Source organism: Chrysemys picta, chromosome 1 (genome assembly GCF_011386835.1).
Source record: "Chrysemys picta bellii isolate R12L10 chromosome 1, ASM1138683v2, whole genome shotgun sequence".
Taxonomy (NCBI): Eukaryota; Metazoa; Chordata; order Testudines; family Emydidae; genus Chrysemys; species Chrysemys picta.
In genome coordinates this window covers 150,667,626-150,811,804 of record NC_088791.1, presented here as the reverse complement: position 1 = coordinate 150,811,804, position 144,179 = coordinate 150,667,626, and the positions used below count along the sequence as shown (strand labels likewise).

General features: G+C 46.3%; 2 protein-coding genes across 6 annotated transcripts; one reads left to right on the top strand and one right to left on the bottom strand.

Moving 5' to 3' along the window:
* The first annotated feature begins 3,636 nt into the window (after positions 1–3,636).
* Positions 3,637–20,639, top strand: UPK1B (uroplakin 1B). Of its 4 annotated transcripts, none has more exons than XM_024112581.3 (8): positions 3,637–3,764; positions 10,833–10,920; positions 11,588–11,788; positions 13,369–13,443; positions 14,859–14,981; positions 15,378–15,557; positions 17,493–17,576; positions 19,282–20,639. In XM_024112581.3, exons 2-8 carry the CDS (start codon positions 10,852–10,854, stop codon positions 19,330–19,332), a joined length of 783 nt encoding a protein of 260 aa, XP_023968349.1. In that variant the 5' UTR covers positions 3,637–3,764; positions 10,833–10,851; the 3' UTR covers positions 19,333–20,639. The 4 variants fall into 4 exon arrangements, with proteins under 4 accessions (XP_023968349.1, XP_065429157.1, XP_023968375.1 ...); XM_065573085.1 differs by lacking the exon at positions 3,637–3,764 and adding an exon at positions 8,145–8,303; XM_024112607.3 differs by lacking the exon at positions 3,637–3,764 and adding an exon at positions 9,795–10,153.
* A 10,282-nt stretch (positions 20,640–30,921) lies between these two features.
* ARHGAP31 (Rho GTPase activating protein 31) lies at positions 30,922–127,052 on the bottom strand. Of its 2 annotated transcripts, XR_010593821.1 has the most exons (13): positions 126,426–127,052; positions 61,389–61,491; positions 60,695–60,839; positions 54,099–54,181; positions 53,285–53,392; positions 51,600–51,745; positions 49,267–49,465; positions 42,663–42,787; positions 39,930–39,989; positions 38,583–39,212; positions 37,851–38,149; positions 36,909–37,130; positions 35,938–36,717 (listed from the first exon to the last, which is right to left on the bottom strand). XR_010593821.1 is itself a non-coding variant. In XM_005304774.5 (12 exons), the coding sequence occupies exons 1-12, from the start codon at positions 126,523–126,525 to the stop codon at positions 34,201–34,203; spliced, it is 4,515 nt and encodes a 1,504-aa protein (XP_005304831.2). In that variant the 5' UTR covers positions 126,526–127,051; the 3' UTR covers positions 30,922–34,200. The 2 variants fall into 2 exon arrangements, 1 of the variants encoding a protein (XP_005304831.2); XM_005304774.5 differs by lacking the exon at positions 36,909–37,130 and having other exon boundaries at positions 30,922–36,717; positions 126,426–127,051.
* Positions 127,053–144,179: the final 17,127 nt, after the last annotated feature.

The window sequence follows — 144,179 nt, the reverse complement described above, 5'->3', positions numbered from 1 at the left end:
CGCAAGTCCCGCGACAGCTGCCCTTTTGCCCCGTCCTGTCAATGGCCCGGGAGAGGCAAAAGGGGCAATGACATTAAAGTGCTGCGGCAGCACTTTAACGTTGTTGCCCCTTTTGCCTCCCCCATTGGCGGCCCTGCCAGTAGGGTCCCTTCTGGCAGGGCCGCCGACGGGGGGGCGGAGGGGGAAGGGGCAGCACACTTTAAGCAGGGACCTTTGCTGTAGCAGCGCTTTAACGTGGGCTGCGTACGGGCCAGTACTGGCTTCTTACTGGTACGCCGTACCGGCCCACTTTCACCCCTGCGCTAAGCTAAAATCTTAGAGGCCTCAGCCTGTAGGCCTTGCATTTCAGCCCAGCTTATCGACATACCTAATACAACTTAGAGAATTTTTCACTTGACCACAGCTCCCTTCTAATTACTCATCAATCTTATACTTCTATAATCCTATAATTTAAATCTAGTTCGCATACAATGATTATATATGACATAACACATTAGTTAACCATCACATCACACAATAAATGAACAATAAACTAAAATCATTGGCTACGAGATGGTTAAAGTGGCCCCAAGGGACTGAGCTGGGACATTGAGCAATCTTGGGCTCAGTCAATTGCAGATTTCCCAGTTTGAAGGTCAATATGTTACGTGCCTATGAATACAGCAGTGTGTGCGTCGCACGTGTGAGGGCTGTCTTTTTGGCCAGCACACCAGGGATTGAATTAGGGACCTCCCACGCGAAAGAACACAAGCAGCTGCAGCTTGAGCTAAAGAGCCATCGCTACCCAGCTGGCACTGTAACAGACTCATATCCTCTGTGCACCAGGCACTGCAGGGAACCTACAACCCACTTTCACCCCGTGGGTTGCACATGTATTAGTCCATGCAGAGGTGCATGCCTGTGTGTGCACCTACCTATGTGTGTGTACATATGGTATGGATCTGTGTGTGTGTGCATATGCATGTGTGTGGATCGCTGGATCTGAGCAAGTATGTGCATGTGGGGGGCTGCGTGTGTGCATGCACACGCATGTATTTCTATGTGCACTCACCTGTGTATATGTGTTTGTATGCACTGTGTCTGTGCATGCTCAAACTGAGCTTCGCTTTTAAAAAAAGGATTCTGCTGCTCCTCCTTCGGACACCAAAATTCTTTCCTGATCTGCCCCAACCATCTCCCTATCAGCCTGCTAAGCCAGTTTGACAGAAAGCTGTCACTAGACAAACAACAGTGACAGCAAAGGACTGAATTCCATCTCTCCCCTCATTTCCAACTCAAGATAGGATTAAGATTACAACCAGTCTGCAAACCCTTGACTGGGGATTATGTCAAGCAACAAACACTCACCAGCACTTTCTTGAAAGCTTCTCTTCATGCTGGTGGCTGGCTGGCCCCAGCTCTCCACAATGCTGACCTCTCCTCCTTTTTTCCTAGGCGAGCGCTTTCCTCACCTGCTCTCCCAGCCAGACTTTCTGCCTCATTCTGGCAAGAGATGGGGCTTCCATTTCCCTTCTATCCTCACTATTGTCCCTCCTGTATTCCCCCCGTTATATCCTTGGGGGCAACAGTTTTAGGAAGAAATCACTGGAGACACAGAGAGCTGTAACCTTGTAGCAGCCATTTATTTCCACACTCAGGACTAACCAACAGCCAGCCAAAGCTGCTGGGGTATCTATTACCACGACAACCAAATACACAACACACACACACACACACACTCACGGTCTGTAGCAAACTATCACCACTGCAGCCAAAAGATGGACCCCTGCATTTAGCTGCTGCTGTGGCACATATAGCCTGGCAGGTCTGTGAAGCCAAGACGCATGCCTGTAACCCAGGGATCTTTCATGTCCAGTAGAGTAGAGCAGAGCAGACCAATAAACTGCATGCCACTCATTTTCTCTCCAGTACTACAAAAGAACCAGGGGGATGAATCAACTCAGCTGGGCTTAGAATCTGTGCTTCTAGGGAGCGTAAATATTTTAAATCTTGCCATGAATTCTTTAGTAACAGCATAAACCCCAATGCCACTTAAAGTGTCCTCTAACCAGGGAAACTTTCTCTGATGAAGTGCAGACTTTGCCTCATACCTCTAGGGGACTGTTATCTCAACCAAACACTCCCATGTCCTCACACATTCATCACCCCAACAAGACAAGTGACAGACACTTCTCCTTAATGCTTTCTTTTCCCCAGTTCCCCCTTGTCCAATCTACCCCAGGTGTCACAAGAACAGTGGTTGTATGGAACAGCTGGTTACTTCTTCACTTGGCCTTGCGACAATCTAATGTGGTTCTCCTGACAGCAATAGGTGGGTATCCACAGAGCCCAGGTTAAACTACCAAAGTCCTGTCCAGCAGGCGCAGGACTCTGTGAAAAACCTGGCCTACATTCTCTAGGAGCTGGGCTTTTCTTTGGTTGTTTAGAGACCCTGGTTAGATATCTGGAGGGGAGGCCCCCAGAATGTTAAGACCTTTCACAATTCTCATTCCTTAAGGCACTTTAAAAGTTACTTACTGAGGATTTATTCAAAAATTTAGTTTGTGCCCATTTATGCACTTTTTGATGCATAAAGAGGTCCTGAAAGATTAGGACCCCATGCACCCCCATCCTTAAGGTCTCCCGCCCCCCCGTTTGTTTTTTAACATAAAAATATGAAGAAGGTCAAGTATAGTCATCCCAGTAGCTGGCGATCTCAGAAATGTAGACTGTGAGTTTTCACAGACCCTAACTGAGTGGAATGGAAGGGGCTTTTGAATCTTAAACAAAGACATCCTTTGTCTCAAATGCTCCTCAGCCCTCTCCCCTCCCAGTGAACCAGCTTTCGCCCCCTCAGTGATCCTACAAAGACTTCCACACATATTTAACTTTATGCACTTTACGTACTACTCATAGTGTGCAATGTTAAGCATGTGCAGGATCAATGCCCAAGTGTGATATCATAATCCTACTAGTTCTCTAGTCATCCATAGAGTCATAAGAACGTCCATTACTGGGTCAGACCAAAGGTCCATCTAGCCCAGTATCCTGTCTTCCGACAGTGGCCAACGCCAGGTGCCCCAGAGGGAATGAACAGAACAGGTAATCATCCAGTGATCCATCCCCTATTGCCCATTCCCAGCTTCTGGCATCTAGAGTCTTCTAGGGTAGGTAAAACCTGAATTTCTAATGTAAAAAAAAGATCAAACCAACACACCTATCTTTCATGCCTTCTTTATGGACCATAAAGAAACAGAGCCAGGTGCAAGCCCAATTTGGTGGGGTTTTTCTTTCTTCCCCCACCCCTCTTTTTTCAGGACAGGATTACGTGAAGACATTTGTTAAAAAACCCTTCTGTCCTTTTTAGTCAGAGCATTTACTTTGGAGACACCGAATAGTCATTAAAACAACAGTTCATCAGTCAGTAATATTCACATTTATGTACTTATTCACCCATCCTTTCTAAAGTTCAGAGATCTCATAGGAGTGAGTCACCTGTCCACCCCAATAGACAATAATAATGGAAACACTTTAGTGTGTGTATTTTCAGTACAACTACATTCCAGTACAATCACAGAATCAAAGAGACACCTTCTGCTTCCATCCAAACCCAGGAACAGGTTTGGCTAGAAACAGGTTCCTCTCATGTGTTGCACACCCCACCAATCAAAACCACTTTCCCCAAGCACTCAGGGCTCTTTAAAGACAGGCTGGGCTACAGGGGGGGCTTGCTTAGCTTTACAGGTGTGGTTGAGTTTCTGTGGGATAGCAGCACAGTAAAGAAGGTGAGTAAATTGCTGTATTCCTTTTAATGAGATATTCAAGCTACTGCTGTGTGACACAATAAATAAGGAGGCTTTCATAGTTAATGGTTTATTTTAGTTCTCTAGCACTAGAAGTGAGTGGGTGTTTAGTAATTGGGTAGAATTAACTGCAAGAGCTTATTAAGTATCTTTTCTTTTCTACCTGCAGGCTGCCTACTCTGTATTATCCCTTTAATTTGCTTCTTGAAGGGATATTAAAAAAGGAGCATTATGTGTTGCCAACATATCTGGGGGGCAGGAAGTAAGGGTCACAGCTAAAGTGTGAGCACTACACTTACTCCTCTTTCTTCTGAAAGAAGAGAAAGGGGGGAAAAACCTCTTCTGGTTTGGCTCCATAAAGCTAATGAGGGAGGGAAGAAAACAATTGTTCATCCCAACTTTATTTCCTAGGTGATTACTCTGGATAATTGAACAGGCACTCCAGTGTTCTGACAAGCATGCTTTCATAGCAAACAATTTCTCTCTAAAGGAGACTTAAGCCTCAACCAAACTTACTAATTGTTTGGTGAGGCTGTTTCATTATTGTGGTCTGAATTAACTGGCTGGCTACTCTTCCTTTTCTAAACCTCTAATGTTTGAGTGCTGTTAAACAAGCTGCTGTTTCATTTCAGTGGTGGGTGAAATTATTAGAGGAGCTTGTTGTATGTACAGTCGTTCAAAGACAACAAAGTTACTAAGGGCAAACCAACACTTGTAAAATGCTCAGCTCCTATAGAGTTGTTTTTAATCAGGGGTAGCTGTGTTAGTCTGTATCCACAAAAACAACAAGGAGTCCGTCCGGTGGCACCTTAAAAACTAACAGATTTATTTGGGCATAAGCCTTTGTGAGTAAAAATCCCACTTCATCCACAATGTTTAAAGTATTCTATATGGTGGCTAAATTTATCCATAAGATTATATCTCTCTCCCCTCATCTTTAGTTAGTATCTTAAATTTTGGAGACTAACTGTCAAAGTCCTTGAGGCTTTTTCCACTAAATGTCATTTTGTCTAATGAAAACCTGTCTCCCCTACTGTCAGCCTTTAGCAGCTGTTCAGAATGGGACTTTAGAGAGATTGGGGGGTGAGGGTCTAATAAAAATATTACAGCTTCTGTTGGTGACAAGGACAAGCTTTGAGCTTACACAGAGTTCTTCTTGACCTGAAGAAGAGCTCTGTGTAAACTCATCTCTCACCAACAAAAGTTGGTCCAATGAAAGATATTATCTCACCTACCTTGTCTCTCTAATATCCTGGGACCCACACAGCTATACCCCCGCATACAAGAGTGGAACTCTTATTTTGAATGCATGAAGAAGGCAGAATGCAGTAATCCTCCATGGTTAGGCTGAGAAATGGCTTTAAGAGACACACCTTGGTATTTGGCTGAAGTCTCTCATTCTCCTCACATGAGTGAAAACATTTTTCTAAAGCTGGAAGGGAAATGTTCTGTAATCTGGGCTTTGTTAATTAGAGAAATGGAAGGTGTGGTCCTTGCACCTCTCAGATGAATCAGGTTAAAGGCAGGTTAGTGCTGGGTGGGTGAACCAAATCTTTCTGCCGCTGTAAGGCTTGGTTGGTTTGTTGTGCATGAATGACTCTGAATGTCATTCAAATGAATGTCACTGCTGACGCATTTGGAATGGGCACCTTGGATTGAATGATGGGTAAATCCTACATGAGATTGCTCAGTAAAACGACTGGGTCCCTTGTCTCTAGCCTCTTACCGCACTCATTAAGAATGTGATGCAGAAACAGCTCCATGAAAGTGAGAGGGAGGGGGTGTGAGGAGAGAACTGGTAGTGCATTAGCGTAGTTGCTATTCTGAGGGGAACACTAATGTGATGGGCAAGTTGGAGATGTTGCATCTTTTCTTTTTGCCCCCGCCGCCCCCCCCTCACACACACACACACACACACACACACACACATGCTTAAGTGGCGGTGCCTGCAGAATGCAAGGCTATATGCCCAGTTTCTTCTGTAGTAGTCAGTATTGGTGTTCAGCTAGAGTTACCTGGAGTGCTGAGTGCACATGCCCTTATCCATTTCACTGTCAAGTTTATGGGGAATAGATCAGGTTGTCAACTCCTGTGTTGGAAGTGAAGTATAATGAAGGCCTAAAAACTGTCTCGAGCTGGACTTGCTGGAGCCGCTGCTGGATGAGAGATGTGGCTGCTTGGTTCCTCTGAAAATCTGGCTTGGTTTGGGCACCCAAAACACTAATGGATTTAGTTCTCAGTGCATCCTTTCCACTTCCCCCACTGGCCTTATGGGTCTATCACAGCCTGTTGTTGTGTGTAGGGGGAGGGAGTATAGGCCAAGCCCATTCCTAGTGCAGCTTATGGGGCACAGAAAGCACAGACGTGCCCATAGTTTGCTGAAGATCAGTGATGCTGCAACTCTTGAAGTCTGACTAACTTACCAAGTCCCACATGCTCTAGGGAGAGAGGAACTGGGTCATGGCCAGATTTTGGGAGTGGCTGGTGGGACAGCTGAGGGAAAACATAGGGTGCAATGGGTGGGTGGGGGTGGAACAGCAAAGGGGTTTCAAGTGATATCTACTGAACAGTTATACCTAGAACTGCAATACCCTCGATGTGGTTACTCTGAAATCTAGCAAGAGTTTATCATTTGACTTAACTGACAACAATGATTCCATTCAAGCTGGGGGTCTAGATTTCCCCTGAGAGGGAGGAAACCCAACCCCTGGCTTTCCTTCTGTTTCATATAGATCTAATATATGAAGCACTTGGGGTCCTATGTGAAGCCCCATCTTTCCCCTGCCTTCAATTGGACTGGAGGCAACTTGCGTTGGGTTGGAAACCAATACAAAAACTAGCTTTATATGAAAGACTTAATCCCTCCTCTGGACACCCTCGACTAAAGACAACACAGGAGTTGCTGGCCTCCATCTCTTTGTCAGGTATGGGAGGAGAAGGCCCTCCTACTATTCCAGATCAATGTAGATTTGAGGTCTTCCCTACACTTACACGTGTGCAATTCAACCAAGGCTAACGTGCAGAGTTTCTTCTCTTGCCTCTGCAGGTGCATTAACGTAGCAAGTGCTGTGCTAGTTGCTCTTACTTGTAATTTATCCCGGCTCTGAGGTGTTTAGAATGGGCTGATTTGGGATGTGTGAAGTCCCAGGGCATTCATAGCTCATCTGTTTCGGAGGAGAGTTTCTCTGGTTGCCCAGTAGGTCCAGACATTGTCATGACACCTGGCATGGTTTTCAGTCTCAACTAAGCATTCTTCAAAGGTAGGGAAGTACTATTTCCCATCTGTAACATGGAGAATCTGAGGAAGTAAGTTTCTTGGTGTCACACCAGGAGATGGTGGTAGAGTTGGGCATAGAACTCAGGGCTTTCTGACTCCTACTGGTGCGCTATGCTCTGCATAATGCTGCCCCATGTTACTGTTCTCATAAGGCCTTCTAGTAAAGGTTCTCTCCCTTCTTTGTCTCTGCATTTATTTCATTCTATTCAGCCTTTACTCTCCTTGTAATTTCATGTTCCCTAGTAAAGGGCTGGTGCCTCCACCATGTTACTAGGAATCTGTAACTAGGCAACTGGCACACAGATGGTGAGGACTATATACCTGCCCCATTCCTCCTCCCAAAAGCAGGTATTTTTGAAAGCTGACCCTTCCTTTCTGTGGAAGTCCTGGAGCTTCTCTCTTGGGCATGGGTGCACACAGTAGTAGCAGGCTTGGGGCAGGCAGGATCTGGCCAATAGAGGAGGCTCTGAGAACATGCAGCATATCCAAAGTTTGCAGAAGGCATTTAGCTCATAGGGGGTGAGGGTGTGGCTGGGAGGACACATCCTAAGCAAGATTCCTCAAATAACTGGCTGGTCTGCAATAACCTGGGGCTAGTTCCACATGAGGACTTAAGCACTTTACACCCACATTTAGACACCACTGAAATCTTCAACCCCCTTGCTCAGCTGCTGCCTAATTCTATTGGGCCTTTAGGACCCCAAGAGCCTGAATTTTCACCATTAAAGTCTCCAAGTTGCCTATGTTTCTGCTAGAGGGTGCATCCAGCCACCTCAGTCTAGGTGCCAATCTCCGACCTTGGACACAGCAGGATCCTCAAACTAGGCATTCCCCTGCAGACCTGACCCAGTGGCTGTGCTCAAAGCACCCTAAAACTCACCATGGCTGGTGGAAAGGAGGTGGTTTCTCTTATAACCATTAGCCCAGTGGTTAGAGCACTCACCGGCAATATGGGAGACCCATGTTTAATTCCCTCCTCTGCCTAATGTAGAGCAGGGAATTGGACAAGCATTTCAAGTGGTTAGGGCACTCCCTATAGAGTTATTCGCACTCCCACTCCGGTCCAATATTTATTTCACACCCAGTGAAACCGCTTCAACAGGAGACACTGAGGGAGCCCAGACATCAGAATATCCCAGAGCTTAGTGGTTAGAGCACTGACCTGAGACGTGGGAGACTCCAATTTGAACATCTTCTCTTCAGGCAGAGAGGGGACTTGAACCTGTGTCTCCCCCACATCCTAGGTGAGTGCTCTAACCATTGAGCTAAAGCTTATAAGGGGGAGCTGCCACAAACTTCCCCTCTTCCCCTGCCCTGTTTATTCCAAAAAGCAGCTTTGGCACCTGACTCCACACCTGAGAATCCCTAGCGGAGAGAGGTGCTTCCTCCCAGCCCTAGCTCCTCGGCATGTTCCCATTGGCTAGCTTTGGTGGTTCCCTGCTGCTTTTGTGGATCCTTTCCTTAGGAGCCTCTCTCCATGGTATCCCTATTCATTGTACAGGGAGCCTGGGTACCTGCTCCAGGGCTTGTGGATTCCACTTGGTGGCAGGAGACCTAAATTTTGAGTGCTGCGACACTGAGAATTGCAACACTTAAACCCCTATCTGGATCTAGCTCCTAGTTTCCAACCTGTGCCCCAGAGCAGCCTTGACCCACAACAATCTGGTCCAGAAAAAGCCTCCTTTTGAGCTTAGAACCATCTCTTTCCCATGAAGTGTGCAGAGCACTGTTCAGGTTCTAGTAGGGATGATTTCCTTCCCTTCCACGCCGTCTCCTGTGTGAGGCTCTTCTAAAACTACACTGTCCTCAGAGCTTGAGGCTCCCTAAAGAACTCCTCTTCTTTCTTATGTACAAGTGCATACACCAGACAGTGGCTAAACCAAACTGTAGGAACGGTGTCCAATTTGAGGTTGGCAGGTCTGCAGCACTGTGCTTGGGTGTCTACATGAACCAACTACATTATGGTAGGACTACAAGTGGCGCATCCCCAGAGAAGTGGTAAAAATGCCTGAGGTCTCTCTCTGTTAGCAACTCCACCACTGCTGCAGTTGCATGGAATTCTGGTTGTCTTTTGCCATTCGTGTAAGAATAGCCTTAGAAAAGCTGTTGTAGAGGGAGGTCATGGAAGCTTAGGTAACTCTTCTTTCTATTGGTGTCTACATGCTTGGTGGTCCACCAGAGAACTTCCTGTGGCTTGTTGGTTGCCCCACTGCAGTTCAGAGGACCTAAGGAAGTCTGTGGGAAGGGAGACCAGGGCTTAGTAAAGAGGAAGAGGTCATCAGGTGTGCATTTCTTCTCAGCCCACCTTTTCCTATGCAGGGTAACGTTGCATCCCTCTAATATTTGACTGTATGGCTTTATCTATACTAACATTACTAAGATTTCTCTCTGGGGTTAGCAACAGTATGGAAATTCGAATAAGAAATTGCTAGTGTAGACATTCCAGGAGTGGACTTGTTACCTTATCTGCTCGTAAACTTTACCTGTCCCATTGGTATAGAAGCTGGTATGGATGAGGCCTAATTTAAGCTTCTGTTGACAGCTCGGGTTTTGTGCAGCTCCCCACAATCACAGTTGTTGTGGGGGTTTTTGTTTCTTTTGTTTGTTTTCCCCACCACACACACACACACACACACACACACACACACACACACACACACACTCTCAGTCCCCCTTGGAGGAGGGCTTTTATCACCTTCCCATCAGATACAGAATCTGAACTTGTCTTTTTCCAGGGTTCTTGACCCTGTGGAGGATGCCGTGCAGCTCACTGGAGAAGAGTGAATTCCATGTGGAGTGCTTGGGACTAGAATGCAGGGTAGAGAGTTTGAGAATGTAGCTGGAATGCTACTAAGCTAGTATTCCATGTTCCCGCTGCTAGTGGTTCAACTTCCTCCCTCACGCCCTCTCTGTAAGGAATGCTTTAGGGTAGCTTCAGTTCCCAACCTGGGAGTGTCTCTCACTAGAAAGACACTGGGTCAGATTTGCTGCAGGTTATCTGCTGTGGAAACCAAAGGAAGTAGCACTGCTTCAGAGACAGAAGCCATAGCCTGAAGTACGCAGTTGGAGAAGGAGCCGATGATCTCGCCAGTAGGTATGAGTCGGGAAGAAAGAAGTCACCGGAAAGTGTATATACTAGCTATAAACCAAAGCCCTAGACTAGACTGCTGTGATTTGCTGGCATGCAAATAGACCAGATATCTCTGACCTGGACCCGAAGCTCTATAGGAAAATGAGCATGTTTGGTGTTTATGACAAAGCAGAAGTGGCCATCACAAAACTGGCTCATAGTTCAATTGTGGTGGAGTTGGGGGAGAGGTTACAGGGTGAATAGCTGTCTGGGATGGAGCAGATGTCTTCAGTGAAGACATGTGTAGGGTCCATCCAACTCTTTAACTCCTATGCCTTGTCTTTATGGTATACACAGGGACTGTAGCTGTGATGTAGCTGCATTAGTGCTTATGCTACAGGTTTGCACTATGATGCTGCCAGCTGGTGGGTAAAAATCCTAGTGTAGGCAAGGCCCAAACCATCTCCAGCAGCCCACACAAATATTGCTGATCTCCCTGCCACTTGGATTACTGCGGGAGCTCAGACTACTAACAGGATAACTTTCCCCAGCACTGACACTTCCCTTCTGAAACTGGAAGCTGAGGAGAAGAGTGTATGTGGGGGCTTGTGGGGTTCTGTTTGGACATTATCCCTGAGAAAAGCCATTTCTAGAATAAACCTGTGAGACTTGTGTGTCCTGAACACTTTTCTCCCCCCTCTAGGTTGCATGAGGAGCTGAAGATGGCGAAAGGCGATAATGGAGTGCGCTTTTTCCAAGCCCTACTAATTCTTGGCAATGTGATTATTGGGGTAAGTGATCTGAGGCTGTGAGGGGTGGGGGTGGAGAGATGGTTTCTTTAGGGGCTCTTCACTCCTCATCAGATGCACTGTAATAAAAGGCACAGTCCAGCAATGGGGTCATTCTTCATGTTACCACTTCAGTCTAAATAAAATAAGTGCAAGGCTAGGTGAGAGGTCAAGGTCCAGGCTGAGTCGTGCAAGCAAACGAATTCTGTAAGGGATGGATGGGTGAGGGTACCTGGCCTGGTAGGAAGTAGGGGCAGCAACAGCACATCTAGAAGAACAAGTTTTTGTGCCATGGGTTCTGGAGGGAAGAGCCCTGGTTCCTGAACTCCTCTTTCCAGCCCAGCTCCTTCCCACAGTGACAGGAAGGGTTATGTTCATGCCGTTCTTAAAGGAATGCTCCAAATCTAGTTTTAAGACAAGCCCAGCAGGTATGATCTGTGCTGGCCTGGGGAAGAGAGGGCCCATGCTCAGTGGGTTTTATGTTTCCAATACCCATGGGAGGACAGAACACAATGGATTGTGGGCCTGTGGGGAGGGAGTGGTCTCGCTGGGAAGTTTGTGCCTTGTGTGTGGGGCAGGAGGAGGAATGTGATTAATAGAAGCTCTCCTTGGACATAGCTGTGGTACTGCTTTGGGCTGACCTGATGGGAGTCTGACTTCTGGTTCTCAGATGTGCGGCATTGCGCTGACGGCAGAGTGCATCTTCTTCGTGTCGGATCAGCAGACTCTGTACCCTCTGCTTGAAGCCACTAATAACGATGACATCTACGGTGCGGCCTGGATTGGCATCTTTGTTGGCTTTGCTCTCTTTAATCTGTCTGTCCTGGGCATCATTGGAGTCATTAAGTCAAACCGGACGATGCTGCTGGTGGTAAGTGGAGTGATATTAGTCCACAGGTCGTTAACAGACTGAGATCATGTTATTCCAGTCTTCTGCCCCCTGTGCTCACAAGCTGTTGAACACAGTTAACTTCAAGATTTGGGTTGTAACTGTCCAGGCCTTAAATGGCATTAGGGCCCAATGTGCCTAAAGGGCCACCCCCTTCCTCTTTGACACCTAGGACAGCCACATTGTCCACAAACAAAAGGAATCTGTACCAGGAAGAGGGACATGAGTGTGGGAGACTATTTCCATGGTAATTAAGCCACAACTCAAACCCGTGACCAGGAGGACTGAACCTTGTTCCCTTCAAAATAAGTTTGCCCTTGCTACCTCAGTTTTGTTCTATCGTGGGGAAAAGTTAACTTGGAAAACCAATAGGGAAAAGGAGGGAAATGGTTTCTTATTAACTGAACTGAGTCCAGTAGGGGGTTCATATCATAACAGGCTTCCCTTCCGCCATTATCTGGGTTGGTTTGAGAGAGATTCTGAGGGAATAGGAATCAAAATGGTGGTCTTGTGGTGGGTTCTGATGCCTGTCACCAGGTCTAGAGGAGGCAAACACTGCAATGGAAGGACTGTAGCTGTATTAAAGTTGTCTGGGTTTTTAGAAAATATAGTCACACCATTCCTTGGGATACCTTAATATGACAGCATGTGGCTACAGGTGTGGTACAAATGCCTTGATTGGTCTTTGAGTCTCCAGCAGAATCCTGAACAACATAATTGACATGGTCATACAGTGTAAATCCCTATTGACCACTCAAACTTGTGTCCTCATTATTTGCTGCTGGGTGGCATCAAATACTGATACCTCTACCTAAACTTCTGAACATCAAAGTAAGATTAAATCACTGCTGTGAGGAAACTTTGCCTTCCATAACATCTATATGGTTGGGACGTGTTTTGGAGTTGCTGGACAAGTCGTGGACAATGCTAAAATGGTGTTTGGATGCTTAGTCAACCGATCATTATGCAGCTTCTTATCTACTTCTTCAGAAGCTCTATTAAAGAGGCAGAGTGGAGAAGTCTGATCTGTGCCTACAGCATAAAGAGCAGTCTAGAAATTCTGTGAAACAAATTTTAAGACTAACTAATTTTCTACACCCTGTAATAAACCTCAAACTTGCACCCTCAAGATATCAGTGGGGCAAAGAATGTAGCTGCTTCCTAAGAAGGATAAGACATCACTATTGATAATCAGAGCAGTCGGAGTGCCATTAGGCAGAATACAAATAAAATGAGCATATGAACCCTTATGCTCCAGGGAATAAGACAATCACTAATGACAGGGCTTCCCTTAAATCCAGATTATCTGGAATGTATCTGTTAACAGGGTAGAACTTGGATGAATGGGACTCTCATGGTGGTGGAACTTAATTCTGAGTCTCAGGGTTGTTCAGGTATGGTACGGGTGGAGGTTAGTGCTCATAGGATGGAATGGGGAAGGAACCCTGCTCCAAAATACCTTGACTCTGATGTTGTAACACCACACTTTGAAATGCATTGTGTTGTGAGAATAGACCCAGGTTGGAGAGCTAACTGTACTTTCTGCTTTGCTTCTTTCCCAGTATATCATTCTGATGTTGGTCACCTATGGATTTGAAGTGGCTTCTTGCATCACAGCAGCAACTCATCGAGATTTTGTGAGTGGTGGTTTTCCATGCATATTCTCTCAAGAGTAGGATGGAGGTGGGGTGTTGGAACATGTCCACAAAATGCTAAAGCACTAAGCATACAATGCAGCTATGGCAGAGTGGAAATCTGGAGAGGGCTGGCTAGAGACTGGACAGTAATGGATACTGCTGAACCATTGAAGAGACGGCCTAGTCTCCTAGGGGCATGTGTAATTCCATAACTTGGGGTCAAGGAAAGAAGACTTTCTTTATGCAAGCTAAGTCTGTCTATTAACTGAGGTTACTGGACCATGACCTGTTTTTCAGATGCAGATTGACAATGCTATTGTAAGTGTTAATGATGGAAGACCTCTGGTCCTACCATTTGAGCATTACTAGTGTAGGGGAGAGACCCATGTAGGTTCTTCCAGCTGTTGGAAAAAGTTGTAAGTGTAGTACTTGGGTCCAAACAAACCTCCAGACACTAACAAACAGCTTCTTCCCTTGCCACATCCCCGGCAAACCCTTCTGAGGACATGTTCAGCTGTCTGACTCTGGAAGCATCAGAAAACCCATAGATACCAGAGTCCTTCGTCTCGAACTCCTAGCATCTCCGGTTGGAGGAGGACTTCCAAACGAACCTAGTTGTCCAAAACTGTTTGCTGGTTCTCTACTCCTAATGAAGCAGAAAACCTACTCAATTCAAAAAGGCATCTAATAACCTGGGCACAAGCAAACAATATGTGTTTTTAATATGGCTAAATGTATCTATCTAGGAACAAAGAATATAGGCCGGCCATACATACAGGATGGAGGACTCTAATCTGGGAAGCAGGGGCTCTGAGAAAGATTTGTCAGTAATGGTGGATAATCAGCTGGACATGAACGCCAAGTGTGACTCTCTGGCTAAAAGAGCTAATGTGATCCTGGGGTGCATAAACAGGGGAATGGCAAGTAGGGGAGAGAGGTTATTTTACCTCTGTGTTTGGCATAAGTGTGACCACTGGAACTGTGCACAGTTCTGGTGCTCACAATTCAGGAAGGATGTTGATAAATTGGAGAGGACTCTGAGAAGAACCAAGAGAATGATTTAAGGATTAGAAAACATGCTTTATAGTGATAGTTTCCAGGAGCTCAGTCTATTTAGCTTAACAAAGAAAAGGTTAAAGGATGACTTGATTACATTCTATAAGTATCTATATGGAGAACAAATATTTAATGGGCTCTTCAGTCTAGCAGAGAAAGGTATAACACGATCCAATGGTGGGAAGTTTGAAGCTAGACAATGTTTTTCTAAAAGATCAGCTCTGGGAATAATGTTTTGGAAGTTCTCTGGACTGTGTTATACAGGAGGTCAGACTAGATGATGACAGTGGTCCCTTCTGGCCTTGGACTCTATGAATCTAATAACACCGTGTGTGCTCTCTATCTCATTTGCCCTGTAGTTCACACCCAATCTCTTCCTGAAGCAAATGTTGGAAAAGTATCAGAACCCAGAGCCAGCCAGCAATGATGATAAGTGGATGAGTGAAGGTGTCACCAGGACGTGGGACCGCCTCATGCTACAGGTGACCATGCTCCTATAACTGAAGATGGCCTCTAAACATTACACAGCTCTGGAATTTCTCATTCTCGCCCTAGAATCTGTCACTAATAAAAAAGGCTAGAATCTGGCTTGGAATCTTCAGATGTGGCCCTGCCTAACCTCCAGCATCCCAGTGGTGCTGGTGCATCAAACGATACTTCAGGCCCCTGAAATATCTGTCCACATGTTACTTTTCCTATAAATCTGTTTATGCCTGGTGTGATGAAAGCTAGTCACTGTTCTGGGAGTGGGGGTGTGGGGGAAGGAGAGAGAAAGGGGGGGAACCACTGAGGACTGGATAATGCTTGTAGCCCTGTGTTGCAGGGGGAATATAAATTTTCTGTCTTTTTTTTTTTTTTTTAACTTCTCCCAAATCCAGAATCAGTGCTGTGGGGTGAATGGCCCCTCTGACTGGCAGAACTACATGTCTGTGTTCAGAAGCAAGAACAGTGACTCCGAGTTCCCTTGGCCACGCCAGTGCTGTGTCATGGATGTCCAAGGAATTCCAATCAACTTGGATGGCTGCAAACTGGGAGTCTCCGGCTACTATAATAATAAGGCAAGAATCTCTCTCCACTTTTACTGTAATTCTCATTGATTAGTGGGATTATCTCCGTGCTTCATTTGTAATGAAAAGAGGTGCCAGGGCTAAAGCAATTATTTTACATTTATGACTGATGCAGCAAGCCCAGAGGTGCTGGGGCTATGAACTACCAAGCCTAGAGGTACCAGGGCTCAGCTCTAGCACAAATTAAGCACTGGATTACCCCATGGGGATGGGGGCAGCATGCCACTTGAAGAACAATGGGGATTGGAAGCCTATGACCTACTAGGGGGACAGGACAGGATAGATCTGCTAGTTTCCAAAGCCTTTCTGAGGAGGAGACGCTTCTGTAGTTTCCTGTCCATATCACTGGCCCAGGACAGAGTAGTACAGGAGCATTTCTGATATTTAGGACATAGGTAGGGCCTTACCAAATTCACACCCATGAAAGATGTGTCACGGACCATGAAATCTGGTCTCCCCACATGAAATCTGGTCTTTTGTGTGCTTTTACCCTATACTATACAGATTTCATGGGGGAGACCAGAGTATCTCAAATTGCAGGTCCTGACCCAAAAGACGTGCAGGGAGGTCACAAGGTTATTTTAGGGGGTCATGGTATTGCCAACCTTACTTCTGCACTAACTTCAGAGCTGGGTAGCTGGAGAGTGGCAGTGCAGAAGTAAGGGTGACAATACCATACCATGCTTTCTTCTATGCTGCTGCTGGTGGTGGCGCCACCTTCAGAGCTGGGATCACAGCCAGCAGCTGCCACTCTCCAGCTTCCCAGCTCTGAAGGTAGCACTGCCACCAGTAGCAGTGCAGAAGTAAGGATAGCAGTACCGCAACCCCCCCTACAACTTTTTGGGTCAGGACCCCTACAATTACAACACTGTGAAATTTCAGATTTAAATGGCTGAAATCATGTAATTTGCAATTTTTAAGATATTTGACCGTGAAATTGACCAAAATGGATCATGAATTTGGTAGGGCCCTAAATGCAGGAGACAATAGAGGGGTGCTGTCCCAGTGGAACTGGTACAAGATGCCAGCCAAGGACAATAGTACCCAAAGGAATTGCATTCTGAGGGTGTCTGGCTTCATGACCAAGAGGGTTGGTATAGTAGCCAGTGTTGAATGGTGACTGATATCCCATACATAGTGACTAAATTCTTTTAACCTACCCAAAGACCCCCATTCTAGAGGCGGGAAGGGACAAAGCCATGTTGATAGGGCACTATGTGAGAAGCTTTTGCCAACATCTATGGCTTAAAAGGAACTGTTGGTTCTTTGATGCCTTTCCCAAATGCTAGCAACCTGCCGTGGGGCAGTGCATGGTAAACTGTACCGTGCTCAGTTTTTTGGGAGCATGGTGGGCAGCTGGAATGGCAGTATCCAGTCAGTGGAGCAGCCTGTTCCCAGGGAGACACTGCTGACTGCATGTAAGATGCATGTTTGGAGGTGGGGGTTATGGGGAAATTCAGGTGACCTTAGCTTCTAGCAGCTTAGCAGAGGGCTGTCATCCCCAGCTATATTCCCTCTGGCAAAACAGAAATCTCATGTTCTCCTGGTGATTTGGAGTGAAAGGCATAGTTAATACAGTAAGTTGGCCTGAAGTAATTGAGAGTGATCTGTTTCTAGAGGGAATATAAAGCCATAATCTGGATCCATTTCTTCCTCTTGTATCAGGGAGTTGGCAGAGCCCTAGGGTGGGATGCCAACTGTGAACTATCTCCTAAGACCAAGTAGACCATTCTGACCATGGTGGTTGCTTTGCAATCAAAGCATGTTCTAGCTTACTTGTTAATGTCGTGCAAACCAGCTAGTTCAGTGTTCTTCTATTCCTAGAGAATGAGAACCCCACCTCTCTCCAAGAGAGATCTGAGCTTGCAACATAGTTTGTAAAAGCAAACTCTGGTCATGACTTGCTTATTGGCTCTGTTCCCACAGGGTTGCTATGACATTATCTCTGGTCCAATGGACAGACATGCTTGGGGTGTTGCCTGGTTTGGCTTCGCCATTCTCTGCTGGACTGTGAGTACCTAATATCTGCTCTCTTTTCCCCTCTTTCCCTCCCCCCGCCCCCCAACAACATGAGGGGAAATGGGGATTGGCACTGGTGAAAGGACTAATCCCTGGAGAACAAGTAGCTCCACATCCAACCGTAGGGCCGTTCTGAATTGGGAACACGCTTGGGGGGAGGGTAAGGGATGTGGGCTGCCTTGAAGGACAGTCTGCAGATTAAGCTGCTTTAGCTCCGTTCCATTAAGTAAGGCTGTGTTCTGAAGATCACCAGTTCTGATCTGACCTCCACATGCTGAGAAATTAATGGCAACTGTGCCTAATCCCCATAAGTGCACCCTGCTGATGTTCAGAATAAAATCTCTGTACTGTATAGCTAACTCACTTTCTTTTAACTCTACAAATCAAAAGCCTCTGGCAGTGGACTGATCCCATGGCCCACAAAGTGAAAGCACTTAAGTGTGCTAATAAGTATGAACTCCCCCACCTTAGCCTAGGGATAGGTGATGAATGTTGCCAAAAAAGTTTGCTGCTGTTAATGCAAACAGATGTTCAGTTGGGTATTCACCACTCCTCTTATTTGCTCTTTGCCAACATTTGTGCAGCTCTCCAGTCTTGCTCACAGAAAAGTGTCAATTACTCCTGCTGGAAGTGTTCATTTGGCCAAGCTCTTTGGGCTTGTCATGAGAGCAGAAAAATACACAACTTGGAGTATTTGCTATTCATGATGAGAAATAATCACCTAAGAACAGGGCCGGTGCAAGGAAGTTTCATGCCCTAGGCAAAACTTCCACCTTGCATCCCCCCCAAGCCCTGTGGCAGCTCCGCGAACCCCCCCCCCCCCACGGCAGTTCCCTCCCCCTCCCCCTCCGGGGAGTCCCCCCACTCCAGCTCACCTCTGCTCCGCCTCCTCCCCGAGCACGCTGCCCTCGCTCTAATTCTTCTCCCTTCCCAGGCTTGCGGCGCTAAACAGCTGACTGGTGCCGCAAGCCTGGGAGGCAGGAGAAGTGGAGCAGCGATGGCGTGTTCAGGGACGGGGTGTAGCAGAGGTGAGCTGGGGTGGGGAGCCCTGTGGCAGCTCACCCCCCCAGCCCGGGGAGCCATGCAGCAGCTCCCCACCCCAGCTCACCTTTGCTCCGCCTCCTCCCCGAGCATGCCGCCCCCCGCTCTAATTCTCCTCCCCTCCCAGGCTTGTGGCGCCAAACAGCTGATTGGGAGGCGGGAGAAGTGGAGCGGCAACCGTGCGCTCAGGGAGGGGGCATAGGAACGCTGTTTTTAAAAAAAAAAAAAAAATGGGGGCACCACTTTTTGGTGCCCCCAAATCTTGGCACCCTAGGCAGCCACCTAGTTTGCCTTAATGGTAGCACCGGCCCTGCCTAAGAAATAGTCATGGCAAAAAGTTCAAGAGCAACCTCTAGACTGAAATCAATAATACATAAGCTGTGGAACAAAATGCATTAAGTGCTTAACTGCAGAGTTGTGGGCTGCAGATAGCTTGCCCTGCTCCAGCTCAACTGTTGTATTGAAGAGTTGGCTCCTGTGTGAAGACTGCAACCTTCTGTGGCTACCGGGGGTGGATTTGGTGATGGAAATCCCTGACCTGATCCACTGAAAGGCTGAAATGTCATCTGACAATGGGATTGTTGGGGGGGGGGGGGTGTTTGTTTTGTTTTAAATCTGCTTTCTTCATTATCTAACGGCCGTTTTTTCTTTATAGTTCTGGGTTCTTATCTGCACCATGTTCTATTGGAGCAGAATTGAATACTGAGGATCCAGTGGCCTCCCAACAACCCCTCTGAAGTCTTGGTGCATGAAACTGCATTCGTTCATCTGTACTATTCCTCTTGTACTAATGGAGGATTTGAGGCTCTCCCAGTCCCCCCCCCCATTACCATCCCTTCCCCATCTCCCTGAAAACAAGACAGACTGGTACACTGAGCTGATCCTTCCAAGAAAGAACATGCCTTCTCTTTGCCTCGCTGGAGTTCTGTAGCTTTTACGCCTATTCACTGACTTGGGTCACTGTTCTGAAGACTTCTTGAGTCTGAGAGATGCTCTGATCATTCCAGAGATGGCCTTGAAAAGGGAAATGGCCCATAAATGTACTTGCTCCAGAAAACAATTTCTTTAAACTAGGGCTAATGTAAATGATATCAGAACAAATTTGATGCACAAGGCTGTTGGTATACAGTACAAGTGAGAGATGCTGTCACAACACCAGAGAGCCTTCCTCCCTGCAAGGAAGAGGAAACTTAGACCTGTAACTGCAAGAATCGCCAAGTTTATTTAACATTCATATTTAGTTCGGGCCTCTGTTAAAGATCTCCATCTTCTAAGAAGGAGGCAGACTGTTTCTGTTTTCTACCCTCTGCCATACTGAACTTCTCAGTCTTAAAGGATAAAAGCAGGTTACTAGTCAACCCAAATCAAAGGCTAGCTCACTACATCATAATATGCTTCCCATGTTCAAGCCTACCTCTGGTTTTTTATCACTGATAAGCTATAGGACACCCATCTCTCTGAAATGGTGCCAATGCATGCAATGTTTTGCCTCCTTAATATGACTCAACAGTTTTCACAGCTCCTTGGAGATCTTGAAAAAATGCAGTTTTGTACTCAAATGTGTTAACAGGACAAAATATTCCTCCTTTCCCAACTCCACCAGGCTACTCTACTTTCCATCTCCGGCTAACTCAATGCATATAACTGAGCCCCCTTGATCAAGTAGAGTAACTTGCTTTCAAGGACAACCATTAATTCTTACTCATGTTCTTCTACAACCTCACTGAACCCCAGTTCTGTCCTAGCATAAACAGTTAAAACTCCCAGTTAAGCAGACAATTACTATTGACCTAAGTCAGGCTTAAATGGGTCCATTCTGGTCTGGTGTAATTCCTAATGAATGTTTTGTAAGTTACATGCATTGTGTGACACGTGCTCCTTGTACAGAATGTTTTATCTGAAATCTGTTTAAGTGTAGGGGGTCAGCTCCTAAGAACCTACCAGCTGCCCTGATTGTTCCAGTGTTTCTGTATATTCTCCAAATCTTTAATAAAAAAGCTGAGTTTCAAATTCTCACAGTCCAGGATCTTGAGTAAATGGAGGCTACACCAGCTGCCTCCAGTCACCTAAATGTTGGGCAATGCAGATGTAGGTTCAAAAAGTTGGTGGCTCCAAACTTCTCACAGGTATTGAGTTGCCACTGTCTGTGCATCTAGAATGTTGTGCTGTGGGGAAAATCTGGCACTGAACAGACTTGCCAGTCTAATCACAAAGGGCTGTGGGATAGAACTCTTGAATTAGAGGTGGGTCACTGACACAGGGTGGCATTTGGGGGCAGAGGTGGAAAATGGGGGGGGGAGGAGTTTAGGAGGGGGGCGGAGGAGTTTAGGGGGGAACCCAACAAAAGGCAGGCTGCCTTGGTGGTGTGGTGGCTGCCTCCTTCAAGACTATGGACTCTAAAGCACCACTACAAGCAGTGTTTGAGTCCCAAATACTCTCCCAGGGTTGACTTGAGCGGATGGGTTGGTTCTCTTGCTTAGACCTCTCTCTTGAAGCTACAAGTTTAGTTTTAGATATTAGAAGTCACTGGTTCCCATATGTCTTCTAAGTCAGGGTAGCAATAGCAAAGAGTTGGAGCTTTCATGTCAATTTAGAGGCAAAACACCTGGGGGGAGGAGGGAGAGTAGAAATTGGGGTATCATTTTTATGTGAGCATGCACACATACAGCTTCTCCACTCTCTCCAAACACACTTCTGGTGTGACAGCCAGCCCTTCACCCACATGAATTAATACCTGCTTTTGTAACATACCCACTTCAGCATGAGATTGTGCTGTTACTTGGTTTTAGGCTGCCCCCAGGAGCTCTGCAGAACCATAATGCCTGGATGATGGTCCACACAGCCTCCTCTGTACTGATGTCACTGAAGAAGTGGCTTACAAAAATTAAATAATCAAAACCACAGGATTAGATTGCTGAGTTGAGAGAATATCTTCCCCTTGGAAACGTCTGCTTTAATAGCTGTTGGTGAGGTGGGGCTATCTGGAGGGTTGAATAAGATACCCTGAAACTAATCTGACAAGTGGAATGGAGAGCAGATGCCAGATCCACCTCTTTTGTAGGTGAATAAGGAGTGGAAACAGGGCTGCCTAGTACTGTCTCAATACTGCTTCCCCCAAGCACTCCAATCATGACTGGCTTAAAGCATTATTTACAAATCACAGGGTGGGGTTCTTTGTATTTTGCTTTCGGGTTCCTGAGCTTCTGGGTTACTTGCTGGTCGTTTTAAACTTTCTCTACAAGCAGGAGGAGCAGAAACTTCCTTTACTTGACCATCACATTTGAAAATAATTAATCACTCGATGCTGGTGTTATGGAGTTAAGAGAAACGCCAACTATGGTGAGTGGCAGCAGTGCTGTTGTCTGGAACGGCGGTTTCAAGCATCTCTACTGAGGTGGCAAGAGCAGAGTGGAGTGATAGTAGAATGCTGTCAAGCCAGCTCAGAAGAATTCTGCACAGCTTTTTCTGGTTTTCCTGCTTTGAGGGTCCTCATTCCAGTCTCTGCAGATCCCCCCTGGGGTTGTAGGATTCCAATAGTAGGTGGGGAAGTTCAGAGCAGTAGAGACGAGGTAGCGCAAGAGATAAGGAATGGCAGCAAACAGGTTCATGTGCTAATTAATAGCTATCTAGGGACCCTCCTAGCTTCCACATTCTGGACTACAGCTTGGTGTAGGTCTTACCTTATCTCCGAAATGGCCATAGTGCTTGGCTATGTGAATAAGTAATGTAGAACTGAGATAAGGTGACAATAAAACTCTTGACAGTGTATCTGTCCCCTCACCACGCACGCACACGTGCTGTGTAATCTCCCTAGATGAAGGGCTCTGAGGCTCAAATCTTCTAACTATTTGTGCACAAAAATGCCCATTTGTAACTTTCATATCCAGCTATCAATTGTATATGCAGAGCAGCACCTGTTGTAGGGCTACCTCTTGTCACTTTCATCATACACCTTGAGATATTTGCTATTTTTCTTGTATGCCCAGTTCCTGGAACTGTGAGAAGAAGCTGTTTTTTATTTATAACATTTCCATCTCTCATCATAGTAGAGAAAAACTTGGGAAACATGGAGTGCCCTCAAGGCTTAACATCAGACACCAAATATACCCTACAGTTAGTGTGGGTTGATTTTATAAAATCTTGGTTTTGTTCTTTAATGCTTGGTGTTGGCAACACTGAGAGCTCTCGTTTCTCTGAGTCACATTGCAGTTTAGTTCTGCCTTCCTCTTTCTGCTACGTTCTACGTACACATCCTCTCATATTCTGATGCACCTGCCCCCTCCCTTGTGCTGTCATTCTCCTGTAGCCTCACTCATAAAAATACCTTCATTCTTACACATGATCTTGTCTCCTTGTGCAGGCGCCTGCACCCAGACCTTCATTCACTCTCCTCCTCAGCCTGTTCTTGACCTACACTACCTCTGGCCAGTGGCTTCTGACAACATGACAGGATAGCTACAAGCAATGCCCTGCTGCAGCCAGACATTGCATAGCACTGTGGTGCCCAGTTACCTCTGCACAAACCAACACACTGTGTCCATACACCTAGTGTCCTATACTGCTTGCACAGAAGCTCTGGCCCACACCCCCCTTGCATCCTAGTATTGTCCTGAGCCATCCTGCATCAACAGCAGGGCTGTCAAGGGAAAGTGCGATCTAAAATTTGCCAGCCAGCTTGTAACAGAATTCCTCTCACCCGCAGCACCGATTGAGAAAAGCCTCTGAAATGCTGCTCATGGAGGCAGGCAGCCTCCTCTGGACACCCCCCCACCCCCCCGCAACGGGTGGTCTCTCCTCTAGTTAGGGAAGCGGCTTTACTGATCAAGGGAGCTGGGGCAGGATGCTGAGGCCTAGTTTTCACTGGGGTTTTTACCACGTTGGCTACCAGCTGAAGTGAACCCCTGCTATGGTCAATGCAGTTTGTAGTTCTCCCAGGAAGCTAGTTCAGGTAAACACTAGGATGTTACCATGTTAGCTAAGGGGATAAAATCCCAAGTTTTTTTCCCAGTGTGGGTGCACCTTTGTTAGGGTGTTGTGGCTGGTGGAGAGATTGCAGGGCTGGTGGAGGCAGCTCCAAACAGAGACTTTGCCATTTTCAATGCTACTATGAATCAATCAGGCTTCTAGCATCCCATTCCTGCTCCCAGCAACAACTACACTATCCCAGGAGTTTGGTTCTTAAAGTAAAATGTTTCATGGTACACATATGAATAATACGGATTGCTGAGCATGAATGTTTGCAGCATTCAAGAACCCTTTCCCACTGCTTTTGAAAGGGGTTTAGTGTATTTCGGGCTGTAGCCATCATTGTTCATTGGGTTTTTTTTCTTCTCTTCAGGTCTTGCCTGTCTGCACCCTTCCTTCATGAGATGTTTTATTCCCCCAGCTGAACCCAGCTCTAGCCACAGTCACATCCTGAATCCTTGTGGCTCGTTCTTAAGCAGCAACTGAATAGTCTTGGACATAGTGAAGCCTCTTCCACCAGAAGCTAGGAATAGGCGACAGGGAATGGATCACTTGATGATTACCTGTTCTGTTCATTCCCTCTGGAGCACCGGGCATTGGCCACTGTCGGAAGACTGGATACTGAGCTAGATGGAACTTCAATCTGACCCAGTATGGCCGTTCATAAATTTAATAAGAACATAAATATTTCCAGGTCCTTTAAGATGAAGGATTGAAATATTAGATATATATATATATACATTGCCACAGATGTGCTGGGAACACAAAACAGCTCACTTGTAAAGCTAGGCCTGGATTAAGAGCCTGGAGCTGAATGCCCAGGGGCTTTGTAGGAGCTCAAAAACCAACCCTGGCACCTGAGCCACATTTTGCATATAACGTGCAGTAAGCTAGTGCCTGTTTTTTAATAATGGGCTGAACTGAAAGCCCTCACCTTAACACACATGCTCTAGCTAAGTTCTGGGAGCCTGAAAGCCAGACCCAGACCTGAATTTTGCACCTCTAGTCTGTCTATAATCCACAGTGCCCTGAACCATCTTATCCTTAACCCTCAGAGAACTTCAGATGAGTTAGCCTAATGTGTCTTGTATCTGAGGACTGGCTCCTGCCCTGGCAGAGAATGGCCTCAAAGATCTAACAGCCCTTTTCCATCTCTAGCTATTATCCTGTACGTGTTTTTGTTTTTTTCTTTCACAGGCAGAGATGCTGAAAGTAGGGGTGCTGGAAGTGCTGCTGCACCCCCTGGCTTGAAGTGGTTTCCATCATATCCAGGGTTTACAGTTTGGTTTAGTGGCTGTCAGCTCCCCCACTGTACAAACTATTCCAGTGCCCTTGTTCACACACCAACAACCCCCCCCCCCCCATGGGGCTAATGTCCTTTCCTACCCTGCCTGTCTCTCCTTTGCTACCAGTTTGCCTCCAGTTCTATGCTGGTTGCTGGCCAGGTCAGGTCAAGACCTAGCAGCAGCGAGGTGTGTCTTGTTGACAGTACTAGGTGGGCTGGGGTGTGAGGCGGCAGGGCAGGTTTCTACAGGAGCCTTCCTCTGTGCTAGGTTTAGCAACCTGTCTCCTGAGGAGAAATGGAAAGCAGCCACTTTGGAAACATGCTTAGACATGAAGCCGTCTTTGTTGCCACACAGGGACAGGAGTCGGTCATGATGTAACCAGTTCCTCCAGCACAGGCACTGTTGGTTCAGGCTATGCTGTAATTTGTACTGAGTCAACCTTTCAAATCCACAGTGATTTGCAATCAGGCAAAAATGAATTGGTGGAAAGTGTGCTGGAGCATTTCCATGTGTTTCAACATGGTGGCTGCCAGCACAGTTTAACTGTCGTATGTACAGGGCTTTAGTGTGTAATTTGCTTGATTTCTTTAATCATGGAAATCGTGGTAGTCAGTTGAGAGGCACCTTGGGTGTTCTGGGCAGGTTTATAAAATACTCTTGGTGGCAAGTGAATAATAAGATGGGTATAAAGGGAGAGAAGAACCCCGTGAGCAAGATTAGTCATCAGCTAGTGGAGATCATAGTCAAGACAGAGTGTATAATGATGTTTAATGGCCATGTGACTGGTATGCTGGATATATGCCAGTTGCCATAGAAACTTACAGGAAGCATATTCTAGTAATTTTCCTAAAGGGAAAGCAAAATTAAGGAAGGGTGTCACGGTGGAGGCTTTATTTGGAGTGGAAATCCAGTCCCATGCAGAGCTGGACAGGAAATCATTTTTCTGTTCCCTCAAGAATTTTGAGATTTTGACAAATTTTCCCATCCCAAAATGGGACAAAACGTCAAATCTCAAAAAAATTTCTGAACTGAACAAAAAAAATTTAGCTTCGGGTCAAGCAAAAATATTTGTTTGGACCATTCTAAAACACTGTTTTGACTTTTGATCTTTTCCAATTTTTCTGACACTTTTTTTACTATACATTAATTTAAATTTTGAAACTAAAAGTTGTTTCAGAACAAAACATGGAATTTTTTGTTCTGAAAATGCCAAAATGGGGCAATCTGAAAGTTTTTTAAAAAAATTTAAATGGCAAATTAGTTTAAACTAATTCTTTCCCATTAATAGTGTAAATTTTTATGAACTGGCATTTTCCAATGAAAAAATGTTAGTCAAAAAAATTCCCAACCAATTCTAGTCCCAGACTCAGCTGATACATTGACAAAATATATTTTCTTTAGCCTAAAGGCTCAGTTGTTTCGAGGAAGTGAACAGCAGGTCAGATTGCAGAGTTGGCTGCAGTTTACAAAGGGCTCCATTTTTTCAAGACAGAGAACAGGTGTAAACAAAAAGTAATGTCACTTAATGCAGTCGCTCTCAACCTTTTCAGACTACTATACCCCTCTCAGGAGTCTGATTTGTTTTATGTATTCCCAAGTTTCACCTCACTTAAAAACTACTTGCTTACAAATTGCTAACTTTCTCATTTTAACCATATAATTATAAAATCAGTTGGAATATAAATATTGTAGGTACATTTCAGTGGATAGTATATAGAGCCGTATAAACAAGTCATGGTCTGTATGAAATTTTAGTTTGTACTGACTTCGCTAGTGCTTTTTATGTAGCCTGTTGTAAAACTAGGCAAATATCTAGATAATACCCCTGGAAGACCTCTGTGTACCCCCAGGGGTACACGTACGCCTCCTTGAGAACCACTGACTTAATGCCCTAATGGCAGGTGCTCAGAGGCTATGGCAATAAGGAAGTTATACCAGAGAAATCCAGTTTATGATTTTAGTTAGGTTCATAGTTTTCCTGTATAATTCATAATTATATGCAAGAAACATCAAACTAAAATGAAGTGCTGGTTCTCGTAGTAATTTCTTGTGTGGTTTTTTTCTAGCCTGGTTTAATTTTTCCTTTACTTAGTGTTAGAAATGTATTGACCACCTATCTTTTTATTTCTCTTTTGTTATTTTAAATAAAGCAGACTCCAACATGTAATGTACTAATGAGGAAACATGCACTAACACCACGGAAACATCAGCTATTCCATATTATAAGAGGCTGGCAGGAATATGACCTTTAGCCCATAAAACTTTAAACACTTAAAATAAGGGGGATTTTGAGACAGCCAAAAACCTCTGGCCTGACTGTCAAAGCTGCTGAGCAGCGTCCACATCTCCCATTGACTTCGGAAGGCGTCCTGAGTGCTCAGCACCTCTGAAAATCCGGCCACTAACTTATTTTGCTCCCTTAATAGAAACCCCCCTCCCCATTCCATGGTCCTTCTAGATGGCAAATTAAGGGTTAGAGGTGATGACAGAGGGAGACAGAAGCATTCATTCATCATGTTCACCAAGATCATACAGGGGATAATAAAGTCTCAAATCACCACTAGGGCACATGTCTGTTTTATAAAAACTCCAGTTTAATCTCATGGTTGAGATCTGGCAAAATTTAATTTCTTAAAGCAATAAAAGGCACAAAGGCAGGCAACCCACCTGGACAATAATGCTTAACAAAAATGCGATCCATCAGGAGTAGCAGAAGAAATAATCATAGCCCATAAGCCATTCCTCTTCACCCGATATCTGATTTCCAACCCTTCCCCCTGACTTGCATCAAGTCAGTATTTTGAAGGGGACCAATGGATGCAGGAGTGAGCTGCAAGCTTTTTTGGTGTCTGCACTTACCACTGGGCCCTAAACAGGACTTGGCTACTGATTGCCCTCTCTTTCCAGGCTCAGTCCAGCTCCCATTGAAGTCAATGGTAAGCTTTCATGCATTACACTAGTAGCAGGAGCAGACTGTTACTCAGGATCAGGTTAAGACTAAACAGGGTTTGGATCAACCATAGGATCTCACCAACCCATGTATATTTATCTTTGAGAGGAAAGATGGCAGAGATCTAAAAATCAGGGAGCCCCAGGGTAAATGTGGAGTTGAAACTCCATCGGACATTTAAGGGAGAAATCTGTCATGGTATTTTGGGACTCACCAATCTATTCCATCCTCTTCTAGGACCCAGTTCCGCTCCCGTTGATTTCAGTGGGAGTTTTACCATTGACTTCAATGGCGGTAAGATCTACCGTCGATCCACGACTGACAATAATCAGATCTAAGATTCTAGCTTCACCTTCCTGTGCTAGTTAAAACTTGTTCCAGCTCACACTCTCAGCGGTAAAGAAATTTTAACGGAAAACAATATCTGTACATCAGCCCAAGTTTCACAGACGTGATGGACCTGTTTAGACAATTCCTTCATTTTTAATTACATTTTAATATCTTTATATATAATGTTCTTTTATATATATATATATATAAATTTAACACAGTATTCATCAGTACAGGCATTTTACAATCTAAAGAAAGAAAAGATAAAAGGATTTTGATTGCACTTTTTGGACTCTGGCTGGTGGAAACAGTTGCAGGCTTTGCTGCTGGTGTCTGCTGCAGACCTAACCTCCTCCAGAGCCCTAACGTGCTGAAAGGCTGCATCAAAGAAGTGCCTCACCCTTCGTAAAATGAGCAAATGGGATGGACAGTCTAAGTTAATATCGTTTACAATGTACTGTACAGTCCTACTTCCTGTTTGTCCCCAAGGACATGAGTGCACCAGCCAGTCCCACACTCATCAATGTCCCTGCCATGGAACCAGGTGACTCTCCCCGCCCATCCCTCACCACACAAGCCACCAAAGCTCCTCCCATCCAGCCAGGTGGTCCCTACATCCAGCACCCCTCCCTTTCAGCCAGGTGACCCGCACACCATACCACCTATCCAGCTAGGTGAACCCCACCCCCACCTCCCCTTGATACAGGTGACTCCCCTCCCCACCATCCAACACCACTCCCATACCCACCAACACCCTGCAATTAATGGGAGCTGCATGCATCCCCTCCTGGTACTCTATAGAACGGGAAGTGACCCATCTGGGTATTCCTTGTCCCATCTTCTAGACCTTATAAACCAACAGAAGTGTGATGGACAATGTCAGGATTAGGCCTGAGGGCATAACAGCCCACCTGCAAACCCTAAACGAGAGGCCCTCACACTTTTCACAGGATGGGGGGAACTGCAGCCTTGTGATCTAGTTAGGGAAAGTGTTTCCATGCTAATAAAACCAGGCAACAGGCACCTCCCCTACACTTAGGAAAACTCTAAATTGTGGGACGGACCTGTCTCCCATCAATGCTACTCCAATGGGTGGAGGGTATGCTGCACATGGACATGGGGCAGAAGTGCACGCAAAAATGGGCTGGCTAATGTGAATGTGCTACACTATTACAACTTGCCCTGGTTCAGTTGCACTGGTGCAAGTTGCAATGGTGCAGTTATCTACTGTACACACGGTTCTACCAACTGCACCATGACCCTACAGCATAGCTCAGACCTTTTCTCTAGTCTAGTGGAAACAGGTCTGAAACCGATTCCCAGTTCCAAGCCCCATGAATTCAGGGAAAGTTTGTCCCCAGAGCTGAACTTGGTGACTTGGGCCCAGCTCTACAATCAGCTGATGTGGACCATTTAATTTAAATCCTCCCAACTCTGCAGAATTTGATTTCCTGATCCAAACTTTGTGGCACTGGTCCATCTCTAATTGCTCTCTGGAGCAAATAATTGAGCAATTTGCAAACACCTACAAGATAATAAGGTGATAAGCAACAGTCAGCATGGATTTGTCAAGAAGAAATCATGTCGAACCAATCTGATAGCTTTCTTTGACAGGGTAACAAGCCTTGTGGATGGGGGGAAAGCAGTAGACATGGTATATCTGGACTTTAGTATGGCTTTTGATACTGTCTCACAAGACCTTCTCATAAACAAACTAGGGAAATGCAACCTAGATGGAGCTGCTATAAGGTGGGTGAATAACTGGTTGGAAAACCATTCCCAGAGAGTAGTTATCAGTGGTTCATAGTCAAACTGGAAGGACATAATGAATGGGGTCCCACAGGGATCAGTTCTGGGTCTGGTTCTCTTCAATATCTTCATCAATTATTTAGATAATGGCATAGAGATCAAGTTGGGAGGAGTTGCAAGTGCTCTGGAGGATAGGATTAAAATTCAAAATGATCTGGACAAACTGGAGAAATGGTCTGAAGTAAATAGGATGAAATTCAATAAGGACAAATGCAAAGTATTCCACTTAGGAAGGAACAATCAGTTGCACACATTCAAAATGGGAAATGACTACCTAGGAAGGAGTACTGAGGAAAGAGATCTGGGGGTCATAGTGGATCACAAGCTAAATATGAGGAGTCAAGAGTGTAACACTGTTGCAAAAAAAGAGAACATCATTCTGGGATGTGTTAACGGGAATGTTGTGAGCAAGACACGAGAAATAATTCTTCTACTCTACTCCGCACTGATATGGCCTCAACTGGAATATTGTGTCCAGTTCTGGGCACCACATTTCAGAAAAGATGTGGACAAATTAGAGAAAGTCCAGAGAAGAACAACAAAAATGATTAAAAGTCTAGAAAACATAACCTATGAAGGAAGATTGAAAAAAATGGGTTTGTTTAGTCTGGAGAACAGAAGACTGAGAGGGCACACAATAACAGTTTTCAAGGACATAAACTATTGTTACAAGGGGTAGAGAGCTAAATTGTTCTCATTAACCTCTGAAGATAAGAGAAGAAGCAATGGAAGGTTTAGGTTGGACATCAGCAAAAAAATTTCCTGTCAGGGAAGTTAAGCACTGTAATAAATTGCCTAGGGAGGTTGTGGAATCTCCATCATTGGAGATATTTAAGAGCAAGTAAGACAAACACCTGTCAGGGATGGTCTAGATAATACTTAGTCCTGCCATGAGTGCAAGGGGCTGGACTAGATGATCTCTTGAGGTCCCTTCCAGTCCTAAAATCCTATGATTCTATAAGCACAGGACTGTTTCTGCTAGACCTTCCCTAGCTTGCCACAAGAGCTGTCTGTCTCTGGGGCCTACCTTAGTACTTTATGCACCAGCTGAAGCCAGTTAGTTTTCAACTAGAAATGGGATCAAGCTGCAAAATTCGGATCAGACTTCAGACACCACAAGATTTGGAGATGTTCACGTCCAAGGTTTTACCCACTATCAAGAGAATGCTCATTTATAAAATCCAGATCTGGGAGCAGGCTCAAATTTTGAAGACCCTCAAAGGATGTGGTGTTTGGGTCCAGACTTTAATAGTGTGTTAAGTAGCATTTCCTAATAAAGTGATCTTCCCTTGAAGGGTTTTCCCACTTAACCCTACAGCCTTATTTCTTGAAGGGGCACTGTCAAGATTAAAATTCTATATTTCTATAGAGTGACTTTGCCTCCGTTTCAGTAACAGGTTTGATTAAATGAAAGAATTTAAGGAGTCAGATTTTCATTTTGTTGTTGTTGTTTTTTGGACAGTACACTTTGTGAATCTAGCCTAGTCTATTTCTACTTTCACCTTCCAGTTCCCAGTCACTAGCACAATGCCGCAATGGTTGGGTTCCTGCAAGGTCAGGGGAAAGGTGTAAGTCACGACCCAAAATAATTCCCTGAAACTGAAAAACATGGGAATCCTTTCCAGTCACATTACCTTTTGCAGAATTGTGTAATGAACCCCTAAATATTGCAGCTAACCTACTTTCATCATTTCCTGTTAACTCTGCGGTGATGGTTACCTCCACCGGAGAGGAGCTACACAAGGGCTCTTGGCATATGTGGAACTGCAGCTTCATGCTGTACACGTTCAATGAAAGCTGGAGAACTAGCTATGCCCTTGTTTAGTTGGAAGCTGTGGAGGGTTTTGCGAAGGCAGGAGCCAGGAGGAGATCACCGCTTTGGGCTGCATGCTCAGGCCCAGCTCCCACAGTGCTTACTCAAGTAAAACCCCTGCTGAAGTCTATGGGAAAGCATGAATCTGAGTGGGGATTCTAGGTTCTTTCCAGACTACTATCCCATCTGAGTTTATGAACCCGCATGGGTTTAATTCTCCACCACCTTGCCTCTTGTGTGGTCTTTTACATCCGGGCAAAGCAGGGGTCAAATGGTAAGATGGTGTCAAAGGGCACAGCATTCTGATTCAGTAATTTGTCCTCGCTTTGCACAGGAATAAATAACAAAATTGGATGCCAGGTGGTGGGGAATCATCCCTGGTTCTTGGAGCCTATACACCTCTAGTCCCAACCAGACCAATGACATGGCAGTTTACTCTCCACCCAGACCGAATGGCCCCATTGGCTGGGTTTGCAGACCAGCAGACACTTCACCTGAGACACCGAGAATGCAGGTGCCTTCAAATAAAGATCTAAACACAGATAACTAACAGATGCTAATTAATTTATAACTTTGGATGGGAGCATCTCCTGATTGTCATTGGCTATGGGAGTCATAGGCCTGCCCTTGCAGCTGCTCAGTTACTATTCCTACCACAGCCCAAGCTAGCTCATAGAAGAACTATGAGCTCTAAGACTGGCTAAGAATGGCCCTTATGGACACCATTACTAGGATTGTATCAGTACTGGTGTCTCTCTCTACTGCAAGGTCACTAGCGACATTTGAACTGTGTATTCACTGAGGATAGTACAAAGCCATGCACTTGCCTCTGGATACACACAGGGACGGCTCTATGTATTTTGCCGCCCCAAGCATGGCAGTCAGGCAGCCTTTGGCGGTGCGCCTGCAGGAGGTCTGCTGGTAACGCAGATTCGGCGGCATGCCTGCGGGAGGTCCCACGGTCCCGTGCCTTTGGCATACCCGCCGCCGAAACCGCAGGACCAACGGACCTCCCGCAGGCATGCCACCGAAGGCTGTCTGACTGCCGCCCTCACGGCGACCGGCAGGCTGCCCCCCACGGCTTGCCGCCTCAGGCATGTGCTTGGAGCGCTGGTGCCTGGAGCTGCCCCTGGTCACACACCAGCTGACAGATGAGCCTGCAATTAACCCTAAGTGAAAGACTTTGTAGCAGAAGCCTTAACTCCATTCCTATGGCAGCTGTTCCTGTATGACCACATATTGACAGTAGTGATAACAGACCCTCGGGATACAGTTTAATTCCAGCTGAATTCCCTCCCATAACATGCATGTTGCTCCTCCATTTGTGTGCACCAACAAATCATCCTCTCTAGCATGTTCCTCCTAATCAATTTGAAAGCACCAACGGCAGGGGAGGTAAAAGTCAGCCAGGCATTCAGTGAGCTGGCCTCAAATCTCAGGAATCTGAAGTGCAAGAATAGCCAGAGGCCAGTGGCTGGGAACATGCAAACCAGGAGGGGAGGGGGCATTGGCCAAGGATGTGCTGATCAGAGGATTCTCATGATCTTGTCTAGCTGCTCGGATCCCACTGTGCAGCTGCAGGTGCGAAGAGCGACGGGGAACTCTGTGGCCAGGTAATTAAGCCCTAGGCTTAATTGAAAACTGATACTCTTGGTCTTTGTTTGGCCAGAACCTTCTTTTCACTAAATTAAGCCAGAGTGATCTCTACCACCTTGGAACCAGAGCACCAGGTACAAGCCAACCTCCAACAAATAAGGAGGGACTGACTGCAAGACAACCAGGCAAGTGGAAATCACTAAGTTGAAAGGGAAGCTGGGCTTATGTTGTTCAGCTACCTTCATTCCAGACATTGCACATTCTGCATTCTGTGTTACAAGAGAACAGCTGTAGGCAATGTCTTCAAGACAGAGTGTTTGCTTTGAAAGCTCTTTAGGTTAACGCACTCAGTGTGATCTTTACAGGTCAGCTTTACCTTCTCACCTTCAGCTATCACCATTCTCCTCTGCAGTTTGCTTACGCTATCCAGAGCAGTACAGCAGGGATGGCTGGACAGATGGTCCTGCATCATCGCCTGGGGGTGCAAGGGAGAAAAATGTACCCTCTGGTCTTACCTCCTTCACATACATGTCCATTGGATCATGCCATGTTTTTTTCAGACAGAGGATGACACTGAAGAAAACAAACTTCCTTTGGAATTTTTTTCCATAGAGCAGATAATGTGGGGTTTCCCGAAAACGAGAGAGGGAGACAAAGAATGAGAACCTCAGTAGCAAAATGCTCTGCACGAGGAAATAAAGGATTTGTGTCCCTTTTGCATAGAATATTTATAATCATAACAACAACAACAACAATAGCACAGTTGGTCTCAAGGTGGGCATTCCCATCTCATCCACCAGGGAAGAGGGGTGAGGTGAGCTGGCGTTATTCTATCTGCCTCCCGCTTCTCCCGTCGAGAATCACTGACCTCCTCTGGGGCTGGTAAAAGCAGCTGGTGGAGGTCTCCAGTCTCTGCCCATTTTTGGGGATGGTCATTTTGTTCCGCAGAGTGACCCCCTCAGGTGTTGTCTGCAGGTTCCCAGACAGATCGCCACAAATAGGGTTTGGAGAGTTGCTCTGAGAGGGGCTTCTTATGGGTGATAACAACACCCTGGAGTCTGCTGAGGAAGATGGATGGTCCATGATGGGGAAGGGTGGGCTGAAGAGGATAAGGCTCTGGGGCCTTCCTGGTCTGGATCTGTAGGAAGGCTTGGAAAATCCCGATGGCCTCTCCATTTTTGAAGATTGTGGGTTGTCTCCTGCGGTCTCCCTCTCTGAAGTGTGCTTTCGGCGCAGCACGGGCACCTCCTGGGTGGAATTATGACTGGAGAGGGAGAGATCTGGCAGAGGGTTGAGGTTGCCATGCCTAGAAGAAGTTGAATCCATTTGAGTTGGGTCACTGTTTTCTTTTTCCTCTTTGGCTTTCTTCTCTACCCGAGGGCTCTTTGGGGGCTCCAGCTGTCCCCAACCTGCTCGGGGGGGCTGCCTGCTGGCTGAGTGAGCTTCTGTTTCCTTCCTCCCCAGCGATGCAGGGATGTCCCGGTCGGCGTTCTGAGTCTGCAGCGGCTGTGGGACCTGTGTGTACTGGATCTTGGGCGGTATCACTGGCACAGCTCTGGCCTGGCACATCTTAATCATGAAGGAGGTCCTCACCGCCGACACGCTCACAGGGGCAGAGTTACGACGGCCGGTGGCAGCGTGGGCCACTGCCATGTAATCCAGGTCTAGCTCCCGGGGATCGAAGCGAGATCCCCAGGGGTCGCCTTTGTTCCTGGCAGGGCAGGCAGCAGGCAGTGACAGGACAGAATCGCTGCTCTTCCCTTCCTTCTGCACACATAAGAGGTTTCCAGGTGAAGTGGGCACCGCCAGGTTGTCAAACTTGAAGAAATCGGGGGCAGGGAGGAGTGAATCCAAGTTGAGAGACGATGGCCTGGTTCTCACTTTACGGGGTGCGTCTTCGCCTTTGTTGTTACTCAGCTGTGACTCGCTGGTGGAACACAGCCCTTTGGGGACAGCCGCTCCAATGGGGGCAGCATCCTGAGGCCCGGATGGATCTTCATCTATTTTCTTTGCCTGCAAGAAACCATCTTGGGTATTACAGTGTGGAAAAGGCAACTTGGGCGTTAAGTCCTGAGGGTTTTCTTTGCTGCCATCCACTACCTTCTCCCCTGGCTCTGAAAGAGAGGCAGGGCACAGTTCCTCATGCCTGGCTAGCAGCCTCCCTGCTGCAGGCTCTGCCTCACTGCTCAGGGCATCACTTGATCCCTCAGGCTCTAAAGAGTCCTCTCGAGGACTCAGACAGGTCTCGGCTCGCTCGATGTGGCTTGGCCTGGGTGGTGAGGTTGGCAGTGTTTCTAACAGGTCCCTGGTCCCCGATCTAGTGCAGCCACGTTGGAGCTCTTCAGCTGCACTTGTGAGAGGTGGCTGGATAGCCCACACACTCAGCACCATATCTTTGCTATCCAGAGAAAGACTGCGACTGAACCGTGGCCGAACAGAAAGGCCCCTCTCCACTCCATAGCTCTGTGACTGGAAGTCCTGCATTGCTTTTTCCTGGAGGTTCTTGAGGGTGGGGGAATGGAGCGGGCTGGTGACCCACTGGTGATCCTCCCATGGCTCTACCAGCTCAAAGCCCTGGACATTGTCTGTCCATGCATCCTCCTCTTCATGGTCGAAAGAGTCCTGGGCTTTGTTAGCCATGCCACCCTCTTTGGGCTTCTGGGCTCCAGCTCCACTTGCCCTCTTTGATGAGATCAGGCCATCTCCTGCAACCACTCTATCAGGCTTCTCCCTCTGGGTCAAGACTCCATCCTGGCCTACAGCAATGCCATCCTTTTCGCTATGCAGCAGGCCAGTGTTGCCTTTCTCCTTGGCTTGGTCTGGACACATCCCTTTGTTATCTGAGACATCTTCTTTTAAAGGACCCTCAATGAGCTGCTTCTCATCATAAAGCTTCTGGTCTTGGTGGGGAGGTGGAAGATCACTGCTGACATTCTCCAGCACTAGATGGTTCTTTGGAGAAGATGTCCCAAACAGGACAGTATCCAGTTCAGGTATGTTAGGAGAGCAGTCACGCTGTGCTACCACTTCAGGTTTATCACCCTGGAGGCTGCCAGGCTCCTTTGAACTTTCTTTGGAGGTGGCACCAAATAAAGGCAACTGAGATGTGACCTGTGGGGTTCTGGATGGAGTTTCCTGTTCAGCCAGTGTCACGGCAAGCACAGAACCAGAAGAGAAGCTGTCCGTTTGTGGTGAAGCAGAGGACGCAGGCTGGTGTGGGCCTGTCTTGGGGACATCTGTAGGCAAGAATGAGAGCTCCTCTTCAGATTCAATAATTTTGAGTTCCTGTTGAATCTCCGGCCACAGCGGTTCCATCAGGGCATTGGCAGCAGCATCTTCAGCCTGAAAAACACCAGAAATGTCATAACCTGACAGCAATCACTCCACATGCTCATCTGCCTTCTGCCCACAACGCTGCCTGTAGCAGCCCGCCGGGAATACCATCAGGCTAGTAGGAATGCCGGCACACATACACATGCCATCAGAAATCTGGCTAAATAAAATAATAAATAATAATAATAATAATATCTCACTCTTATGTAGCAGTTTCATCAGTGGATCTCAAAGTGCTTTACAGAAGAGGTCAATATCGTAACCCCCAGTTTACAGATGGGCAAACTGAGGCACAGGGTGGTGAAGTGACTTGCCCATGGTTACCCAGCAGGCCATTGACAGAGCCAGGGATAGAATCCAGATCTCCTGAGCTCCAGTCCAGTGCTTTATCCACTAGGCCACACTGCCTCCCTTGCATATGCCTGTAAACAAATGGGTTTACAGGGGAGATCATCAGAGGTGGAGCTAGGACTCAGGTCTGATGGCAAATGCCCAAAGTGAATTAGCTGAGAAACAATAGCTACAATTCCTCAGACTGCCTCCCAACCTGCCCCATTAAATAGACTCACCTATCCCAGCAGGGAACACTACACACCCCGTAAAGAAAAGTTGCCAAATGCAAGGTCTAGCACACTGGAAGGTAACCACTCAGAGGAAAGATCTGGGCTGACTGAGTGACTCAAATCAAAACTCCGCTCAGCATGCAGCAGTGACCCTACAACATGTCCGGATGATCAGGAATGGAATAAAAAAATCTGCCTGAGAAAAATCACAGTCCTCATAAAGGACATGGCAGAAATAGGGGGAGAAGGGTCAGAGATAGAGAGTCAATACGATTAGACATATGGAGAGGCTTCCAGAGACAGTACCGACAGCAAGGTATAGTTAACAGAATAGGGGAGTGAGAGAGGACACGACAGCTGTATACTGAATAGAGAACGTCATTTAACACCTGGCCAAGCCTAACTCTGCTTAGCCTATATTACATGTCAAGATCACAGCTTGAGGTTGCTTGGATGCAGACAAACATGCAGCAGTTTCCCAGTCCCCCGTAGCAATCCCTAGCAAGATGGGGATACTTCCATCTCCCTCAGGTCCTTTGAGACAATGGATATTCCTTCTTTTCAAGGCTCCCTCCTTACCAGCTCTCTCGGGAACAAGGCCTCCTCTGCTTTAACACTTGGTGTCTCCTGCTGCCGGCTGCCTCTCTCTGAGGGGTTTTCCTGCGGCCTGAGCTGGCCTTGCTCGATCTCACCTGCCGAGTGCAGGCCTGCCGGGCCCTCTGGTGCTGGTGTCTGTTTCAAGCCAGGGCTCTGCTCTGGGGCTTGCCTGCCACTAGTGCTGCTGCCACTGCCTAACAGCTCCTGGTTTTCTGTTGTTGGCTTTGAGGTTTCCGAGGACTCAGGCTTCTTGGCTGCCATCAGTTCCTCAGTGGTAGAACCTGGATTAGAAACACGAATCAGCAATATAAACCACTCACAACACAGGGCCTGCAGCTGGCCCAGGGCACTGAGATAAAGGACCTGTGTAGGTTCAACTCATCCTGACTGATAAAACCCCAAATCCTTCACTACACTGGTTAGAGTCCCCGCTGCCATGGACAGGGCACTGCTGTCAGGAAGTTCACATGGTTTAAGTCCCCCATTCCCATGACCCTGTGGAACGACCTTACTTCTCTATACCAATCCAGTGCTTGTCCCCTCAATGCCCATCCTCCCCCCGCCATGCCTCCACTGGGGACCACTGAGCTTCTCCCTGCCCCAGATCTCTACACTGCCTTGCACTGGCTTGAATGGCCTTACTGGACCCGGGTCCCTACCAGGGGAAATTCCTCAGCCCTGCATAGCTCATTGCTGGGGCTGTGCGCTGCTCACCTCTACTAGCTTCACCTGGTGCAGCCTCAGCCCTGGGCTGGTTCTCCTCCTTGTCTGTGGCCTGCTCAGTCCTGGGCTGGCCATCCCCTTCCGGCGCTGTGAGAGCAGCACTGCCCGGCCCCAGAGCGGATGATTCCTCCAGGCTGGAGAGGGCAGGCTTGTCCTTGGCAGGCACGCGGCATGGGGTGCTGTTGGTGCTGATGACTGCGGACACCCGAAGGGGCACGGAAACGGCAAAGGGCTCTGAGATATTCAGGACTTTCCGCTGGTGCCGGGGGGAAGCTTCCAGAGGGAAGAGGCTGCTGGGGAAGCCTGATTTGGAGGCTGTCTCGGAGGTGTAGAACATGCGGCATGTCTTTGGGGAGGTCTGCTCGCTTTCAGTGTCCTCCATGGCCCGGAACACCTTCAACTGCTCGGGGGGTGGCCTCGCCTGGGGGGCCCTGGGGCCAGCTTTATCCCCGCTGAGCTCTGAGCCTCCCTCGGCCCCCGCTGGGGCCCCCTCACGGTCCCACTCACTCTCCTTGCTGAGGTCACCCGAGCTGCTTGCGCCTCCTGTCCGCGTTTTCATCACCGGGATGAAAAACCCTCCGGCAGTGACTGTGCGTTTGAACCGGCCTTTCTCATCCTCCCCTGGGGAGAGGAGACAAATGGAGAATTGGCAAAGGGAGCAGTGACAGCGGGAAGCCTTCCTCCATACACCCAGGAGACAGGGCGGGCCCTATTGAACAGCCCCAGCCCTTCAGAGTCTCCGATACAGGGCAGGGGACAGGACCTACATCCCTCAGGCTCCTCCCCCAGGGACTCTACCCAGAGATGGCAGCTCTCACAGGTAGCTGGAGCTAGACAGGATCCTCTCCACTGGAAACTGTGCAGGATCCTTACTGGCTCCGTGTATGCCCGTGTGCCCTTGGCAATCAGCCGTGCCTCGGCCTTGCTGGCTGGTTACAGGCATCAGGCAATGCCTCATCCTCTTTCCAGGCAGTCTTCCCACAAATAGGGACCTCGTGCCCATTGGAATAATGCAGAGCTGAATGAAGCCCGTTGTACTGGTAACAGATATTCACACAAACACATATATATATGCCCGGATGCATATGCCAATATACAAGCACACAGACAGAGGGAGAGCAGTGCATATACACAGGTATGGTAATGCATGGGCATGTGTAAACACCTGGTGGAACCACATGAGAACATGCAACACAGAGAGAAAAGTAAACACAGACATAGGTGTGTGAGCATGCATAGAAACAAAAACACCTGCCAACACATATGCACACACTCGTTAGAGCTCACAGGCCCATCCCGCAGCTCAGCAGCCCTAGGTACAGGCTATCAGGGTCTCACCTTCTACAGGCAGGGAGCACAGAGAGTCCATGCTTTTAGCTGGTCGAATAGTTGCTTTTTCTGTGAAAAAATAAGTTTAGAAACCTACATCAGATCCTGGGACCTGTCAGTTTCCGAGCAGCTGGAGAGCACAGCATAATTAAAGCCAATGCAATGTTCGGCGGGTGGGTTAATGCAGTGAAAAGGCATTTAGTGTCCATTATTAACAAGAAACAGCCCGATCTCCCTCAGTGCACTGTTTAGCATAGATCTGGGCCCAGAAAGAACCTCAGGCTCCAACACCCCTAAATTTTGGGAGAGGCCAGGCCTGGAAATGAGCACTGTAGCTCAGGTCCATGACTGGTTTGGGATGGTAGCATGTTGAAAGTATTCCTTAGCGGAGATGTAGGATGGTCTTGTGGTTAAAAAAGAGCCTGTCACCGGCTTCCTGTGTGACCTCGCACTGCATATGCAAATCACACGGGGTGGGTGCAATTGCAGGTGCGCAAGTACACTATCAGAGATGGGCTGGAGCCACAAAGCTTAAATCAGGATCTGAACTCTCCCAAAGTTCAAGGGGATTTGGCTCCAGGATTTTCATCCAACCTCACCTCTAATTATTATACAGTACCAATCATACAAGTGATATTGCAATGTTGCCAACTCTAGTGAGTTTATTGATATTTTTGTGGTATTAAGGTTTTTTCATAAAGTCCCAGCTCCTGGATTCATGAGATTATGTGAGACTCAATCCCATTTTTAAAAAAGAAGAAGAAGAAGAAGAAAAAGTAAGTTTCTAGACCTCATGATTGCAGAGAAAAACTTGAACACATGAACCCTAAAGGCTCCAACACCAGACAGATAATTAAAAGAACCCCAAATGTACGTTTTTAGGGCTGTCAAGCGATTAAAAAAATTAGTCACGATTAATCATGCAATAAAAAAATTAATCGCGATTAATTGTGCTGTTAAACAATAATAGAATACCATTTATTTAAATAGTTTTGGATGTTTTCTACATTTTCAAATATATTGATTTCAATTACAACACAATACAAACTGTACAGTGCTCACTTTATATTTATTTTTATTACAAATATATGCACTGTAAAAAACAAAAGAAATAGTATTTTTCAGTTCACCTAACACAAGTACTGTAGTGCAATCTCTTTATCATGAAAGTTGAATTTACAAATGTAGAATTATATACAAAAAAATAACTGCATTCAAAAATAAAACAATGTAAAACTTTAGAACCTACAAGTCCACTCAATCACAAATTTAATTAACGCATTATTTTTTTAATGAGCATCATCAGCATGGAAGCATGTCTTCTGGAATGGTGGCCAAAGCATGAAGGGGAATACAAATGTTTAGCATATCTGGCACGTAAATACCTTGCAACACCAGATACAAAAGTGCCATGTGAATGCCTGTTCTCATTTTCAGGTGATGTAAATAAGAAGCAGGCAGCATTATCTCCCGTAAATGTAAACAAACTTGTTTGTCTTAGCGATTGGCTGAACAAGAAGTAGGACTGAGTGGACTTGTAGGATCTGAAGTTTTACATTGTTTTATTTTTGAATGCAGTTACGTAAGAAAAAAAAAATCTACCTTTGTAAGTTACACTTTCACAATAAAGAAACTGCACTATAGTACTTGTATGAGATGAATTGAAAAATACTATTTCTTTTGTTTATCATTTTTATAGTGCAAATATTTGTAATAAAAATAATAATATAAAGTGAGCACTGTACACTTTGTATTCTGTGTTGTAATAGAAATCAATATATTTGAAAATGTAGAAAAATATCCCAAAATATGTAATAAATGTCAATTGGTATTCTATTGTTTAACAGTGTGATTAATCGCAATTAATTTTTTTGAGTTAATCGTGTGAGTTAACTGCGACTAATCGACAGCCCTATTTTTTTAAAATCTCCTTATTTTTAAACCAAACTCAACATTGGGGGGGGGGGGGAGGCTGACTCATGATTTTTGAACCCCGAGGCTTGGCAATACTGGATATGCTCCTAGGAAGCAGAGCAATTGTTAGATTTCAGTGCAGGAGAATCTAGAGTTTGGGATGCTGGCCATTAGGAAAAACATCTTTTCGCCTGTAAACTCGGCAAATGTGATTCTATTTATCCAAATACACAAGACAATAAACATGGGAACTCATGATGCCAGTTTATATGAAGATACTTTGGTTCTTTAATGCCATGGAGGCATAGACCAGTCTCTGATTCAGTACCACATAGAGTGAGTTAACCTGGCCATGCACCATTTCCTATGAGGCATAATACTTCCAGGAGCGCAGCTCCCCTTAAACCCACTCTGGGTTAGCCAAGCTATCAAATACAACACATAAGGCCCAAATCCCCTATGGTATTTAGACTCCTAAGCCTAAAAAGCTTTGCAGAACTGGGGCTTACTGCTTCCTAAGCCCATTGTAGGGTGCTGGACAACGAAGCGTATTCACCCCAACACCACAATGGATGTTCTGGGTTGGCAGTCCCTGGTTCTGACTGCCTCTCATTGCCATACTCAAGTGAAAGGCCCACGATGGAAGGAGTTAACTATGTGACTCCTCCTGCTTCCCAACTCTAGAAGCCTAATCTGACTTTCATCCCAGATCTGAATTCTTGCAGCACTAACATCAACAGGCTATCTGTTGTACCATTGCCATACCAGAGAGGAGTGATTAGGGGAAGCTGGCTGAGAGAGGAAATTAACTGACAAGCTGGTTCTTACCAGAGAGTTTCTGCCCTCTCACAAACACACTCCCATTTCGACTCAGTTTTGATTTTGAATCTGCTCCAGACCGGCCCAGGTTAAATATTGACTTCCATTTCTTGGATTTGGTGGACAATTTTCTCCTGGAAGAGAAAATGCACAGGAGATTAGTGCCAAGTACCTGGGGCTGAACACTAGTCCTGGTGTGCCACAGAAACCTGTCTTCCCCATCCCCCTCAGCCTCTGCTCTTCTTTTAGTCTCTCTCTCTCTCTCTCTCTTTAATTCTGGGGTTTGCAAGGCAAATGTTATAATAACCTTAAGTCAGAGGTTTTTAAAGAGTCCCAGGGGTTTAGGCCCACAAATCTCAGTGACTTTCAGTGTGAATTGGGTGCTAACTCCCTTGGGACCCTTTGAAAAGCTCAGTGTAAAACTGCAGGAGAAGCACCACATCTCATGCATATTCTCCTTTGTATACTGTATTGTGTGGATCTTTGCCTTCACCTCCCTGCCTCACTCCCTCTGTTCATCTAGCATCAGACTGGTCTTCACCCTTCCCACACTCTCACCTCTTTTGGTGCAAGAACCTTTCCTGCAGCTCCTGCTTTCAGACACAGGCTCCCTGCATCTCTGCCTTGCCCTCAACAACCCTTCCTATCAGTTTGGTACAGAGAAGAGGATGTTAGAGGTACAGAGTCCCCTCTCATTGTGTTACAGAGGGACCAGAGGTTTAGAGTAGGCCTATTCTCCTGAAAGTATGAAGAAAAGGACACTCTGGGGGTGGAGGGGAGGGGAGGTGTCCTGTTCAGGGAGTGGGCTGCCTCTGTACCTCTTACCTTTGGTGGGTAGTCCTTTGCTGTTACTATATGAAGTGTGTAGATACATCACTGCTTATGGTTCCTTATGGGTCACCAGTAAGTCTCCAGCTGTAGAGGCTATTATCTCTGAGCCAGGGCAATTCAGTGCCCATATTTTACTTAGATTCAATTAGATTAGATTAGATTAGATTAGATTAGATTAGATAGATAATACTATGTATCTATCTAATCTATCTATCTATATACACACCTACCTGACAAGTGCAGCAAGGTCATCTGAGTTCACGCTCTTCTTCTCGGAACTTGTGCCCTCTTGTCAATATCTTTTCGGCTATATACCTACACTACTGACAGTGCTGGTGCACAGGGTACGTGTAGATACACACTGCAGTGAAAGGCAGGCTGTGTCCACACTGTGGTATGTAGCTACACACATCAGCGAAAGGCTCTGGCAGGGAAGAGGCAATGGGGAAAGGCTCCAGCAGCTCCACGCTCTCTCTCCCCCTTCAGAGCCTTTCCCTGTCTTACCATCTTCACTTCTATTTATACCCATGCTAGTGGGGCGTGCAGGGTATGTACTCTACACGCTGCCATGAGGAGTGTGCAGTGCAGATGTACTCTTAGTGATACAGCAGGACTGATATTTGCCCTAGTGGCTCTTCTCTTTTCATGAAGGAACACAGTGAATTATACAACTAAGCTAGGGGTTTTAAATCTTTTTTTCATTTGCGGGCTGCTAAAAAATTTCAAATGGAGCTGTGGAACCCGTTGGAAATCTTAGTCCGCAGACCACAGGTTGAAAATTACTGAACTAGGCAGATGGATGCCTCACGCTGCAGTTCAGGCCAGCCACCAGCAGGTGGCGCTCTTACACCAAATGATTTCAAGATCTGTTTCAGAGTAGCAGCCGTGTTAGTCTGTATCCGCAAAAAGAAGAACAGGAGGACTTGTGGCACCTTAGAGACTAACAAATTTATTAGAGCATAAGCTTTCGTGGACTATAGCCCACTTCTTCGGATGCATATAGAATGGAACAAAAATTGAGGAGATATATGTACACACATACAGAGAGCATAAACAGGTGGGAGTTGTCTTACCACCTCTGAGAGGCCAATTAATTAAGAGAAAAAAACTTTTGAAGTGATAATCAAGCTAGCCCAGCACAGACAGACAGTTAGATAACAAGTGTGAGAATACTTACAAGGGGAGATAGATTTCAATGTTTGTAATGGCCCAACCATTCCCAGTCCTTATTTAAACCGGAGTTGATTGTGTCTAGTTTGCATATCAATTCTAGCTCAGCAGTTTCTCGTTGGAGTCTGTTTTTGAAGTTTTTCTGTTGTAATATAGCCACCCGCAGGTCTGTCACTGAATGACCAGACAGGTTAAAGTGTTCTCCCACTGGTTTTTGAGTATTTTGATTCCTGATGTCAGATTTGTGTCCATTAATTCTTTTGCGTAGAGACTGTCCGGTTTGGCCAATGTACATGGCAGAGGGGCATTGCTGGCACATGATGGCATATATCACATTGGTAGATGTGCAGGTGAACGAGCCCCTGATGGTATGGCTGATGTGATTAGGTCCTATGATGATGTCACTGGAATAGATATGTGGACAGAGTTGACATCGGGGTTTGTTACAAGGATAGGTTCCTGGGTTAGTGGTTTTGTTCAGTGATGTGTGGTTGCTGGTGAGTATTTGCTTTAGGTTGGGGGGTTGTCTGTAAGCGAGGACAGGTCTGTCTCCCAAGATCTGTGAGAGTAAAGGATCATCTTTCAGGATAGGTTGTAGATCTCTGATGATGTGCTGGAGAGGTTTTAGTTGGGGGCTGAAGGTGACAGCTAGTGGTGTTCTGTTATTTTCTTTGTTGGGCCTGTCTTGTAGGAGGTGACTTCTGGGTACTCGTCTGGCTCTGTCAATCTGTTTTTTCACTTCAGCAGGTGGGTATTGTAGTTTTAAGAATGCTTGATAGAGATCTTGTAGGTGCTTGTCTCTATCCGAGGGATTGGAGCAAATGCGGTTATATCTTAGAGCTTGGCTGTAGACAATGGATCGTGTGGTGTGTCCTGGATGGAAGCTGGAGGCATGTAGGTAAGTGTAGCGGTCAGTAGGTTTCCGGTATAGGGTGGTATTTATGTGACCATCGCTTATTAGCACAGTAGTGTCCAGGAAATGGACCGCTTGTGTGGATTGATCTAGGCTGAGGTTGATGGTGGGATGGAAATTATTGAAATCATGGTGAAATTCCTCAAGGGCTTCTTTTCCATGGGTCCAGATGATGAAGATGTCATCAATGTAGCGCAAGTAGAGTAGGGGCGTTAGGGGACGAGAGCTAAGGAAGCGTTGTTCTAAGTCAGCCATAAAAATGTTGGCATATTGTGGGGCCATGCGGGTACCCATAGCAGTGCCGCTGACTTGAAGGTATATATTGTCCCCAAATGTGAAATAGTTGTGGGTGAGGACAAAATCACAAAGTTCAGCCACCAGGTTAGCTGTGATATTATCAGGGATACTGTTCCTGATAGCTTGTAGTCCATCTTTGTGTGGAATATTGGTGTAGAGGGCTTCTACGTCCATAGTGGCCAGGATGGTGTTTTCTGGAAGATCACCGATGGATTGTAGTTTCCTCAGGAAGTCAGTGGTGTCTCGAAGATAGCTGGGAGTGCTGGTAGCGTAGGGTCTGAGGAGAGAGTCTACATAACCAGACAAGCCTGATGTTAGGGTGCCAATGCCTGAGATGATGGGGCGTCCAGGATATCCAGGTTTATGGATCTTGGGTAGTAAATAGAATACCCCTGGTCGGGGTTCTAGGCATGTGTCTGTACAGATTTGTTCCTGTGCTTTGTCAGGGAGTTTTTTTAGCAGATGGTGTAGTTTCTTTAGGTAATCCTCAGTGGGATCAGAGGATAATGGCCTGTAGAATGTGGTGTTAGAGAGCTGTCTAGCAGCCTCCTGGTCATATTCCAATTTATTCATGATGACGACAGCACCTCCTTTGTCAGCCTTTTTGATTATGATGTCAGGGTTGTTTCTGAGGCTGTAGATGGCGTTGTGTTCTGCATGGCTGAGGTTATGTGGCAAGTGATGTTGCTTTTCCACAATTTCAGCCTTTGCACGTCGACGGAAGCACTCTATGTAGAAATCCAGTCTGTTGTTTCGACCGTCCGGAGGAGTCCACGCAGAATCCTTTTTTTTGTAGTGCTGGTAGGGAGGATTCTGTGGGTTAGTATGCTGTTCAGAGGTATGTTGGAAATATTCTTTGAGTCGGAGACGTCGAAAGTAGGATTCTAGGTCACCGCAGAACTGTATCATATTCATGGGTCTGGAGGGACAAAAGGAGAGGCCCCGAGATAGGACAGACTCTTCTGCTGGGCTAAGAGTATAGCTGGAAAGATTAACAATATTGCTGGGTGGGTTAAGGGAACTACTGTTGTGGCTGCTTGTGGCATGTAGCAGTTTAGATAGTTTAGTGTCCTTTTTCCTTTGTAGAGAGGCAAAGTTTGTCTTGTAAATGGCTTGTCTAGTTTTTGTAAAGTCTATCCATGAGGAAGTTTGTGTGGAAGGTTGGTTTCTTATGAGAGTATCCAGTTCTGAGAGCTCATTCTTAATCTTTCCCTGTTTGCTGTATAGGATGCTGATCAGGTGATTTCGCAGTTTCTTTGAGAGTGTGTGACACAGTCTCTCAGCATAGTCTGTGTGATATGTAGATTGTAATGGATTTTTTACCTTTAGTCCTTTTGGTATGATGTCCATCTGCTTGCATTTGGAAAGGAAGATGATGTCTGTCTGTATCTGTACGAGTTTTTTCATGAGGTTGATGGATTTCCACTCCATACGGCTAAATGCAGTCAAGCGGTCCATTTCCTGGACACTACTGTGCTAATAAGCGATGGTCACATAAATACCACCCTATACCGGAAACCTACTGACCGCTACACTTACCTACATGCCTCCAGCTTCCATCCAGGACACACCACACGATCCATTGTCTACAGCCAAGCTCTAAGATATAACCGCATTTGCTCCAATCCCTCGGATAGAGACAAGCACCTACAAGATCTCTATCAAGCATTCTTAAAACTACAATACCCACCTGCTGAAGTGAAAAAACAGATTGACAGAGCCAGACGAGTACCCAGAAGTCACCTCCTACAAGACAGGCCCAACAAAGAAAATAACAGAACACCACTAGCTGTCACCTTCAGCCCCCAACTAAAACCTCTCCAGCGCATCATCAGAGATCTACAACCTATCCTGAAAGATGATCCTTTACTCTCACAGATCTTGGGAGACAGACCTGTCCTCGCTTACAGACAACCCCCCAACCTAAAGCAAATACTCACCAGCAACCACACATCACTGAACAAAACCACTAACCCAGGAACCTATCCTTGTAACAAACCCCGATGTCAACTCTGTCCACATATCTATTCCAGTGACATCATCATAGGACCTAATCACATCAGCCATACCATCAGGGGCTCGTTCACCTGCACATCTACCAATGTGATATATGCCATCATGTGCCAGCAATGCCCCTCTGCCATGTACATTGGCCAAACCGGACAGTCTCTACGCAAAAGAATTAATGGACACAAATCTGACATCAGGAATCAAAATACTCAAAAACCAGTGGGAGAACACTTTAACCTGTCTGGTCATTCAGTGACAGACCTGCGGGTGGCTATATTACAACAGAAAAACTTCAAAAACAGACTCCAACGAGAAACTGCTGAGCTAGAATTGATATGCAAACTAGACACAATCAACTCCGGTTTAAATAAGGACTGGGAATGGTTGGGCCATTACAAACATTGAAATCTATCTCCCCTTGTAAGTATTCTCACACTTGTTATCTAACTGTCTGTCTGTGCTGGGCTAGCTTGATTATCACTTCAAAAGTTTTTTTCTCTTAATTAATTGGCCTCTCAGAGGTGGTAAGACAACTCCCACCTGTTTATGCTCTCTGTATGTGTGTACATATATCTCCTCAATTTTTGTTCCATTCTATATGCATCCGAAGAAGTGGGCTATAGTCCACGAAAGCTTATGCTCTAATAAATTTGTTAGTCTCTAAGGTGCCACAAGTCCTCCTGTTCTTCTTTTTTCAAGATCTGTTTGACATTCAGGGCAGATTCAGGGAAGCCAAGGCAGCTGCCTTACAGCATGGGCCTGCCTGGTTCTGTGCTGAGGAACGGTGGAGGCATGAGAACACAGAGACCTAGGGAAGTTGTAGGATCACATTTTCAATGCTTGCAAGGAGAGTCTGATCTCTTCTCCTTGGAGATGGGAGTCCAGTAACCCTGATGGTGCTGGTATGTTCAGCAATGGGTGGAGAAGGGGATGACAATGTGGGGAGTGGGGGTGCAGCAGGAGCATTCTCTCTGTCTTTCACATAACATTTCAAATGGCTAAAGCCGGTCACTGCCAATCCCTATGAAGCCATCCCAGCTGCAGGCACTGTTACCAGAGCGCCACTTGCTGAGTGTGCACCACACTCAGCCCCTGCCTTCCCACCCACCCCTCTCAGAAGCAGCATCATTCCCCATCCCTGTGCTCCCCTGCAGCCACTGAGCACACCCAAGGGGGCTGACCATGCCCTGGAGCAGCTGAAGGCACTGCCCTCCCTAGTTCTGCCCAGCCAATGGTGTGTACAGCTGCGGGCGCCACTGAATGCGGGAAATGTTCTACTTCAGTCAGGACAGGAGGTTTAGGGGGATCAAAGCAGGACAGTCCCACCAAACCCATGACCGTGGGGAGGTATGCTTTCATTGGTTAGTATTTCAGCTTTCTCTGGGCACCTACTTGCTGTCAGGTAGGTCGACGACAGTGTGGAAGAAGGATCCAGTGACTGGGACAATTTCAGGCAAGCTGTTCTCTCTCCTCTCTTTCCGGGCAGGGTGGGAGGCTGACAGACTCCGTGCCTGAGCTTCTTCCAGGCTCACCAGTTTCATAGGCAGGGAGGCAGAGGGCAGTGTCAGACTCTTCACAATGGGCATATTCTCTGAAAAGGAAAAAAGAAGATTCCAACCCTGAACAGGGGATCTAAGAAGGGTTCTCATGTGTTTCCTCCACAGGATCACCTCTTGCAGGGGGAAAAGCACTTGCAAAGAGATGCACTTGTCCAATGTGTCCTCTGTCTCCACAGCAATCTTCTTCATCAGACTGCAGTGCCTCCCTGCAAGGCTCTGCTCATTAGCCACACTCTGTATTGCGTTGTACTGGCTGCTGCTGAAGCCTGAGTATGAAAGATGTGTGTCCCTCCAAAACACCTGGATCCCAATTCCCCTGAACTTTGGGGAAGTTCAGATCCAGATCCCAACTTTGTGGCTGGCCCTTGTCTCTACTCTGTAATCTTTCTCCCTGTTTGTTTAGGGGGGTTGTTTTGAACAGTGACATTTCTTTTTCCTTTGTAATTAATTTTAGTTCTGACAAAAGGACAACCCTAGAGAGTGAAGGCCTCTGTTTGTGTGGGCAATAGCTCAGTGGTTTGAGCATTGGCCTGCTAAACCCAGGGTTGTGAGTTCAATCCTTGAGGGGGCCACTTGGGGATCTGGGGCAAAATCAGTACTTGGTCCTGCTAGTGAGGGCAGGGGGCTGGACTCAATGACCTTTCAAGGTCCCGTCCAGTTCTAGGAGATGGGATATCTCCATTAATTATTATTAAGACTAGCTTCCCACACACTGCCTCACCAATGGGCCAACCTCCTCTCAGAGTGGGAGGGGAGCTCAGCCTCTACAGTCTAGTCAATTCTTGGCCTATCTGCTGAGCAAGGAAACCAATGAGCGCCAGTGTTGGTGGGTTCTGTGATATGGGAACTTCCCCACTAAGAACTGGACTGAGACTGTCCGTTTATTTTTCACAGGGCTCCACACAGCTGTTAGCAGACAACAATGTTCAGTCACTACCAAAACGGGCCAGATTTGAGCTGGTGACTTGGAGATCAAAGGCTCTGCAACACATCACCAACCCTTTATGTTGGCGAGTCACTACTCCATCATGATATTTGTGCCAGTTTGAAATAATCCTAGGGCAGAATTCTTCACTCTGCAGCCTCCAACCTCTGCCATGGGAGAACAGAAGGCCATAGGCATTGCATTAGCACTGGAAGAACAAGGGTGTCTACAGGTCAGGGCTGGAGCTCTGAGCAGGTGGTTTCCAGCAGAGGACTTTAAGGGGGCATTGCAGGTCAAAGTTGATGGATAGTGAAAGAGGTTGCACAGCCACTGTCCACACTGTGTCTTTAGGCAACATAGTAAGTCCCTCACTTCCTTAAGTGCTAAAAATTCCTTAAAGTTCAAATAAAAGGTGAAAAGAATTACAGACTTATAGGGGTGCACATGTTTGAGGTTACGTGAGGCTAATCAGGACCAAGAGCCCCCATTAAAAGCACTTTCTCTACAAGCCTGTCTCTGAGTAACAGTATTTCCCAACTCTGCTGAAGTCCAGGACAAATTCTCAGTTTATGAAATAATGCCCCTGGTTATAAAGCAGCAAATCCTTAGACATATGATCCAAATGCCATGCAAAGCACACATTGTAGTTTTGGGCATGTTTTTTGATGGCAGGAAGGGCTAGGATAAGACATGACAAGCAAAGGGAGGAGAAGGCTGTCGACAGAGATGGGGATAAGGGTGTGAAGAGCTATGATTGGAGAAGGCTTGACATTGCAAGGAGAAGATTTTAGGCTGGGCTCAGGCTGTTGGTGGGAAGGTTTAGGGTTCTAGGCATTGGTGAGAAGAGTTAAGTGGGGGGGCTGTGGGAAAGGTTAGGATGGGTTGGGATATCCAGGGTAGATCTGTGAGGGTCAATGGGAAAGGTTAGTGTTGGGATTGGGAGTACTGTCATGCTGGTGATAAGGGCGTTGATGAAAAGTGTCATGATTAGTCAGGTCAGGCATTGGTGGGAAAGTTTAGGATGAGTTTGCGTTTTGGTAGGGATGATCAGGGATGTTGAGGAGAAGGATTTGGGGTGTTGGTGAGAAGTGTTAGGGTCAATGAGGGGTTGGGGTACTGGTGAGAATGTTTGGGAGTGTCTATGAGAAAGGACGGGGTTGAAATTGGGGTGTTGGTGGGAGGGGATGGGGCTAGGGTTAGAGCAGCCGGCAGTTAGCATATGTGGCATGGGAGGTAGTTACCATCATTCTCCATGGAGCTGGTTTTTATGTTGTTGCTGAAGATCTGATCCACGTGATTCAAGATAAACTCAATCACCAACTGCTGGACTCGCACCTCCAGGAAAGCTGCATCCCCATTGCAGCCAACAGCCTCGATCTCCTTCGACCTGTACCACAGGGGGAGCAGCCATAAATAAAATAAAACCCCTGCATCCTAAGATACAGTATGTGAGGGAGAGAATTGCTTTGACCTTCCCCAGTGGGTCATCGATGGAACCTTTCCCTGATACAGCAGGAATGTCCTTGAATAGGAATTTTTTACGCACTGTTGTTCTGAGTCTCGTTCTTTTTACTCTTCTAGTCCTTTATTCTCTCTTTACCTTTCCATTCTTTCTTTATTCTCTCCCCATGTCCTCTCTCATCTCTTTCCTTCTGTGTTGCTTTCTCCATTTCCTCTCTCCCCTTTTTATTTTCACCAGTTTTATTCATCAGAAGTTTTCTTTTTCCTATTTCCACCATTCTATTTCCATTCTATTTTTCCTTTCTCACCTTCTCTCTGTCCTCTTTCTCTATTCCTTTTAGAGACTAAACCAGAACACTGGGCCCAGCTCCCCCTCAGACTCTGGATCCAGCTCCAAACTTTGTGGTTTGAGCTTATCTCTGTAAGGTGGATTTGAAGCCAAACCATCAGAACTGAACCCAATCAAATCTGAGGGAAGAGAAGATTTGAATTCCATGTCTCAGGTTCTTCTTTTTCCTGCTATTTTTTTATGACTGTCTTTATGTCTCTGTCCCTTCCTTCACTCCACCCAGCACTCTTGCATTCTCACTCTCTCAGCAGAAAATCCTTCCTTATCTTGACATGCCAAAGTGTTACTGAAGAAATTATCTCTGGGCAATGGATCCTTTGTAAAGTTAATGAGTGGTTTGTTAGATAACGGCTTGGGGCATTGCCAACGGGATAACCATGTAAGGAGACTGCAGTTGCATTGCCTGCCTCTTTCTTGTCCTCCTTGGGACTTGCATTACAAAGGAAACAGACTTCAGGTCATTTGACAAGAAGGACAGAAGCTGGAATGGAAATGTCTGAATAGTAAACGTCCACTTTGCAATGTTCAGTAGTTTCAACATTTGATCCAATCGCAGGACTGGCTCTCAGCAGAGATTTTCAGGCAGGGTAAATTATGAAAAACTACATGCTGATATTGTGATACCAGCAAATGTCCACTAGCAACTATCTTAAGATCTTCAAACTCATTTCACTTGTGACCAAAATGGATTTGGATTCAAGTTGTCTATAACATGTACCACTATCTCCCCTTCCCTAGTCACTCACTGCTCTGTCCTATCAAACTTCACCCCATATATTTTGAAAACACTTGCTTCAATCCCATAGTGATGAGCAAACGCCTAATTTTTAAATGGACACTGTCAAAAAGAATATAGTTTTTAGAAATCCATAGATTTCCTTCCCTGGATATTATTAGTAAAACCTCAGGTTATTCAATTTGGGAGAATTTTTTAAATCATATTTACTTCACACTATTATTTATGCTGTTTATTTCTTTGCATTTTTCTCAGCAGGATCAGTCTGGGACTGACTGATCAGTTTCTGTTTACTGTCTGTCAGTTTCACTCTCAGATGCTCCAGCAGTAGCTCAGCAGTGCTGCCCTAAGAGTGAAGTGAAAAGAGGTCCTTACTGTACCTGAGGAGATTAGGTGCCCACACGAGGGCCAGGTTCCTGGTGTGCATGTTGGTCATGTTGCTGAAGGAGGCCAGGTGAGTCAGATGCTTGATCAGGTATTCCAAAGTCCTGCAAGCATTTGGTTTGGATAAAGAAAAAGTTTTCAGCTCCTGCACATGTGATCAAGTCTCCCATTAGTTGCTAGCCCCCAAGATTACAGCAGTCTGGCATATAAAATCTGCTAACAGAATTCTCCTTTAGCCCAAGAGGTAGAGAGGCCTATGTTTTGGTGCTGATGGTACTGGTTTCAGTCTCCCCCAGTCACTGTGGTGTCTGTATATATGAGACTGGCAAAATGGGCACCATGGCTTAAAGCCAGAGCAGCGATTTGTGATGTCAGGGTTTTTGAGCAGTGGTGCAGAATACTGTGGATGTTTCTGTTGTTATTGTGGATGGCTTCATGTGGTACAACCCAAATGAATTTGAGGAGGATGGACAGTAGGAAGCAGGAAGAAGGGGGCTACTGATGCATATGGTGGCTATGGAAGCTCAGATCACATTGTATGCTTAAATGCATGGCCTTAATTGCCTTCTCCCACTTGGACAGCACTGCGCAACTGGCCAAGTACGTTATGGCAGCTGGGAGGGAGACTCGGGTTGACGGAATGATCTGTTTAATTTTATTTAGTGGACAGGTGAATTGCTCTTGAATTTGGTGGCAATGAATGAAACCACCTCTCAGATCCTCCCTGAAGCAGAAGCTGTTTCAGAGAATCCTTCCCACAGCTAAGAGACACCGCATGGATCCCCACAGTTTCAACGACTGAGTTCTTACCTGTAATGTGATGGTGGAAGTTCCTGGATGACATTTTGAATACGGGCCAATTGCTCCTCCTCCGGGCAGCGAGATATTGCCTCCTGTGGAGAGAGAGGAAATAGTCCGTTGAAGTGACGGATTTAGAGGGAGTGAGAGAGTGACAGAGAGAGACACGTACAGAGGCCTGGCAGGTGTCAGAGGGAGCATTGTCTCATTACATTACAGAGCTATGAGTAGGAAGTTCTGCCACTGACTTTCTGTGAGAGCCTTAGGCAAGTCACTTCACATCCCTGTAAGGATAACCATACTTACCCACCTCGCTGTGGGGCATAGAGCCCTAGTCTTCTTCAGTTCACGGCTGAAAGTCTGGGCCTTAATTCATTAAAAACTTTGAGATCTTCAGCTGTGAGATGTATTTTCCTTTTTCTTCTTTTTGACAATTTCCTTCCCTCCCGCCCTTCCTCCCACTCATTTTTGAAAATTGATTTCCCCCACACACATACAATGACTGGGAGAAAAATGGAAAGGAAAAAAAAAGAAAAAATATTGCGAGGGGGTGGAGGAAGAGAGGGAAAAGAAATGAAAGGAAAAGAGGAGGAAATGATAAATAATAAATGAAAAATATTGAAACTTTTTCCAAAATTTTTTTGAAAACAAATAAAAAATAGGTCCTTTTTAAACCCTATGAAATGAAAACAGCTTGGGGCTTATGGGGATGAAAAGCAAAGTAATTTATAAATAAAAAGAAGCATTATTATCGACTGTATGTAGATATAGCAGCTCCTGTGATGATGAGGTATTTTAGATTAGCTATAATGAAATGCCTAGAAATACAATTGCATAGACAGAGTAACAAACGTCTACATTAGCGATTAGAGTGGAATAGCGTAGATAAAACTGAGACTATGCACCTCCCCACCACCACTAGCCCCGCAGTTCTCCTCAGAGTAGGAGCTGAGAGGGATATAAGAACCTATTGCAGGGGTCTCAAACACGCAGCCCGCGGGGTTGTTTCGTGCGGCCCGCCAAACTCCCCATGCCTCCCCACCCGCGCGCCCCCCGCCCCTCTGCTTACCCCATGGCACTGCGAGCCCCGCGCCGCTCCCTGAAGCAGCTGGAACTATGGCCCTGCAGCCCCGGGCAGGGCCGGGGGGGGGGGGAGTAGAGGGCTCTGTGCTCTTGCTTCCAGGCACTGCCCCCGCAGCTCCCATTGGCCGGGAACAGGGAACCGCAGCCAATGGGAGCTTTGGGGGAGGTACCTGGAGGAGCAGCAAGAGCAGCACATGGTGCCGTTCCCCTCCTCCCCACCCCGGGACTCCAGCTGCTTCCTGGAGCGGAGCAGAGCGGGGCCAGGGCAGGCAGGCAGGGAGCTTGCCCTGGCCATGGTACATGGCACTGCCACCCCAGAACCGCTCTAGGTAAGTGGCGCCGGGCCGGAGCCCGCCCCTGCACCCCTCCTGCACCCCAACCCCCTGTCTGGAGCCCCCTGCCACATCCCACACACCCCTCCTGCACCCCAACCCCCTGCCCTGAGCCCCCTGCCGCACCCCTAACCCCTCCTGCACCCCACACCCCAACTCCCTGCTCTGACCCCCCTGCCATACCCTGCACCCCGACCCCCTGCCGCACCCCTCACCCCTCCTGCACCCCACACCCCAACTCCCTGCCCTGAGCCCCCTGCCATACCCTGCACACCTCCTGCACCTCAACTCCCTGCCCTGAGCCCCTGACACACCCCACACCCTCCTGCACCCCATGGGGGCAGGGAGGGGGCAGAGTTGGGGTGAGGACTTCGGGAAAGGGGTTGGAATGGGGGCAGGGAAGAGGCGGGGCCTCATGGAAGGGGTGAGGGCGGGGCCAGGGGCAGCAAGGGGTGGGTGTCAGTGATGTGGCCCTTGGGCCAATGCACTAGTCCTCATGCGGCCCTCGTGGTCATTTGAGTTTGAGACCCCTGACCTATTGTCTCAATTCCTGGGAGTTCTTCTCTGCATTGTTAGTTTTCTGTCAGCTATTCCCTTTCAACATTGCAATGGGAGAGGACAAGCCACTAGGAACTTCAAACATTGTGAAGCTATCAAGGATCCGTCTACCCACACTGCTACTTCTGGGGGTTGGAGTGAGTTCAAAGAAAGACACTGTGACCCGCTCCTGCCAATTGGAGTTTTGCCTACATAAGGACGTCAGCAAAGCTAGAACTGAGATAAAGAAAACAATCCATTCCTAACCATCAGTTGCTTAAATATTATTAATCTGAAATCACCAACCACAGCCACAGAAACACCTTCCTGTGTTTTCACTGTAACTACTACATTCCCATTATTTTTTCTGCTGTCACTATTCTTGTCACTATTCTTTTCACTATAAGCCATCCTTTATGCAAAACCACATGTAAATTGACATCATCAATTTCGCTACCAGAGATGGGCATGAACTGCATGCCGGGATCCAAGCAGCCCCCACTTTGGGAACCCAGATTTGAATTCTGTGGCTTGAACCTATTTCTGATCTTTGTTGTCAGCCCACAACCACAGGTGCATAGTAGACACCACCACCATCACAGTTACCACACCAGGCAGCAGAATCATCAACAAAACCTTTGATGTCATCAGTCAATAACTTCACCATTGTTACCAATGATCTCACCAATAAGAGCATAACCAGGATCACCAACACCAGTCCTTTAACATCACTGACATGGTACATGTGTGCTGTCAAACTTAAATACCATTAATCAGGCATCAATCAAGGAGAGGACTTTGCAGCAATAATGAATATAGAGCGAGAGAGATCAGGGGTTCATATACCACCAGCCTGCCTCCAACGTCAAAACATTTGATGGAGAGAGAGACGGACATCTTATTTGGATTAAATAAGATCTGACCTTAATCTTCATTCAAAGCAGGAACTGAGCCTTTTCTGAGGTTCAAAGAAGTTAGTGGGGTGAAAGTTAACCTGTTTGGGTTTTTTTATCTCCACAAGCTTCAGCTCCAGAGAGAGTCCCAGATAAAAAGACAGCTCTGATACCTCTGAACTTGGGAAATCCACATCTGAGCTTTGTGCCTGACCCCATCTCTGCTATGGGCTGAACTGAAAACCCAGAGCTAAAAACTCCTGAATTGGGGGAAGTTCTGCTCCAGATCTAAATCTTACAACTCAGACCCATCTCAGCTGATTATTTTTTGTTTCAATCCACCAGTGGAAGTACTGACCTATAAAAAAGACCCGTTTCCACCATTTCAGAGACAAGAAGCACAATAAATCCAACGCTTCTCATGTGAGATTTCCAGGCCATTGGTTCTGACCAAAGATGGATCAGGAGAAGCATCCAAACATCTGGATGCAAATCTGAAACATCAGATATCAGCTAGGTTGCATGGCTGTAAATCAGTGCAGATTTTGGCTCATACATTTCATTTCTAGAGTCTAGGAAAGGAAGCTGAAACAGACAGCAAGCAAATGCTGAGTTGTGTGATGTCATGACTGACTCAGACCCAACAGCCATACTTCTCAGCCAACTGCGCTAGAAACCCATGGCATGGCTTACAAAACCAGGGGGGATCATCTTCAACATGTGGACTTATAGATTCAGAACAGCAAGAAGCAGAGGATACAGAATCCCAGGAAAAACTAACTGCTTTTATTTAATGTATTTTTTTCAAATGTAGCATTGATTACTGATTGTTTCACCTTTCACCTTGTGAATGGGAAGAAAAAATTGGAAGGAGACAGCACGTTTCAGATGCAAAGTCAAGGACCTACATGATCTATTACCCTTCTACTCCACTGACCACACTGGGTGTGCTCAGCTGGTACCCTGTTCCTCCTAGCCTCTGGCAAGCAAGTGGAGTAAAACTGAGGGAAGAAGAAGGTGTGTGGGCTTCTGTTATTGAATTGGTTTGATGGAGCAATCAGTCCCTTTACACTAGTGTTAGAATGAGTCTGCCAGTGCCAGAGTCACCAACTCGATCAGAACTGGATTATGAGCTGGTGAAGGCCCAGAGCAGGAGGGAGTGTCATACTGCAAAGATAAATATGCAGCAATGCCATGGCAGGGTCATCACATATATAAACTTGATACTGTTGAAGCCGAAAGGCTAATCCCTCTCTGGGCATTAAGAATTTGCCTATCCTGAGACACTAATGTCTGAATCACTGTGGTGACTCAAAGCTGTGTCTATCCTTCCTCGGACACAGGGCTGAGTGAGGCAGACAGGGTAGGATTAGCAGGCATCCCTGCCTCCCACCCGCACACTGCTGTCTAGGCACTGGGGCACCCATCCTACATTCAACCAAACTCCCCATCTGGTGGTTTTCGCTAGACTGTGGGGAATAGTTTCTCTTTTTTTGGCTTCTGTTAGTATTTCTAGCCAAATGGGTTACCCACTGTAAGTAGCAATGCCTATAGTTAAGGCTGCCCAACAGTTCCCATTATAAGAACTAGAGCTCTACGAATAATGGATTTTTCCGTGTGCTTGCAATTCTGACTTTTTTTTTTTAATTGTTTCGGGTCAACCTGAAGCCAACATTTTTCAAAATATTCCGCAAATCAAAATGTTGAAAAAAAAATTGTTTCGGGTCAAACAAAATATTTCATTTGACCTGAAACAAAACGTTTCATTTTGATTTTGAGTGTTTTTTCACATTTTAATTTTTAAAAAATTAATGTGAAGGAAATTTCCAAACAAAAAGTCATTTAGAAATGAAAAAATGAGACATTTCCTTTAAAAAAATGTGATAATGAAACATTTTCACATTTGGATTTTTTAAATTATTTTACCCAAACAATTTGGCAAAACCAACTCGAATTCACAAAATGTTCCAATGTCACCCAATCTTGCATTTTTTGCCAAAAAGGTTTTGGCTGAACAATTTCACACAGCTGTAATAAGAACCTGTTTTCAGCTGCTTTTAACTTTGCCAAATCTTAATCATCCCAGTCCTCCATCCCCTCTACTCCTTATCCCAGTCTCCTCCCTCACTACCCCCCAGACCCAGCTCCTCACCTCTTTGCATTCCCATCAGTCTTTTCCTCCTTCTTGTCCTCCTGCCTGGGCCCAGCAGTGAAAACACAAGAAAGACCATCTTCCTGCTCTCAGTTCCTATGTCGGGCATGATAGTTGTCCCTGGGCAGCCAGGAACAGTAATTGCAGGGAAAGTCCTGTTCAGCCCCTGCAGCCCTTAGTTGGAGCATGCTCAATACAGATGGAACCTTTGGAGAATTTAGCTGCCAAACTCTAACATGTCTCTAGTGAGCAAGTGCAAACTGAGATTGTTCAGAGACTTAAAACTTGGCCAACTTGCACATATTTTCAAGGGGAAAACAAAAGGCTATTCTGTTCTATATAAATTCATATACCGTGTTCATCACCATAGTATCTAACATTCCTGACACCAGGGTGATCCCCCTGCCAAATTTCTAATCCCTGCTTCAAAGCTAAAGGGGGACACCAGAGCTTCTCAACAAAACAGTTGTAAGAATTTTTGAACATGGGCAATACGATGTATTTTTCCCTAATATCGTTCTGAGAAATGGCTGAACTGTTTTATCTGAAACTTTCCAGAAACATTCAATATGAGACGGACAGGCAGCATGGAAAATTTCAGCCAAAATGGTTAAAGATTGGCAAAGTTATAACCAAATGAATGCAGGGTTTTATAGTGGAAAGTATCAGGGCAACCTTAACTACAGGTGTTACTATCTGCACTGCCAATAATAAAATATTATCTGTCATCAAATTGTCCAGCCCTTTTAGAAATCCAGCTATGGTCCCCAGCACAGACTTAGGGAGGCTCAGCAGCAAGGGTTATGGTCTATTTTTCTGCCCCCAGCAGTCCCTCCCAGACTCCTACTTGTATCCACACATAAACTATATTCGCTTTGCAAAATGGAGTCATTACTTTAAATGAGGTTACAGATTTCTGCTTGAACAGTTTCCACTTTCACCTGCTCTTTGTAGCCGGGACATGATCATTATGGCCTGATTTTCCATGGCCCTCTACCTTGTGTCATAATATACACCAATGCAAATGGAGTGAAAGACACTAGCACATCAGCAAGATGTAGTATTTTACACCCACTGTGCACTCACTGTGAATAGGTGTAAATGACTGCACAGTGCATCAGGCCCTGTGTATTCACATGTTATAAAAATTACAAGCGAAGGACAGCAATGGAGGAAAGAATCAGAATTAGGGAGGGAGGGAGGGAGGAAGGAAAGGTTCAATGAGACAAAGAGAAAAAGGGAAAGGAAAGTGACTAAGAGAAAGAATGAGAAAAAACAGAACGAGAGAGTGAGATATAGAAGAGAAGGAGACAGTGTAACACAAAGATAGAGGGACAGAAATAGTGAAGAGAATGAGGGAAACGATGAATGAGGGAAACAAGGAAGGGACAGAGAGAAACAAAGAAAATGAGGAAGAGAGAGACAGCAACAGACAAAATGAAAAGACAGAACAAGGGTGCATGAGCACTGATGGATGATCCCCCCAACACACACACACACACACACACACACACACCCTGACACAGGGTCATCAGAGTGAGACTAAAACACAAACTACCTTTACCAAAACACATGTGCATGCCGGGCTGTGAACAAGAATAAAAGGCTCACCGTAAATTTCTTGTAGAGCTCATAAGTGAGGAGGGGGTTTGGCAGCTCCCTGAAGTACAACTTGCAGAGTGACCCCACACAGTGAATGTCCTGAAGGTAAACTTCCCTTGTCAGGTCTGGACATTGATCAGAGCCAAACTCCTGCCTGAAACAACAGAGAGAGAGAGACATAACAGCCTGGAAGAACAGGAGCTGGAAACAGTCCATGCCTAGTTGTCTGTCACAGACAGAGGGAAAAGAGAAATATGTTATAGGCTGGAAAGCAGAGATCTGCCTCTTTTACCTACAACCTGGCCCAGATCCTCTCCTGAAGCTCAGGCTCCAGGTTCATTCATCTCTGGTTTCCCTCACTCAGCTCCACTGATGGGTCCTAAAACTGACATACAGCGACTACCCTCTCCTGAGGTTGGATACTCCTGGGCTGCCCCTAAAGTACTCCATTAATGGATCCAGAGGGGGGTGCTTTTGGGGGGACAAAAGTTAGTCTCCATAAAGTAGTGTGTTTGGTCTTTACCAGTGTTAGGAACTAAGGTTGTCTCTAGACCTGCTCTCCTCTGTAACAGGGTTGGGCCATGCTGCCCTCATTACACCACCGAGAAACCACATTCAACAAGTCTATGCCTGGACTAGCCCCACACAATGATACTGAGCAATGCCACTGAATCCCCCTTTGCAGTCAGACCCCTGCCCTTACCTCAGCTTCTGTATGTTGGATGTCACTCCAGAGAGCCGGTAGATTCCATCCACAATGCCGTGGGTCTCAATGAACTCAGCACAGCTCCTCAGCACGTACGGGACTAATAATGGAAAGGAAGATGAGGTCAGCAGTGACTAGGCAGAGAGAAGATCTTTCATGAGGGTCCTCAAGAAGACAATCCCATTAAATGGTGGCAGAGCCTCTCTGCAGTGACCAGGAAAGGATATTGTAATGGGTGAGATCAAGAATAGCAAAATAAAATCCTTTAAGTGGCCACAAATTGATTTACAGAGCTAGACAGCAGGTCGCACGACAGTTCTGCAGCAGCCATGGTCATCATCTGCTCTGACAATAATGGCCTGTAATCACAAAGGCTGCTCTAGCCATACCTTGAAATGCAAAAAAAGGCTTTTTCCAGAGGGGAAAGTGATTCAATCATAACTGGGATCATGAAGTACCAGGAATCCTCCGAGCATGCTGTTCTCATGAGATCTCCAGCCTAGCTGTGTTCATAGAATCATAGAATATCAGGGCTGGAAGGGACCTCAGGAGGTCATCTAGTCCAACTGCCTGCTCAAAGCAGGACCAATCCCCAACTAAATCATCCCAGACAGGGCTTTGTCAAGCCTGACCTTAAAAACCTCTAAGGAAGGAGATTCCACCACCTCCCTAGGTAACCCATTCCAGTGCTTCACCACCCTCCTAGAGAAATAATATTTCCTAATATCCAACCTAGACCTCCCCCACTGCAACTTGAGACCATTGCTCCTTGTTCTGTCATCTGGTACCACTGAGAACAGTCTAGATCCATCCTCTTTGGAACCCCCTTTCAGGTAGTTGAAAGCAGTTGTGCCAATTGGTCTGATTAGTTTGGATAAAAATCAGAGAAGCATTTACTCTTGTGTGTGAGACTAGTGCCCAGTGACGAGGGCTTAGAAATACCTAGAGAGATCAGATTAGATGGAAATACAGGCCAGATCCTCAAATCGACATAGCTCCATGGGCTTCAAAAGAGCTCCACCAATTTATACCAGCTAAGGATTTAGAAAAGAGCCCAAACCACTAAATTCATATCCAGATCTGGAGTTCAAGTGTGTTTCAATCTGAGGTTTTGCTTTCTCTCATTACACAAGTATAGGAGCCAGTCATTCTTTTGGTTCAGATCCAATCCCCTGTTGTCCCCAGTGCACTCAGCTGGCAGAGTCCTTCCCTATTAAATGCAAATCACTACATTAATGCAGTATGAAGGCTGCACAGTTATAATCCCAAGACAGTCAGGAAATGCAGACGTTAAGGTTCCTCACAGCCGCATTAACTCGGCCACATTGTGCGTCCCGTACACTCTGTAGGACAAACAGTAATAGATTAAGCTCTACATTTAACCAGAAAAGCAGGCATAGCCATTGCTGCAGTGCCACGAAGCGAGGCTAAGGGCTGAACCTTTCCTGGGTTCTAGTGGTTATAACATGCAGCAGTACGGTCATACCAGCCGGGATTTTGACATTTAGGACCCACATCCAGCAGAACAAGGAGGGTCTGAATGTAGCACAACTAGTGCGGTTCCATTACACAATGGAGAAGGCATGCAGGAGTCTTCCCGGGGGGCTGTACCTCTTATGTGCCATGCGGCACAGCACCACTGGGGCTGTAACATGGAGCAGTGCATTGGGGAGGGACGGGAAGGGGTTATTGGATCCATTTCCTACACCAACCTACCAGTGCCGTTTTTTCTTGTCCTGGCCATTAAGGGAAAGGTTTTTGGTTTTTTCCTGGAGGATTTTGCTACTTAATGTAGCATGACACTTACATGTCCCCTCATGTCCACTCTCTCTCTCAGCAGTAGGATCCTGCTCAGGTCAGGCAGAGAGAATGTGTGGAGAGGTCATAAGAGGAGTGGACATCTTTGCACTCCACTAAAAGTCTTAGCAGATGCCATGAGGTCAGTCAGAAGTGATTGTTCAACCTTTTATAATATTGTCATGCCTGTCCTTGCAAGCCAAGCCAAGCCAAGGCACCAGTCCTTAGTGAGGTCTCTGCCCATGTCAAGGATCAGGTTTCAAACTTCAGCCACTGTCACTGTATTCCCATTCAGACTACAATGGGCCAGATGTATTGGGGATAACTTTTTGTTTTAGAAAGCGGTGGAGGTAACCCGGGAGACAGACATTTTAGACTTGATTCTGACCAACAAGGAGGAGTCGGTAGAGAATCTGAAGATGGAAGGCAATTTGGATGAAAGTAGCCGTGAAATGATAGATTTCATGATTCTAAGGAAAGAAAGGAGTGACAACAGCAGAACAAGGACAATGGACTTCAAAAAAGCAGACTGTAACAGACTCAGAGAACTGGTAGGCACGGTCCCATGCGAAGAAAATCTGAGGGAAAAAGGAGTTCAAGGAGACCTGGCAGTTTCTCAAAGAGCCAATATTAAAGGTGCCACAGCAAACTATCCCAGTGCAAAGGAAAGATAGGAAGAATAGTGAGAAGCCAGCATGGCTCCCTCAGGAGCTCTTTAATGACCTGAAAATCAAAAAGGAATCCTATAAGAAATGGAAACATGAACAAATTGCTAAGGGTGAGAACAAAAGAATAGCTCAAGCTTTTAGGGACAACACCAGAAAGGCTAAGGCAAAAATGAGTTATACATAACAAGGGACATAAAAGGCAATAAGAACTAGTTCTTTAAATAATTTAGGAGCAAGAGAAGATGAAGGAAAGTATAGGTACTCCCCTTAGCGGGGAAGCAGAGCTAATAACTGATGATATCAAGAAGGATGAGGTGTTTAATGCCTATTTTACTTCAATCTTCACTAAAAAGGTTAATGGTGACCAGATACTCAACATAATTAATATTAACAACCACCAGGAAGGAATGCAACCAAAACAGAAAAAGAACAGAACTTCGATATTTGGAAAGATACTGGAACAAACTACTAAACTCCTAGAGGACAACAGAGTTATAAGTAATAGACAACATGGATTTGTCAAGAACAAATCATGGCAAACCAACTTAATTTCCTTCTTTGTCAGGGTTATTGTCCTATTGAATGGGGGAAGCTGTAGATGTGATATATCTTGATTTCAGTAAGGCTTTTGACACTGTCCCACGTGACATTCTCATAAGCAAACTAGGGAAATGTGGTCTAAATGAAATTACTATAAAATGGACGCAAAATGGTTTTAAAGACCATACTCAAAGACTAGTTATCAATGGTTTGCTGTCAAAGTGGGGGGATATATCTACTGAGATACTGCAGGGGACTGTCCTGGATCCAGTGCTATTCAATATTTTCATTAATGACTTGCATAATGGACTGGAAAGTATACTTATAAAATTCACAAATAACACCAAGGTAGGAGTGGTTTCAAGCACTTTGGAGGACATGATTAGAATTCAAAGTGACCTTGACAAATTGGAGAATTGGTCTGAAATCAACAAGATGAAATTCAATAAAGGTAAGTGCAAAATACTACACAGTCAGGAAGAAAAAAATCACATTCACAGCTACAAAATGGGGAATAACCAGCTAGGCAGTAGTACTACTGAAAAGAGATTATAGTGGATCACAAATTGAATATGAGTCAACAACGTGAGGCAGTTGCTAAAAAAGCTAATAACGTTCTGGGGTGTATTAACAGGAGTGTCGTACATAAAACATGGGAGGTAATTGTCCCCAATCTACTTGGCCTGGTGAGGCCTCAGCCAAAGCACTGTGTCCAGTTCTGGGTGTCACACTTTAGGAAAGATGTTTACAAATTGGAGGTAGTCCAGAGAAGACCAACAAAAATGATAGAAGGTTTAGAAAACCTGACGTATGAGGAAAGGTTAATAAAACAGGGCCTATTTAGTCTTGAGAAAAGAAGGCTGATGGAAAGCCTGATAACAGTCTTCAAATATGGTAAGGGCTGTTCTAGAGAGGATGGTGATCAATTGTTCTCTATGGCCACTGAAGGTAGGACAAGAAGTAATGGGCTTAATCTGCGGCAAGTGAGATTTAGGTCAGATATTAAGAAAAACTTTCTAACTATGAGGGTAGTTAAGCACTGGAATAGGTTTCCCAGGGAGGTTGTGGAATCCCTGTCACTGGAGGTTTTTCAGAATAGGTTGGACAAACACTTGTCAGGGATGGTCCAGGTTTACATGGTCCTTCCTCAGTGCAGGGGGCTGGACTAGATGAGCTCTTGAGGTCCCTTCCAGCCCTACATTTCTATGGTTTGGTGCTCCTGGCTAAGCGGCTCGCTGAGGTTTCCTCAGCAGAACGGAATCTTCAGGTGGTGTTGAGCCAGCTTTATGCCACCTCTGTTACTAACCCAGCCCCCACCCCCACCCCCAGTGTAAAAGATGGGGCCAAGAGAAAGGAAACATGGCCAGAGCATTGTTACACTCTAGCAATCCCCAACTGCAGGAATGGCCCCTTAAGGCTGTTCAAAGTTGCTCTACAAGACCAGCAGCCTGAGGCTTAGATTGCCCCAAAGGTGACTAACAGCAACCCTGGTGGCTCCCCACACCTCTCAACTGCACTGGGTACAAGAGAGTCTGGCCTAATGTGGTTAGATTTGTTTGTTTGACCATTTTTGCAATGGGAAAGATTAATTTTATTCAATTTTTCGTAACTCAAAAATGGGGAAGAAAAGGGTTTTCCTCAAACTCTCCGCCTCATAATCTAATACACCTTTGGGGATGGCACCTAGTATGAAAAAATTCAGCCCAAATGTTGAGTGTTATGAAAGGTTGTGAACATGCTGGAATAGAACTATCCCAAGCTATATATGTACTGGGTGCTCACGGGCATCTCCTTTCATATGTGTTCATTTGGCAGTGTAAAAATGGCACCCATCATTTCAGCAGCACATGAGCAAGTCGTGCAAATTAAACCAGTAAGACAGCATGACCGCTTGTCACCCCTCTCTCTGCTGTGTCTCACAGATCCCATCCCTCCTTAGCCTACCTACAGTCTCCCTAAGCTACCCCTTTGTCAAAAGCCAGGGTACAGAAAGGCTTTGCGACATGGCTTGATAATCAACAGGTTTAAGCTGTGTCAGAACTGTCTCTATAGCACTCAGCTGGGAAGCCCTCCCTATAGAATTATTTCTATGTGGAGTTTCACCTGAGTGCTTACATCAATGACCCCACTGGTGATTCATTGCAGCACCCACTGCAGTCATTTGGGAATTCTTGACCTTTAGTCTCCCGTGCCTTAGCTTGGGAAGGCCCTCTTTGCACATCCCTATTGCTCTCTGCTTGCTTCCACACAAACGCACACAAATGGGGGGAGGGATAGGTCAGTGGTTTGAGCATTGGCCTGCTAAATCCAGGGTTGTGAGTTCAGTCCTTGAGGGGGGCCATTTAGGGACCTGGGGCAAAAGTCTGTCTGAGGATTGGTCCTGCTTTGAGCAGGGGGTTGGACTAGATGACCTCCTGAGGTCCCTTCCAACTCTGATATTCTATGATTCTATGAACCCCAGCAATGCATAGATCTCATATATCTGCCAGCAATTACTCTGAAAGTCACATGATCCAAACCGAGTAACTCTCCTCTCTGGAAATTTCAAATTTGTCCTGTGTCTTTAGAGCACTATACTGTCTCAGTATCCAATACTGGATCAAACTCAAGGACCTTATGCTGATTAAAGACCCACAAGAGGATGGGTCAGGACTAACCCAGAGATGTGACTTCTGTCTCTGTGGCCTTTGCCTGTCGTAATAGCTGTGCTCATTAGAAACCATGAAACTGTCTAAAAAACAGGCAAGATGCATGGCAGCAAGAGACAGAACTTTCTCAGCAGCAGCCCCTCAGCTACACAACTCCATCCTGAAGGATTAATTCAAACAGGAATTATTCTAGTTCAAACAGAAATTATTTCCATAAAATTTTATGACCTGTGCCATGCAGGAGGTCACACTAGATAGTCAGACACGTCCCTTCTGGCCTTCAAAACTATGAAACTATGGTTCTTCCATGATATCACTGCCTTCAAGATGAAATGTGAGACTCATCCTTTCACAGTAACAGCATCCTCCTCCCAGCAACGGCAACTACACTAATAAATCACGTGGAAGGACACTGATGGGAAGAGAGGAAAGAAGAAAGCTTCTCCCACCCCTTTTCTGAAAAGCCAAATGTTCCTTTGGGACATGCCCCTGGAGAGGAGAGAGAAAAACATTTCCATCTCTGAGTACAACCGATAGCTGCTTATCTGTAACGTGGTTAAGCACTCAGACACTGTGATGAGGAGCATAATATGAATGATTAGCTGGAAAGAAACTAAATAGAATTCTCCCCTCCCCCAATCACCCTTGCCTGTTTAGATTGTCAGCTCTTTCTAACAGTGACTGTGTGTGCCTAACGCAATGAGGCTTCAGTCTTGGTTGAGGCCTCGAGGAGAACCTCTGATATAAAATACAAATAATACTAAAAGATAGACAGATCCATGTTAATTTCAAATTTATTTTGGGGGGAAGGTGGGTGAATCACTGTTTCATCATCATCCTCTTTCCCACACCAGCAGGTGCATAAGGCAGAAGTCAAACAGCACCTATCCTGGGCTCATATTTCTAGGTCTTTTATATTCAGATGTAATAATGCCACTTTATCCACTATTGTGCTATGGAGACTGCCTCTAGACCAGCCTCTCCATCTCTTGCTATGGGGTTGCCAAAGAAATGCTTGTTTAGGCAGACTATTATCGGACATTCTTAAAAGGTGTCCCAAATATGTCTACCTCTTCTTTTGTACTGCTTGTATTGTTGTAGGTAGTTGTGCCCATTCTAGGACCTTTTCATTACTTATTTTAACTATCTATTTTACTTTGAGTATTCTGTGCAGGCACATGCATTGACAGAAGTTTAGTTTGCATTGAATGGATGGATTATTTTTCAATGACTCTGCTCCATATAGAAGGACACTTAGGACATTGCTTCTAAAGATCTTGAGTTTGGGGTTTTTGCTAATCACAGAGGAGATCCATATGATTACATATTTGAAATAAAGCACCCGCTTTACCTATTCTGGACTTCATATCAAACATGCACTCATCAGTATTATGAATGATGCTACTCATATAAATATATTCATTGAGGATTTTCAAGGCTTCACCTTCCAAGTAGATAAAATCATCAGTAGGTAAATTAATTTTCATAATTTCCATCTTTGATTTATTGATAAGAAGACCTACTTGCTTGGCAGAGTTTGCAAGACCAAATGTCTTTCACTGAACATCTTCAACTGAATTATTTATAAGACAGATGTAATCTGCAAAGTCAAAGTCTCCAAGCTCGCCATCTATCCATGCAATGCCAGTTTCCATGCTGACAGTCCGTCGCATAACAAAATCAATAGTGACTCACGCCAATGTTAACATTAAACTAGTCAGTGAGCTCCTGGTTTATCTTTACTGTATATTGAGTATTCTGATACAAATTTTTAATAATGTGAATTATTTTGTTGGGAATTCCATAGATTCATACTGTCTGCCACAGTGACTCTCAGTCAACACTATCAAATGCTTTTTAGAAATCCACAAAATTCTGAACTAGTGTTTGCCACAAGGAAAAGGACAAATTAATGAGAGACAAATTAATTGAGTAAACTGTAAAGAATGTTAAAAACCCACACAAAAACCCAGTTACTAGCATCTAGATGGCTCAGTAATATGGTCTATGCCTTAAAACACCTTAGTCAAACAGTGTGAAGGATAAACAGATATAAGAAAAAAGATACCAGAAATTCAAGAGTCATTTACAAGTGACTAATTTGACCTCAGGGGGAAAAACTAGTTTAAAAAAAGTTTTTTTCATCTGCTGAGCCTGGGATTTGTATGGAATAAATCGGGGAAAGAGGCCTCAGGCAGATGAGAGAATCTCTTATGTACCAGTGTGGATAAAAGTCAGTGAAGCTGGGAATGAGTGACCGGGGATGGATCACTTAATGATTACCTGTTCTGTTCATTCCCTCTGGGGCACCTGGCACTGGTCACTGTTGGAAGACAGGATACTTGGCTAGATGGACCTTTGGTCTGACCCAGTAGGGCCATTCTTATGTTCTTTTTTTTTTTTTAAATAAATAAATAAAATCAGATTTTTTTTATTTAAATCGGATTTTTTGGATAAAATGTTTTTTGAGGAAAAAACCTATCTAAAGATCATTTTAATTAAGGTACATTATAGTTCAAAGATATCTCATCATGGACTAGGGATTATAAATTCTAATTCTATAGTATGAGACAATATACCGTATTCATGTAAGGTTTAAGAAAAGTTTTGTAAATGAGTTCCAATAGTTCATGGATTAGGGACCCAATTTTATGGGGCTCCAGGGGCTTCTGTATAGATTATTTAGGTTAATCTTTCTAGCTACCCAATGGGACTCAGTGCTCAGTCTGGAAGATACCATCAGAGATGCTTAGTTTTGCAGTTCTCAAACTGTGGATTTGTGTCTCCAGAGATAACATGCTTGTTAACAGCAAAAATGTTTTAAATAATTAAATAATATATAGAGGTGAGAAATAACAGACCTCAACCCTATTGTCCCTCTGCAAATTTGTGTACACAGAGTCAATCCCTTACCTCTCTCTAAAAGTGCAAGGTTTCAAAAAGTTTAATGAATAGAAGATTGTTGGGGGCGGAATAGATCTGAACAAGAAGAAATCTGGAGACAAATGTGAGACGGGAGGGACAGGCAGTAGAAACAAAAGTGAAACTGTTTGAGCAGCATATTCTAGAAGTCTTGAGGTCCTTCTGAGTATAGCCTTTATTGATTTGAGATCTACCATACCATTCTTTCACTAGAAGGGAAAACCTATAATGGCAGCAGGCCGTAAAAGAGACCCAGTTTGAGAATATTTTAATGAAGTTCCTCTACCTGTGGGTAAGACAGGCATGCGTGCAAAATGCAAACAGTGCAACAAACAAATGCAAGGCCTGGTTGCCAGAATGAAACATCATCTTGAGAAGTGTTCCTTCTCAGGAGGAAGCTGCGTTGAAGATGATGAAAGGAACATGTCTGAACATGCAGGATCTTCAGGTTGGTAAACTTTTGTATTTCATACTTCTTTATTGAGGACTGCCTGTCTTCCTTATGGACTATTCTTGAATTCTCATGTTTGAGCAAAAAATATAGTTGTTACTCTATGGTACTACCATTTTAGATGCAGTTGTGATAAAAAATAAATAGCTGAAATAGGCAGATCTCCCTTTTACAATGTCACCTTTGAAGTAGTACTGAGTGTCAGTGAATGCAATGAGTAATACTAAATGAGCAGTATGGTAATAATAATTAAATAACTGCATTGACTTATTTTGTTTAGGAGACTCCATCCTCAACATACAGGATTCTGAAGACTATCCACCTTCAAGATCACCATCATTTTCTATAGTTTCAGAGTTATCTGCCAATTATAGTGTTTCAGTCACATCATGTATGTCACACAGACACAGATATCACCTGTAGCAAAAAGAAAAAAGAAATCTCCATCATCCAGAAACAACCATAGATAAGTTTGTGATAAGAACCAACAGATTACAAAAAGAGGTAATTGATGAAAAAATTGTCCTGTTTGTTTATGCAACAAACTCTCCTTTCCATATGATTGAGAACCCACACTTCATTAACATGGTTTAGTCATTAAGACCGGGATACAGTCCACCCAACAGAGCAGATGTTGCAGGCAAATTGCTGGATAAAGTGTAAGAGAAATTGAGCAGTGTGCAAAAGGTCTAGAGGGTAAAATTGTTAACCTGAGTCTTGATGGGTGGAGCAATGTCCACAATGATCCTATTGTATGTGCTTATGTGACAACAGAAGAAGGGAATGTCTTCCTTACAGAAACAATTGATACATCGGAAAATGCACACACAGCAGAATACCTACAAGAAGTAGCAGTAACAGCTATAACAAACTGTGAAAAAAATGTCAAATGTCTAGTACGCAGCTTGGTCACAGACAATGCTGCAAATGTATCCAAGATGAGAAGAAATTATTTAGAAGAGAGTGAAGAGAGTCCCAAGCTAACAACATATGTTTGGAGTGCTCATTTGATGCACCTCCTAGTGAAAGACTTCAGTGTTCCAGAAATAAAGGCTAATCTTGTTGAAATTGCAAAATACTTCTGTAACAACCACTTTGCAACAGCTGCTCTGAAAAAAGTGGGAGGAACCAAGCTAACTCTCCCACAGGATGTGCAATGGAACTCAGTAGTGGACTGTTTTGAGCACTATATCAAGAACTGGCCCAATCTGATGATAGTTTGTGAACAAAATCGTGAAAAAATAGATGGCACTGTCATAGCCAAAGTTCTCAACATTGGGTTTAAGAGAAACATTGAACACATGCTGAATACCCTGAAGCCTATTTCTGTAGCCTCAAACAAAATGCAGGGAAATAGCTGTTTTATTGCTGACGCTGTTGAAATTTGGAAGGAACTGAGTGAGATCTTAAAAAGAGAAATATGCGATGACAGAGTTAAATTACAAGCATTAAAAAAACAAATGGGACAAGCACTATCTCCAGCTCATTTTCTTGCAAATATTCTCAATACTCGGTACCAGGGTCAAATCTTAACTGCTGAAGAAGAGGAGTCGGCTATGACATGGACATCCAGCAATCATCCCTCCATAATGCCAACTATAATAAACTTCAAAGCTAAGGGTGAACCATTCAAGAAATATATGTTTGCTGATGTTTTAAAGAAAGTCACACCAGTGAACTGGTGGAAGTCACTTAAGCACTTGGATTCAGAGACTGTTGAAGTGATAATCTCACTTTTAACAGTAGTACATAAGAACAGCCATACTGGGTCAGACCAAAGGTCCAACCAGCCCAGTATCCTGTCTACTAACAGTGGCCTGTGCCAGGTGCCCCAGAGGGAGTGAACCTAACAGGTAATGATCAAGTGATCTCTCTCCTGCCATCCATCTCCACCCTCTGACAGACAGAGGCTAGGGACACCATTCCTTACCCATCCTGGCTAATAGTCATTAATGGATTTAACCTCCATGAATTTATCTAGCTCTTTTAAACCCTGTTATAGTCCTAGCCTTCACAACCTCCTCAGGCAAGGAATTCCACAGGTTGACTGTGCGCTGTTTGAAGAAGAACTTCCTTTTATTTGTTTTAAACCTGCTGCCCATTAATTTCATTTGGTGACCCCTAATTCTTATATTATGGGAAAAAGTAAATAACTTTTCCTTATTCAGTAGCTTCTTCTGCCGGTGTAGAAAGAATATTTTCTTCCTTTGGACTAAATTCATTCCAAATTGAGAAATCGTTTGGGATCTGAAAAAGCTTGTTTTTCTTTTCCAGAATATGAACAAACAGGAAAATGAAGGTGAAGACGATTGAATTAGCTGCAGAAGCCAATATTTTAAGTTTCTCATGTTGACCTGGCTGACATAGTCGATTTAATTTTTGTTTTGTTTTTTAAATATTTCATTTAACTATGTTAGTTAAAAACAATTTTAACAAAAACAAACCTGATTTTAAAAAAACTTGAATGTTTAACTAAATTCAAAAATTCATATGCTTGGTTTTTTAAATATTATATGTTTGCTGTTGAAGAAAAAAATCCAGAATACATAACGTTGTTGTTTTAGTTAAATAAAACAATTTAAATGTCTGGCTGGTGATGTTCTCCTCCTAATACAGCATGGCAAGAAAATCCTCCAAATATTAATGATTAACCTGTTGAATTGGAGATAGTTCACCTCCCAATGACTTCATAAATATCTGCTTCAATTATCTTTGGTAAATGAAATAACCAAACAATCATTCATTTTCTGATGTCTCTGTAAAACTAATCTGAAAAGTTTTCAAAATAAATCACTTTAAAAATGTATAGTGTGTACCTTCTAAAAATGAAACCTACACCTATCTCGGAGTTGTGAAGAATATGTATTAAGGTTATAACAACCAACAAGAATGCACTTTTATGTAGAAATCCATGATTAAATCGAGACTTCCTGACTAGTGATTTAAATCAATTTGATTTAAATCAAATCCACCCTGTTATGCACCAATTGAGGGAGGCTAGCCCAATCCACAGGCAAGCAACAGAAGGGACCCGAGGGAATACAGGTCAGCAGCAAACCTTTTCTATACTTTTACCGAGTTTAAACATTTGTGTGAATTTAGCATTCATGGAAGTGAGGGGCAGATAACTACGGAGACAGCCTAACATGGCATAAACAGGTAATATACAAACAGAGCCCCTGCTATTCCAGTGCTGGGCTCCCCACACAGCTCTGCCAGTGCCCCTCAATCATCATGCACCGTGATTTCCTTCTATTTCAGTCCTTCGATTCTTCTGAATAGAAACACCCAGTTGTGCCAAATTGTGTGGTGGTTTTGTGATGTCAAAAAATTTCACATGAGACCATTTCACTTGTGGCCAGAAATTATAGACTTGACCTCAGGTCCCTGGAGGTGAAAGGACTGAATCCATTTCCTGCAAAGCAAGCCCCTAAATGCAGCACTTGTGTGAAACTGGAGCACAATAAACGTTCTGTTTCAGCAGAACCTGCAGCACTGAAATCCCTCAGCAGTGCTGATCTCCTAGCAAGCTGATTTATTAGGGCATTAGAAGGAGGGAAGGGGAGAGTGGTAGTGGGCAGCTGACCCCCATTCTGTGCCAGTCTGAGATCATTTCATTCTGGTTTGGCTGTTTTTCTATTTCAGAGATGAGTCAGAACCAAAACAATGGGTCTAATCATCCCTGAACTTGGGGGCAAGTTCAGATCCAAAAGTGAACTTTACAACAGGATTCTAGCTCCATAACAGGCCAACCGGAAATCTTGGATCTGAACATTCTGGGGTTCTGAGGAAGTTCAGATTTGGATCTGAACTTTGCAGCAATGTGTGTGTGTGTGTGTCATGTGTGCATGAGAGAGAGACAGACAGAGAGAGAGAGATGGGAGTAGATGTCCCAATCCTCATAAGTTTCTATAATTAAAAGCATGCTGGAGGCTTGGAAGTTGGAAGAGGCAGCTGGTGTCACACAAACCCCCACTTGTTCTGCCAGACAGCCAAACTGTCCTCATTTGAAACTACAATAGAAACCAGATGGAGAAGAAGAGGAGAGTGTGGAACCAGGCATCAATCAGAAGGGAAACTGAGTTATAAACATAACACAGAGAGAGAAAATGATGGTTCTCTTCCTCTTAGACAAAAACAAAACAAAAGACCAGTTTCAGTGATTAACACCATTCTCGCTGAATGCCGATGGTGGGGCCCTACGGAATGGGACTATGTACCTTTATCATAGACTCATTCCATGAACATGTGCCATGTCACATTCCTATCCAAGTCACACTCCTCATACAGCAGTTATATATCATGTCTCCCTTCTATCCTGATCAATATCCCTCTGATGAAGGCCATGCATGGTCACGGTTTCTTACCTCCCACCAGGCTCCTGACTAAAGCTGGGAATGAAATGATTTTCCCATCCCATGAATATTTCTAGATATAGAACAATATTCCCATCCCAAAATAACACAAGACATTTGAGATTTCAACTTCTGTCAACTGAAAATCTGAAAAAAAAAATCAGTTTTGGGTCAATCAAAATGTTGTACTTTGATTTTGACCAATTTTTCTATTTAAAAAGGCTCTATATCCCTTCTAAATTATTTAATCCTAGCTAATGTAACTGTGGATGCTCGTATTATCCACATCTAATCCTTCTAAGCACTTGGCTTCAGTGAAATCTTGTGGTAGTGAGTTCCGCATGTTATACATACACAACGTGCAAATTAATTATTCCCTTTGTCAGTTTTTACTTGTTTTTACTTATAGAGCAGTGGTTCCCAAACTTTAACAACCTGTGGACCCCTTTCACTAAAATGTCAAGTTTCGCGAACCCCCTTCTAAAAATGAATAATTCCAGGGATTTTCTCCTTTACCTCAGAATAAATGATAAAAGCAGTGATCTTGGAAATATAACATTTGTTTTTATGACATGCTTATTCCACACTATTATTAATTATTATTTATCATTACAGTATTTTTATTACATTGTGAAAACGGCAACACTCTTCCAAGATCTCACTCTCATAGCTTGTATCACTTTGAATAAGCCTGTTATAAGAAAAGGCTCCTATGTTTCATCAAGGAGTATCAGATGTGAAACAGCCTGAAGGTATTTAAGACGCCAACTCAAAGAGTTCCTCCTTCCATAAGCATTCAGGTCTTGAACAGTCCAGGCAAACAACGCACGTTACAACAAAGCTTAAATTTGTTCTTCATAATAATTTTAAAAACAATACTAGCTGCCTATTTAATTATTAAATCTGCAAAAAATATCCACCTCCCGTTCCATTTCTTATAAGGAGTCTTGAAGTTTAAATCTCCTCAGTGTGATAGATATGCTTGCTTTGATCTGCTTAGCTCTTGGAAGCTCAGGGGCTCCAGGCTGCTGGCCCCGTGCTGCCCGGGGTCCCTAGGGACAGCTCTGTCTGCCATTAGGGAATTTTTTCCCAAGAACCCCCCATAACATTTCGTGAACCCCCAGGGGTTCATGAACCCCAGTTTGGGAACCACTGTTATAGAGGAATGCGTTCGTTGGCATGGCTAATGTTTGGAGAGCTGGTGTAGCTATGCCAGCAGAATTCCTGCTATTGGCTTATTCTGCATCTACACTAGGGGGCTCTGCCCTCCTATTAAACTCAGCTGTTAATGTTCCAACTTGCCTTCGGATTCTTAATTGCAATTTGTGACTGTTCCAAACACAACCTGAATTCCCCCCGCCAATCTCATCATACTGGCACTGAATGGGCCCCCTGTTGGCAGCCTCAGACTGAATGGACCATGGAGCCTGAATTTCCCTCTCTCCCTCAGAGAAATCCCTCCAACTCGGGGATCAGGCCCATTGGTGTGGAGCAGCATGGGGGAAAGCCTGTCCTGCATAGCTACGGGGATAGACAGAGAGCTTCAGTCTCCAGGGCTGTCAATGCAACACCTTTCCCCAGCACTAGATTCACTTTACAGCAGAAGAAAAAATAAACTGCCTCACTGTCAGATTGGTTGTTGGTTTTGGCAGTGATGGCTGCGCTACCGGAACCCCCACACACCTGTGTTTAAATAGTAAGAGACAACAAAACAGCATCAAATAAGTTTAAAAATGAATCATCTTATTGGAGCCCTCCTTCCCTCTTCCCCCTTGGCTGCCATCAATTCAGTTAAAAACATGAATCGCTGGCACTGCTCTGATCCTGTCTATGCAGGAGCCAGAGCAACTAAATCATCGACCAACCAACACACTTTCTTTTTTTTGTTTGCGAGAACCGTTGCTGCACTGGCACTGGGATTTCCACAAAAATACCCTTAGCAATCTATCCCAGTGACTAAAGCACAGTCCCATGTTATCATTTTGACTGGCAAATACATACACAAAATGAGCCTCATCCTGCAAATCACTGAGCACTCTCAGCTCCCACAGACTACATTGGTTCGAGCCCTTTGATTCTAAGCTAATGCAATTCAACGCGGCATTCAATACTTGGGGCCAAACTTGAGTTCCATCAAAGACAAAGGCAAAACTCATTGAACTTCAAAAAGACCAGGATTTTGCTCCTTGATACTGTCCCCATCTTGTGTTCAGTACACTCTTTGAGGGAGCTAAAATGAGGGCTCCGGCTGGGGGTGCGGGCTCTGGGGTGGGGCTGGAGATGAGGGGCTTGGGGTGCAGGAGGGTGCTCCAGGCTGGGACCGAGAGGTCCAGAGGGCGGGAGGGGGATCAGGGCTGGAGCAGGGGGTTAGAGCGTGGGAGGAGATCAGAGGTGCAGGCTCCGGGCAGTGCTTACCTCAAGCAGCTCCTAGCAGCAGCGGCATGCCGCCCCACCCCCGCAGCTCCTAGGCGGAGGCACCGCCAGGCGGAGGCACCGCCAGGCGGCTCTGCATGCTGCCCCGTCCACAGGCGCCGCTCCTGCAGCTCCCTTGGCCGTGGTTCACGGCCAATGGGAGCTGGGGGAGGGAGGGGCGCTTGGGGCGGGGGCAGCGTGCGGAGCCCCCTGGCTGTCCCTATGCATAGGAGCCAGAGGGAGGACATGCTGCTGCTTCTGGGAGCCGCATGGAGCCATGGCACACACAGAGCAAGGCAAGCCCCAGACCCCGCTCCCCAGCGGAAGCTCGAGGACCGGATTAAAACATCTGATGGGCTGGATGCGGCCTGAGGGCTGTAGTTTGCCCACCCCTGGTGTAATGTAATGCTCTCCCTGGTAGTAAAGGCTTAGGTATAAGAAAATGAGCAGGGCTGCGATGCTGATGTTACAGAAGTTTCACCATTAACCTTGCTTCTGGTGACACCTAGTGAAAAGGATGCTTAGTTTAAGTGCTGTATCAAAAGCTGATTGAATACAGAAGCAAGCTGGTGCCATATACAGATGGGACATTCGAGGGAGCTGAGGGAAGGAGTCAGCAGGAGAATAACAAAAGTGCAAAGCTGTAATTGGAGAGTTTTCTGTTAATGAAGACTCCCCAGCTGATGCTTCCTGAGCACTCACTGACTTCAGTCAAAATTAGTAAACAAGTCCACAGCCTGTGAGTGTGACATTATGTCTGCTTCTTTCTCTCTCTGCCCCATCATACCCTCATCTCCCTTCTTTTTCTCCGTTCTCTCCCTCTGTTAAAAGGAATGGACAAGGACATAAGCCACATTAGCTCATCTTCGGGTTGTTAGGCAAACAGGAAAATATATAGTTTTTGTATATTTCTCATTCACTCTCAGCATGAGAGTTACAACCCACAAAGGCATCAGCTGCGGTATATGATGAACAGCAAGCCTGCTTCCATTTGCTGTCTCCACTCTCCTGCTGAAATACATTTGCCCAGTCACTTACAATCAGTCCTCTTGAGGTGCCAGCAGACCCCCATCAGCCATTACTTTAAGAGACCATGGGAAACAGCATCTCCCATGAAGAATGGGAACAGTTGCAAAGGATTCCTAGAATCACTGAATCTAGTGGTGAAGTTAAAAACAGCTTGGTCCCTTCTAGTCCATCTCCCGGGTGGCCAGTGCAGAACTGTTCCTTGCTATAGTGGGTTTTTTTTTTTTCAGTCTAGTTTTAACTATGCCAACCAATGTGGCTTCTTCCCTCCTTTTTTTTTTTTTTTTGGTGGTGGTGGTGGTAAGAAAGGCCCATAGGTCTCACTGTTAGAAAACTGTTCTGGGTGCAGAGGTTCTGGGGTATACCCGAAGAGGACCAGCAGATAGTATAAGTTAGACAGTTTTAGAACCCCAGTGCTATGTCCCTCTTTTATCCTAGTTGCTCTCTCTCACACACACAATTTAGCCTATAGTATTTTCTAGAAAATATAGAATTTTTCCTCATTTTCTGCCCTACACTGTAATGCTTTGCCTTGGTAATGCTATGTTGCTCTATAGTTCTCAACAGCTGCCATATTCCACACCAGAGATGACTGCATTTCAATGGTGGGCAAAGTGATGTCTGTGTACAGTTAGTAAAGTGTTTTAGGAGCCCTCAGGATTAAAGGTGCTCCATCTAAGTCATTACTATCATTATATAGACTGAAGAGACACTAAGGTGAAGAAAGCAGATGGGCAATGCTGCAGGTCTGCTCTCCTCAGGCCTGGCTCTAGATTTTGCTGGGTCCTGTTTGAAGTAAAGCATGACTGGCTCTTGACAGACTTCAGTGACTCTCACAGCACCTCAGGAATGGCTGTGCTAGGCAATTAGAGGGAGGGAGGGTTTCAGCAGTTGGCGGGGGCTGACTCCTTGTCACTGTTGGGCCATGGAGGATTGAGGCCCTAAGGTTCTTTCAAGCTTATGGGGGAAAGGACAGGGAAGCTGGATGTGTGAGTTGGGAGAGGATGCTGACAAAGTGGGATCCCCAAAAGATCAGTGCTCTGTATGGCCACATACTGGGCACATACCTAGGGCTGGCCCTGAGTCTCACCTCCTCCAAAACATATTGCTGAAGAATAGGGATGGGCTTAACCTGAAACCCTGGAGCTGAATATCCGTGATATTCAAATTCAGAGAAGTCTGGATCTAGGACAAACTTTGGACCAGAACTGGCCAGGCATCCCGGAGGGAGAATGCTGGACCCCCTCCAGGTGTGTAACAGGTGGTGTGCTCCCCCTGCACACCAATAGCTGCCTGGGGCGAAGTCCCTCCCGGAACATCCCAGGGGTATTACATCTCCACTCTGCCCCCAGTGCCAATCAGGCACAACTGATCTCTCTGCCGGCCCAGTCTCTGTCACAGTTCAAACCAAAACCACAGAGCTGAACATCTGCAGACAGTGTGAGGAAGGCAAGAACTGGATCCAGATCTGAACTTCACAGCTCAGGCCTGCCTCCAGATCGCTCAAGTAGCCAGCTATTCCCTTGCACAGGCAGGGGAATCTTTTCACTATAAATGTTTTTCTAGTAGCCAAACAGATTTGTAGTCTGGAAAGCAGAGAGCTGAATCCTGGAAGTGACAGGCCTGATTCCCCACCACCTGGCACCTTGCATCATTATTTGTATCTGCACCAAGTGGGCAGGAAAGGATTTGGAAGAATTTTACACCCATTTAGTGCAGATGTAAATGTCAACATGGTGCAAGGCAGTGGAGAATCAGACCTGGTATACCTGCTTCCCTGTGGGCAGAGGAGTGTTTCGCTGCACCCCACACAGTACATCTTCGGCGGTAGGTCATGGCTTTCTTTTAAATGTTGCCCTTGGTCAACTGATACAGACTGACACTTTCACTCAGGCTTTTCATTGATCCACTGATAAACAGCAGGCACAGCAATTTCCAGATGTTACCTCAATGGGCTACTTTAAAGATAGCCCATGATTTAGGGCAAACAGCTACAAAACTTTTTAAGAAGCACTATGCATCACGGAAAGACAGCTGAAGAGCTCAAACTTAGCCTCCTTACAGCCTGCAAATGAGAACTGAAAAGTGAATGCAAACAGCAGCCTGGGAAAAAAGGAAATAAGGATTTAAGATGTCAAATCAGTAAGAGAAAATATGTGCAAGCGAATTAGAAACAATAAATAAAGAAACTTAAAACAGTTCCATCTTTGCTCACTCACCAGTTCGGTATTACCCTTGCAAGAATTGCTCCTGTTGGGCCTGTTCCAGGAGACCTCACACATGCACAACTCCCACTGACTTCAGCAGGCCTTTGTACACTAGGAAAATAACCTATTGGTGCCAATTCTCTGCTGCCTTACACTCTGTCATTTACACCTGGCCTAAGTGAGTGTACAACGTAACCAAATTTGACTGAAGGAAGAATTTACATTCATTTTCTACAGGTGTAATTAACAACACAAGGTGCAAGGGAGAGTGGAAAGTCAGACTTATTGCTGACAACGGGGGTCAGCCACGCATTCCTTTCAACCCCACTCAAATGAGGCTGACAACAGTTTACCTACTAAGTTCCCTGTAAGCTGCATAGGCGTGTGGCCGCACAGCAGCCTATTAAGCGCAGGCACTCAGGGAACCCAGCCCTGGTGGACCTGCTGCAGCTGGGGAACAGGTGCTCCTCCCCATGGCCCAAACCCAGGCCTGGATCTCCCACAGCCAGGGGAGAGGCACCTATCCCCCAGACCTGCCGCAGCCGGGGGACAGGCGCCCAGGCCCCAACCCAGCCCCCGACCTGCTGCAGCTGGGGAAGAGGCACCTATCCTGCGGCCCCAGTCCCAGAGCTGTCGCGGGGGGAGAGGCACCTCTCACCCTCCAGCCCAGGTGCTGCTACAGGGAGAGAGAGCTGGGGGGAGTCCTCTCTCCACACCATAGCCCTGGGGTGGTCTGCACCCCAAACCCCTCATCCCCAGCCCCACCCCAGAGCCCACAACCCCAGCCAGAGCCCTCACCCGGGATCCCCCCCACCAACCCTCTGCTCCAGCCCAGAGCCCACACCACCAGCCGAAGCCCTCACACCCCTGCACTCCAGCCCTCCACACATCACCTCCATATTGGTGCACATTACAAAATTCATTCCACACATGTGTGGGGAAAATTAGAGCGAACACTGTCTACCACTATAAGAGGATGAAGTCATTTTAACTCAGAAAGTCGATGCTTCCCTGGTAGAATGATGGGCTAGACCCTTGATGAAACCCGCTCCTGTTATACCAAAGTGCTAGACTTCTGGTGAAATTCCTGGTGCAACAAAGCAGTCCGCTCCTGGTGCAACGAAGTTGCTAGACCTCTGGGAGAAAACCTGTAAAAGCCTGGAGCTAGACATACTGTGGAAGTTCAAGTGGAACAAGTTGGCTAGCAACCAAAACATTTTCAATCTTAGTGGAGAAAAAGACCCCTGGGGTGCATAGTTGCCACATGTTGTGAACAAGTCATTTCCCTAGTTTCGGCACACCCAATGGGAGTTACATACATGTAAGGGTTAAAAGATGGGGCCAGTCACAAGCATACAAATCACCTGCACTAGCATGGGAGGAGCATCCATGTAGATCATGCCTGGTTGTTTTTATCCTCAGGGTGTCTAACACTGAGCAGTAACCTGCCCACCCAAGGACATGGACTCTTTCTCTGGGCAGCATGGAGAATACACTGCCAATAAAAGCAGGACAAATATCTGAAGCTTCAGATAAGTTGATAACTGAACTCAGCTTCACTCAGTGGACTAGTCTACAGATGCAGCCGTTAGGTGATGGATGCTTGGTGATCTCAGACATATCTTTTAATCCACAGGGCTGCAGTCTTCTCAGGTGCACCAGCCCTGATCTCAAGGGTCCCTTTAATTTTCCTTTCCATGTAATAAAGAGGACAGAAATGGGAGAGTGGTGTGTTCTGTAAGACTCCTAACTGGCGTGGCTCCAACATCTGGATGCATGCCGTGTGCCCAGTGTCTCTTTCAAATTCAGCAGCAAATACTATTGCAGGGGTAGCAAAACTGTGGCTCGTGAGCTACATGCGGCTCTTTTACAGTTAAAGGGTGGCTCACAGAGCTCCTCATGCCCTCCCCCCATTCTCCACCTACCACACTGGAGGGGGAGCTCAGAGCTTCTTCCCTGTGGCAGGGTGGTGGGGGAGAGGGGGTCTCGGGGCTTCAGTCCTGCGGGAGGTGCCAGCCAAGGCCCGGGTCTTCAGCAGGAGCAGGACTGAAGCCCCGAGCCCCGACAAGTGCCTCCCACAGGGGTGAAGCCCCCAGCCCCAGCAGGTGCGCTCAGCTCTCGAACTTCGGAAGATTATTGTATGCAGTTCGGAGGATCAGTAAGTTTGGCCACCCCTGTACTATTGTGTTCCATCTGCCATCCTTGTCAGATCAATACTCTGCACGTGCTCAAAGTGACAGTTGTTTTCCACAACACTCTGCAAAGGTCAGAGGTGATAGACAGGAAGGCACGACTGCATTTGCAGTTAGCAATGTGCGGGAATGCTGCTGGCAGCCACTGCTGCAGCATAGCCTCCAAGCATGTTCATTGCCTCCTTTTTTAAAGGGAGAATACATGAGCCTCACTGTCCATCGTGTTCCAACCTGGCTCAATCAAGCAGCCAGAGGGCTCTCGGCTGGGACATTAAATTACATCAGTGTAAAAGAGGGATTGGACAGGGCAAAACTTTGGTCAGTTTTTAAGAGTTTATAAACATATTGTTATGGCAAGTGTCACTAGGTGTTGTTTTAACACATAGTATTTCAAGGACTTTCACTTAGTGTGGGAGCAAATATTCAGTCTTGGGAAAACTTTTGTTATGCAATGTTCTGAGTACAGGGAGCCATCTAAGCAGCAGGAGAGTTTGCACCCTCTATTGGTCTATTATTAATGTCAATTCTTGAGGCAGAGTTGCTACCTGGGAACCGAGCACTGGTGTTGAGCTGAGATTTCTGGAAGAAGGGATTGCCTCTATGTGCTGTTTGTGACCACCTCTGTTCCCGGACTGGTGTATATTATAGATAAAGCAAGGTACACTTAAAATACACCCACCCAGACTCCACATCACCGATTTCTCCTCCACTGGGAAGCTGACCTACAAGGTCCCAGACATCAGTTACTGTTGGGTGGAAGAACAACACTGTTGTCAGAACAGGAAACTGAAGTTGGAAGAAGGGGCAACAATATAATGAGGCTGAACATGTGGTCACCCTCACAGTCGATCATAAAGGGACAGCCCCTCTGAACTGCAACAGAGTTGAGCTGAACACTGCAGAATAAGTCTGCTCCCTCATCCACTAAGAGAAACAACCTGTAAAGGAGGTATTATAGTCAGTATTTCTCTTAAATTCCAGAGTTTCTTTTCCTTGGCTTTAGGGGGAGGGCTGTTCAGCAGTGTTATCTATATTTCTGTATCCTCATTCCTCTTTCTGTCCCATGGTTCCCTCTGTCCCAGACTGTGAGGGGCTGTCTCTAAGCTTCTCCCTTCACCTGCCCCCACCCATTCCCCTAGAGTCCCCTTTTCCTCCACCCTGGGGAGGTTAAGTCTTCATATCCCTTCAGTCACTCAATAGATATGCATGTGTGGCCAAGTGGAGGGTTATCTTCAATGCTAGCACTGGGAAGAAGCCAGCACCCCCAGCTGTTACAGGAGTAATAAATACAGCCTCCTCTCAACTGTAGTCCCTAGCTTCCATACTCCCCAATGGATTTCTGGTATATTTCATATTTTGTTCCTTATTTTGTTTTCCATTTGACAAATGACAGGCTCCAAACTAACATGAAAAAAAAAAAACCACCTTTTTTTCCCCCCACTGTGCTATCTCTGCTCCAAGTCAGAGCAGGTAGCGCTTATCATTTCCTCTCTACCACACACACCAGCGTGCATTCATTTCCTGCCAGCTAGTCCTAAACTGCAGGCCGACATTGTTTTCGAGGCCTCTCGCACTTGGAAGCAGCAGTAGCTATGCTGCACAGGACTTCCTGTTGATGTCAGGCCCCACTTCCTCCTAAAGCAAATGGACTTCCTGTCAGCATATGTAACCTTTTCCATGAGGACTGTAAGGAGCCATTTTCCTACACAGGAGCTGAAAAAAAAAATGGGGATGGGAATAATGGGGAGGCTGCCAGGATTGTTTTATTCTTGCATTCATGTGTTCAGTCAGGATGAATCTAGAGCCCTTATCTCTAACAAGAGAGTGAGAAAGAAAGAAGCCAAGACAATATAATTATATCTCAGCGCGGCCTTTGTTTGTGAATACCAGAGAAATAATTTATTGCACAGAACATCAGAGACTGATTAGGCTCCCAGATTTCCCAGTGAGGAATTTAGTGAAATTAAATTAATTTGAATTTAGTCTTAATAAAGGCAAGCTACAGCAATAGCCACCTTGGCCTCCTACATGGCTAATGAGTAGATGGCATGCCAGGGTGTGAATCTATACTGTGCCAGCCTGCTAGTCAGGAACTCACCATGTGGACACTGCTACAATGCAGTAAGAGTCCCACAGTGCAGTTTAGCGAACTCAAAAAAGTCAAAGTTACTCCAGATTTACACAAATATAAATGAAAGCAGATTTGGTCCCCAAGTCTCATCACTGTCTGCCCTGCAGAGCCAGCACCATTGCATATGAACAAACTGGATTGTATTTCATCTTGTGCATATCAGCAAAATTGTCAGCTACTGTACAATTGCGACATCTTTATCGCTGGAGAGGGCAGCAGGGGTAGAAAGAGTCCAGTTGCCGTCTCATATCAGGGATAGCGGGCAGGGCCCTGGTGAAGTCTGCAGCACTTAGGGATGTCCAATTTTATAGGGACAGTCCTGATTTTGGGGTCTTTTTGTTATATAGGCTCCTATTACCCCCCACCCCCTGTCCCGATTTTTCACACTTGATGTCTGGTCACCCTAGCAGCACTGACAATTAGAAAATCATTTGCCAAACAAACTCAGCAGACACCCTCCCTGAATTTCCCCAACTCCCTCCCCCCCAGTTTTGTGAATTAGTTACATGCAGTGTTACCAATTTAGTGATTGTTTAGAAATTTGAATTGAAATTGAAACATTAATACATATTTTAAAAGCACATAAAGTGTATGATAAAATACGTGTATCTGAAAAAGTGTAATAGATTTGAAAAGTATGAACATAGACTAGCTTCCTTATACAGCTGTTATTTTTATGACGATGTCAGTGCAGTCATTTTGGTGATGTTGGCCAAATTATGATTTGTAAGCAAAGTCTAAATGAGCTCTCCCTGACAGCTAGTGATGAGCTGGGGGCTGGGAGGAAAGGCTTCAGGACCAGATTGTATTTACAGTCACACCTAATCTACCTAGGTATCCATAAACAGAGCTGTGTTGCCCAAGTGATAGATTTTGGCTGGGGCTGGGTTACAAATCACTTGAATGCAGGGCGGGGGGGGGGGAGGGCAATGAAATGTTATTCTTATTGTATGAGTAAAGGGCAGTAGAACTGTACTTAGCCTGTGCTGATTGAGGGCATCGAGAGAGGGTGGGGACAGGTGTTTTGCTTGATGGTCTGCCTGAGTCACAAGTACTATTTGACCTGCCCCTCTCCCCTGTTTAAAGACAGAGCTGATTAGGCTCCATAAATAGTCTTTTGTTTTGTTAAGTGACCACTACACCTGAAATCACTGATAATCAGGTCTAAGTGGAAGAGAGGGCCCAGTCTGCACTAGCAGCAAGGTTCCCCAACTGAGAGCTCAGCTGAAATCACTGTGAGCTGGGTGGAACCTCAAGAGACATGCGAACAAACATGGCTGTGGCATCATACTTTCTATTTAAGCAAGAGATACCACACATTACAAACTGGAGGCCAATGTTACGTGCATTGTCACTAGTTCATCCTGAAGTTGAACACTGGTTCTGAACAAGACCAGCAAATGCTCACTATCGTTCTGCAAGAAACTTAACTGACTGCCTAGAAGTATATGGTGCAACAGTGAAAGACTCAACAGTTGAAAAAGTGAAGACCTCTCTCACCACATTCAAAAAATTTGCATACATGGCTGATGAATGAACCAATGCAAATGGGCAAGTATTAAGACATTATGTATGTTATCTTGATATCAGTGGTAGGCCAGTAGGTCAGGGCCAGTGCAAGGATGTTTCGTGCCCTTGGCGAAACTTCCACCTTGCGCCCCCTCACCCCCCCACAGCCCTGCGGCAGCTCCCCGCCCCCCCCTCCGCCCTGAGGTGCCCCCCCCCCATGGCAGCTCCCCCCCACGCCCTGAGGCCCCCGCGGCAGCTCCCCCCTCCGGGGAGCTGTGAGGCAGCTCCCCACCCCAGCTCACCTCTGCTCCGCTCCCCGAGCACGCCGCCCAGGGCCGGCTTTAGGTCAATTCAACCAATTCCCCTGAATCAGGTCCCGTGCCTAAGAGGGCCCCGCCCCCAAGCCCCGGTATGGCGTACTGGCAAGAGCCGGTGCGCCGCACCGGAGTGGCCCAGCTTCCCCAGGGGGCAATTTAAAGGGCCTGGGGCTCCCAGCAGGGGCTGGAGCCCCAGGCCCTTTAAATTGCCACCAGAGCCCCACTTCTGGAGCCCTGGGTTAGGGCTGCGAGGCTCTGGGGGCTATTTTAAAAGTCCAGGGCTCCTGCTGCTTCTACTGCCCTGGCCCTTTAAATAGCCACCAGAGCCCCGCTGCTTCCCCGGGGCTCCTGCGGCTATTTAAAGGGCCGGGGCATTAGAAGCAGGGGAGGGCCAGGCCCTTTAAATAGCCCCCAGAGCTCTGGGATAGTGGGGGGGTTCAGGGGCTATTTAAAGGGCCGGACCTCCAGCTGCCTCTGCTGCACCCCCTGCCTGCACCAGCCCCGCACCTCCTGCCCTGCCCGAAGCCAGCCTGTCTCCAGCCAGCCCTGCACCCCCTGCCCGCAGCCAGCTCCTGCTGCCCCCCCCCGTCCTGCCTGCAGCCAGCCCTGCACTCCCTGCCCACAGCCAACCCCGCCACACCCTCTGCCCTGTCTCCAGCCAACCCCTGCCTGCAGCCAACCCCGCATCCCCTGCCCTGCCTGCAGCCAACCCCTGCCGCACCCCCCTGCTTGAAGCCAGCCAGTCCCGCACTCCTCTGTCTCCAGCCATGCCAACCCCTGCCACACACCCCTGCGGCCTTGCCTGAAGCCAGCCAGCCCACCCCACACACTCCTGTCTCCAGCCAGCTCCGCACCCCTTGCCCTGCCTGCAGCCAGACCCTACCTCCAGTCAGCCCCTGCCCTGCCTCCAGCCAGCCCCATGTCCACTGGGGCCTGCAGTTCCCAGGGCAGTAATCCTACACACCTGCTTCAATGAGGGGGGCAGGGAGCAGCTGGGACCCACACATGTGCACAACACCCCTAGAGAATGGCGGGGACCCACACAGGTGAAACGGAGCTCATTAATAACCGATCAACAGCATATATGATGCAATGTACATAATATATAATTTTATTATTTATAGAGTTATGGAAAGTAAATAATACGTGGAAGAAATGAAAGGCTTCTTTTTACATGTTATTTTTTTTGTTAGTCGTCCCTGTCGGGGCCCCACCGAAAATGTTCGAATTGGGCCCCGCACTTCCTAAAGCCGGCCCTGACGCCACCCCCGCTCTAATTCTCCTCCCAGGATTGCGGTGCCAAACAGCTGATTGGCGCTACAAGCATGGGAGGTGGGGAAAATGGAGCAGCGACCGCGCGCTCGGGGAAGAACGCTGTATAAAAAAAAAATTGGGGGGCACCGCTTTTTGGCACCCCCAAATCTTGGCACCTTAGGCAAACGTCTAGTTCGCCTTAATGGTAGCACCAGCCCTGCAGTAGATGCATTTCTAGATGTTCGAGTTATAGAAGACACATCAGCTGCATCTGTGACAACCCACATCTTAGAAGAGTTAAATGCTTGTCAGTTGGACCCCAAACAGATGGCTGCTTGTGCATTTGATGGAGCTGCAAACTTTTCTGGAAGACATGGTGGAGTACAAGCTTTGCTCAGAGAAAAGTGTAACCCTAATCTCTCCTATACACACTGCAGAGGCCATCTACACCAACTAGCGCTAGTACAAGCTGCAGACTCTTCAAAAGACATTTAAAAAGCTATAAATTTTATGTCTTCATTATATGCTTTTTTCAGCGAGAGTCCAAAAAGACTGAATATCGTGGAAAATATAGAAGATACACTGGTACTGAAGTTCAAATTAGTCCAACCTGGGAAAACCCTCTGGCTTTCTCATGAGCGATCCTTGGCTGTTGTCTTAAAATTACTCCAGCCATTATTACTGACTTTGGAAAGTATCTACCAAGATGGGATGGATCTAAGTAACGAAGCTGGTGGATTACTTTTGCTACTACATTCAGAGAAGACTATTGCCATTCTCTTTCTTGTAAGTCTACTGTTGAAACCACTGGGTCGTTAAACAATGCCATCCAGGCATCTGCTTGCATGATCTAAAAAATAAAAAGGAGTCATATAAAAACTGGAAACTAGGACAGATTACAAAGGATGAATATAGGCAAACAACACAGGAATGCAGGCGCAAGATTAGAAAGGCAAAGGCATAAAATGAGCTCAAACTAGCTACAGGAATAAAGGGAAACAAGACGACTTTTTATCAATACATTAGAAGCAAGAGGAAGACCAAAGACAGGGTAGGCCCACTGCTTAGTGAAGAGGGAGAAACAGTAACAGGAAACTTGGAAATGGCAGAGATGCTTAATGACTTCTTTGTGTCGGTCTTCACCGAGAAGTCTGAAGGAATGCCTTACATAGTGAATGCTAATGGGAAGGGGGTAGGTGTAGCAGATAAAATAAAAAAAGAACAAGTTAAAAATCACTTAGAAAAGTTAGATGCCTGCAAGTCACCAGGACCTGATGAAATGCATCCTAGAATACTCAAGGAGCTAATAGAGGAGGTATCTGAGCCTCTAGCTATTATCTTTGGAAAATCATGGGAGACGGGAGAGATTCCAGAAGACTGAAAAAGGGCAAATATAGTGCCCATCTATAAAAAGGGAAATAAAAACAACCCAGGAAACTACAGACCAGTTAGTTTAACTTCTGTGCCAGGGAAGATAATGGAGCAAGTAATTAAGGAAATCATCTGCAAACACTTGGAAGGTGGTAAGGTGATAGGGAACAGCCAGCATGGATTTGTAAAGAACAAATCATGTCAAACCAATCTGATAGCTTTCTTTGATAGGATAACGAGTCTTGTGGATAAGAGAGAAGCTGTGGATGTGGTATACCTAGACATTAGTAAGGCATTTGATACGGTCTCGCATGATATTCTTATCGATAAACTAGGCAAATACAACTTACATGGGGCTACTATAAGGTGGGTGCATAACTGGCTGGATAACCGTACTCAGAGTTGTTATTAATGGTTCCCAATCCTGCTGGAAAGGCATAACGAGTGGGGTTCTGCAGGGGTCTGTTTTGGGACCGGCTCTGTTCAATATCTTCATTAACGACTTAGATATTGGCATAGAAAGTATGCTTATTAAGTTTGCGGATGATACCATACTGGGAGGGTGTGACGTTGTGCAGTCTATATGGTTTTATATATTGACTTATTATCAAGTTTTTAATGTAACTGGGATAGTTTTAGAGAAAATACGGTAATAAGTGAATGTAACGTAACTGGGATATGCTTCATGCAAAAGGTCTCTTGTGGGGTATCATTGCAAGGCTTGTAATCTACTGAGTGTGATCATCTGATTTGTGCGGATGTACCACTCTTGTGTCTGAGACTGGAAATGTGGGGTGTAACTCTGAGGGCCTGTTGTAGTTGTGTAGGGTGTGGGCCATTGGTGATGGTTTGGAGTCTTGATGACTCCCATTGTCTGCAGAGGGCTGTATTTACCTGTGAGTCTCCCTGTGTGTGTGTGTGTGTGTGTGTGTGTGTGTGTGTGTGTGTGTGTGTGTGCTGGCAAGTGAGTGGTGGGGTCTTGCGGTGACATGTGGTCGTGTCGCCTGAGCTGGAGTCCATCTTTGACCTGGTGCTTTTCCAGTGAGGGGGGGTGGAAACCTAGGGGGACGGGGGGTTCCCGCCTTGTGCAGAGGATATATAAAGGGGTGGAACAGAAGAGAGTGGAGAGGAGCCATCATGAAGAATCCCCTAGCTATCACCTGAGCTGCAACAAGAGCTGTACCAGGGGAAAGAATTGTGCCCAGGCCTGGAAGGTGTCCAGTCTGAGAAAAACTTACTGAAGCATCTCTGAGGGTGAGATTATCTGTATTTAGTTTGATTAGACATAGATTTGCGCATTTTATTTTGTTTTGCTTGGTGACTTACTTTGTTCTGTCTGTTACTACTTTGAACCACTTACATCCTACTGTCTGTATTTAATAAAATCACTTTTTATTTAGTAATTTACTCAGAGTATGTATTAATACCTGAGGGAGCAAACAACTGTGCATATCTCTCTATCAGTGTTATAGAGGGCGAACAATGTATGAGTTTGCCCTGTATAAGCTTTATGCAGGGTAAAACGGATTTATTTGGGTTTAGACCCCATTGGGAGTTGGGCATCTGAGTGCTAAAGACAAGCACACTTCTATGAGCTGTTTTCAGGTAAACTTGCAGCTTTGGGACAAGTGATTCAGACCCTGGATCTGTGTTAGAGCCAGACGGGAGTGGCTGGCTCAGCAAGACAGGGTGCTGGAGTCCTGAGCTGGCAGGGAAAACCGAAGCAGGGGTAGTCTTTTGCACATCGGGTGGCAGCTCCCAAGGGGGTTTCTGTGATCCAACCCGTCACAGAGGGATTGCAACTGCTTTGGAGGACAGGGTCATAATTCAAAATGATCTGGACAAATTGGAGAAATGGACTGAGTTCAACAGGATGAAGTTTAACAAAGACAAATGCAAAGTGCTCCACTTAGGAAAAAAAAAATCAGTTTCACACATACAGAATGGGAAGAGACTGTCTAGGAAGGAGTACGGCAGAAAGGGATCTAGGGGTTATTGTGGACCACAAGCTAAATATGAGTCAACAGTGTGATGCTGTTGCAAAAAAAGCAAACATGATTCTGGGATGTATTAACAGGTATGTTGTGAGCAAGATACGAGAAGTCATTCTTCCACTCTACTCTGCTCTGGTTAGGCCTCAGCTGGAGTATTGTGTCCAGTTCTGGGCATCGCATTTCAAGAAAGATGTGGAGAAATTGGAAAGGGTCCAGAGAAGAGCAACAAGAATGATTAAAGGTCTGGAGAACATGACCTATGAAGGAAGGCTGAAAGAATTGGGTTTGTTTAGTTTGGAAAAGAGAAGACTGAGAGGGGACATGATAGCAGTTTTCAGGTTTCTAAAAGGGTGTCATAAGGAGGAGGGAGAAAACTTGTTCACCTTAACCTCTAAGGATAGAACAAGAAGCAATGGGCTTAAACTGCAGCAAGGGAGGTTTAGGTTGGACATTAGGAAAAAGTTCCTAACTGTCAGGGTGGTTAAACACTGGAATAAATTGCCTAGGGAGGTTGTGGAATCTCCATCTCTGGAGATATTTAAGAGTAGGTTAGATAAATGTCTATCAGGGATGGTCTAGACAGTATTTCGTCCTGCCATGCGGGCAGAGGACTGGACTCTATGACCTCTCGAGGTCCCTTCCAGTCCTAGAATCTATGAATCTACAACAGTAGTAGATTTTTGTCCAGCAATAGAAGCTACATTTGAATCAGAGAGCTAGCCATTGAAAAAGTACTGGAAGAAGCAAAGACTTCAGTCCAGAAGTTGACTAATGAAGGCATTTATATTGAATCCTTAAGTGAAGAGGACAAGAAGTGTTAAAGACACAGACTTTATTCTTAAATCTACAACAGCGACTTCTAGATTCTACTCAACACCTCTACGTAGTTGAGTGAAGTGAGGCACTACCATGTGCTCAGGACAGAATAGAAAATTTGAACACAGAGTGGAATATCATACGACGAATGAATGAAGATTTGACTTCAACTTCTTTTTTATCACTAGTGGCTCGACCCGATCTTTATGCTGTTTCCTGGGATGAAAGAAGTAGGAATTCATCTCTTGCTACTCCCAGTCACAACCGCTACAGTTGAGTGTTCTCCTTCATCATTGTATTCTGAAAGAAGTCACCTTCTGCCTGATCATGTGAATGAACTAATGAGCATATCAATTGAAGGAATGGAAGTACTGGACAAACGAGAAGCCACCAAAGATGAATGTGTTGCATTCAAGAAGTTCATTAACAGAGTTGTGCAAAATTATAACAAGAAACCAAGAAGGATGTAGATGTCGTACTTCATAGAATGCTTGAGTAGCCAACATTAATTTGTGGGATGATTTCAAAACATGAGTTAAATCTAATAAAATGGTCATGAAAGAGTTTTCAGTTTTTACTATGGTGCCATACAGCCCACCTTCACCCTCATGGTCTCACCCCCCCCATTGGCCCTGACCACCTCCCTCTAAATTTGAACACACACACACACACACACACACACACACACACACACACACACACACACATTTCAATTCCTGGGGAAAACACTGCTGATGGCCCAATCCCTGCACAACTCAAGTCACACTCTAAATAACGAGCTCTCTACAGAAATGGATCAGAGATTCCACAGAAAGTCAAATTTTCCTTTTGCACCTCCCCTCTCTCTCTCTCTCTCAGTAGCTTTCTGTTCGTGAATGAATTACTTCAGTCCCTCTTAAGCACTGCACTGACCAGGAAAAGGGTGTGGGGATTATTAATGGAAAAATCCTTGAATCCTTCAGCCTCGTGCATGACTGTAGTTACAAGTAAAAGCAAACAGGATACCACACTGTATATGCAGAGAGAGAACAGAAACTCAAACGATCTCTAGTGACTGACTTATGAGGGAAAAATAACACACCTATGGTAAATAGGCATAGCTGGACCAAATTATGATGAATGGGGAGATGGGCACATAAACATCTGGCATGGGTGTAAACACCAAGAATGGAGAGGAATTGTTTAGGTTGATCAAGGGGGTGTAACTATGCAGAATTTACGCTGAACTGTAGAAAAAATATCCTAACGGTGAGAGATCATTATGCTGTGGAATAGTCTGCTCAAAGGAAGTGGGGGGGAATGCCATCACTTCAAATATTTAAAACTTGGTTGAAGAACACACTGTAGGGAACAGCTTGCATTGGCCTCTGGGAGACAGACAAAATAATCCTGCTGTTCTTTTCTGTCTCTATTATCAGGTGAGACTTTCAGACAAAAGATCTGGCAAGTCCACTGGAGAATTCATTTATATAGCAATAATAAATGAAAGTATATACAGCACGTACTCCATACAGCCAAATTCAGCTTAATTTTTAACTGGATCCTGAACAACAGGGGAAGCAGAGCCGATTGAAAATTTTTTGATAAATTTTCTGATGACAGTTTTATTTGGAAAATACTGATTCAACTAAATTAAGATGTTGCATGGGAAAGTATGGATTTTGTTGAATTTTTCAATGAAAAAATATTGAAACTTTGTTTTGAAAATGCTGAAGAGCTTCATTTTCACATTTATTATAAAAATCAAACCAATAAATATCATTTATTTTTTCAGAAATTTCATTTTGCAGGAAGTTCCCACCTTTTGTTCCAAGTAGGGATAAAATTCCAAGTTTTGACCAACTCTAGTGGGAAGCTAGTGAAGTTGACTGAGCATGGGAATAATGCGCTTGCTCTTCTTTGCACATGTGAAAAGAGGGGCAGCAATGTTCTGCATGGACATAAGTCTAGGCAACTGAGATTTACTCAGGGCAAGACTACACCACAAAATTAAATTGCCCTAAGTTACATCAACGTACAGCCACCACAGTAATTGAATCGGTTTTGCACATCTACACTACACTCCCTGTGTCGGCAGTGCACGTCCTCACCAACAGTGCTTGCACCAATTTAACTACCAGTGTGGGTTGGCTTCTGAAAGGAAGCAACAGTCAACGTAAGCAATGCAGTGTCTACAACTGAAACTGTCAACCTAGCTACATTGACCTAAAGGCTACGCCTCTCGCAGAAGTGGAGTTATTAAATTGGGGTAGTGAGTGAATTACATCCATGGGAACTGCATTTTAGTGTGAACGCTTACAGGTTAGGTCGACATAAGCTGCCTCACTCTGTAATGTAGACCAGGCCTTGGTCTGGGATACTGTGTGTTTTTCTAGTTTCTAGGGCTTGTATATCAACCCACACGATACACGTAACTCTCATTGAAATCAATGAGTTATTCAAATCCCCCAGTGAAAGGGTCAGGTTCCAGCACAGCCTTACAAAAATATATTTCACTTCCACCTGAGAAGCTCAAAGCTCTTGACAAACAGTAATGAATTCAGCCTCACAATGCCCCTATACAGAGGGCAATTCTCATCTTCATCTCATAGATGGGGTAAGTGACTTTGTCCATGGTCACATGGTGAGGCAGAGGCAGAGCTGGGAGTGGAACCCAAATCTTGTGACTTGCACTCCTTGAGATTCAACCACAAGACCAGTCATCCTCTATATGAGCCTCACAGCAATGAGTACAGCTCTCAGAGTTCAGAGAGTTGGTGACATACCCAGACATTTATATGAGCTTACTAGAATCACTGGGTCTAGAAATCAGGCTGGAAATCTCACAAGTACAGGCTGTTCTGGGAGAGACCCTGTACTTCCAAGGCAGAAATACCTTTCTCACCCCAGATTTCCATCGCTATCTGAAACTTAGATGCAAACAGGCATATGACATTTAAATAAATAAATACACTGGAACCTCCTGAAAGGTTTTGGCCAGGGTTAGCAGGTTCAAGTTTGGGGCAAAGTTCTAGGCTGGTTCTTCGGAGAGATGGACTTGGACTAAAACCCCAGACCAAAACGCCTCCTTGGGAATGTTTAGAACTGAATTCAATCTATATTGCTTGTTCCCACCTCTAGTCCTTATTTTTTCCCAGCTGGTTCCCCCATGATTAAATACCACCATAATGGCAAGAAGCTACCCAGAAGCCCTCTAGTGAGAAGCTACATTTCTAATTTTCTCAGGAAAGGCTAAAAGAGATGGGGCTAAGTTCTCACTGGAAAAGATGAACTTTCTGCCTGCTTCAAAGGCCAATCATGTCAGTCCCAGGCATTCACTAAGCCCACGTCCATTTCTTTCTCTCATCTGATTTCTTCCACCTCTTTTCCTTTTTCATTTCCTCTTCTTCTTTTCACAGGACACTTGGTTTCTTATATTTTTTCTTCTCCATCTCGGCCTGGCAAAGCTGATAGTCCCAAGCCTCAAATTTTTGACCTGAATCCACATTTAAAACACACCAAAAATTAAGGATGTTTGGATCTGGGGTTTTGGTTCAGGCCCACCTCTTCTGACTGGAACTCTAAATTGGGTTGAAGTCAGACAACCTAGCCTTTGTTCAGCTCTCCGTTCCCTTGAAATGTCAGCAAACATCATGGTTTTGCTGATGCCATCATCCGGGTGGTCTGAACATCTCCCACACTGCGTGCTGTGACGGGGTGGGTGTTCAACAGTCATCAGATCATAGGGATAGTTGCTTTAGGACATTATTGTTCCTCTCATCAAGGCAGTGGCCTGAAGCAGCAACAATGCCATAAAATCTACACAGACACATCCACCTCCAGCTGCCCTGGCTAGCAAGGGACACACATACTGCTTGTTTCAAACCACTAACTGATTGTGCTGCTGGGAGCACAGGAAACCGCACTGGAATTCAGGACTCTCCTAGAACATTGGGATGGGTGGCTAAACTATCCCTTTCCTTAACACATGGCCTCCTCTTTACATAGCCTGCTTCTGCTGGGAGAGAAATGAGAAGAACAGAATACTTGCTTGCCTGCATCACTGCTGTTTCAGCCCCCCTGGGCTGGCACACAGCTGTGGGGCAGTCTGAGCTCCTCACTGCTGCTCTAGCGCCACCCTGCCTGGGTGCTAGTTTATCTGTTTTAATCTGTCTAGGGGGGAGGGGGTCCCACCTGTGGCCCAGAGCCACTTGTAGCCCACAAGGCTCTGAATTGTGGCCCTCAAGGGTGTCTGTGTTCAGAAACTATGTGTTTGATTGGGAATCAATGCTTCCTGAGCTGTGTCATGTGATTTTAAACCCAGGTGTTTCAGTCAGGCTGGATACTCTGAGGGAGAGATGGGGGCAACTCCTCCCCAGCTGCCTCCCACTGCTTCCCCTGCAGGCCTGGTGTGAGTAGGGTGACCAGATGTCCCGATTTTATACGGACAGTCCTAATATTTGAGGCTTTTCTTATATAGAAGCCTATTACCCCCCACCCCCATCCCGATTTTTCAGACTTGCTGTCTGGTCACCTAGGTGTGAGTTCAGTGCTCTGAACAGCTGCTGTCCCTTCTCTGCTCAGCAGTTCCCCACTGACTACCTGCTGCACCTCAGGGGAAGGAGGAGAGAGCTGGTCTGACTGCTCTGTGGCCTGATTCCAAGCTGGGCTGTAGGAGCCCCAGGGAGAGAAGGATCAGAGCACACAGGGCTCTGCCTAAGTGTAGGGGAGTGCTAACAAAGGGTGTCCCCCCAGGCAGCCCAGGAGAGGGGGAAAAGGGGACGCTGAGAACCACAGTCCCTGATTCACTGCCCAGCCTGGGGGCTGCTCTAACCTGCACCGTCTGGCAATGGTCCCCTCGGCTCCATACTGCACCTGGGAGAGAGCTGGAGTGTGGTGTACACCAGCTACCACCACCCCACAGCTGTCTCAAGATGTCCCTCCATCAGGGACTGTGAGGAGGGAGGCACAGGAGCCCAGCATAGCCCACAGTAGAGGAATCCCCAGCAAGGGACTTGTGAGTTCCTCCTTGTGAGTCAACTCTCTCTGCACTACCTGAGAATCTGACCCAGAGTATCGATTGTGATCTTTCGGAAATAACACCTTTGGCCCTCAGTCTGAAAAGGTTGGGCATCACGGCTCTGTCATATTCCTAAGCTGTTCACTGTATTGTGTGAGCATTTACAGTACTCAAGGGTCATATGGAGTTCTCCTTAGTCTCTGCTCTGCACCTCTCCCAAGGCCAATAGATTTTGCTTTACTGAGATTTTTCTGTTTCGTGCTGGTTTGGTTCCTTGTCTCTAATTATTGTGGAGAAGGTTTGGCCAAATGGTGAGGTTTGTTTCATGCTCTGAAGGTGGTCACTCTTATCCCCTCCTTAGGAGATTTCCCCCACTCAACTGCTCTCAGTGGTCAATGGCTGGTCTCTGACTTTCTACACCCTGGGCATTATCAGCTCCAGTGTCGCTCTGACACAGCCATATCCCAACTCATTGAGGGCTCCGAAGAATTTTAAGACCAGGGGCTTGGGTTGCCTGCACCAGTGGAAGGTGGAGAGGATAGGCATGATGTGTTCTCAGCAGTTTGTCCTGCTAAACAGGTGTGCTGGTGCACAAGTTCTGCAGAAGTTGCAGTTTGTGTTGCCACTCCAGATGCAGTTCCAATACAATACCCTGGCAGTGACAAATGCATATTAGATCTGATTATCCTCTCACTTACACAATGGACTTCATTGGAGTTACTCCTGGCTCACAATGGCAGTAACTGGGAGAAGAATCTGTCTTCAGTCCAGAAGCAGCCTGTCACTGTGCTCTCTCCTGGCGACTTTACTTTTGTTCTTTCTTGTTGCTTCACTTAGACTACATGAAAAGTCACTGAAACTTTTAAGTTCATGTTGCTCTTTACATATGGAAAACAGCATGCCGGTATAAATCCAGAGTAATTCCACACGAGTCAATGGAGGCACCCCGGATTTATACCAGTGTAACTGAGATCAGAATCAGGCCCAAAGCCATGCAGTCTATGCATCTGGAGTAACTCAGTGGTAAAAGGCAGCTTGTGCGAACACTCAAATGCTGATACCAAGACCATTGCTCATTGCATGCTCTCCTCTGTGGGAAGGAGCAAGGTATCACAGTGACATGTGCTGCTAGAACAGCCATAAACTTTGCAGAGCCAAGCACAGTAATATACTGAAGAGACCTTTTCCCCGCCAACACTTCAGACTGGGCTTGAAAGCAAACTGCAGTTCCAGTGCCTGATCCTGTATTCCTTCCACAACCAAATCTCCTATCAGTTTTTGGGGAAGTCTTGAGTGTGCAAGGAATGCAGGATCAGGCACCAAGTCAGGAAGACTAAGGAATGGGTAATTCATTGTGGACTCAGGATAGGTTGGGATACAGCGCACCATGGAACTGATGCCCAGAACAGCCATACTGGCTAGGTGTTTGGCAAGCCAGGTGCTATGTCAGAGTGGTGCTACCAATGCAAAAACATCCCATATCAGTGTGAAACTGGAATAAGAATCAAGGAAAATCTTGTAAAAGATCATAAAATTTCTGAGGAAATCCAAGGACTTTATGAATCTGGCTCGCCTGCCAGTGATCTGAATCTATTTTACAAATCACATCAACGAGCCAGTGTTGGCTGGTGGAACACAATGACTAATCATAAAATCCAAAGAACATCCATTATATGCTCAGCAGGTGACATTTAAAGCCTGTAAACGTTAGCATCTGCTTTATGCATACATCCTGTGCTCCTGACTGGTGATTGTCGCCCCCCCCCCCCCCACACACACACACACAGCAGAGAGAGCACAGGGCTCTGAACAAGAGATGGAGTCAGACAGCTAACAAAATCATCCAAAGCACAGGACTTGGTGGTGATGGGGGACTTCAACTACCCAGACATCTGTTGGGAAAATAACACAGCAGGGCACAGATTATCCAATAAGTTCTTGGAATGTATTGGAGACAATTTTTTGTTTCAGAAGGTGGAGACAGCTACCAGGGGAGAGGCTGTTCTAGATTTGATTTTGACAAATAGGGAAGAACTGGTTGAGAATTTGAAAGTGGAAGGCAGCTTGGGTGAAAGTGATCATGAAATGATAGTGTTCATGATTCTAAGGAATGGTAGGAGGCAGAACAGCAAAATAAAGACAATGATTTCAAGAAGGCGACTTTAGCAAACTCAGGGAGTTGGTAAGTAAGATCCCATGGGAAGCAAGTCTAAGGGGAAAAACAACAGAAGACAGTTGGCAGTTTTCAAAGAGACATTATTAAGGGCATAAGAGGAAACTATCCCCTGCATAGGAAAGCTAGGAAGTGTGGCAAGAGACCACCCTGGCTTAACCAGGAGATCTTCAGTGATCTAAAAATCAAAAAGAGAGTCCTATAAAAAGTGGAAACTGGGTCAAATTACAAAGGATGAATATAAACAAATAACACATGTATGTAGGGACAAAATTAGAAAGGCCAAGGAACAAAACAAGATCAAATTAGCTAGAGACATAAAGGTAACAAGAAAACATTCTACAAATACATTAGAAGCAAGAGGAAGACCAAGGACAGGGTAGGACCCATTACTCAATGAGGGGCGGGGGGGAAATAACAACAGAAAATGTGGAAATGGCAGAGGTGCTTAATGACTTCTTTGCTTTGGTTTTCACCAAGAAGGTTGGTGGTGATTGGACGTCTCACGTAGTGAATGCCAGTGAAAATGAGGTTGGATCAGAAGAGGCTAAAATAGGGAAAGAACAAGTTAAAAATTACTTGGACAAATTAGATGTCTTCAAGTCACAAGGGCTTGATGAAATGCATCCTAGAATACTCAAGGAGCTGACTGAGGAGATATCTGAGCCACTAGCGATTATCTTTGAGAAGTCATGGAAGATGAGAGAGATTCCAGAAGATTGTAAAAGGCCAATCTATCAAAAGGGAAATAAGGACAACCCAGGAAATTACAGACCAGTCAGCTTAACTACTGTACCCAGAAAGATAATGGAGCAAATAATTAATCAGTTTGCAAAAATGTAGAAGATAATAAGGTTATAAGTAACAGTCAGCATGGATTGGTCAAAAACAAATCATGTCAAACCAACCTGATAGCTTTCTTTGACAGGGTAACAAGACTTGTGGACGAGGGAAGTGGTAGACATGGTATATCTTGACTTTAGTAAAGCTTTTGATACTGTCTCGCATGACCTTCTCATAAATAAACTAGGGAAATGCAACCTAGATGGAGCTACTATAAGGTGAGTGTATAACTGGTTGGGAAACCGTTCCCAGAGTAGTTATCAGTGGTTCACAGTCAAGCTGGAAGTGCATAATGAGTGGGGTCCTGCAGGGATCAGTTCTATGTCCAGTTCTGTTCAATGTCTTCATCAATTATTTAGATAATGGCATAGAGAGTACACTTATCAAGTTTGTGGACAATACCAAGCTGGGACGGGTTGCAAGTGCTTTGGAGGATAGCAATTAAAATTCAAAATGATCTGGGCAAACTGGAGAAATGGTCTGAAGTAAATAGGATGAAATTCAATAAGGAAAAATGCAAAGGACTCCACTTAGGAAGGAACAATCAGTTGCACACATACAAAATGGGAAATGCCTAGGAAGGAGTACTGCGGAAAGGGATCTGGGGGGGTCATAGTGGATCACAAACTAAATATGAGTCAACAGTGTAACGCTGTTGCAAAAAAAGAGAACATCATTCTAGGATGTATTAGCAGGAGTGTTGTAAGCAAGACACGAGAAGTAATTATTCCGCTCTACTCTGCTCTGATTAGGCCTCACTGGAGTATTGTGTCCAGTTCTAGGTGCCACATTTCAGGAACTTCCTAACTGTCAGGATGGCTAAATAATGTAATAAATTGCCCAGAGAGATTGTGGAATCTCCATCATTGGAGATTTTTAAGAGCACGCTAGACAAACACTTGTCAGGAATAGTCTAGATAATTAGTCCTGCCACAAATGCAGGGGACTAGACTAGATGACCTCTCGAGGTCCCTTCAAGTTCTATGATTCTATGATTCCAATTCTATGAATCTATTAAAAACACTGGCCCGGAGCACCCCGAACGTTGGGGATATTCAGATCCAGAATTTGCTTCTCTGTCTCAACTCTCTGCAGAACCATTTGAAAAGAACAGACCTGGAATCAGATAGGTGCCTGGTGGGGCCTTTCTCACTCTTCACCTTAGCCTGATAAACAGCAAGAAGTTCTGTGTTGGGATTCCAGAGATATAGCCCAAGCAGGATTCAAGGATGGGAAGCTGTATATATTTCCTCCCCCTAGGCCAGTACCTGGAATATCCCAGGACCTGGATACAACCAAATCCAGCTTCACAGATTCATAGATTGCAAGGCGAGAAGGGACCATCCCTTGGCTTTTCACTGGGATATGCCAGCACTGAAGCCAGCCTTTTGAAGGTAAAGCTTTGTTTCTCAGTTTATTCTGGAATTCATAGAACCATAGGGTTAGAAGGGACCGCAAGGATCATCTAGTCTAACCCCCTGCCAAGATGCAGGATTTGTTATGTCTAAACCATCTAAGACAGACGGCTACCCAGCCTCCTTTTGAAAATCTACAGTGAAGGAGCTTCTACAACCTCCCAAGGCAGTCTGTTCCATTGTCCTACTGTTTTTACAGATAGATTAAATCTCAGGAAAAACTTCCTAAATCTGCTCTGCTGTGGTTTGAACCGATTGCCTCTTGTTCCTGCTCTCTGTGGCAAGGGAGAACAATTTTTCTCCATCTTTTTTATGTCAGCCTTTCAAGTATTTGAAGACTGTTATCACATGCCCCCCTTAATCTCCTCTTTTCCAAACTAAACATATCCATTTCCTTCAGCCTTTGCTCATATGGCTTGCATTCCATCCCTTTGATCATCTTTGTCGCTTGCCTCTAGATTATTATTGTACCTGTGTCTTTTATATTAAAGATGGGGGGGAGCACAGATTCACCAGCTTTTCTGACATTAGCAGGCCAGTCCCAGTATCACTGGTCTGAGCCTGGTTTACAGAACATTTAAACAGTTCTGTATTTATTTCCAGTTTCAAGGCATCACGCAGCAAGGAGAGGATGTCAAATATTCACATCCTGAAACAGCTGTGATGCACAATGTCAGCATGACACCTGGGGACCCAAATGTTAAAATATTGTATGTGATGCAGTGTCGTACTGTGGCAATCCAGTTGCTGCAATATCATGATGCAGTGTCAAGCCATGATGATATGATTATACTGTTCCACAGGACAAATATATTCAGGCAGCCACTGTGACTTGGTAAGACATAGCAGTTTTAGGTCACAGGAACCTTTTATTTCCAGTTTTTCTTCACAAAACCACAAACTGACAGCAAAACTCAGCCAAGATTCCCAAGTTTCACCTGGTTTCTACTCATATGGCCCGTCTTAAACCCAAAATGCCACCAAAGTTTGCCTCAAAAATGCTCTAGATTTGGACAAAGGGTTTGCAAACCAAGCTCCAGTTTTAGTTCATAACAAAACCTAAGTCCAGACAGGTTTCCCCTACTTTCAGACTTCGTTATGGAAGTTTCGTACATTTTGATTGGCCATTTTAGTAGAACTTGTGCGACCTAACACCCCTTTCACACAATAGCATGGGCACTCCTGATGGGAATCTTTAGAGATGGCTTTAAAATGGAGGATTGGAAAACAAGAACTCAGGGAACAGTACAGCCATGATCCTAATAATCTGAGGGCAACAGGCACCCACAAACCCCTCTGCACCTGCGTTGAAACTTGGAAGCAGCAACAGCAAAATCCTGTGAAGGAAAGCAGCATTGATTTTCATTGTTGCCTTAGAGGACTTCAGAAAAATTCAGTCAGTCAGAAAGTTAAACAAGGAAATTACAAAGCTGTATTTAAAAATACTTGAAAATGTTTCAAAATCTCCTTTGAGATGAATTGGGCATCTGTGTAACCCCGGGAGTTTGCCAAATCCATCAGGAAACACAGACTGATGGGATGTATCAAGACAGGAAGGTTCAGGGCTGCAGTCGGAGAGATAGGGAACAGCAGGAGATTCCCACAGTTCCTTTTTGGTAAGAAATATTAGTGCTATATGGATGTGCACACTAAACAAAAAGAAAAAAAAACAGAACTAAAAAGTCCTCTTGGAATCTCCTGCTGGTGTCTGTCTCTCTTTCTTTGCTCTTACCTTCCCAACTTGATTCATGTGACCAGACTGACCATAGGGCTGCTTCCTGCTTTTATATGTCATATTTAGATGCCTTTTCTATATAAAAAAATTAAAGGAGATAATTATTAGTGACTTGGCTGCATTGGATCAAGGGATTGGAAACTATTTTATTACCCATTGCAATTTTTCTTTAAGAGACAGGTTGGCCACTTTCCTAAACACTTCCCAGGACAGGGCTGTTCACAGCTGACATGAAGAGGGCAACCCAACGCAGGCCCTAAATAAAGAGGCTCTCACAGGGGCATGCTGGTACCTGGGATCACTACAGGCAATGTGCTCCCAGCAGAGTTCTATTTCACAGAGACTGCTGCTGCATGAAAATGCCCCGGGGGGGAACAGATTTGTGCTCATTCCCCTGCAGTCTGTGAAAGAAGCAACTGTTCTGCGTTCTGAATTCTGAGAATCCCCTGGCCAATAGTGTCCGCTGCAAGCGCCCTGATTAAAGCCCCATTGTTACACCATTACCAGTAGTGCTACTAATCTCTCCCTGATGAAGAACCCATCTGCCCAGTAACTGGGGGGGGGGGGGGAACTGGGTAGCTGCTGGGAATGAAGAGGAACAAGAGAAGGAACAAGGAAGGAGGGAGTAGAGAACAAGAAAGAAGAGGGCACGAAGAACAAAAGAAAATCCCCAAGTAGCCTACAACACTGGGGTTCTCAACATTCCAATGCCAAAGGCTTGTTTTCTGGGCCCTGTTTCCTTTGTATGTCTTCTAGATAGATCCCCAAATGCCTTGTCCTGAAAGTAGAGTTTGTTGTACCATTGGCTTTAAGATGTTAATTATGCAGCAGAAACCACGAGTTGCAATATAAGGAGGGTTGTTGCAGGAAAAGGGTGTTGAGCTCATGTTTAATCAAACTTCCTTACATTTTGATGGCTTGCCACATGGTAAATCAATTATCCCTCTCATTTCTAGGAGACTATGAAATCTGAGCATTTTCAGATCATTATACCATGACGCATGCTTCCAGAATTAAGGAAGTTGATGCACTCTCAGAAGGCAATTTTTAAATGTCTATGACTTTACTTCAAAGTCAAATTTCTTCAAGTGAAGCACAACACCTGGTGATCATGGAGCACTCCATGGACACATCAAATTTGGCATTGTTCTGAGAACGAAGCTTAGTGTTTTGGTTTTTTTTAAATTATCCAAGCACTAAAAGAAGAGTGAGCAAATTTCTTTAATTGGTGAAAAGCTTGATTGCTCATGTTCCAGTCACACAGAAAACAGATGAATGGCATTTTCTCAAACTTTCCAAAACCAGATTTGTTTCTTGGACTGAAAACAACCAGGAGCAATTTCATCACAAAGGTCAATGTTTTTCAGTGTCTGGAAATAGGGGATTAGGATAATAAAAAGAATTCTTTGCACGTCTATACTATATTCTCTCTCTTTCTGTTGCCTCTCCTGAGCACTACACCTGCCGGCAGTGTAATTGTCTTGTACCTACCTAAACAGGAGAGTCTTTCCATTGGCTCTATCCCTAGCACTAAATCTGCCTAGCACTAAATCTGCCACTAAATCTGTTCAGAAAGCTTTGCACCTGCCCTTATTCTCCTGCCTATGGCAGAATAGTTCTCTCTCTTCTACTACTGCATGTCACTCTTCAATTCTCCCTCCATGCCTTCCCCATGGCCATCCGCTCTCACTCAGCACCACTGTTTGCCTTGCAGATTCCTCACACGGTTTCTCTCTGTCACCTTCACCTCTCTTTCATTTCCCCCATTCTGATCCACCACAGGATTTTTTTCATCTCTCATTCACACTCTGCCCCTTTCAGCCATTTCTTTAGCCAGCTGCTCCACCAGGGCTGCCCAGAGGAGTCAGGGGGCCTGGGGTCTTCGGCGGCGGGGCTCCTTCCGCTCCGGGTCTTCGGTGCACTTCGGCGGCGGGTCCCGGAGCAAGTGAAGGACCCGCCACCAAATTGCCGCTGAAGACCCAGAGCAGAAGGAGCCCTCGCCACCAAATTGCCACCAAAGACCCGGAGCGAAAGAAGCTCCGGGTCTTCGGCTGGACATGGCCAGTACTTGGATAGGAGATCTTCAGGATAAACCTAGGTGGTGGTGGCAGTCTTTGCTATGTGTCAATAGCACCAATATCCAAGCAAGGGATCAGGAAAGGCTGAGCTGCTGCTGTTGCTGTCTTTTAGAATGGCTATAAAATGGAGGTTCTAGTCTCTAAAGCTCTCCTAGCACTCTTTGCCAGAGTAGCAGGGTAAAGCCAGAGCCCTGGCCAAATCCCTGTTCAGGTTTATCCCTTTTGCACTTTCATTTAGACACTATTTTTTTTTATTTCCTGTCCTAAGGTGTTGGGCTGTGTTGCTGGGTACTATTAAAGAGCTGCCATGTTCTCTTCAAGATATAAAACCTCATCCTTCAGGGCATAAGCTAACCCCTATCCCACCAGGGGGAGGAAGGCACTTTCCTTACAGGCATATTATCCCATAACTGTCCATTGTGGCATTCCTGGCACCTCCCTCTGGAGCAGTTGGTGCTGGCCACTGTCAGAAGGGGATACTGGACCAGATGGACCACTGGTCTGATCCAGAAAGACAGTTCCTATGTTCCCTAAGGTGACTGCATTTCAGTCATGGGTGAAGTAATTCATGGGATCCAAGACCACTGAAACTGTGTAACAATAATAATGAGTACACACAGAGAACTTTCACCCACAGATCTTTAAAAAGATGGGTCAGTAGCATTACTCCCATTTTTCAAATGGGGAAACTGAGGCAGTGAGCAGAGAAGTAAGTCAACACAACTCTGGAGTAGAATCCTGAACCTATTGCAGTGTCCTATTTATAGGCCTATATCCTCTCTAATTGTTTCTGTATTTTAGATAGATCAATAGATTGATAAATGGATGAAGCATTTTCAGATGAAAGGTCCTTCAGGAAGCTAAGGTGTTGTTATTACTGTACTATGTCTGTTAAACTGCCCACAGAAAAAGAAAACAACTTGAGATTCCAAAGGACTCATTTCACATATGAATTTTTATGCCGCTAAGCATTCAAGTCATCAGTGGCTTCTTCCATTCTGTGCATTCCTCAATGGGCTGGTGGTGGGAGCAAAGTCATTCCTAATATTTCAGACAACTATGTTGCTGGTAGCTCGGAAAAGTGCTTGGCTAAAACTGCTGACACGTCTCGAATTCCCCAAGCAGTGTTACTGGCCCTAGCCAAGTAAGTTCAAGGAGCCATCTGGCTGGGGTTGTGACGTCCACGTGCCAGCAGCCTGCCTCTCGCTCCCCGAGCTGGGATAATTGGACATTGTTCGGTCACTGAATCACATCTCTGTAGGGCTGCAAGCTTGTCTCGTACAGATGAGCTAATTAATATGCAAACTGCCAGAGGAAGGAGGGAGTCAGTCAGTCAGAGATAGCCCATACCCTTTCCCTTCCCAGATAATAAACAGAAGGTTTATATGTAAGCAGGACACTTAATGACACTGGGGGAGGGGAGGAGAAGAGAAGGAGCCCCCTTCCTAATGTTTAATATTTGAGCCCTACATGTAACACATAGCCTTCCTTGGGTTTGGGTGTGGGATTCTTCCACAGCTTTGTTCCCACGTGAAAGCAAGGGTTCTGAACTCCCAAGTAAGGCCCAAAGCAGCCTGGAATCCTGCAGCATGTGCTGCTGCACTTGCCACTTGATTTCTGGGGTTTGCAGTATGATGTAAATAACCCTTTGCCTTCTCCATCACCCTCACCTGCGAGGATCTCAAAGTGCTTAATGAACAGGAATGAATTAAGCTTCGCAAGCTCCACATGCCCCTTTCTGTGAGGGACAGTAGGCCAGTACTATAATGGACGGTCAACTTCTCAATTTCCGACATCTCCAAATAAAATCTAAGATCATGAGAATTGACATCACTGATCCTTCAGTATGCAGATAACTGAGTCACTCTTGCACACACAGAGACTGACCTGCAAAGTACCCTAAATCTTTTTGCAGATGACTATCACAGCCTGGGTCTCTCTCTCAACATCGGGAAAACCAAGGTAGTCTACCAGCCCTCATCTGCACAAACTACTCTTCGTACTCCACAAATCACCATCAGTGGAGAACGCCTGGAAAATGTGGACCATTTTCCATACCTTGGCAGCCACCTCTCTCAAACAGCCTGCATTGATACAGAAATTGAATACAGGATCCGCTGTGCCAAAACATCCTTTGGAAGACTACTCAAACGAGTCTTCAATGATAGGGATCTGCAAATAGGCACCAAGATCTTGGTTTACAAGGCAGTTGTTATCCCCACCCTTCTCTATGGCTGTGAGACATGGGTAACCTACAGACGACATCTCAGGCGGCTGGAGTGGTTCCAGCAATGCTGCCTCAGGGGGATTCTCAGGATCAGCTGGGAAGACTGATGCACTTATATCAGGGTTCTCTCTGCAGCCAGCATCAGCAGTATAAAAGCGCAGGTCATGAAACACCAACTCCACTGGGCTGGCCACTGTGTACATATGCCTGACACTTGACTCCCAAAGCAAGTACTCTTCTTTCAGTTAAGTCAGGGAAGCAGGGCTCTCGGAGGGCAGCAGAAGCGCTTCAAAGACATACTGAAAGTACACCTTAAAACTGGAGGCATCAACCCAACAAACTGGGAGGACTCAGCGCAGAACAGAACACAGTGGCGCCACCCATACACCAAGCCACAGCTCACTTCGAGGAGAACAGATATGCTCATGAGACAGAGAAGCGACAAGGGAGGAAAGAAAGGGCACAACAGTCCAGCCAACAACTATATTTCCTCCAAGATTACACCTGTCACTTCTGTGGGAAAACCTGCAGGGCAAGAATTGGGCTCCTCAGACACTTAAAAACCCACCAGTGAACCCCCTTGGCACATATCATCCTCGCATCGAAGGATAGCTGAAGATTATCAGCCTCGTTTAACAGGTGCGGAAACTGAGGCACAAAGCAGCTAAAGGGACTTTCTTAAAGCACCGTGCAGGGCATCAAGGACACTATTTGTCTCCCCTGGGTTGTGAGTGAGTGGCATCCTTTTTAATGTTCTACAATGAGGCTCTGGAAGAGGGCAGGAACCCCATGAACAAGGGGTTATCCTCAGTTTTCCCCATCTCTGGCACAGGTGTTTAGCAGACGGGTTATAACCCAGGGAGGACAAGGGGACAGGGTGCCTTTGGGGAGGCTGGGTGCCACCCTCAGGATAATAATTCCGAGCTGAATCCCAAACTGGGAGCAGTTTTCTCTTTACTTATCTATGCTCACTTAATTTTCTTCCCTTAAGGAAGAGACGCTGGCTGACTGACTGCCACTGTATTTTCTTCTGCTAAATCATTCCACCACCTTACAAAGATTTAACCTCTATAATAAAAGATGCACTAAAATCAGACGCAGGGAACCATTATTATTTCCCTTCTAGGCTGGGATGCAGCAGCTGTTTCACAGGGTACAGCAACACTACGCAACAGCTCAGGACAGGGAGTGAAGACAAATCATAGATCCAACTGAAACTGTAGAAAGGGAATTGAGGGATGCAGAAAGTGTATATGCAAATAATAATCTGACCAAATAATCACCACAAACTTCTCTATCCTGGGGGAAAAAAGAAAAACAGCATTTTTTATGGAGCTCAAGCAGTCAGATGCCCTTTGTTTTACAAAGGGCAGTACCTCCTCAAACCATGCTGGTGCATTCACTGTGTTATCTGAGAAGGAAGGCTATCATCTATCTACTGAATCATCAACACCACTTCCTGCAACAGATTTCCTTGGAAGACTCCAATCCTGCGTAGTTTATATGAAAGTGCTTCAAGCAAAGTTTAAGGCTGTAGGTTTAGGTCTGCCATGTTTAAAACTCTACATCCACTTAATCTTCTTCACTCGTGCAGCAGAATGACAGATGGGTATTTAACAAGGATACAGTTGAGGGTTAATTGGAACTCGTCACCCTCCTCTGGGCTGATTAGATGCTTCCTCCTCTCCCTTTGAAGCAGGTTCATTAACAATGCCAGAAATTGGGTCTCCACTGGAAACCTCTCCTCACTGTTGATCTGGACACTGCCCCAGAATGAAACATTAGCCCAACAGTTCTAGTGACTGGGCTGGATCAGAGCTTCCCCCCTCACTCCTATTCTTGCAAGCCTAAACCGGAACCCACATCCAAACCATCGGCAGTATCTAAACTTCACTGCTCAGACCTCTCTTGCCTATGCACGGCAAAGCTCAAAGCCACAATACTGGCAGGCTGCCACCACCAAGTCAGAAAGGAACAATAACAGACATCATATATCAAACACAGCTCTCCCGTTACTACTGTTAAGCCTGCCCTGGGCACAGACACTTAATGTATTGACTTTGGCAACATGCACATATCCTGTCATGCCAATAAAGTTATTGAAATGGAAACAAACAACTAGGGATGGGTGAGTGAACCAGTTCAGATAAAATAAGAATCCTTTTTCCCCTCCCCACAATCCCAAACCTTTGCCTCAAACCAAACCCCAAACCTTTTCTGAGGTTCCAAACTATTTGGTTTAACTTTTCTTTGTTTCATTCCTCTGCCCTGTTGTACTTCTGGGTTCCATCTGGGATTGAAAGGAAAAGTACTAAAATATACATGGGTGTTGCTCTGTATTTCTGGCCTGATCAGAAGCAGGAGGTACAAGAAGTCTCATGAGAGAGTCTGTTTTCATTTGCTCTGTAGCCCAGATGGGAAGGAAGGTGTAGCTAAAGCTAACTGAACACAGGAGTGAGAAGATAAAATACCCGCTGAAGAGCACTAGAGGAAAACAGGATAGAAGAGACGAAGGGAGGCAAAAGAAGAGTAATATGGTTCAAAGCTGTTATCCTCTGTGATTTAAACATGTCCAAAGAAACCAATTTGATCATGCTGATTGCTTATTTCATTCAAATTACAACACAGACCCAAAAGGTTTGGATACCCATCCAGAACGAAGGATCATCCTCCCTGATCAAAACTCTGAAACTTTTGAGGTAACCATCATTACTATAAGCAAAGCAACCCACTAATGAGGAGGTTCAAAAAGGAAACCAGTGCAGGCCTCACATGAGACTCTCAGAGTCTCCAACATCTTGTTTAACACACTTGCTCTGCCAGCCTCTCTTGGTGCAAGCCAACAACAAGATACTGAATAGCACACACTGCCAGAGACAGCACATGTGAAACATTATTGTTCTGAAATACAGATAGGCTCAAACTTCACAATTTGGATCCAGATTTTCAAACATCCACAATCTAAGTTTTAGGGGTGCTCAGATCAGTGGTTTTGATTTAGCCCATTATAAAGACAGGAGCCATTTACTCAGTTCTGATCTGGATCTCAGCTTAAGTTTTGAAGATGACCTTATTAAAAAAAGAGAAGTACTACAGTATCAATCCCAAACAATATACAGTACAGATACTGCAGTGTTTGCGGCAATCACTGTGGTAATTTTTAAATAAGGATTGGATCTGAGAGTTTGTTTGGGGCTTATGTTTAATTGCCCGCCTTTACTAAAATTAGAAACAAGTCAAGGGACCCAATTACAACATGACTGTCCTCTGTCCATTTGGACCATCCAGGTTTTTAACCCACACACAACACGACAACCTTTAGCTATATCACAAACCATGTCCCAACCCAGCTATAATTGGGAGAATGTAAAGTAAGGCCTAAGATGTAGGTTTGTTTGATTTTTTTAAACGGTTCTGTATTTGTAGAAACAGACATCGCCTCCTGTTCCAAACGATAAGTCTTTGAGCTGCTCCCGGGCGTGGGGAGCATGTGGGATATTAGCATCTCTGAAGGCATTCAGTTAGTCAAGCTCTAAACATGGAAGGAACAGGAGCGGAAGATGAATGGCTGCAACCCTGCTCAGCTGCTAGAGTAGAATTCCAAGCGTAGCAGCAGGCAGCTGAGAATCTGGCAGCAGGACATGCATTCCCCATCCTCTTGCCTGTTCCCCACTCCAGGGAGGGGCATGCAACAAAGCCTCTGTGAAAGAGTCTGGGCATGTGTCAGGTGCTGGTGCACATGGGATCGCCTTACAGCAGCGTGTGCAGACCAAGAATTATCGGGGGAGGGAGGCCATTGCAGGCACCATGCATTGCTGCCCCAGAATTTTATTTGTATGCTCTTATTTAGGCAAAGATCTTGCCTAGATTTCATAATAGTTCTCACATGTCCGTGTGTTAATAAAGCATCTATTTGTTTGTTGTTCAAACTCAGCAGCAGTGGGACTGCAGAACTAGCTACGACACAGAGGATCTAACCACAACACCTTACAGGACTCTCAGCACTAGTGTGGTCTGAAGCTGTCATTAACCAAACACCAAATTCCCCTGCTTTCTTGTTTAGTTACAGACTCAAAGTCCGACCCTAGGTTTGCAAACCTGGTCTGACTTTCAAGCAAACTTGAGGCCAATTTATGATAGGAATTGTCTCACATGTTCACTTTGTAATACTAAATACTAAGCTACTTCTGTTAGTGTCTCCACCCTGCCTATATGTATGCCTGAATTGGGGCACTGTTTGGAGCTTCTGCCATGATGCTGAGGCACACAGCATTAGCTGCTGGTGGTAGGGGGAGGAAAGAGGTTGGACTCCTACTAAAGTCAAGGGTGTTTTCTCCAAATATGCTTTTATTTTTTCCCCTCTCACCCAATTACTATTATTGGGACATGGGTGCCCAATTCCCCTCTGCAATCAGTATAGTAACCTCTGTATTATTTAATTTGACACTAAATTCAATTTGTGCTACAATGTCCTCTGTCCACATCAGTCTTTGACTGCTGTAGATTTTTGTGTTGACAATGTATAACTGGACAGCAGAAGTTGTCAAGGGAGAAGCTGAAGGTTTTGGCAGCAGGATTGAGGGCAATTGGAGCTTTTGGCACTGGGAAGACCTGGGAAGCTGTTTGGGATTGTAGGACAGACAGGTTAGCTGGATGTGTCTCCCCAATGATCAGCAGTGAACCAATTAGCAATGTTTACATTTATGTTATTGACTTTAGGTTTCAGAGTCAACACCCCAAATAAGATGAATCAAGCAGTTCATTCTGTTGAAGGTATTGTTTCAGGATGGCTGCTGACTCAGATAGATATCACTGCATCACTCACCCTCAGCTTATAGTTTCACATTTTACTTCACAATTAATCTGGAGAAGAGAAGACAGAGGGGACATGATAACAGTTTTCAAGTACATAAAAGGTTGTTATAAGGAGGAGGGAGAAAAATTGTTCTCCTTAACCTCTGAAGATAGGACAAGAAGCAATGGGATTAAATTGCAGCAAGGGCCCTTTAGGTTGGACATTAGGAAAAACTTCCTAACTGTCAGGGTGGCTAAGCACTGTAATAAATTGCCCAGAGAGCTTATGGAATCTCCAACATTGGAGATTTTTAAGAGCAGGTTAGACAAACAGCTGTCCGGGATGGTCTAGAGAATACTTAGTCCTGCTATGAGTGCAGGGGAATGGACTAGATGACCTCTCAAGGTCCCTTCCAGTCCTATGATCCCATGATTCTATGGTTAAGAGGACTACATTTTTTTTTTTAATGAGAACTTAGATACTGAAGCAGAAATCCATGGCACAGTGTATACTCTGCAGCAAATATGGTGGCTGTAGAATTGAAGACTATACATAAGGGCACCATTACAGATTAACCTTTCTGGTACTGTGTCTGAATCATGAGAGCTCCAGTCTAGAGCTGGGCCTGACCCAAAATCTACAGTAGTTCCAAAATCAAAAACTCCTGAAATTTGGGGAAAATCAAATCTGGATAAGAGCTCTGAAGTATCTTTACTTCAGCTGTTGCTTTCATATCATGTAGTATCTCACCCGGTAAGGAGAATATCTCCCTGCGCCTTTTAGAGCTTTGAAATCCTGTATACTGCAGCCCGCAGCCGTTTGTGACCAAGTTTAGATAAAATCTGCTGTTACCAATAAAGAGAAAATGTTTGCTAATTCAGAATGTCTCTTCTGTAAAATCTAGTTCAGATTATGCAGCCAGAACATGTGATTCATGCTGTTTGCAAGGGAAATGCAGGATCAAAGCAGAATGAGGCATGCAAACAACATGTGTGTCTCATGCAGTGGTTGATGAGGTAAATGTAAAGCAGGATGCAGCCTGGACCCAGAATATGTGATTCACACAGGAGTTAGCTAGGGAAATATAGATACAAAGAAGGGAGAGCTGTGCTTGCAACACAAATCTTCAACTGCTCTTACACCAAGCTATAGGGATATAAAAACCCAGCTCCCAGAAACCAACAAACAGACTGAGGAAGTAATACAAACAACATCTAAAACAAGGAAGAACAGCAAAGTAACAACAGCAAACAGATGGCTTCTGCTCCCATTGTTTCCCATGTTAACACCCAGCTCAGATTTGCCTTCTTGTTGCTTTCACAGTGCTGCTATAAAGGCTGATGTCTGAGACCCGCAATATGACGCACTGCTAGTGAAAGTGGGTGTAGAGAAAGCAACCTCGGGATTATTACATATTCGCACACACTATCCATTGTGGCTGCACACATCTATGGAGGAATCTACAGAAGCACCCCCTTCACCTATGCAGACCCAGGTGCTCCATGATACCATCCGTCTTCTCGCACCATACATGAGTATGTGCCCCATAGTTCATACATTCAACCTTTGATTTCCTATGCAGCAATTGTCTTTGAAAAACATCCCCTGTTTGCACTTTGGTCTCACACTCACTGGGAGGGATTCAATTTACTAATCCATTCCTCAAAGAGTCAAATTACAGCACCTTGAAACTGATTCCAGTTCTCAGAGCCTGCAGTCTCTGCCCACCACAAGACCATGGATACACAGACCTGAGGAGAAATCATACACATACACCTATATATACACCACGAGTCGACAGACTGCAACATGTTCCACATAGTATTGCTTAAGTATTTTGGTGACATACATTTTAATATGTTCTCCAGCTGGTACCCAGCTAAGGAGATGACTTAGAAGTCTAAACTTCAAGGTTGAAATCCTTGGCACTGCACATTCAAACCACAGGAGGGTGAATCTAGCCTTTCATCCTTCTGCAGTAGATGTGCATTGGGTCTTTCCAATGAGACCTTAAGAAGCGCCCTCTTATGTCTTCTGGGTGGACATTAATAATTCTTTAGCACTTTTCAGAAAAGTGGGGGTTTGTGCATGCATTCTTACACACAAATATAGGCCTGCGAGTGTACATTCATAAAGGCAAACACATACCCATGTACACACATTTTCATTTGCAGACAAACATACTTTAAAAGGCAGACCCCAATGCACCTTTATGAACATACAAACACAAACTAACATACACAGACCTAGCTGTTTACTGTATATAATCAACATGGAATATCAGGGTTGGAAGGGACGTCAGGAGGTCATCTAGTCCAACCCCCTGCTCAAAGCAGGGCCAATACCCAGACAGATTTTTGCCCCAAATCCCTAAATGGCTCCCTCAAGGATTGAACTCAGAACCCTGGGTTTAGCAGGCCACTGAGCTATCCCTCCCCCCATATGTCCCTGTGCATAGAAACACTCACATGAGCATGCACATACATTTGCACACACAGAGCAATGCATTAAAACATACCACACAAACAAATGCACCTACACCTGTGCATGGATACACATGTGCATGCATTCTTGCACACACATCCATGCATGACAACACAGCACACAGACATACAAACATAAGCTGTTTGTCTATAAGGTGCCTCTTTATTGCTTTTTACAGATCCAGACTAACACGGCTACCCCTCTGATACTAAACATATGCTTGAGCACGCTTATGCGTGCGGCTGCAAGGCCACGTGGCCTGGAGAAACCAGCTTCACATCTGCACAGCAGGTTTCAAACTTGGCTCCAACTGGAGCATCTCCTTAGAGCGAATCACATGCTTCCTGCAAGGTAGGTCTCCCTGCTCATCAGAGCAAGGGCAGCAGTATGATTGTAATATAAATGGCATAAAACTCTGTTTCCCTAGCACATGGTCGTGATGGCTGATCTGGTGACAAGATACTGTCCCAAGATCAGGAGTCAGTGAATGAAGAACTGGATAGTGCTCTGTGTTTTCTTTCTTCTGTGCAAAGTATTTATTACTTTACCTCCTTAAAAAAATGTTAAATTAAAGGAGATGTCCTATCTCCTAGAACTGGAAGAGACCTTGAAAGGTCATTAAGTTCAGCCCCCTGCCTTCACTAGCAGGACCAAGTACTGATTTTGCCCTAGATCCCTAAGTGGCCCCCTCAAGGATTGAACTCACAATCCTGGGTTTAGCAGGCCAATGCTCAAACCACTCAGCTATCCCTCCCCCTGTTGTAATGCTCTGAAACATTACAATTCACAACAGTGCTACTGCAGTGCTTTGGGAGAGCTATTACGGTCCAAAATTGCAGTATTTTTTTATTAGCTCCCTAACACTAAATGAGCCCTGTTTTAATGCTCCCTCAATGCAGTGATCCTAATGCTTCTTCTATAGGAACGGTGAGCGTGAAGAGATGGCTGCTGAGGGAGGAATGTTAAAAGGGTGTGATTAGTTTTGGCAGAGAGGGTGCGGGAGGTGATGGAGACTGGGAATGGAAAGATGGTGGATACTGGAGACACCGTTATTGGAGGAGGATTTATATTGGTAGATTAATTATAGCCATTGGGGAGAGATTTTTAGGGTTGTATGGTAGGGATTGGGGAGAGCAATGAGGGATGAGTAATGGGAACAGGAGTAAAGGGTACTGTGAGAGCAGGTGATGTGTACTGGGAGACTGGGAAGAAGATCCATATTGAGGAAATGGGTACTGGAAAGGGCAGGGTGATGGATATTAAGGATGGGTGTCAGTGGGGTGAGGAAGTAGGGAAATGGCATTTTGGAGCCATTTCCACTCCCATGTCCTGGTGGGATACGCATCCTCATCCCCTGCTTGTATCCTTTGCATGCCTGGCTTGAGTTCTTACATTCACAGACTCCAAGGCCAGAAAGGACCATTGTGATCATCTAGTCTGACCTCCTGGATAATGCAGGCCACAGAACTGCCCCAAAATAATTCCTAGAGCAGATCCTCTAGAAAAACATCCAATCTTGATTTAAAAATTGTTAGTGATGGAGAATCTACTATAATCCTGGTAAATTGTTCCAATGGCCAATTACCCTCTCTGTCAAAAATGTACACCTTATTTCCAGTCTGAATTTGTCTAGCTTCATGTTCCAGCCACTGGACCGTGTTATACCTTTCTCTGCTATATTGAAGAGCTCATTAATAAATATTTGTTCTCCATGTAGATACACTCAGTCTGTAATTAAATCACTCTTTAACTGTCTTTTTGTTAAACTAAATAGATTGAGCTCCTTGGGTCTATCCCTATAAGGCATGTTTTCTAATCTTTTAATCATTCTTGTGGCTCTTCTCTGAATCCTGTGAAAATTGTTGGCATCAGAACGAGACATAGTATTCCAGCAGCAGTCACAGAAGTGCCAAATACAAACTTCTCTACTACTAAAATAACCTCTACTGCCACTAGAGATTCCCCTGTTTATGCATCACAAGTTCTCATTAGCTCTTTTTATCACAGCATCACATTGTTCAGCTAGGGCCAGCAGTTGATTTTCCACCATGACCCCCAAATCCTCTTCAGAATCACTGCTTCCTAGGATAGAGTCACTATCCTGAAATGCTCCAAAATGCATACATTTTCGTTTAGCCATACTAAATTGCATATTGTTTGCTTGCGCCCAGTTTACCAAGTGACCCAGATCACTCTCAACCAGTGACCTGTTCTCTTCATTATTTACCACTCCCCCAATCATTGTGTCATCTGCTAACTCTATCAGTGATGATTTTATGTTTTAGGTCATTGATAAAAATGTTAAATAATGTAGCGCCAAGACCTAACACCTGCGGGTCGCCACTGGAAACAGACCACATGATGATGATTTCCCATTTACAATTACATTTTGAGGCCTATAAATTAGCCAGCTTTGAATCCATTTAATGTGTGAAATGTGAACTTCATATCATTCTAGATTTGTAATCAAAATGTCATGCGGTACCAAGTTAAGGGTATGTCTTCACTACCCGCCGGATCGGAGGGCAGCGATCGATCCAGCGGCAGTCGATTTATCGTGTCTAGTCTAGGGGATAGCTCAGTGGTTTGAGCATTGGCCTGCTAAACCCAGGGTTGTGAACTCAATCCTTGAGGGGGCCATTTAGGGATTTGGGGCAAAAATCTGTCTGGGGATTGGTCCTGCTTTGGTCCTCCTGAAGTCCCTTCCAACCCTGACATTCTATGATTCTATGACCCCTGAGCGCTCTCCCGTCGACTCCTGTACTCCAGCTCAGCGAGAGGTGCAGGCAGAGTCAACAGGGGAGCGGAAGCAGTCGACTCACCACCGTGAAGACACCACAGTAAGTTGATCTAAGTAAGTCGACTTCAGCTACGTTATTCACGTAGCTGAAGTTGTGTAACTTAGATCAATCCCCACCCCACCCCCAGTGTAGACCAGGTCTAAGTGTCTTACAGAAGTCTAAATATATTATGTCAACACTATTACCTTTATCAACCAATCTTATAAGCTCATAAAAAAGATATTAAGTTACTTTGACAGGATAATTTTCCATAAACCCATGTTGATTGGCATTAATTACATACTCTCCTTTAATACTTTATTAATCAAGTCCTATACAGCTGCTCCATTATCTTGCCCAGTGTCAATGTCAGACTGACAGGCCTATAATTACCCGGGTCAGCCCATTTACCTGCTTTAAAAATTGGCACATTTGCTTTCTTCCAGTCTTCTGGAAGCACTGTCCAGTGCTCCACGACTTACTGAAAATCAACATTAACAGTCCAGCAAGCTCCTCAGCCAGCTCTTTTAAAATTCTTACATGCAAACTATCTGGACCTACTGTTTTAAAAACACCTAATTTTAGCAGCTTCTGTTTAACATCCTCCAGAGATAGTAGTGGAATGGAAAGAGTGTTTTCATAACCATATGATGAGACTACATCATCTGTTTTTTCCCCACAAATACAGAACAGAAATATTTATTGAACACCTCTGCCTTTTCTGCATTATTATTGATAATTCTACCATTTCCATCTAGTAATGAAGTAATACCATTCTCAGGATTATTTTTGTTCCTATTATATTTTTAAAACTCCTTCTGGTTGTCCTTAACTTCGTTGGTCATAGATTTCTCCTTGTGTCCCTTTGCTGCCCTCATCAATTTTCTACAATTCCTAACTTCTGATGTGTATTCATTACTATCAACTTTCCCTTTCTTCCATGTGTTATATATCATTTTAATTTTTTTTTTTTTTTTTTTTTTTTTTTTTTTTTACAGATGCCTTCACTTCCCCTCTAAATCAATTCAGTTTTTTAACAAGCATGGCCTTCTTCCTCAACTGTGGGATTGTGGCTCTTGGGGCGTCTAGTAAAGTCCTCTTAAATGATTCTCAATTATCATTTGGGGGGAGGGATAGCTCAGTGGTTTGAGCATTAGCCTGCTAAACCCAGGGTTGTGAGTTCAATTCAATCCTTGAAGAGGCCACTTGGGGATCTGGGGCAAAATCAGTACTTGGTCCTGCTAGTGAAGGCAGGGGGCTGGACTCGACTCAATGACCTTTCAAGGTCCCTTCCAGTTCTAGGAGATGGGATATCTCCATTAATTATTATATTCACACTTTTCTGTTTAAATTCTTTCTTCAAGCTGCTTTGGTTTATAATTGTTTTCAGCTTTGTGAAACTGACCCTATTAAAGCACCAAGTTTATATAGTACTGGTCAGGACTTTATTCTGCTTGCACATTATTAATGTGATCAAGGCCATTAATTCTTAGTTGTGTTATCAGTTCCTCTTTATCTGTTAGGATAAGACGTACTATAGAATTCTCCCATGTTGACTGCAACACATTTTGAGTTAGGAAATTGTCATCTATAAAGTTTAAAAATTCTAAGGATATTTTAGTACTGGCAACGTGAGACCTCCAGCATATGTCACTCAAACTGAAGTCCCCTATGATCATATAGGGTTTTTTCCCCCACAACATATTATAGATAACAGGATAAATGCCTCATTACATATTCTAGTGGGATTTTGGTGGCCTGCAGCAGACACCAAATAATATCACAGCTTGAGCTTTATCTGTTAGGATGTCAATCCATACACATTCAAGGTCATTTTCTGCTTCTTGCTCCAGCCAAACATTCCCACACAATAGAACAAGAAGTCCTGTCTTCATATATCATTTTAAATCCTTTTTGAGGGTCATCAAGAAGACAGGCCCTGGTTGTGTGTGCTTTCTGAAATCCTATTGTGTGTCTGAGGCTGTCTGAAGGCTCAGGAAGATGTTGCTGAAGTGCTCACACTTGGATCACATTTTCAACTCTTCTGTGTAACCAGGAGGGCTGGAGATTTACTTGAAATAAAATGAAATATGCAACAGAGAGTCCTGTGGCACCTTTAAGACTAACAGAAGTATTGGGAGCATAAGCTTTCGTGGGTAAGAACCTCACTTCTTGCATCTGAAGAAGTGAGGTTCTTACCCACGAAAGCTTATGCTCCCAATACTTCTGTTAGTCTTAAAGGTGCCACCGGACTCTCTGTTGCTTTTTACAGATTCAGACTAACACGGCTACCCCTCTGAAATGAAATATGTGATTCTGACATAATCACCTGACTCTGGCAGCTGGGCACTAGGCATATAAAAAATGCCTATGTCTTAATCCAACCCAGAGAGAGTAGGAGCACTGTGCCTGGTTTCCCTCCCCATGTGCAAACATCACAGGGCTCCTCTGGAGTGTAGGACGGTTGCCTCCTGATCTGTCAGTTGCCAGGTGGGCACTAACTGTTCTCAACAAGTTCTAGCTTCTATACAAGCTGCCCTGTTGTTGAATGTTACCACAATGGCTGAGGCATAGGACTGGCTGCATCTACCTGATGAGAAGTTAGCGGTGAGGGTTGATATTTCCCATAATGCAAACAATCTTGCGACCTGCTACCAAGCTTTCCTATTCATTAATGGGCAAATCCAGAAGTCCTAACTCAGACAAAATTCCCAGTGAACTCAGTGGAAATTTGTGCCTGAATCAAATGTGAATATGGCTTTCAGGATTTAGCCTTGGTATATATGGATGGCTGGATGAACTGACTAAATACCACCCAGGCCTGAGAGAAGGTTTAGAGATTAACAATGTGATCAAGTCCCACTTGGGGGCTGTGCCACAGTGACGGGGAGGAGCTACAAAGTCATAGTGTGTCTAAGGCAGGGCCGGCTCTAGGATTTTTGCCGTCCAAAGCAAAAACAATTCCCCCCCCCCCCGCGTTTTTTAATTACCCCACCCCCGGCCCCACCTCAGCTCCGCCCCTTCCCCAAATCCCCAGCCCTGCCTCCTCCCCCCAGGCTCTCAAGCCTAGGAAGGAGGGAGGGGGAGAAGCGGCGCCCGCGCCGCGGCCACTCGGAGTCTCCCCCCCTCCCAGGTTTGAGAGCCTGGGAGGGAGGGCGAGTAGCAGCGTGCAAATCAGCTGTTTCGCGTGCTGTGGCAGCAGCAGCGGAGGTGAGCTAGGGCGGCCGGGGCACATTTTTAGGGGCGGCATTCTGGAGCCGGCCATGCTGCCCCTAAAAATGTGCCGCCCCAAGCACCAGCTTGTTTTGCTGGTGCCTAGAGCCGGCCCTGGTCTAAGGCACAGGAACTGCCTTCCTCCAACCCTGCTCTGATCCAGCCTCCACTGGGGCAAACCCTGCCCACCCTGGCCCAGGCCCAGCTCCCCCACTACTAAACTCCACAGCTGTCTCCCCACGGTCAATACTATTCCAGGGCTTGCAGGAGGGGTGAGCAGAGTGTTACATTGGCAGCAGTCACAGAACACTGACCCCTTTTTCCTCTCTAGAGGGCACTGCTAGCAGGCCCCACGTCACAGCCACTCAGAGTCCTCTGCTCATGGAAAGAAGGAGCCTCAAACGCGGAGCACAAGAGGGTCGTTTGTTTCAAAGGCTGTTAACGAAGCAGCCCCACTTTTTCAGCCAGAGAACAAAACTAATAACTGGAGTCAAACAAAGGAATTTAAAGAGCTCTGGGTGCTACTGGTGAATACTTCAGCCATTGAGGGAACTGCAAAGAGTGGGTGGGGGGCGGTATGGGGAAAATCTGAGGTCACTGCATCCCAATCAGACAGCATCATGCAGGAAACAGATGTGCAACAAACCACAGAAGGGTACAGCAGCAGTAGAATTAACTCTACTGTAAATGGGACACCCTGGGACACAGAGCAGCTCCTCCAGTCTTGGAACAAGGGGGTTATCTGAAGCTTTTCTGTTTATTTTTTGAGAGAGAAAGTTTCTGGCTCTCCCGGTTGCAGAGAAAAACTGGACAACATGAGCCAAGTGCACCCCAAAGGCTCAGAAACCAGAAGGCAAAGAAAAAAAAACATATTTGTTATTTTAGAAAATCTCATGATTTTTAAACCAATCTCATGATTTGGGGGGGGGCTGACTCATGATTATTGAATGCTTGGGACTGGCAGTACTAGTTTACCCCCACAAAAGGTACAGTGCCCTCTGCCACCCTCCACTCAACCAATGTGCTTCATTTCTGCCCCAGAGGGATCACCTCTAAGGGTAAAAGGGGAGTTTAGACTCCCCACCCACTCAGTTGAGACTGTCAAGGAAGTCAGCAAGAATAAATTGCGGTGATGACAGGAACCGGACTGAGATCCAGCAAATACATTTCACACAAGCAGAGGTGAAAGTAAGCCGGTATGGGCTGATACAGTGTACCGGTAAGAAAGTGGCTGCTAGTACACAGCCAACATTCAAGCACTGCCACAGCAGTGCTTTAAGCACTGTTCCGGCAGAGCCGCTGACGGGGGGGCAAAAAGCAGCAGCTGTCCCAGCGCCCAGCGATTTAAAAGGGCCCGTGGCTCCCAGCAGCGGCCAGAGCCCTGGGCCCTTTAAATCACCACCAGAGCCCTGGGCGGCGTGGGCCACGCAGTGTTGAAGGGCTGGCTGGGAGAGTCTGGCCCTAGCCCCACCCATTCCGCCCAAAGCCCTGCCCCTTCCAGGGGCCCAGAGCCTCTCCCCCAACCTTGCCCAGGACCTCGGCCGCCCTGCGTACTGGTAAGTCCTTTAATTTACTTTCACCCCTGCACACAAGCAACTAAACAGCCATCAGATAGCAACAACTTTCAGCCCCTGCTGACCCATGCTGGACTTGAAGAATCATCCTAGAAGAGAAATGCGTAGTATCCCATTATCAATGCCCTGAACCATCCATTGTACCTGCTAACATATTTTGACTCTCTGCCCCTATTTAATAATAATACTTTGCACTTTTACACCAACTTTCATCCTATGATTGTAAAGCACTTTACAAGCAATTGTTAATTAAGCCTTAGGTCAGTGTTTCTCAAACTGGGTCGCCGCTTGTGTAGGGAAAGCCCCTGGCGGGCCGGGCCGGTTAGTTTACCTGCCCCATCCGCAGGTCCGGCCGATCGCAGCCCCCACTGGCCGCGGTTCGCTGCTCCAGGCCAATGGGAGCTGCTGGAAGCAGCGCAGGCCGAGGGACTTACTGGCCACCGTCAGGGGCGGCTCTATATTTTTTGCCGCCCCAAGCACGGCAGGCAGGTGGCTTTCGGCGGCATGCCTGCAGGAGGTCCGCCAGTGCCGCGCCATCGGTGTCCCTGCTGCCTAATTGCCGCCGAAGCCAAGGGACCGGCGGACCTCCCGCAGGAATGCCGCCGAAAGCCGCCTGCGTGCCACCCTCACGGCTGCGCTGGTGCCTGGAGCCACCCCTGGCCGCCGCTTCCAGCAGCTCCCATTGGCCTGCAGCGGCAAACCGCAGCCAGTGGGAGCTGCAATCGGCCGGACCTGCGGACGGGGCAGGTAAATAAACCGGCCCGGCCCGCCAGGGGCTTTCCCTACACAAGCGGCGACTCCAGTTTGAGAAACACTGCCTTAGGTATAGTAGGTAAGGAATACAGAAGCATCTTCTCATCCACCATTAAAATACAGCCATCTCTGGGGTGGAATATAGTAGCTATTTAACAGTTAAGGACAAAAAATTATAGAAGGAGAAAAGTTAATACCTTAAGCAGAATAGAATTCTCTCCAGGGGAATTGGTAAGGACATCAGGACTAAAGCCCTTACAAAAAACACCACTGGTTCGTAAATGAATTGACCACAAGAATTCAAGAGCTCAGTTTTCTCTCTCATCTGAAAAGCGGCACCCCATGATTTGAGGACTTCAATAACTCAGACAGAGGTTAGGGGTCTATTGCAGGAGGGGGTTGGTAAGGTTCTGTGGCCTGCGATGTGCAGGAGGTCAGACTACCTGATCACGATGGTCCCTTCTGGCCTTAAAGTCTATGAGCACAGCACCCCTGAAGAGCTTGCTGAATTAATGATTATGTACTGACCCAGAGGGAAGAAAACCATAAAGAATTGCCAGCTCTACATCCTGCAGCACCCAGATGTTCCTTAGAGATCTCCCTCCCAAGCACAGAGCTGGTCTAACACTCACTGGTTTAGGAGAGCTTGTGGAATCACCGCACAAGGCAGCTTTGCAAGCTGGGAAAAAGCCACTCTGTGTGAAGTAGAACCAGTTTGAGTTGGCTCCAGTCCCTTCTACACCCTTGCCTGCAGTTCCAATTAATCCTTCTGAGTGCATTTGAAAATCTGCTTTCACAAAGTTCCACATTAGAAAGTCTTTTCTGGACATCAGTCAAAGTGCTCTATCCCCATGTCGTGACTACCAGGTGCTCTGAACCAGTACCTCAGTCCCATATTGCTTCTAAATAGGCAATAGCTAGAGCCAGCATCACTCCCCCAAAAAACTTACTCACACCCTCTAGGATCCTGCCTGCACAGAAGAGAAAGTTATCTCCTATTACCTCTACAAAGCCCCTGCCTGCAGGGATACTGCTGGTTCCTGCAGCCAGTTAATTTTTGGATAGTTAAATGTCCCACTGACAATTATCTTCACAGCCCTTCAAATTTCATCTCATAGTTCCAATTAGAGGAGAGCTGCAGGCTTGTAAACCCATCAGTGACATTTGGCCCCCTCATTGCCCTCACAGTCACTCTGATAGATTATACTTGATGAGTATTGATCCTGCTAATAGAGGAATGAGTGCTCCCACGTCTCTTCCATCTTCCTCTAACCCCCTGATTTAACTTCTACCCTATGATCTAACTCATATCCTTCTAAATGAATATATAACAATTGGGTCTTTCTTTTCTGGGTCCTAAAGCACTGGGCAATGTGACATGCTATTCAGCAAATAACACAGTATTATATAAGGGAAAGGAATATCACAATTTTCTCACATTGCTTTTCAAGACAGACCATGTAAGTAGGTTGAATTGTGAACCATCCTACAAATGACATCTAAGATGAGGTCTTCACCCCTCCTTGTAATAAAAAAACAACCCACTGTATTTTTTGTAATAAATGCTTGCTTTTTAGTCCAGCTGCCCTAGCCTAATTTCACCTGGGATAATGCTGTTCTTTCCCTCTAAATTGCCTCAGCAGTTTCCACTGGATATGCTTGTTCTTTCCTATCCTAAACTGTTATGCAGTGTTGCTATGAGCTGCTGTAAACAGCTCCTCACCAGAGGTGGCTGCTGTGGTGATGGGTGGAATTCACTGGCACACATAATTCATGTATCAATGTGTTATGTTTGCAAAATTATTTGTTTTAAAATGTGTTATATTTGCTTGCTGTTTGGATCATTGGGGATTAAGGCACTGTATACGTGGAAGATATTGTAAGTACTTAATATTACTGCTGATTTGCATTGTAAACTGTCTTTTGCAGTAACCAGAGAGATGCACATATGTAACATGCACATGTATATGAATATCACACACACATATATAGCTCATCTTTCCTGTGTGATGAAAAAGACTTACTACATAATCTAGTCTACCTCTCTGCCAAGGCAGGCTTGTTCCCTACAGCACATCATTAATCATCCTCATCATCATACAGTGAAAGACCCAATTGTAAGGCCCACCCTCCATGTAGCTGACGTTGCTGCAAGAGCTCTGTCACTCAGAGTAGCTCAAATCTGGGGAAAGTAACTCAGTAACTGGAACATTATGTTAACTGAGATGGAGGAGTTGGGGCAGACGCATATTTATTCTTTCCCCATCTACTCGGAAGCAGATACTCTATCTCAGGGGTTCTCAGACTTTTGTATTGGTGACCCCTTTCACACAGCAAGCCCCTGAGTGTGACCCCCCCCTTATACATTAAAAACACTTTTTTATATATTTAACACCATTATAAATGCTGGAGGAAAAGTGGAGTTTGAGGTGGAGGCTGACAGCTCACCACTCCCCCATGTAATAACCTCACAACCCCTTGAGGGGTCCCGACCCCCAGTTTGAGAACTCCTGCTCTATCTGTTGAGGTCTCAGCCCCTTCTCCCGTCATCCCGTCCCCCTTTTAAGAAATCAGCTCTTTCCTTTCCTCATTCCAAACCACTCATTTCAAAACCAAAGCCCTCTGACTTTACTGCAGCCACCCCCAGTCTGACCCACCATATACTCATCTGAAAGCCCCGAAGGAGGGGAGGCAAGGAAAGAGAGAGAATAAGAAAGGATGTGGTTATATTATCTCAGCTGCCCCTTAAAGCCCCAAACACGTCCCTCCCTCATCCTTCGCCTTGCTCAGATCCCACATCCCTTACCCAGCACTGCAACAGAAGGAGAAGATGGGAGCCTTACTGGACATAGGGAGGGGCAGCTGAGGGGCATTCCGGGTTCCTCTTTACAGACCCTGTCCTGTAGGTGCTGAGTGCCCTCTCCCCCCCATGCTTCATTTGTAATGAAAGAGTTGCCCAGGCTCAAGCAATTAGGCACCAGGTTCCAAGCAATTTTTTTTACATTCATAACTGATGTGGCAAGCCCAGAGGTGCCAGGGCTATAAAGTGTCAAGTCTAGAGGTGCCTGCCGGGGCTCAGCCCTGGCCCAAATTAAGCACTGACCCATGGACTTCAGCGGCAATTCGGGGTGTTCAATGCCTGGAAGGAGCAGACTCTAGGTGTGAGGCTGGCTTGCCAACCTGGAGCCCTTGGAAAGCAGGATCAGCCCCTTCTCCGCCGACACACCCAGCCTCCCTGCCCGGCTGGCCCCACCCTGCAGGAGAAGGTCAGGCAGCAGCGAGCCGCCCGTGCCCGGGGATCCCACACGCCGCAGCCCCGGCCCCGGCCCTCCCTAGGGGCTGACGAGGCGATTACCATCCTGCCCCGAGCTCTCCAGGTGCTCCGTCAGGTCACAGCCGAAGGCGCCCGCGGCTCCCTTCCTCTTCGGCTTCGGCTTCGCTCCCTTGTTCTTCATGAGTTAGTCCCGCCAGCGGCTCGCCCCGCTCCTGCCGCTGCCCGGCGCGCTGCCCCTCACACCGCCGCCCCTGCCCCGCGCCCGGCGCGGGACATGGGGGATCCCGCCGCAGCGCTCCGCCGGCAGGTCCGGGCCAGAGGGGGCTGCCCGGCAGGCAGGCGGCCGCGGCGCGCACAGCCCGGGCCCGGCGGGCTTCTCATCAGCGGGGGGCGCCGGAGCGGTGCCCGCGGCCGGGCAGGACGATGGCTCAGGGAGTGGTGGGGAGGGAGGCGGGTGTTGTCCCGAGCCCCGCTCCCCGAGCAAACCCCGCCTGGTTCCTCGGCGCCCCGCTAGCGGGGGACACGGACCGCACCCCGGGCAGAGGCCGAGCGAGCCGCCGGCCCCGCTCTCTTGCCTCCGGGAGCGCAGCGAGGAACCCGCTTCCTGTCCTGGCTCCTCCGGCTGCCTCCTTCCCCCCGCGCCGCCGCTGCGGGGACGCTCCAGCCCAGGAAAGGCTGGAAGGAAGTTGGCCGGGGAGGGGGCGGAGGGCTTTGGCAGCGCCGGGGAGGGGGTGTGCAGGGGTGGGGGGGCGGAGAGAGGGGGGTGTCCTGTCAGATAACGGGCCGGCCTGAGAGCGGGCGCTGCCTGGGCCACCAGCGCTCCGCCTTGGAGAGGCCCGGGGGGAGGAGAGAACAGACATGGCTTCGATCAGTGCCCGGCTCTGGTCACTGATTCCTCTCTCCGGAGCCCTCGGCCCGCCGGGACGCTTCTCTCCCGGAGACGCCAACGCTAGACCTCTGAAGGGGGGATCCCTTCCCCCCCAGAGAGCAGAAACAGATGCTGTCAGGCTCCTACGTTCATGCACTTTGGAGTCAATTGCCAGGAAAGGCTCCTTTTGGGGTTCCCAGTGAAGGGAGTTGGAGGTAAGAAACCGAAATCTCCCCAGTGGCTGGGGAGCAGACAGCTGGGGGCATGGAGTTCAGCTCAGACTGCCACCCAGCCCAGTGTTGGTGGGGCTGCCCGGCACACACACACAGTCTGTCTTGCCAACAGAAGTTGGGCATAGGTGCTGGAGGTGCTGCTGCACCCCCTGGCTTGAAGTGGTTTTCATCATATACAGGGTTTAGAGTTTGGTTCAATGGCTGTCAGCACCCCCACTACACACGTTGTTCCAGCTCCCCTGAAGTTGGGCCAATAAAAAATATGAGTTCACTCACCCACCTTGTCTCTCTCACAAATAATCATGCTAATAAGAACAGCCATAGTAGGTCAGACCAAAGGCTCATATAGCCCAGTATCCTTTCTTCCAACAGTGACCAATGCCAGGTGCCCCAGAGGGAATGAACGGAACAGGTAATCATCAAGTGATCTATCCCCTGTTGCCCCTTCCCAGTTTCTGGCAAACAGAGGCTAGGGACACTATCCCTGCCCATCCTGGCTAATCGCTATTGATGGACTTATCCTCCATGAACTTATCTAGTTCTTTTTTGAACCCTGTTATAGTCTTGGCCTTCACAACATCCTCTGGCAAGGAGTTCCACAGGTTGACTCTGCGTTGTGTGAAGAAATCTGCACTTCTGTTGCACTTTTCTGCCCAGGATCTCCAAACGCTTTACATAGCGGGTAAACTAGAGGGTCAGCATGCTTTGTTGCTTATGTAGGCCCAGCTATACACCCAGCCTGACCCCCTTCCCCCAACTCTGCTCAGTTTGATTAAAACTGGAAAAGACTATTTTCCACTAAAATCGGGCTTTTCTGGTTTCCCCATTTTTACCAAAATCAATAGGGCTCTGAGCTTGGGAGGAGGGGTGGTCATGAGAGGCTCAGCTAGAATGAGACCTGATTGGAGCTGGGGGATCAAGGGGTCCAGCTTGTGGGGGAGGGCTCACCTTCCCTAACCTAGTACTCATCCCGTATTCAAAGTGACTCAGTTGCCCTCCCACAGGCTTCTGTGGGTATGTGTACACTGAAATTAAATACCCGAGGCTGGCCCATGTCAGTGGACTTGGGCTCCCAGGGCTTGGGCTGCAGGGCTATAAAACTGCTGTGTAGATGCAAGGCTTGGGCTGGAGCACGTGCTCTGGGAGCCTGCAAGGGGGGAGGGTCCCAGAGCCCAGGCTCCAACCCAACCCTAAATGTCTACACTGCAATTTTATAGTCCTTTAGCCTGAGCCCTGCAAGCCTGTGTCAGCTCACACACACCAGCCATGGGTGTTTTATTACAGTGTAGAGAGACATACCCTATGAGGCCACTGACTTATCTCTTATCCTGAGTGACCAACTAGTGATTTTAGTGGAAATCAGACTTTTCTGGTCTTCTGATTGTCACCAAAATCAATAGGGTTCTGCCCATTGATGCCTAGACTATTCCCTGAAATATTGGAACTAATCAGCTGTAGCTTTAAAAAGTTATCCTGTTACATATGGTTAGACAGAAAAACACCATCACGTTGAGTGTAGGACCTTACTTTGCTCACCCAATTAATCTCATTCCCATTTTACAGCTAGAGAAACTGAGGCACAAAAAGAGGAAATGGCTGCTCCACAGACAAACAGGAAGTCCGTTTCAGAGCTGAGAATGATACTCAGCTATCTTGACTCCCAGCCCCCTGCTCTCACCACGAGATCACACTGCTTCCAGAGCCAGAATCTAGAACTCCTGTCTTTCCACTTCCTGCTCTCACTACTAGCCTCCTCTCTGTTCCCTTAGTGCTAACCTGGCTTGCAGAACATTTGAACATCCTGAATTTATTCTGGGCTTCTTGCAACACCTTGATGTTGACTCAATACATGAGGATCTGCTCTATAACATAATGCCGCAAACACATCACATGCCACAGCAACATCTTGCTGCAAAAATTCATATGCTGTGACTGATGAGAGGCAAACTTCAAAAGGGTCCAGTGGCTGATTCAGACAAAAAGGCACTAAGATGCAGATGTTTCTCTGTATCTCATTCAAACCAGCTGCTGGCTGACTTCTATAGGAAGAGAAAGCCCATCTGGGTGGCTTCAAAGGAAGCATTTCCTTCCACACACAACAGCTTCTTCTTGAGGTGCTGAGGAGTTCTGACACTATTCCAGAAGGCTGGACTTATGCGCAACATGTTTCATTTGTCTGTATCTTATACCATGTCCAGTGATCCAATTCTGAGAGGTATCACCACCTGCCTTCACTCAAGCCCTTTGCTAGACTCTTATGCCAGAGTTACAGGATGACCAAATCAGGACATCTTCAAAATAAGATTGATGATGATTGTGTAATATCAACCCCCATGGTACAGACATAGTTTAGTCCCTGCTGCCTGCTAATCTGTTGCCCAAAACATGGCTACATTCCCTACACACAGAAGAGAGGGGAGAATGATGGAAAAAAGATTGAGGAGTTCTTGGGCTTCCTTACAGAGGGCCAGATCCTGAAGGTCTGAACTGTTACTGAGTCTTTATTCTGTCCTAATCTCAGTGGACTCTGTAGGGGTTTCGTCTGAGTAAAAACTGACTGAGGTCACCAGAATTTGGGTCAGAGGGAGAAGTTCCTCTGAGCACTCAGATTTTGATACCTTTGCTAGTATTCATTCATTCTTGAATAGTACCTTAATCCACAGCCTAGCCCCAGTGAAGTCAAATGGGGCTAATGGTGGAGTAAGGCAGTGGTTCTCAACCAGGGGTCCAGGGCCCTCTGGGGAGCCACGAGCAGGTTTCAGGGGGGCCTCCAAGCAGGGCCAGGTTAGACTTGATGGGGCCCAGGGAAGAAAGCCAAAGCCCCACTGCATGGGGCTGAAGCCCAGGTCCCTGAACCCTGCCACTCAGGGCTGAAGTCGAAGCCTGAGCAACTTAGCTTCAAGGGGGCCCCGGTGGCATGGGGCTCCAGGCAATTGCCTGCTTGCTACCCCCTAGTGCCAGCCCTGGGTTTTATATGTAGAAAACCAGTTGTTGTGGCACAGGTGGCCTGTGGAGTTTTTATAGCGTGTTGGGGGGGGGGCTTCAGAAAGGAAAGGTTGAGAACCCCTGGAGTAAGGTACTACTCATTGTGAGCAAGGATATTATAGTCTGGCACTCAGTGATTATGGTAACCAGCAGAAACCCACTCCCCAAAAGAAACATTTCTATTTTAAACAAGAAGTGGGAGGAGGGCGAGGGAGGCCTGTAGTGGCCCAGGGAAGGAGCCCAGGTTACTTGCTATTTTTAGTAGTCTATTAAGATACTGCTGATTTCTCTCTTCCCCCTACGCACACAGCAGTCACACTGGCTTCAGTGCATGTTCTGCATTCATTGAGCTTGCAGAATGGAGTCTTCTGTCTGTCATTCTGACTCCCTCTCTCTGTCTTTCTCTTCTCTAATGTACAGTACTTTCCTTCTTTCTATCACGTAAGGGCTTCCTGGAGCTTCTGCCCCTTGGTGCTAAGTAGCCCTGCTGCTCTCTCTCATACTAGAATCCAATACAATGCAACTTCAGTTTGTATAGCATCTTCCAGTCTATCTCAGAATGCTTCACCAAGCTGAACAAAACAATGAAAGAAAGAAGTAGCAGGGAAGAGGAATGAAGACGTATAACATGCAAGGAGGAAAGATCTGTTTTCAGATGAGACTTGGTATGTGGCAGAGCATTGAGCCAAGTAGTGCAGATAACTGATTTTTCAATGTGCTGACCAAAAAAAACCATGAAATTAAAAAAAATCATTTTGGGTCAATGGAGGCAAATTGAAAAGGTTGTTTAAAAAATTGTTTTGGGTCAAATAAAACATTTTGTTTGACCTGAAATTAAATGTTTCATTTTGGTTTCATGTTTTTTAAGCTTTTTTAAAAAATAAAATTGAAGTCAAATACTAAACAAAAATTGAAACGGTTCATTTAAAAAATGTCAAAACAAAATGTTGTGACTTTGAGGGGCTTTTCTTTTGGTTGGTTGGAGGGTTTGATTTTCTTTCAGCTGAAACCATCTGGTGAAGTCAACACAAATTTGCTCAATGTTTCAGCCAACCCATATCTGCAATTTTCTACAAAAAAAATGTTTGTCCAAAAATTTTTGCCCAGCTCCAGTGTCGAGGAAACAGCAGCACAGGAAGCCCTGTCAGGCAGCAGGCACTTCAGAGGAGAAGGCTTTCACACCAGCACTGACAAGGTTCTGTGAAAGGACAGAGGGGAGGCCATTGCTGGATCACCGGAGGGACTGAGGGGCTGAATAGAGACAGACAAGGTCAGTGAGATAGGCTGGAGCAGAACAATGGAGGTTTTTCAAAACTAGGACATTATTGTATTGGAACCTGAAATAACAGTGGAGCCAGTAGGTCCTATTTCTTTGTGTATCTTACAAAGTGAGCAGTGTGAGGAGGAGCTACAGATACGTGCTGGAGTCTAGGATACCTACTGGAGTCAGGAGAGCACATAGAGAAAAGAGCTGCCATAGTTAAGGTTGGTTAGAGCAGATGATGGCAGGAATGAGAGTTCCACAAAGAGAGAGAGTCAAGCAAGTGTCAGTCATGGAAGAGTGTGTGAAAATAGGAACATAAGAACGGCCGTACTGGGTCAGACCAAAGGTCCATCCAGCCCAGTATCCTGTCTACTGACAGTGGCCAATGCCAGGTGCCCCAGAGGGAGTGAACCTAATAGCTAATGATCAAGTGATCCATCACCACCCCCTGACAAACAGAGGCTAGGGACACCATTCCTTACCCATCCTGGCTAATAGCCATTAATGGACTTCACCTCCATGAATTTATCCAGTTCTCTTTTAAGTGAAGATGAGGATGGGCAAAGTGGGAGGAGACAACAAGTTCAGGCCAAAAGTACAGACAGTGGAAACAAAACAGAGTTCAAAATTGAAGCTGGAGATGGAAGCTGAAAGGGGGGAGGGAAATCATCCCTCCTGAAAATGAGACTGCAGAATAAAAGCGGCACAAAATCAGCTTGGTAACCTCACAAGGAACAAGCTTTCTCAGGAGACCCCCATTCATTCCTGGTCTCAGCTTGGATGGAAACACCATGAAAACAGCTTGTTCCACAGTACCTCAGTCCAACCCAGGAAGTCAAAGCCCGTAACATTTATTTTAATACCTTCACTTTGAACCTTTTCAGGATTTGGAGCTAGTGGAGATTTGGTTTGGTTAGTACATTATTTAAGCAGTTTGCCCTTCCGGACTCTTTGTGCTGAAGAATAGGTTGTGATGTTGCAGTACATGCTGCTGGCAGTAATATTAGAGTATTAGCCTGCTGTACAATACGTGACAGAGGCGACCACAGCACAAGCACATGCCGTCACAGAAGCTCTATTGTTAGAAGGGACTGACCCACCAATGCTTTGTGACAGAAGGTTGACCCAACACATCCAGCTTGTCTAGGAATTTAGGGTGCCTCACAAATTTGATGCCACAGGCAAGTTTGTGTGTCTGAATATGGGACAGTTAATGACTCTAATTTCTCCACAGATGGGACATTTGTGTCCTGGAAACAGAGAAAGGACCCCAGGAAAAACTTTGGCCATAATGCCTAGGTATGGTGCCCTCCCCTTCTGAGACCCAGGGACTGTGGGGGAGGCGCCACTTGGGGGCTATTTCTGGGAGCATGTCCCTGCCCTCCCTGTTGTGTTTCCGTCATTGTGTTGAACTCTTTCCCATCCGTGGCTTTTAAATCTCCAGCAATCTTCCAGGCGCCGCTCAGCACAAAAGGCAGGGTGGGGACAAGGGGGAGGGGAAGAGCTGAGGAAAAAAATGAACCCCTAAAAATAGCTCTGCCGAGTAAGATTGTTTTCCTGACACAGACAGTTCATTGTTAGGCCCTGACACGTCAGTTCAACCTCCCTCCCCATCCTCGCTTTTTTCTCCCACCCCTCTCCGGTCCAGCTTCCTGTCTACTCCCATCCACAGAGTTGGAGTGTATTGTGGAGTTGCATGGCTGTCTTTGTTTTTATGGGTGCACAATAGGATCAGGCATTGGGGACAACTCTCACCCTGCATGGGTTTCCCACCACATTTATCCCTTAGCTCTCCCCTCCACAATAGGACTCCCTCCCACTCCCATCTTCCTCTCCTTCTGCCATGGGATACCCACCATTCCCACCAACATCTCTGCTATGGGACACCCACCACCCTCACCTCCCTCCTCCTCCCCTGCCATGGGAGGCCTCCATTCTTACCTCTCTCTCTCTCTCTCCCACCATGGGACACCCTCCACTCTCACACCCCTCCTCTGCCCTCCCACCCCATGCCAAGGCATTCCCACCACTCTTATCTTTTTCCTCCTTCTTCCTGTTAAAAAATAAAACCTTACTTTGTGGCATGGCTCAGAGCCCCAGTGCTTCAGATTCTTAAGGGCACCATGGGTGAAGGGGGCACCTCATACTTGCATGCTGTTGGACAGCCCTACCGCTGGCCCTGTGCTAGGGATAGATTAACCACTAGACAAAATAGGCCCATACCTAGAGCTGTAGCTGTGAGCTCATGTAATGATGTCACTGCTGTCATTGTGTGCCGTCAGAGGAGAGCAGGTGGAGCAGACTGCACGCAGCATGAGATCACCAGGCTCCACCCCCTTGCTGATATTTGGATGGTTGGGGGCAGGTCTGAGATGATGTTGCCTTTTCTTCTCCTTGAATAGCGGAGCACAGGTGCAGCCTGGGCAATCACTGATGGCTAGGGGTATGTCAACACCACAATTAGATATTGGTGGCTGGTCTGTACCAGCTGACTCGGGCTTGCAGGGCTCAGGCTAAGGGGCTGTTGAATTGCAGTGTAAGCATTCGAGCTCAGTCCCTGTGGACACTACCACCACCTGTTACTTAGGCCCATAACTTGAGTACTCTCTTTGACTCAGCCCTCTCTCTCGACCCTCGCCTCCAGGCCCTGCCTGGAGTCTTATGCTTCTTTCTGCACAACATCTCTACGGGCTTGTCCATACCGCAACTCAATGTGCAGCAAGCTGGGGTGTAACTCTACAGCGTACAGCCTGCCGCACATTACGTTGTTGCGTGGACTCTGCTGCTGTGCACCCAAAGTTTTGTAGTGCGCTTTGATCTACTGCTGTTTGAAATGGGAGTATGTCAAAACACATTACAGGACTGATAGTGCACAGCAACAAGGGTCCACACAGCAGCTTAGTGCACGGCAGGCTGATATGCTGTAGATTTACACCCCAGCTTGCCACGCAGTAAGTTCCCTATAGACAAGTCCTTAGATCAGGGGTGGGCAAACTTTTTGGCCCGAGGGCCACATCAGGGTTGCGCAACTGTATGGAGGGCTGGCTAGGGAAGGCTGTGCCTCCCCAAACAGCCTGGCCCCAGCCCCCTATCTGATCTCCTCCCACTTCCCGCCCCCTGACTGCCCCCTTCAGAACCCTCAACCCATCCTACCCCCCTGCTCCTTATCCCCTGACCGCCCCCTATCCAACCCCTCTGCTCCCTGTCCCCTGACTGCCCCGACCCCTATCCACTCCCCTGTCCCCTGACAACCCCCTCAGGACTCCCACCCGCTATCCAACTGCCCTCTGCTCCTCGTCCCCTGACCACTCCCTCCCAGGACCCCCCACCCCTAACTGCCCCCCTGGATCCCACCCCCTTAAACAACCCCCCCTGCTCCCTGTCCCCTGACTGCCCTCCCGACCCCTATCCACATCCCCTGACAGGCCCCCTGGGACACCCACTCCCAACCCTCCCTGTTCCCCATCCCCTGACTGCCCCCCCAGAACCTGCGCCCCAACCAACCGCCCCCTCCTCCCTGACTGCCCCCCAGAACCCCCTGCTCCCTTACCCAACCCCCCCGCTCCCCGCCCTCTTACCAGCAGCAGGAGCTTGCAGCTGTGACACCCAGCCAGAGCCAGCTGCACTCCCCATGCTGCCCAGCAGGAGCGGCGGGCCAGAGTGCGGCCCACGCGGCGGCGTGGCTGCGGGGGAGGGGGGACAGCGGGGCAGGGGACTAGGCTTCCCGTCCGGGACGCTCAGGGGCCGGGAGCTCAGGGGCCGGGCAGGACAATCCTGTGGGCCAGATGTGGCCTGCGGGCCATAGTTTGCCCACGTCTGCCTTAGATCCGTCCATCCCTTTCTCTTTATTCACACAGCTAAAACTCATGCCTAGGCCCTCATCATCTTAATTACTACAAACTCCTCTCTGGCCTTCTTATAGCTGGCAAATCCCAGCTTGCCCCATCTACATCAATTCAAAATGCTGCTTGTGACAGAGTACTGGAAGCTAACACTATTGAAATCCTGCGGGGGGGCACAAGCCAACCGGCATCTGAAAGCCTAAGGGGAGGAGTTACTGAACCCAGGGTTCAAGTAAGGTCAGGGGGGCAACAAATGAGAAAACAGGAATGGGCATGGGAGTCACAGGGTCATAAGCAGGGAGCCAGAGGGGGACATCAAGCAGAGAACCCCAGACGGCACCCACCTCTCCTTGAAGGTGTCCAACGGGCCAGTGGACATGGCCCAGAGGCGCTCCTCCCAGATGCTTGATCAAAGGGAGGGGCGGAAATAGGCCCCACAATCGCAGAGCACCTCCCCATCCAGCATCCTCCTCCTGGTATGGTGGACGGCCAACTTGGCCAGCACCAGCAGGAGGTTGATAAGGAGATCTCACGACTTTGTGGGGCCATGGATGGGGGAGTGCATAAATCAGGGGGTGTGGGGAAAAGTGCAGCCAGAACCTTAGGAAAACATCTTTCTCCTCTGCTCTAGCAGTGCTAGTCTGAAATGAGATTTCTAGTTGGTTGAGGAACTGTACTACCGAACAGATGCTCTAATACCCTATGCTCTCATTTGCCAACAATGATGTCAATCCACTATGGAAAATAAAATCCTCATATGGACAATTTTTAATTGGATGAGAGCACTGCCATTTGAAGATTGCCCCTGCACCGCTCCCCTCTTGAGCACAGGATGTCCTACCCTCACTGTGTGATTGGCTGATACTGCCCTTGTCACATTGTCTGAGAAGAAAGGCATTTTAGGTTAACCTGGCACTATAAAAATAGCATTATGCCAGTGCAATAGAGTGATTCAGGTGGTAGGAGTGTTGGTTAAGGGAATTATTTGGTGGGTGTTTGTGAGTGGTGGTAGGCTGGTGGATGATGTATGTTCTTTATACACATGGGTAGGAAGGAAGGCTAGACAGTCAATCTAACTAACTAGGATGTAGGGGTGTGTGGTGTCTTATGATGAGAGTAGGCTTGCCTGAAAGGCAGGAATGAGTTTTATCCACTTAGTCCCTCAAACAGAACTCTCCTGCTATCAGGATTACCTCCTATGGAAGATGGGGACTGTTTTGAAAAGATCCCACTGAATTTTTGAATAAGTAAATTATTTAAAGGGAAGTTCATTATTTCTCTGTTGCCCATTGTTCTAGGAGTTGTGGGATTTTTGTTTTACTCATGAATCTTCCCCAACTACCAGTGGGGGTGGGGGGTGGGGTTTCCCATGGAAGGCTTTTACCTTCTCCTGTCATAAATTTTAATTTAGGGATCTCTAAAAAACTGTTTCTAAACTGCCCTAAACCTCAAGGCAGTGGCATTTGTTTTTGCTGCCGTGACTACCTAGCCATGACTGCCCCCAATCCTCACAGCCCCACCTGCTATTTCCCCTCCCCCACCAACACACAAAAAAACTTAAACTGGATTTAAAAGACTCAAACTCCTGAATACTAATCTTTCCCTCCTTCCCCCACCATCAGCTGTGAGCAGTAGCACCCACTAGCAGCTGCAGACATAGGCTGTAGCTGAGAGAACCAGGTGCTATTGCAACTGGCAGGTCCTGCTCTTGTTTATTGCCCTAACATTGTACAAACGTTAAAGGAAACCCTGGTAGGAAAAATGCCAGTTCCTCTCCCCGGTATGCTCTCTCTGCCTGCCAGGAAGGCACTTCCCTCGCCATGGCCAGACCCATCGCCTCGTTTGCTGGATAAATACCTGTCCTTCTGACCTGCTTTCCAATCACTGAAGCCCCCATTGACATTCTCCCTAGTGTGGGGGACACTGAGCAGGGAAATTAGCTATGAAGGGCACCCCTCATGCTCCAGGGAGTCCTTCCTTACCAGGATGCTGGTGCTCCAAACTGAGAAAATTCCCCCTCCTTCTCTTCCCTTCCCTTCCCTCCCCCGCAAGAATCTTGGTCATGTGTGTAGTTGCTGTCTGCTGCTGAGCTGGGATCTGTGCTCTGGGATGCCTCTGGCTGCAGCACTTCCTCTCTTCGGGCATTTCTTATCCTGACAAGTGCAAGGGTGTGGGTGGTGAGCAGCAGTTGATGCCACAGCACTGATCCCAGTTCAGCTAAGGGCAATGCTACTGTAATCTATTTCCACCACTTTTGAATGACTTATAATATTGACTCCAAATGAAGTTACAAAGGCAAATATCCCTAGTAGTGCATCATTGTCTTCAGCCAGGGCCGGCTCCAGGCACCAGTCAACCAAGCACATGCTTGGGGCGGCACCTGGTAAGGGGCGGCCAATGTTGGGGTGGTGGTGGGCGGCGCGGCGTGGCATTCCGCAGGGGGAGGGGGGGCGCTCCGGCGGTGCAGCGCGGCGGCGGTGGGGGGGTTCCGGCGGCACTCAGCGGGGGGGGCGGGCTCCGGCGGCGTGGCGCTCGCCAGGGAGGCGGCCCGAGGCGCAGCGCTCGGGGGGAGGGTTCCGGCAGCGCAGCACTCGGCGGGGGGGGCGGTGCGGGGCGCGGCACTCGGGGGGAGGTTCTGGCGGCGCGGCACTCAGCTGGGGGGGCTCGGCGGGGCGGCGCTTTTTTTTGCTGCTTGGGGCAGCAAAAAAGTTAGAGCTGGCCCTGTCTTCAGCATTATGCAGAGTTAGGGGTCTACCAGCTGCAGCAACTAGGCAGTGGAGAATAGGGCCTAAAATCTCCAAGCAAGGAGGGACAAAAACATCAGTTCATCATGCCAGGCTTGCATTGGCTCTTTCACCCTAGCAGCGACAGGTTCAAGTTCTTTCCTGACATACTGGAGTGGTGTAGAATTACAGCAGGAGTCAGTCCAAAGACTTTAGGGCAGAGTCAGAAGTGCATCAAGAGGCTGTCAACTCAGCGTACCTGGCTTGTTAGGCCAGGTCTTATGACTACAGTTGAGAGCAGTCAGAGCATGGCCCTGTGTAGTAGTGGTGGCAGTAGCAAATTAGCCTCCTGACAGAGCAAGAGGGTTTTGTTCTCTTTGCAGTAGATTATGACCAAGAAGCCTGGCTCCCTGGAGCTGCCCTTCTATTTTTAGACCCTCTAATATGCCCACCCAGTGCTGTTCCCCCTGTTTGTTTCCTACCAAACAATGAGACCTGAAAGAATTGTTTGGAAAGGGGCCAACACTTGCTAATGAAACTGTCAGGCGTCCAAGCCTTATGCAGCCCTTTATAACCTACTACTAGAGTGGGAAAAAGAAACAATTGCCCCTCTCACTTCAGGCCTCTCTGGAAAGAAACACCGCTTGTACCACTGTGTTGTCAAACCCGGGGGGTAATCAGCCTGGTCCACAGCACAGAAGGGATGAGTTATGGAGCTAGGGCACAGGGGAAAAGCTTGGATCTGCCTCCCCCTCTTTACCCCACACTGTTCTCCTGCCAGGACATGTTTTAGCAGCTGGATGTTCCTGGGAAGACTTTCCTACGTGCTCACCCACCATGACAGACTCTAATGCAGCAGAAGCCACTCACGCATATTGGGCTGCAGGTGCAGACAACAACCCGCAACTTCTCCTCTGTGTTGTGTGCCCCCAATGGACAACTCCTTCCATAGCCCAAGACTCATTGCAAGAGAAGCAAAAAAGCACAGGTGTTAAAAATACAGAACATACCAAAAAGAGGTGAGGGGAGAAGAATTCCAATGAAAAGGGAGGAAAGAAAGAAAAGGAAAAAAAGAATAGACAGAAAAAGTCATAAATGGAGGTGTCTATCTGCCAATCCATCAGTCTCTACAATGAAAGTTAGGAATCTCAGCAGCACATCTGAACACAGTGCAATTCCAACTCTGCTACTTCCACTAGGGCAGGCCTCCGAAACCAACCCCTGTCTATACACAAAAGGGCATGACCCTCGCCTAGGAGAAATTACAGGAACATCCTTCAACTAGTCTGTGTTGGGTTCTACTGGAAGTCCAGAAGTCTGGGGTGTCAATAATATCTATTCCAAAACCTAGATGCCAACTAACATTGGCATTTCCATTAGGGAAGGAAAAAATGAACCAAAGAGTGGGCACAAGGAGGTGAGCACATTATGCCTGTGACCTCTCTGAGAAGCCTAATGCATGCTGGGTGAAATCCAATGCAGTGAGCCATAAACATGCAGGATTTGATTTTCAAGAGATGCTGAGCACTTGCAATACCCATTGCTGTTTGAAAATCAGACCCACACTATTCTGAGGGAGGGTATTAAAAGCAGTCCCACATGGCCAGTAGAAACCCTGCAGGAAGGAAAATAATCGGTAGGTAACCAGCTACACTTCTGCTGCTATGGAGCACAAGCCACTAGCTGACAAGCAGTGCAGAACAGTGACCATGGGCAGAAATCAGTGTGAGCGAATGGCAGAGTCAGGGAAGCAGTATGTACATTGCAAAATGCAGATGCTAAAGGGGAGATAGAAATGAGACTGCACATTTCACACTGAACCACTGCAGGACTCAGGGAACAGGGTCCTGCACAGCTGTACTTTAACATGTTTTGGAAGGCAGTGGAGAGTTCAAACAATTTCAGCCATTACTTAACTCTTAATAGTAGCTCCTGGAGTCAGTGGTTACTGGCCCCAGCCATGGCAGAAGGGGCCAGGAACTAAAGAGGAGTTTCCTGTGTATCACACTTCCTGTGTTGCCAACTACTCGTGACACTTGGCATTTTTTAAAAGGCTTAGCTCCTGATGGCAGATGATTTTTGTGAGATTCTCAGCTTTCATTTTAAAAATAAAAGTTTCTAGCCCTCCTGATTGTGGAGAAAAGCTTGAAAATGCAAACGGAAAAGCTCAAAAACCAGAAGATAGAATACAATTTGGAGCCTTTTTATTTATCTTTTAAAATCTTATGATTTGGTGGAGGCCTGACTCATGAATGTTGAAACCCTGGAGTTGGCAGCACTGCTCATTACATGGTCCCCAGTGATGACTGTGACAATAACAAAGAGAGGTTTTTATTTCATGCTGCTGTTACAGTAGAGCACATAGGTCAGCTCTGCCCAGTGACTGAAGATCATTCGCAGAGCTTAAGAGTCAACAGGAAGTTATATTTTTAATTGACAGTTCACTTTAAGTAAAGACGGCTTATCTATGTTCATGATTACTTAGGATTGTCTGAGAGGAATAAGGCTGCAGCCACCTCCTTCCCCTGCTCCCACTAGACAATGCTTTAGTCCTTTCCCTCCCCCTTACCTGTGAGAGACGGTCTTGTGAGACATGTAGCTCTTGGCCTTGGTGCTGTCCTGAATCACAAAGCATCTTCACTCCCTACCTCCTTTTCTGACCTTTTAAGCACAGCAAGGCCAGATGCAGGCAACCTTGAACTCCAGCTGAAAGGGCAACTGAATAGCTCGCAGGCTTTATGTTCATCACAGTCCAGCTGTCTCTTCTCTGTCACAAGGCACTGAACTGTTGAGGGATCATTATAAATGTATTTGAGCTAGCTACCTGAGCTCTAATATGCTGTTCTGTCTGGATGCAGTGTTGTTGTAGCCATGTTGATCCTGGGATCTTAAAGACAAGGTGGGTGAGGTGATACCACTTATTGAACCAACTGCTGTTGATGAGAAAGACAAGCTTTTGAGCCACACAGAGCTCTTCTTCAGGTCTGGGAAAGGAACGCACAGGGTATGTCTAAACTTTAATTTAAAACTTGCAGCTGGTCTGTGCCAGCTGACATTGACTCATGAGACTCGGGCTAAGGGGCTGTTTAATTGCAGTGTAGACAATGGGGCTTGGGCTGCAGCCTGGGCTCTGGGACCCTCCCACCTCGGAGGGTCCTACACCCTGGGCTGCAGCCCAAGCCTGAATGTCTACACCACAGTTAAACAGACCCTTAGCCCGAGCCCCATGAACCTGAGTCAGCTGACATGGGCCAGCCATGGATGTCTAATTGCAGTCATAGGCGCTGACTTCTGCTCCCGCCGGTGGGTGCTTGACCCCCCTCTGCCCCCGGCTCCACTCCACCCACACCTGTTCCATGAGGCCCCGCCCCTGCCCTCCCCCTTCCCTGCCCCTATTCTGACTCCTTCCCCAAATCCCCACCCAAGCCCTGCCTCTTCCCCACCTCCTCCCCTGAGCACACCACATTCCCGCTCCTCCCCCCCAGAGTGGCCAAACAGCTGTTTGACGGTGGCCAGGGGAAGGTAGGCAGAGGAGCGGGGACACGGTGCACTCAGGGGGAGGAGGAGGTGGGGTGGGGGAGAGGGGAGCTTGGCTGCCAGTGGGTGCAGAGCACCCACTAATTTTTCCCCGTGGATGCCCAGCCCAGGAGCTCCCATGGAGTCGGCGCCTATGATTGCAGTGTAGATATATCCAAACTGTCACAGCTAAATACAAGGTGGAACAGATTGTTTAACACAGTGTTTCTCAAACTGGGGCTGCCGCTTGTGTAGGGAAAGCCCCTGGCAGGCCAGGCCGGTTTGTTTACCTGCCCTGTCCGTAGGTCCGGCCAATCGCGGCTCCCACTGGCCGGGGTTCGCCACTGCAAGCCAATGGGAGCTGCTGGAAGCAACGGCCAGTATGTCCCTCAGCCCGCTCTGCTTCCAGCAGCTCCCATTGGCCTGCAGCGGCGAACCGCGGCCAGTGGGAGCTGCGATTGGCCAGACCTGCAGACGGGGCAGGTAAACAAACCAGCCTGACCTCCAGGGGCTTTCCCTACACAAGCGGGGGAGGGGGGCCCAGTTTGAGAAACACTGGTTTAACATAAATAGTTAACACATAGTTCAAAGGACTATTCAAGGTGAAGTGGCCATTACCTCTCAGGTCATAGGGAGGAAAAGAGGCATGGGGGAGAAAGCCAATTGGGGGTTGTTAGTGGGTTATAGATTGTTGAAATAATTCATAAATCCAGTGTCTCTATTCAGTCAATGATTTGTAGTATATAGCAGAGTTATGAATTTAAGCTCCCAGGCTTGTCTTTTGAAGGTGTTGTGCAGGTTTCCTGTGAGGATGAGATCTGATAGGTCAGACACAGAGTGATCGCGCTGTGTAAAATGGTCAGCCACGGGTAATAGAGTGTTTCTGTCTTTTTTATCATTTTCTCGTGTGAGTTCATTCAAGAGAGTATGTAGGTAAAACCAGACAGTGTAGCCAGAACACTAGCATTTGCTAAAAATGTAGCCCATCCCCTAAGGCATGGCTCAAGCCTCCGCCCTTGTGCTTGCTACTTGGAGTGGCTTCCTCCCTCTCCTCGCCTGGGCTGGGTCTTTTTGTGATGCCTGGTGCCTCCACCTCACTGTGCTCAGGACACAAGGGGTGCTGTCCCTTGGGAAAATGAATGATGCTACCACTGCTGGCAAAGAGCATAAAACCCAGTATACAAGAAACGATAAAGTATATCAACACAAATCCCAGCAAAGAAGTGAGATATCCAAAACCAACAATATAACAAAGGGGAAACTTTACAGGGAGCAGGAAAATAGGATCTGGGGAGGAAAAGGGGTTGGGTTTAATAAGTACTAAACATTAACAAATCAACCAGTTTCCTACTTCCCCACACTTACAGCTCTTCCCAAGCCCAGCTCCCTCCATCACACCTTCCCAGGCAGATGGTACGCTAAGGCTGAGTCCAGAGACTAGTGCTGCAGCACTGTGAACACTGGCCGGCTTAAACAAACACGACCTTCTGATAACATCTTCAGTGGGGCTGGGTCTTCTCCTGGCTCCTTGTCTGGAGTCCTGTGGAGGTCTCAGCTGGCTCTCAGTAGCTGGTGCTGGGTTGGGTCTCTGCCACTCTGGATGCTGGTCTCTGCAGGGCTATAACTGTCTGATCCAGGCACTAGATCCAACAGTAGTTCAAAGACTCTCTTTGTGGGGAGGGGAGTTAATCAGACACACCCTGAGCTGTTCTGCTTCTCAGCTCCAACTTCAAACAGCCCAAACTGAAACTAAACCGAGTCACTTTGGGTATGTCTATGCTGCAGAGAAAAAACAGCAGCTGACCTGTACCAGCTGACTCGGGCTCTTGGGTTGCAGGGGCTGTTTCACTGCAGTGTAGACTTCTGGGCTCAGGCTGCAGCCCTGGGACCCTCCTATCTCGCAAGGTCCTAGAGCCTGGGCTCCAGCCCAAGCCTGGAAATCTACACTATTAATCTACACTATCTACGCAATTAAACAGCCCCTTAGCCCGAGCCCTGTGAGCCTGAGTCAGCTGGCATGGGCCAGCCATGCATGTCTAATAGCTGTGTAGATATAGCCTTTGTTTCTGAGTCAGGCTGTCCCCTCCCACTGTGAGTCTAAACAGCCCTGGCCCATCACTGACCCAGCAAATGTCCTGTCCCTGTCACCCCATGCAGAAGCCTACTGGCCTCAGCAGGTATTTCTGGTCTATTCTGTCCCCACCCCTGACTCCAAGCATGCTGGGAAATGGTGTCAGAGGCAGAGGTGAAAGTAAGCCGGTACGGGCCGGTACGGTATACCGGTAAGAAAGTGGCTGCCGGTACAGGCCGGTACACAGCCAACATTAAAGCGCTGCCGTGGCAGTGCTTTAAGGACTATACCAGCAGGGCTGACAAGGGGGGCAAAAGGGCAGCTGCCCTGGGG

Bases quoted from the DNA above. Each gene is read 5' to 3' on its own strand.
- UPK1B (XM_024112581.3), top strand. From the start codon at position 10,852: ATGGCGAAAGGCGATAATGGAGTGCGCTTTTTCCAAGCCCTACTAATT. The intron at 13,444-14,858 runs GTGAGTGGTGGT...TTTGCCCTGTAG, and splicing joins CAGCAACTCATCGAGATTTT to TTCACACCCAATCTCTTCCT. The intron at 14,982-15,377 runs GTGACCATGCTC...TCCCAAATCCAG, and splicing joins GGGACCGCCTCATGCTACAG to AATCAGTGCTGTGGGGTGAA.
- ARHGAP31 (XM_005304774.5), bottom strand. From the start codon at position 126,525: ATGAAGAACAAGGGAGCGAAGCCGAAGCCGAAGAGGAAGGGAGCCGCG. The intron at 53,393-54,098 runs GTAAGAACTCAG...AAATGCTTGCAG, and splicing joins CTTCCACCATCACATTACAG to GACTTTGGAATACCTGATCA. The intron at 38,150-38,582 runs GTGAGCAGCGCA...TTTCTAATCCAG, and splicing joins ACCAGGTGAAGCTAGTAGAG to GTTCTACCACTGAGGAACTG.